The 144,179-nt window shown below is 35.5% G+C and overlaps 1 protein-coding gene across 2 annotated transcripts; it reads left to right on the forward strand.

Annotated features, from left to right (window-relative positions):
* The first annotated feature begins 1,598 nt into the window (after window positions 1–1,598).
* LOC150086404 (protein GPR107) lies at window positions 1,599–120,116 on the forward strand. Of its 2 annotated transcripts, none has more exons than XM_090371361.1 (16): window positions 1,599–1,697; window positions 28,625–28,735; window positions 41,243–41,293; window positions 50,061–50,158; window positions 59,498–59,676; window positions 63,417–63,664; window positions 66,248–66,352; window positions 80,435–80,568; window positions 86,969–87,044; window positions 92,614–92,687; window positions 100,334–100,451; window positions 104,134–104,264; window positions 110,646–110,739; window positions 112,278–112,325; window positions 113,390–113,544; window positions 119,851–120,116. In XM_090371361.1, exons 1-16 carry the CDS (start codon window positions 1,605–1,607, stop codon window positions 119,852–119,854), a joined length of 1,719 nt encoding a protein of 572 aa, XP_090227487.1. In that variant the 5' UTR covers window positions 1,599–1,604; the 3' UTR covers window positions 119,855–120,116. The 2 variants fall into 2 exon arrangements, with proteins under 2 accessions (XP_090227487.1, XP_090227486.1); XM_090371360.1 differs by lacking the exon at window positions 119,851–120,116 and adding an exon at window positions 114,944–115,358.
* Window positions 120,117–144,179: the final 24,063 nt, after the last annotated feature.

A 144,179-nucleotide genomic window follows, 5' to 3' on the forward strand; every position in this document is an offset into this window, starting at 1 on the left:
ACTTTCCTTTTGAACAGAATGTAATAGTAGTCATCTCCCCCACACATCTCTGCGGATGGCTGTTGCATGAGTGACGACTACATGAATATTGTATAGTGGCTTACTTAGATTATGACTAGTAGCACATTAGTTATGATTATTATATTTTCATTCACTCTAGGAAAGACCTAGGTTCACATTCCATCTATAGGGGCGCTACTTTTTTTTTTTTTTTTTTGGAACTACATCTCTTGGTTGATTTGTGTGTTAAGTTCGAATGGAATTAAAGATTTATTATTATTATCATTAGCCCTATGGTACAAAGAAGCCTGAGGCTTATGCTGCACGAGCCAAAAAAAAAAAAAAAAATTCCCGAGTTGCCCTGAGAGAGAGAGAAGTAGAAAGGAATCACCAAGAAAGAGAAGAATGATGATATCCAGCTCAGGACCCTGGGTTTCCCAAGCCCATACTAACCAGATGTGAGTCCCCTGGGTTACTTTTGTGTCTTGTAATAGCGTGAAGCCGTGCTTTTAAGCCGGCTTACTTAGAATAAAAATTAAAGTGTCTGAGAGACAAAAACCAGAACTTCAAATTTTCGCCACTCGTATTACTTGCATTCATTTCTGACTAACTTGACTACGTTGTGATTAAAGATGATAAGTGCAATAATCTGTTGAGAGAGGTTTGAAATATAGTCCCTAAGTTATAACTGCGAGGCACCTAGCTGTCTTAGTTGGATTCTGACGTGATGGTCACCCTTACCAAAACTGGGACTCCAATATAATAGTTCAGTTCTAGTCAGTTCTAAATTGCATGTGTTCTGTGGTCGATTTTCTGTTTGCTGGGAGAAAAATCAGTATTTCTGGGAGAAACTCAGTCACATTGTGAAAAATACCCACCAAAATTACTCCTGTCATTGACGGGACTCGAACTCAGGTCTTTTCCATCTGGTGTGGGGAGGGTGAGAGCTTACCAACTGCTACCCACGAGGGCGGACCTGGCGGTTTGGTAGTTTCGGTATTGAATACTTTATGTGAGATGAGTATAAAACCCAGGGGCTCACATCTGGTGAGTACGGGCTTGGCACACCCAGGGTCCCGAGCTGGATATCATCATTCTTCTCTTTCTTGGTGATTCCCTTCTACTTTTGACTCTCTCTCTCTCTCTCTCTCTCTCAGGGTAACTAGAGGAACTTTTTTTTTTTCCTGGTGCAGCATAAGCCTCAGGCTTCCTTGCACCATATCAATAATAATAATAATAATAATAATAATAATAATAACCCACTGATCTTTAAAATAAGGAAGTACAGTAGGGGCTCACACTGGTGAGTATGGGCTTGGCAAACCCAGGGTACTGAGTTGGATATCATAATTCTTCTCTTTCTTGGTGATTCCCTTCTATTTTTGATTTCTCTCTCTGGGTAACACGGAAATTTGGCTGGTGCATCATAAACCCCAGGCTTCCTTGCACCAAATGGCTAATAATAATAATAATAATTGCTGAAATGTTTATTTTCAAACTTTTTTATACATTTTAATGTTTTTTTTTTTTTTTGTGTGTTAAATCATTCACCACTAGAGTTAGTCGCGTCCAGTGCACCGAATATTTGTCATCAGTGTAAAGTGATGATGGCTGGTTTATGTCGTGTTTTAGCTTTGTTTGTATACTTGAGTCTTCTTTTAGGTATTGAAAATCGTGTTCACCATTTAAACCTCGAAGTAAGAGTTGCATTATTTTTTCTGTAAAGACAAATTATATAAATACGCCATATATTGGATAACGTTGATTGTATGGATATGATTCTAGTTCTAATAAGATATAAACGGGTTCATTTTATCAATAAATATCTTCTGAATAATATTGCACTAGATATTTGGAATGTCCATTAATTTTTAATTAGAAATTTCAGTGTTTTGTTCTGTTTTCTTTCTGATTATACTTTTTTGTATTTACTATTGTCTGTAAAATTGACTACTGGTATTGGAAATGGGGAAAAGTAGAAATGGGTTTAGGTGCCGCATGCTTTCTTGGGAAATTTTTGCAGATAATGTTGAATATTGAAAGAAAGAGTTAAAAGTGCATTGTTAATTATTAGAGATGTAAGCTACTTCCTGCGATGTGAATCTAAAATAAGATCAAAAACTAACTGACACATTATTCCATGAGTCGACTTTTATATCCTTTCACTGAAACAAGAAATTTTCAATTTCAAAGATACAGATCACGTGTGGAGTGGCCAATACCAAATAAATCGTAAGAAATAAAAAAAAAATAATAATAATAATTAAGCACATTGTTATATTTTGAAATATGGTAAAAACTTCTGTAACCCCGGGGGCTCACATCTTGTAAGTAAGGGCTTGGCACACCCAGGGTCCTGAGCTGGATATCATCATTTTTCTCTTTCTTGGTGATTCCCTTCTACTTTTGACTCTCTCTCTCTCTCTCTCTCTCTCAGGGTAACTCGGGAACTTTTTTTTTCCCTGGTGCAGCATAAGCCTCAGGCTTCCTTGCATCATATGGCTATTAATAATAATAATAATAATAATAATTGCTTTGCCATTTGTTATCTGGTTGAAAACGTCTGGTAGGATCAGTTTCCTTCACTTGCTGAAGAAACTTGAAGACTTTTCCACTGGCTCAAAAGATAAGAATTTCTGTTGAATTTCTTTGACTTGAATTTCTGTTGATTGTAATTTTCAGGAAATAGATCTAAATCAAGTTTGTTTCAGAAAGCAGATGTAGATGGGATAAATGAAGAAGATAAAAAAGTTAGTTCTGTGAGTTTTGTTTGTGTTTGATTACTGATATTGCAGGATGGTATTACAGGATTGAAGGAATAATGAAATATCATCTTGATAGCAGCAGAGCAATAATGCACTAATAACGTGTATTTGTTAAAGGAAGATCATGGCTCACCAGTCTGATTAGCTGTTATGTTGTTGTTACAAAGGAAATGTCCTGGGTTGTAAAGAGTAATTTTGATGGCATATGAGGTGTAGCTATTAAATAATGAGACTGCACGTGCAGTCACTATGCAGTTGTCAACCAACTCACGTTACAACACGTCTGTTTGCTTTGCAGTGAGAAAGGTTTTCCTTACCTTGTATTTTTGCGGTTTGCCAGAAAAATTACAGATAAAAGAATCAAACAATGGATCAACTTCAAAATTTTAACAAAACTAAAGAAAATGGCAACTAAAAGTATGAGTTATTATGTCAATTTTATGGGAAAGACTATGTCAAGAGCTCGCGTGTTTGAATTGCATAAAAGATTTTTAGAATGAAGAGAGAGAGAATGTGGAAGATTATGAATTACCAGAAGAATGTGGAAACTGAATTACCTGGTATCCATGAAAACTGATGAAAATGTGGACTGGCCTAAGAGTATTGATTGGAAGTGATTGTCAGTTAAGCTTTAGAATGGTTGCATTAAAACTCAATATGGACAAAGAAACAGTTAAACAAATTATAACTGAAAATTTTGGCATGAGAAAAGTGTGTGCCAAGATGGTGTCAAAAATTTTGAGTGAATATCAAAGAATAAGAAGACACCAAGCGTGAAGATGCTTTGAAAAAAATTGAAGGTCCAGACTTTTGTGTGTTGTAATTACTTGCAATGAAAGTTGGCAGTTCTAGAATGAGCAGAACTAAAAGACAGTCAATTTAATGGAAGACTAAACAATCTTCCAAACCAAAAAAAGCAAGAATATGAAAATGAAAAATAAAAACCATGCTTCTTTTTTTCAATATTAAAGGAATTATTATGACTGAGTATGTCCAATTAAATCAGACTGTCAGTCAAACATACTACATTGAATTTCTGACAGGTTGTGAAAAAATTCAAAGGACGAAACCTGAATTGTGGAAGGATGCTCTTTAAAGACAATTTTCCAGCTCACAATGTGCGGTGCCTCCGTAGCCAGGTGGGCAGGAGCAGCAGTCCGTAGCACATGCTTCTTGATTAGACTGGGGTTCGAGCCCGTGCCCACCAAATATGGAGGATGCGGAAAGGTCAGGGAATGATCACCGCATATCCCCAGAGCAATATGGCCTTAGTTGCTAATGTTCCTAAAAACCAAATAACAAACAAACAAACTCACAGTGTGTTTCTCGTTTGCCACTATCTGGCCAAAAAACAAATCCCTGTGTATGAACATATGTGCTACTTGTCAGACCTAGCCCCTTGTGACTTTTCTCTCCCAAAACTGAAAAGTGTATGTAAGGGAGCCCATTTTCAATCCACTAAAGACATTCAGAAAAAAATTACTGAAAAGCTTAAAAGGGCTTACAGAAGATGACTTCCAGAAATGTTTCTGTGTTTGAAGAAATGTATTGAACAGTGTGCACGTGCTATGAACAGGAAGCCAAGGTATGAAATATTTTATTACACTTGGTGTTTGGAAAGTCATTGTACACCTATTTTAAAGGAAAGTAAGTTTTTAATGTTATTATTACAAATTGTTATTGCCCAGTTTTACTTACATAAGTAGTCCATTAAAATAGACTAAAAGATTAACAGCGGCCACAGGCAGAGGCGAAAGTGATTCTTGCATTGCTTCTATTGGAATGAGCAGCAGCCTGGAAAGCAAGTTGCTAGGAATTTCCAGGACTGCTGGGAGACATAGTAGAACAAGTAAATACATGTGCTGTGTTAGGATAACTAAGAGTAGGAACAGGTGCATGTATACTTGCATCTACACCAATGCTAGAAGTATAGTAAATAAATTTGATGAGTTTGAAGTGCTTGTCAAGACATCAAAGGCAGATATTGTTGGGATATCAGAGATGTGGTGTCACACAGATATAAGCAGTGCAGAATTGGAATTTGGGGAGTACAATGTTTACAGAAAGGATAGACAGGAATGGAGGAGGGGTTATGCTTGTTAGTTAAGATACACAAAATCTAAGGAAGAGCATCCAGTTGACATTGGTGGACAATGCCATGTTGAGTCAATGTGGTGTGACATAAGCACTGGGAAAGGGAAAATGAGAGGAGTGTGTTATAGGCCTAACGACTCTGATGAGTATAATGAGCAATTGTGCAGAGAAATAGTGGGCCAGTAAATCAGAATGTTTTATAATGGGGGATTTTAACTTTCTAGATATTTACTAGAACTTGTGGGTTGGTTACTCACACACTAGCAAGACTTTTGTGGATATGTTGGATTAACTGTTCTCTATACCAACATGTTCGAGAGGCAATCAGAGGGAGAAATATTCTTGATCAGCAGTGATTATTCTTCCTTTATCTGCAAGAATTTGCAGATAAAGGAAGCACTTGGTGACAGTGATCACAGTGCACTGATGTGGGATTTACTTAAAGATGTAACTACCATCACGTGTAAAGGGAAGAGCTTTTCTTTTCATAAAGACTACTACAGTGGTCTCAGACAGTTTTTAAATTCTATACAATATGACCAACTGATGCGTTACCAACAGCAAATTCTAAATGGGAAGTATTGAAGGAATTAAAGTTGGAAGCTACTAGGCTTTTCATACCAACTATGAAATACTGTTCAAGGTTTAGGCCTAAATGGATATCAGATGAATTAATGAGGTTCATGGCAGAGAAGAAAAATGCATGGGATGCATATAAATTATCATGCGATACAGAACCCTAAGGTAAATATAAGCTAGTCTGTAATCAAGTCTCAAAGGAGGTTAGGTGGGTGAAGGCAGATTACGAGAAATCTTTGGCAAAGGGTGCAAAGAGTTCTTTACTTATGTAAACTCTAGAAGGAAGGGATGAATCAGATTGGTCCACTTAACATAGATGGTTTGACTGTTGATGATCGTGCTCAGGTAGCTGATAAACTGAATGAGTATTTTGCATCTTCATTCACACATGGGGAGTTATTCAGAGGGGAATGCCAGAAGCTTATCGCACCCTAACAGGGAGCTAAGTGATTTTGTAATAACTGAGAGCAAAGTTGAGGAGAAATTGTTGAAGTTAAATATAAGGAAGGCACCTGGGGTAGTTTGATCTAACCAGGTCTATTAAAGGAAGCAGCAAAGGAAATAAGCAAACCCTTAGCCATAATTATGAGAGCATCCTTAGACTTAGGGGAGGTCCGCATGGACTGGAGTTGTGCAAATGTATTCCCAATTCACAAAGGTGGTTCAAAAGTTGACAAACGTAACTATAGCCCTGTTGTTTTAACTTGTTCTGGGGAAAATAATGGAGTCACTGGTTAAAGAAGCATTACAGGATCATCTAGACAATATTGCAGTAATAGTTAAGACACAGCATGGGTTTGTTAATGGGAGGCCTTGTTTGATCAATTTGATTGGATACTATGATGTGGTCACAAAAGGAACTGGATGCAAAAAATAATTTCGATATCATATACTTGGATTTCAGGAAAGCTTTTGATACTGTAGCACATGGACGACTGCTGTACAAATTGTAGCAGTATGGCATTAAGGGGAAGTTGCTGTAATGGATAAAGGGATGGTTGAGTGGGAGATGACAGTGTGGTAATCAATGGACACTGCTCTTTGTGGACTAATATTATTAGTGGAGTTTCCCAGGGTTCAGTTTGGGCCCATTGTTGTTTTGTGTATTCATCAATGATATTGATGAGGGTATATCAGGATTAATGTTCAAGTTTGCAGATGAAACAAAGGTTGGCAGTGTTGTTAATGTCAGTAAAGACAGTATACTACTCCAACTGGATCTAGATAAGTTGGGAAAATGGACTGAGAAGTGGCAGCTGAAGTTTAGCATTGACAAATACAAAGTACTGCATATGGATAGCAGTAACCCAAGAGAAACGTACTAACTGTGTGGTACTACACTTAGGGAAGTGGAGAGTAAAAAAGGCTTTGGGTTAATTGTTCAGTCAGATATGAAGTTTGCTGAGCAGTGCAGACAGGTTGCCAGGGCAGGTCATGGAGTCTTGTCAATGATATATAGGGATTTTGCTACCAGGGACAGGGAGGTGTTTATCCTGTTGTACAAGGCAATGGTCAGGCCAAACTATGAGTACTGTGTACAGGTCTGGAGGTCTCATTTATGTAGAGTTGATAGAACGAGTACAAAGAAGGGCAACAGGATTGGTTAGGGGAACAAAGGGGTGCTCTTACCAAGATAGGCAAATCTCCAAGTGCTGCAATTTGCGGCACTCGGAGACTAGACACATGCAAGTTTATCTGATTGAGGTGTATAAGGCCTTGAATGTGTTGAGGCAAAGGATGCAAAGAAAAATAGCAATGCTGATGGGATTCTTCCTCAGATTAAGAACCTGAGGGGGCATAGATTCAAGGAAAGACAGTTGTAGAAGAGATGTGCAGAAATTTGCCTTTAGCTAGCGGGTAGTTGATTGCTGGAACAGACTTTCATCGCTTGTTGTAGGAGTTGGTAGCTTAAATAAATTTAAAGCTGAGCTGGACAAGATTTGGAGTGAATAGATGAGTGAAATAGTCTTTTTTTGGCTGATGTTGCATAAGCTTGCTTTCTTGCATTGTGTGTGTCTGCTAATGCTAACGTTGAAATTGAGCTCCACAGTTATCCAAATAGCTCCAAACTCGTCGATATTATTTGAACAGTAATGTTTCATTGAAGAAGATAAGCCCACTGATTCTTCTTTTGGAAATAGCAAACCAGACACCAGCCTTTTGTTGAAAGAGAGTTGTTTAATATAAACTGTGGATTTTTAGATGCCCCTAATTGGGTATTTTGAGCATTCACATACCCTGACAAATGGAACCATGCCTTATCAGTGAAAAATGTAAGGTTCAGAATACCATTGTTATTTTCTGTGATGAACTTGAAACCGATGGCAGTAATGTACTTGCTTTTGTGCATCTGCTGCTTGTAATTCTTTTTGACAGCTGTGATTTTGTATAGGAAAATGCATAGCTTCTTATTTACCACTAAATGCACAGTTGCAAGACTGATGTTTTGCTGTTATGACAACTTCCGCATTGATTTTGAAAGGCTTTTCAGTATTGAATCTGAAATACCAGGAGTTTCTCTTCTGTCAGTTGTGGAGGCCTTGCACTAAGATGTGCTTCGTGTACAGCACCTTTCTCACGAAATTTGTATGTTAATGCCTGTCTAGCCTGCCAATGTGGTACTGGCATATTTGGAAATTTCTTAGCAAAGTTTTCTCAGATGCTTTGTGTATACTCACCACGCTCATTAAAAAATACGTTCAACCAATGACAAAACCATTGTTATTGCGCTCCACAATCGACTGTCACAATAGCTATCTCACAGCCAACTGACCTTGACACTCCCCTAGGTGCACAAAGTCTGATATCACACCACACAGTGGTGCACACTGACTCGTATTAAATGTAATGCTGTCATTATTTAATAGCCACACCTTGTATACTTAGATATCAGTAAAGCCTTTTTTATGGTACCACATGTATGGTTAGTGTATAAAGGGAGCATTGTGGCATTAGGGAACGTATTATGGATAAAGGGATTGCTAAGTGGCAGGAAATAGTGGTTATAAATGGCATTTGCTCATCATGGAATAATGTGATATGTAGTTCCACAAGGGCCTGCATTGCTACCAAGTACATGGGGGTGGTTGATGTTATGTCTGGTGTTACTGTTGGCCAAGGAACTCTGACTATCCTACAGGTGTTCAGGATTGCAACTTTCTGGAGTTCGTTGTAGGTGTTTGCTTGAAGACCTATTGCTGCTAGGCTGTTATGTAGATTCTTTGGCACCATACTGGTGGTTGACACGATGATCAGGATGGTTGTTACTTGTTGCATATGCCACATCTCTTTGATCTCCTGCCTTAGGTTTGTGTACTTCCTGATTTTTTTCCCCATGGGTTTTTTGCAGTTTGCCAGTGTTGGGTACCACTATGTCAATCAGACAGCTAGCCTTTTCCTTCTTGTTCACAAGGGTTATGTCTAGTCTGTTGTACGGGATTGTTTTATCTGTTATTATGGCACTGTCCCAGTACAGCTTGTGGGTTTGGGTCTCTTGTACTGCCTGGGATTTGTACTTGTAGTGCGGTACCTTTTCTTTGATCAGGTGATATTTCCTTTCTAGCTTCTCATGTATTATCCTGGCTACCTGAGTACACTCGTGTTTACTAGTGTACTCAGTCCGGGTGGTCACCTTGCATTCCGCGGTGATATGTTGGATCATTTCTGAGTCCAGGTGGCATCGTCGATGTGTCATCGCTCACTCTGGGCTCCTTGGTGATGTATTTTCTGTAGTTTCTGATGTTGTTTACCTGGTCTTGGATGGCAAGCGTGAATCCTTCAGTCTTGGGGAAGAGCGTCCCACTCGTGAGCCATGCATTGGAAGCAGTTTTATCTATGTGATCTTGATGGAAATCATTGTAGTGTCTGCCATGGAGCGTCTTCTTTGCCCATCTTTCCAGCTTTGTTTGTGCCTCCTGGTTGGGAGGGGACCCCTTGCTTAGGTTGAGTGTGGTATACCGCTTGTCTATCTTCCTTATGGCCTGCTGCTGTGTTTCTGGGAGTAATCCATTATTATTATGCGTTACTCAAGGATTGGTTCTTGGACCACTGTTTCTGATTTTCATAAACAGTATTGATGATGGGAAAGAAGATGATCTTGGAATTGACAGATGACATAAAGATTGGTAGAGTAGTTAATGATCAGTACCAAGCAGTACTTCTTCAGCATGACTTGAAGAGGATGCAAGAATGGTCACAAAAGTGGCAGTCATATTTTAATGCAGAAAATGCAAGGTCTTAAACTTGGGCAGTAGCAACCCCAAAATAAATTATACACTTGGTGGAGTTGAATTAAAAAAGTAGAGGAAGAAAGGGATCTGGTGTGACTAACTGTTTACACACTGGTGTGACTAAACTTTTCATCACCATAAACAGTTTTAACATTTCATGTTTCTGTTGCAGATTTTCTCAGTTTAAAGCAAAATTTGATATTTGATCATTGCTCCATTTCAAAATTGTGGCACGGAATGATAATGTAACATACAACACACCACTTCAGTTTATTTTAAAACTTGTCAAACAGGACTGTCATAGTACCAGCCCGGGAACTTTGCCACACCTCATAAGACAGGACTGAAATTTAGAGGGGTTGTAATTAACTAAATTATCTTTGCCTGATTGGAGAATTACGTGGAGATTGTCATTTAAGGAATTCATGGTGGATATTTGTGAAGTTGTGACTGTTTGTATAGGGGCAACATTACTCAAACTGGAAGGTGGAAAGTGTGCTATCATCAGTAAAACTATGGATAGGTGTTCCATTTAGTGGAAGAAGGTTATTAATAGGAAAGGAGTAGGAGAAAGAACTGAACCTTAGGGGAACACCAGCATTTGTGGTGACAGATGGAAATTAGGTATGGAAAAGTTAGATGACAGAGAGCAGTCTATCTATCATCATTTGTAATGAGCATTCTGAGGGAATATCTGAACACTCACTGCAGATCATTCAAATCTGACGACTGCTCTCTGCAATTAGGTATCCAATTGCAGAGAGCAGTCAGCAGACCATAAGATGGCAGCTTGGTTAGAACACATGATTAAAAGTCTTAGAAATGTCAAGAACTGCTTGAGTTTCACTGATGTTCCCATTGAATTTTTCCAAACAGGATAGCCAATAATGAGTGAATCAGTACTGATGGAATCTATTTTGGCAATTGTTAATCAGATAGAAGAGATTTTGAGATAGTTTGAGTTGGTGGTTGCTGGATTTCTCCATTAATTTGGAAAGTGCAGTGGTAAGTTGTCATGAGGCAATAATTGGAAGAGAGGGATTTGTCCCCCATTTTAGGAACTGGCTAGATATGAGTAAAAGGGAAAACATTATTGGAATAGGAAAGGGTAAAAAGATGATGCAGAACAGGATAGCATTAGTAGAGGCATATAATGCAAGACAGCAAGCTTATAAAAAAAAAAAAAACCCATCCCATTTCACACATCCATTCACCCCAAATGTTTGTCTAGTTATGCCTTGAATTTAAACTGCTAACTTCCACAGCAGATCGAAGCCTGTATGTCCCCTCACGTGAGTAATCTGGGCAAGAAGAAGAATTCCATCAACATTGAGCTTGCACAAACCATTCAAGACTTTATCTCAGATCACCTCACAGGTGCCTTGTCTCCAGAGATGGCAATTTGCAGAACTTAAGTCTTTCTTGGTAACAGCAACCCTTTGTTTCACTCACCAGTCTCATTGCCCTTCTCTGTACTCGTTCCAGCAGCTCTACATTCTTCCTAAAATGAGGCCTCCAGATGTGTATGCAGTACCCAAGGTGTAGCCTGACCATTGCCTTATACAAGGGGCAGACAATCACCTCCTTATCCCTGCTAACAAAATTCCTGTATATTATTGACAAGATACCATGGCTACTCTTGCAGCCTGTTTGCACTATTCAGAAAATATATCTGACTGCACAATTACCCCCAGGTCCTTTTCATTCTCTACTAAACCCAGTTGGTTCATTACTGTGGGGGGTTACTGTTACCCATATGTAGTATGTTACATTTGTCAATGTTAAACTCAGTTGCCACCTCTCAGCCCATCTGCTCAACTTTTCCAGATCTTGTTGCAGTAGTGCACTATCGTTAATGTCATTGACAACCCTGCCAACCTTTGTATCATCTGGAAACTTAGACATTAACCCTGATATACCTTCATCAATATTAGCATTAGTTGAGGCATATGATGCAAGAAAGTAAGCCTATACAGCATCAGCCAAAAAAAAAAACCCCTTCCCATTTCACTCATCCGGTCACTCCAAATATTTGTCTAGTTCATTTATTTAAGCTATCAACTTCCACAACAACAAATGGAAGGCTGTTCCAGCAATCAACTGCCCGCTGGCTAAAGGCAAACTTCCGCACATCGGTTCTAGAACTGTCTCTTCAATTTGAATCTATGCCCCTCAGGTTCTTAATCTGAGCAAGCGGAAGTATCCCATCAGCATTGAGCATGCTCAAACCATTACCCCATACAGGTATGGGGTAATGTATAAGTGTGTAATACTCTTTATTTGATTATTAGTAGTGATTCTTCATGCATTAAGAATCTGCAGATAAAGGAACCACTAGGTGGCAGTGACCACAGTGTATTGATGTGGAATTTATTTTAAGATGTAACTACTATCAATGGTAAAGGGATGGGTTTTTGCTTTAATAAAAATGACTACAGTGGTCTCAGATAGTTTTTAAATTCTATACAGTGGGACTAACTGATGATGTTACTATCATCAAATTCTAAATGGGAAGCATTCAAGGAATTAATAATGGAAGCTACTAGGCTTTTCATACCAACTAAGAAATACTGTTCCAAGGCTTAGACCTAAATGGATGTCAGATGAACTGATGAAGCCTGTGGCAGAGAATAAAAATGCATGGATACCTATAAATTATCAGGTGACATAGAAGCCTATGGTAGATATAAACTATTCTGTAATAGTCACAAAGTAGGTTAGGCAAACAAAGGTAGACTAGGAGAAATCTTTGGCAAAGGATGCAAAGAAAAACAGCAAAGATTTTTTTATATATGTGATGGGATGAACAAATTGGTCCACTTGGTATTGATGATTTGCCTGTTGATTATCCTGCCCAAGTTTCTGACATGAATGAGTATTTTGCATTTGCATTCACACGTGAGGAATTCTTTAGGGAAGTGGAGGCCAGAAGATTATCAAACTCTAACAGGGAGCTAAATGATTTTATAATAACTGAGAGGAAAGTGGAAGAGAAATTGTTAAAGTTAAACATAAGAAAGGCACCTGGTGTGGATGGATCTATCCAGTTTTATTAAAGGAGGCAGCAAAGAAAGTAAGCAAACCCTTAGCCTTATGAGAGCATCCTTGGATTCGGGGGAGGGCTCTGCAGACTGTAGATGTGCGATGTATCCTCAATTCACAAGGGGGGGGAATCAAAGGGTGACGAGTGATTACAGACCTTTGTTTTACTTCCGTTCCACAGAAAATAATGTAGTCACTAGTTAAAGAAGTAATGTGGGATCATCTAGACAAGACTGCAGTTAACCTCCTGGCACAACATGGGTTTGTTAAGTAGGAAATCTTGTCTGACCAATTTGATTGGATACTATGATGTGGTCAGAAAGGAACTGGATGCAAAAAATAATTTTGATATCATATACTTGGATTTTAGGAAAGCTTTTGACACCGATACACAGACTGCTGTACAGATTGGACCATTGTGGCAATAAGGGCAAGTTGCGACTGTAGATAAAGGGATGGATGAGTGGGAGAAGAGAGTGGTATAAATAGACATTGCTCTTCATGGACTAAAGTTAGTGGAGTCCCCCAGGGTTTGGTGTTGGGCCCATCGTTGTTATATTTATCATTGATATTGATGAATGCACATCAGGCTTAATGTCCAGGTTTGCAGATGATACAATGGTTGGCAGGGTGCTTAATGAGAGGAATGATGGTATGCTACTGTAACAGATCTGCGGATTTACTTAAGTACAGGTCAATGTTGAGAAAAAAAAAAGTTGCAAATTAGGATTGAAAGTGTAAGTGTCTGCAATTCTGCATAGACATGATAGGAGGGAGTATATGATGAGAGCCTTGTCAATCAATTCAGCCCTGGAGAGATTGTGCAAGGCTCACGGGATAGAATTTTTTCAATATAAACTGTTTGTTAAAGCAAGAGATTGTTCCTACAGGGATGAGATACAATTAAATAGAAAGGGTGCAAGAATATTTGCTGATGCTATTGAAGCAGTGTTAGATGGGGCAGAAAACTGCTAGCATGGGGGGATTCATAGACTAGTACTGTATACAGGTCTGGAGGCCTCATTTCAAGAAGGATGTAGAGCTGCTAGAACGAGTACAGAGAAGGGCAACAAGATTAGTGAATGGAACAAAGGGTTGCTCTTACGAAGAAAGGCTTACGTTTTGCAAATTACAGTGTCTGGAGACTAGGCACTGGCGAGGTGATCTGATAGAGGTGTATAAAGCCTTGAATGGTTTGAGCATGCTCCATGCTGATAGGATTCTGCCTCTTGCTCAGAATAATCACCTGAGAGGGCATAAATTCAAATTGAGGAAAGGCAGATGTAGGATAGATGTGCAGAAATTTGCCTTTAGCCAGCGGGTAGTTGGTTGGTGGAACAGACTTCCATCCCTTGTTGTGGAAGTTGATAGCCTAAATAAATTTAAGGCTCAGCTGGACAGGTATTTCGAACGAATGGAGGGGTGAAGTGGAAGTGTTTTTTTTTTTTTTTGCTGATGCTGTATAAGCTTGCTTTCTTGCATCATATGCCTCTATTAATGCTAATGCTACTGCATTAACAGTAGCTGCAGGCAGAGGTGAAAGTAATTCTTAGAACTGCTTGGAGTCAACAAGAACAAGTAAATATATGGGCACTGTTAAGGTAACAGTGCCCATATATTTACTCAACCAAATATGGTTGAGTAAATTCCCACTCAACCAAATATGGTTGAGTGGGAATTGACTGGTCTCTATTCCCACTCAACCAAATATGGTTGAGTGGGAATAGAGACCAATAGTAAGAACAGGTGCATGTATACTTGCATATACACCAATGCTAGAATGTAGTAAATAAATTTAATGAATTTGAAGTGCTGGTGAAGACATCAAAGGCAGATAGTGCTGGGATATCAGAGATGCTGTCTCACACATATAAGGAATGCAGAATTTGAATTTGGGGAGTACAGTGTATACAGAAAGGATAGGAAGGGAGGAGGGATTATGCTGTTTATTAAGAAACAAAATCTCAGGCAGTAGATACAGTTGACATTGGTGGACAGTGTAATGTTAAGTCAGTTTGGTGTGACATAAACACTTGGAAAGTAAAAATGAAGGTAGGAGTGTGTTATAGGCCTAATGACTCTGATGAGTACAGTGAACAACTATACAGATAAAGAGTGGGCCAGTAAATCAGAATGTCTTATAATGGGGGATTTTAACTTCCAGATGTTGACTGGAACTTGTGGGTGGGTTACTCGTATACTAGTAAGACTTTTGTGGATTTATTGGATGATTGTTTTTTACAGCAGCACGTTTGAGAGACAACCACAGGGATTACTACTGTTGATCTGATTATCAGCGGTGATTTTTCTTGCATTAAAAATCTGCAGATAATGGAATCACTTGGTGGCAGTGATCAGAGCTTACCGATGTTGGATTAATCAAAGATGTAACTATTAGGCGTAAAGGGAATGGTTTTTGCTTTTGTAATGGTGACTACGGTGGTCTCAGACAATTTTTAAATTCTATGCAGTAGACCAACTGGGCGCCTCCGTAGCCAGGTGGGAAGGAACAGCAGTGCGTAGCACACGCTTCTTGATTAGACCGGGGTTCGAGCCCGTCACCACCAAATACGGAGGATGCAGAAAGGTCAGGGAATGACCACCGCATATCCCGGAGCAATATGGCCTTAGTTGCTAATGCTCCTAAAAAAAAATTAATAACAACAGTAGACCAACTGATGATGTTACCAACAGCAAATTCTAAATGGGAAGTATTCAAGGAATTAAAGTTGGAAGCCACTAGGCTTTTTTACAGCTATGAAATACAAGGTTTAAGCCTAAATGAATGTCAGATTAATTGAGACTCATTGCAGAGAAGAAAAATGTGTGGGATGTGTATAAATTATCTGGTGATGCAGAAGCCTGTGGTAGATATAAAACTAGGCTGTAATCAAGTCACAAAGGAAGTCAGCCAAGTGAAGGCACATTACGAGAAATCCTTGGCAAAGGATGCAAAAAAAAAAAAAAAAAACAGTCAAGACTTCTTTACTTATGTAAACTCTAGAAGGAAGGGGATGAATCAGATTGGTCCACTTGATATCGATGATTTGGCTTTTAACGAAACTGCCTACATTTTCTGATGAAAATGTAGTGGACAAACGAAATGAGTATTTTGCATATACATCCATACATGAGGAATTTTGTGAGAAATAGAAACCAGAACTTTTATGAAACTCTAACAGGGAGCTAAATGAGCTAAATGATTTTATAATAACTGAGAGTAAAGTGAAGGGGAAATTGTTGAAGTTATACATGAGAAAGGCACCTGGTGTGGATGGTATCTATCCAGTCATATTAAAGGAGGCAGCAAAGGAAGTAAGCAAACCCTTAGCAATAATTACGAGAGCATCCTTATATTCAGGGGAGATCCCCGTGGACTGGAGATGTGCAAATCTATCCCCAATTCACAAAGGGGAATCTGCGCATGACACAAGTAATTACAGACTTGTTAGTTTAATGTGTTAGTTCTGGGGAAAATAATGGAGTTACTGGTTAAAAACCATTGCATGATCATCTAGACAAGACTGTAGTTATAGTTCAGACACAGCATGGATTTGTGAAGAGAAAGTCTTGTCTGACCAATTTGATTGGATACTACGATGCAGGCACAAAGGAACTGGATGCAAAAAGTAATTTTGATGTCATATACTTAGATTTCAGGAAAGCTTTTGATACCAGTTTACATGGAAGACTGCTGTACAAATTGGAACAATATTCATTAGGGGCAAAATATGGTTGAGTGGGAAAAGACAGAGAATGGTAATCAATGGACACTGCTCTTTGTGGACTAATGTTATTAGTGAAGTCACCAGGGTTCAGTGTTGGGCCTATTGTTGTTTTCTATATTTATCAATGATATTGATGAAGGTATATCAGGCTTAATGTCCTAGTTTGCAGATACAAAGGTTGGCAAGGTTGTTAATGACAGTCAGTGTAGTACACTACTGCAACAGGATCTGGAAAAGTTGGGCAGATGGGCTGAGAAGTGGCAACTGAAGTTTAACATTGACAAATGCAAAGTACTGCATATGGGTAGAAGTATCACCCCTGTGAAACGTACTGTGTGGTACTACACTCAGGGTGGTAGAGAATGAAAAAGACCTGGGAGGGTAATTGTGCTGTCAGATATGAAGTTTTCTGAACCATGCAGACTGGCTGCCAGAGCAGCTCATGGAGTATGTCAATGATATACAGCAAATTTGCTAGCAGAAAAGAGGTGAATATAAGGCTACTCATTTGAGTACTGCATACAGGCCTCATTTTGGGAAGAATGTAGAGCTGCTGGAATGAGTACAGAGTAGGGTAGTGAGATTTGTGAGGGGAACAAAGGGTTGCTATTATCAAGAAAGGCTGCAGTTCTGCAAATTGTCTGGAGACTAGGCACCTATGTAGTGTCCTGATTGATGTGTATAAAGCCTTGAATGATTTGATCAAGCTCAGTGCTGATGGAATTCTTCCTCTCACTCAGATTATGCACCTGAGGGGGCATAAATTCAAATTGAGGAAAGACAGTTGTAGTGTAGAATAGATGTGCTGAAATTTGTCCTTAGCCAGCGGGTGGTTGATTGCTGGAACAAACTTCTATTGGTTGTTGCGGAAGTTGACAGCTTAATAAATTCAAGGAAGAACTGGACAAACTTTTAGTGAATGGTTGGATGAAATGGGAAATTTTTTTTTGGCTGATGCTGTATAAGCGTGCTTTCTCATCATATGCCACTGCTAATGTGAAATTCCAAGTTCAGCTGGATTGATCTGTGGCATAACGTGAAACACTTTTTTTATTTTTATTGCTGAAGCTTGTAACTTTACTTGAATTTATAGATAAGATAAACTTTTGGAATTTATTTTAGGAAATAAATATTATGTTTTAATTATGAGTCTTATGAAACATAAACCTAATTTCATATTAATAATATTTTAAAATATTTTATTCTTATTCATTTTTTCCCCATAAAAATTTTCTTGTTTTGAAATTTCCCACCAAAATATTCCATCTCATTAAGAATTCTAACAATTAACTTTTGCCTTAATACTTGATTTAATTCAGATAGTTATTATTTTTTTTCTTTTAATAAATATAAAAATCACGGATTTTTAGTGTTATGACATTGCAATGAAATTGGTCCAGAGAATAACTTAAGTGTTTGAACGTTTCATAGGGGTTAAGAAACTTGGAGAATGTTTACCTTTTTTCTTGACTTCGAATTATAGTGAAAATCCTGTTGCTACACTAGCATGCTCTGTTGCTTGCTTGATTGGCTACTTAATTTATCATTTAATGTTTCTTTATCAAAACGTTTAGTAATATTGAATGCATTTTCTTTGGATATGTACAGATTTTTCTCTTTGATACAGTTGCTGGTTCATCCATTTGTATAATTTTATAATGCTGTGATCATAAGACAGCAAGTCTAAATGTTGCTGTGATGTGATTCCTACTACTACACAAATGGAATATATCTGCCACTTGCAAGGTGATCACTAAAGTGGGTGTACAGTATTTATATATTTTAATGGTAAGGTGGTTTTGTGTAGAACAACTTTTTTTTTTTTTTCTGGTAGATTTAGAAGAAAGTTCACTTCCTTGCATCATGAGGCCATTCTGCTACTAATTTCCAACACAGACAGCTCTTCATCTAGAAATAAAGATTGGGACCTGTCAATAGAAATATGAATATTTTGCTGTATTTTATACATTTTCATCAGTTTTTCTGTGGCAAAATCATGCCAAAGTTTAAACAACACATGTGGAAACAGCTGAGCACCTGTAAATGTGTTTGCACTCTCTACTGCCTCAAAACATATCCAGTTGTTAGTTGATCTGTTACACTGATAGGAAGTTCAGTTGCACATTTACCTGTAGTTAAATTTATGAATAAAATGATCTTTATGCATAAATGCTTTTTTTAGCTGTAATCTCTAAATTTATATGCCATTTCATTATGGTATGCTATTTATGTAAAAGATAAAGATTTAGCATTTTTGTTTTGATGATTTAATATAATTAAGATGCTATTGTACATGTTAAGGTTGCTACCAACTGAAAAAGGAATGCTGAAGAAGTGCCAACTGCTTGCTTGCTAAACAAAATTAAAAATTTAAAAAAGATTGAACTTCCTAATGAAAATAAACAAACAAGTGGCTGCATTTGCTAAAGGAATGAACATTGGTCCTATGTACCGTATGTAAGAACTGCTACCTGAAAACCCACAAAAATTATGCATTGCCTTACACCAAAGGCAAAAACAGAAAATTATGTGGGAAGCACAGTGACCACTTCTTTAAGGAAGCAAAGAAACGCGGGTCCAAAAATTTTCAGTTGTCTTAGTTTTATTATAGCTATAATTTCATCCTTTTTTCAGCTTATTTTTTGGAATGTAGGGTAGAAAAGGTTTGCCATTGCTGACCTATGCCATCATTGAATCAGGGTATGGACATCACCAAGGGTGTCAAGACTAATACTCAAGATTTCTAAGAGGTACAAGCTAAAGATTATAATGATTTATGCACCGACATCGAGCCACGGTGATGAAGAGGTTGAAGAAATGTACATCGAAATTGAGTCTTCTAGATGAGCAGAAAACCCACTACACTATTATTATGGGGGACTTCAATGCTAAGGTTGGAAAAAGACAAAACAGTGCAGAAAGGGGAACTATAGGAAATTTTGGAATTGGTGAAAGAAATGAAAGAGGTGAAAGACTTGTGGAATTTGCAGAATTATCAAGGACTGTCAGTAATGAACACTTTTTTCAAAAAAAGGGTGAACAGAAAGTGGACATGGAAGAGTCCAAATGGATTAACTACTAATGAAATTGACTTCATCCTCACTAACAGAAGATATATTGTGAATGATGTTACCGTCCTGAATAAGGTAAATGTTGGAAGTGATCACAGAATGGTAAGATGTACACTTGATATAGATGTAGGAAAGGAAAGGAAAAAACTGACTCGAGTAAATAATACAAAGGTCTTTGAAATAACAGAGGAGGAGAAAAAGCAGTATGTACTGGAACTTAAGAACAAGTTTGAGCTTTTGCAGACTGCTCAGGACCAAGATATCGACGAGGAATATTACAACTTTCTGAAAGTGATAAAGCCCAAGAAACCTATAGGGAAACAGAAATCCAAAGAAGAAAAAATTAGTCAAGAAACACTTGTCATGATGAACCAAAGACGACAAATGAAGAGCAAGAAAAACACTGACAGGGAGAAAATTGAGTATACTGAGTTATGCAAAGCCATTAGAAAGAGACTCAGAGAGGACATAAGAAGATTTAACACAAGAAAAGTAGAACAAGCATTAAGGGAAAACAAAGGATTTAAATCAGCAGCCATGAGCAGTAATACAGAAAGACAAATGATACTGAAACTGAAGAAAAGCGATGGTGTACTTATAAACAGCAGAGAAGGCATAATTCAAATAGCAGAAGACTATTATAGAGAATTATACAAGGAGCAGGGGAATGATGCCAGCAGTGGGGAAGATGGACTGCAAAGTAGCAACACATATGACATACCCGATATTCTTCCTGATGAGGTAGAACATGCATTGAAGAAAATGAGGAATCAGAAAGCCCCGGGGGAAGATGAAGTTACTGTAGAGTTGTTAAAATTGGGAGGAAGAGACATAACACAAAAACTGGCAAGGCTCTTCACAAAGTGCATTAGAAAAGGTGTGAAGCCTAAGCAGTGGAATAATGCAATCATAGTTTTGCTGCATAAGAAAGGAGATAAATCAGAAATTGGAAATTATAGACCAATTAGCTTGTTATCCCACATCTACAAGTTGTTCACAAGGGTCATTACTAACAGATTAGAAAGAATACTTGATGAGAATCAACCGAAAGAGCAAGCTGGCTTTAGAACAGGATTCTCAACTATGGATCACCTTCACGTAATATCACAGCTAATGGAGAAAGCAAATGAATATAAAACACCATTATGCCTGACATTTGTGGATTATGAAAAGGCATTTGACTCTATACAGCATAAGGCAATGTTTCGGGCACTGGAAAGACAAGGCATAGATACCCCATATATTATGATTTTGAAGAAAATATATGAGTGCTACCTTCTTTATTAGACTAGACAAAGACAGTAGGAAATTTAAAATTGAGAAAGGAGTTCAACAAGGAGACACAATATCTCCGAAGCTGTTTACTGCTGTCCTTGAGGAAGCTTTCAGAAGATTAGACTGGTCGCAGAAAGGAGTCAATGTGAACGGAGAGTACCTAAACCATTTACGATTTGCAGATGACATTGTGGTCATAAGCCATGATCCCAAAGAATTAGAGGAAAATCTTAATCAATTATGCACAGCTAGTAAGGATTTTGGACTAAAGATGAATATGGCTAAAACAAAAGTAATGATGAACAAGTATGCCACAGAAAGGGAAATAACGATCGAAGGAGCAGTAATTGAAAAGGTGGAGTCATATACTTATCTGGGACAAGTTATTAGCTATAATAATGATAAATGGCTGGAAGTCAAGAGAAGAATAAATTTTGGATGTTTAGCATTCAGGAAATATAGTCACATACTGAAGAGCAATATCCCAGTTTGTCTGAAACGTAAAATAATGAACCAATGTATACTCCCCACCATGACTTATGGAAGTGAAACTTGGGCACTCACCAAAAGAATGGAAGAGAAGCTGAGAACTACACAGCGAAGAATGGAACGAATTATATTGGGAATCAGATTGTTAGATAAGAAGAGAAACACATGGATTAGGTAGCAAACTCAAGTAAAGGACATTCTTATCAAAACTAAAGAACTAAAATGGTCTTGGGCAGGACACAGCTCGAAGACATGATGACAGATGGACTAAGAAAATAACAGAATGGTATCCAAGAGGAGCTAGAAGAAAACCTGGAAGACAAAGGCGGAGATGGATAGATGAAATTCATGAGTTTGTAGGTAGTAAATGGATGGCCAGTGCTCAAAACAGAAGGAACTGGAAAGTTGCTGGAGAGGCCTTCATCCTGCAGTGGATTGAAAATGGCTGATGATGATGATGATGGACTTGTTAATTTATATCAAGCATCGCATTGATATAAATTAACAAGATATAAGCATTTGCATTGTTAATATCTTCACTATCACCTGCTGCAACCATACACTTGTTATGCTGGCTTGTCATTGATCTTTGGAAAGTCTTCTTTTGTGAATGCTTTTAGGCCAGGCATTAGCAACCTTGTGTGTATACCATCAGCTGGCCCACATGGGAAGACACCTATGATACTTTATTTATTATTCAAACACTTCTTCATTATTAATTTATGTTTAAATGTATAGAATTAAATTAAGGCTCTGTAATGTTTTCTAATGTTTGCAATTAATAAATTAATAAATTTATTAATTTACAGCTGAGAAAGTACTATTTTATTAATTGCTTATTTTTATATTATTGAATGCCAAATTAGCGTATTTCTTTAATTTTTCAGATACACTTGCCCAAGTGTATGAAGGTTTTTATAGACCATTATACAGTCCACAGCCATGTAGGCAGTCTTCAAGTGTTATGCATATCCTGAGTTTAAAACTAGGGTGTCACAAAATATAATTTCACAATGACTTTTGAAAACATTGATTTTTAATAAAACTCAGTTTTTCTGTGTCGCTTTTTCCTCCGTTATGTATATTCCTCAGAATTTAGCAATATACAGTAGGAATGTTATTAGTATTATGTAATAATTGTTAGATTTTCATATTTAATTATTAAATGTAAAAAAAAAAAAAAAAATGAAAATGTAAATACAAAAATGTAGATAACAAAATTAAATTCTGTTTCAAAAAATGCATAATTAGTGGTAAGAACTTACCACAAATTATTTATTCATCATTAGAGCAACATTGGAAGAAGTGTGTTGAACATATTGAGGACTATATTGAAGAACTGCATGCATAGTTTACTTCTTTATGAAATACCACTTTTATTTAACTTTTGTGCTTTTAATTTGATTGGCCTTTGTGCTTTATATTTTAAGCACATTCAAAGTATGTATTGTGTTTAAAACTATAAAGTAGGTATAATAATGCTGTACTCTGGGAAAAATAAAATAATTTGTTAAGAATTTGGATAACTAAAAATGTACAGTGCAACATGTTTTGAAACTTACTTTGGTCTTCTTCACTGCTTTATTATTAAATCAGACTAACTAAAACATTAAAATTTAAATATGTCTGTATACTGCACATTGTTTGCCCATACAGCTGCTATTAAACTTGGCATCTGCCTTATGGATCAGCTGTATCATGTGACAAAAATATTTTATAAATAATTTCAGTTATTGAACTTGCAAGCTTAAGAATGAATAAAATGTAGGAGTGTCAGTGGGGTGTATTATCTGGCATCCTGTTTACAGTGATAATTATCCCTTTAGTGAATAACAGGAACAACATAATATCATGCACAAATGATTTTAAAATGTTAACAATAAAACCATTGACACAGCTAGCAACAGTCTGGGAGAAATGGAAAAAATATCTCAAATACTTTGGATGAAGATTAATCCAGGCAAGTTCACTTGCATTGTTTTCGTTCGGAATACTGTTACTGTGGAGTGATCAACACCAAGCTATTTCTTAACCACAATCTAAATGGGTTGCACCCGAAAGTGAGTAGCAAATGCTGGTTGGTGAAACAGTGCTCTTTGCATGTCATGACCATGATGCATCCAAATGCAGGCTACCACACAACATTTACTGAACAGAAACCATGTAAATTATACTAAAACTGCTATGTGCAGCCAAGTTGTAGTTACTGAAGTGGACCACATGGGAGCTCACTAGTCCCCCCCTCAACCCTAACAGCAAACTAAAGCTGTGGGTGTGGCTCTTAGTTTTCAGTGACTGCCAGTGATGGTGAGAGAAAGACAATTGACTTTCACTGCAGAAATGCCTGCAGGTAAGATCTCCATCTCAACAACTGGTACTTGGTCACCTTGAGAAGCCCACCACCTGTATTGAGGACAAAGCCATGTTGTGTTCCAACTGTGGGAAATTTAAGTTATACTGTACTAGTAAATACTCGGATATACAAAATTCATGTTTTGTGTGTGAATGTCGGGCTGTCTGTGAATCATAAAAATGGTAATGAACTGATTCACAGAGGTTTTTGCATGTGCTTTTGTTTTCTTCTGTTTCTAAAATTGCATGTGTGAGAGTTAAGTTTGTTTTATGTGTTTTGCTTGATTTTACTGTGATGTGAAATACCTGAAAATGTAGTGGTTAAGTTGTTTTGTACCTTTCTTGTGTAATAAAGATTTCTTTTTTTTTTTTTTTATGCCTTCACACCTTAGATAGCAATTCTGGTCTTAGTTACTATTGACAACTTTTTTTTTTTTTTCGACTTGATATTAATGTAAATTATGCAATTGTTTCTGTATTGTGATGATGCATACCTGATATATATTAGTGTTCAGTTATTTCTATAAGTTGATGCTATTTCTTGGTGATCCACCCAAATTCATTTTGGGTTGTACTGGGGAGCTGTCACTGATGTCTTACCATCCCTATCTCTCTTGTCATCATCCAGTTGACTGAATCTTAGTGTTGGCATCTTGTGAGTTCTGCTGCTCTGATTGAATGGAGATTCTGTGAGAATCTGGCATCCTGGAAGTTGAGACTGCGATGGGATGGAAACTTTACATCTGTGACTTTTGTGTTGATATTCTTGAATTGATATCATAAGCTGGGTATCTGCTTCTGACCATCTGTGATCGAGCAGCTATTCTAACTAAACTCTTGATATTAAAGGTGGATATTGTTAGAATATTAGAGATGCGTTGTCACATAGATATAAGCAGTGCAGAATTGGAATTTGGGGAGTACAATGTGTACAGAAAGGATAGACAGGAAGGGAGGAGGGGTTATGCTATTAGTTAAGAAACAAAATCTTTGGAAGTGCATCCAATTGAAGTTCATGGACAATGCAATGTTGAGTCAGTTTGGTGTAACATAAGAACTGGGAAAGGGAAAATGAGAGTAGGTGTGTGTTATAGGCCTAATGAATCTGAGAAGAGTATAATGAGCAATCGTGCAGAGAAATAGTGGGCCAGTAAATCAGAATGTCTTATAATGGGGGACTTTAACTTTCCAGATATTGACTGAAACTTGTGGTTTGGTCACTCACACACTAGCAAGACTTTTGCGGATGACTGTTTCCTACAGCAACATGTTTGAGAGGCAACCAGAGGGCGTAACACTCTTGATCTGATAATTAGCAGTGATTATTCATGCATTAAGAATTTTCAGATAAAGGAACCACTGGGTAACAGTGATCACAATGTACTGATGTGGGATTTACTTAAAGATGTAACTACTTTGGCTTTTGTAAAGGTGACTACAGGGGTCTCAGAAAATTTTTTAATTCTATACAGTGGATCAACTGTGATACCAACAATGAATTCTAAATGGGAAGCCCTTCAGGGACTTAATCTTGGAGGCTACTGGGCTTTTCATTCCAACTAAGAAATACTGTTCAAGGTTTAGGCCTAAATGGATGTCAGATGAATTAATGAGGCTCGTGGCAGAGAAGAAAAATGTATGGGATTGCATATAAATTATCAGGTGACACAGAAGCCTACGACAGATATAAGCTAGTATGTAATCAAGCTACAAAGGAGGTCAGGCAGGTGAAGGCAGATTATGAGAAATCTTTGGCAAACATTGCAAAGAGTTCTTTACTTATGTGAACTCTAGAAGGAAAGAGATGAATCAGATTGGATCATTCAACAGAGATGGGTTGACTATTGATGATCATGTTCAGGTAGCTGATAAACTGAATGAATATTTTGCATCTACATTCACACATGAGGAGTTATTCAAGGAGGGGAATGTCAGAAGTTTATTAAACTCTAGCAAGGAGCTAAGTGATTTTGTAATAACTGAGAGCAAAGTGGAGGAGAAATTGCCGAAGTTAAACATAAAGAAGACACTTGCGGTGGGCGGGATCTATCCAGTTATATTAAAGGAGGCAGCAAAGGAAGTAAGCAAACCCTTAGCCATAATTATGAGAGCTACCTTGGACTGGTGGTGTGCAAATGTATCACCAATTCACAAAGGGGGTTCAAAAGGTGATACAAGTAACTATAGACCTGTTAGTTAACTTGTGATCCTGGGAAAATAATGGAGTCACTGGTTAAAGAAGCACTGCATGATCATCTAGAGAAGACTGCAGTAACAGTTAAGACACAGCATGGGTTTGTTAAAGGGAGGTCTTGTTTGATCAAGTTGATTGGATACTATGATGTGGTCACAAAGGAATTGGATGCAAAATATAATTTTGTTTTCATATACTTGGATTTCAGAAAAGCTTTTGATACTGTTGCACATGGAAGACTCCTGTACAAATTGGAGAGGTATGCCATTAAGGGTAAGTTGCTACAATGGATAAAGAGATGGTTGAGTTGGAGAAGACAGAGTGGTAATCAATGGAAATTGCTCTTTGTGGATGAATGTTATTAGTGGAGTTCCCCAGGGTTTGGAGCTGGGGCCATTTGTCGTTTTGTGTATTCATCAGTGATATTGATGAAGGTGTATCAGGCTTAATGTCCAGGTTTGCAGATCATACAAAGGTTAGCAGGGTTGTTAACAGAAGTAAAGACAGTATGCTACTCCAACTGGATCTATATAAGTTGGGCGAATGGGCTGAGAAGTGGCAGCTGAAGTTTAGCATTGACAAATATAAAGTACTGCATATTGGTAGCAGTAACCCAAGAGAAATGTACTAACTGTGTGGTACTACACTCAGGGAAGTGGAAAGTGAAAAAGACCTGGGGTAATTGTGCAGTCAGATATGAAGTTTGCTGAGCAGTGCAGACGGGTTTCCATGGCAGGTCATGGAGTCTTGTCAGTGATATATAGGAATTTTGCTACCAGGGACATGGAGGTGATTATCCCGTTGTACAAGGCAATGGTCAGGCCACACCTTGAGTACTGGGTACGGTTCCAGAGGCCTCATTTTAGGAAGGATGTAGAGTTGCTAGAACGAGTACAAAGAAGGACAACAAGATTGGTGAGGGGTACAAAGGGGTTTTCTTACCAAGAAAGGGTTAAATTCTGCAAAATGCAGTTCCTGGAGAGTAGGCATATGCGAGGTGATCTGATTGAGGTATATAACCCCTGGCACCACCATGCCGTGACGGGACTAATTGTATGTCTATCATTGCTGCAATTAAAGATTCTATGCAATTAAAGATTCTAAGGCCTTGAATGGGTTGAGCAAGCTGAATATTGATGGGATTCTTCCTCTTACTCAGATTAAGAACCTGAGGTGGCATAAATTCAAGTTGAGGAAAGACAGTTGTAGAATAATGTGCAGAAATTTGCCTTTAGCCAGCTGGTAGTTGATTGGTGGAACAGACTTCCATCTTTTGTTGTGGAAGTTGATAGCCTAAATAAATTTAAGGCTGAGGTGGACAAGCATTTGGAACAAATGGAGGAGTGAAATGGGAGAGTTTTGTTTTTTTTTTTTGGCTGATGCTGCATAAGTTTGCTTTCTTGCATTGTATGCCTCTGCTAATGCTAATATTATTGGAATAGGCACATGCGAGGTGATCTAATTGAGGTGTATAAGGCCTTGAATGGGTTAAGCAAGCTGAATGCTGATGGGATTCTTCCTCAGATTAAGAACCTGAGGTGGCATAGATTCAAGTTGAGGAAAGACAGTTGTAGAATAGATGTGCAGAAATTTGCCTTTAGACAGAGGGTAGTTGATTGGTGGAACAGACTTCCATCTTTTGTTGTGGAAGTTGAGAGCCTAAATAAATTTAAGGTTGGGGTGGACAGGCATTTGGAACGAATGGAGGAGTGAAATGGGAGAGTTTTTGTTTTTTTTTTGGCTGATGCTGTATAAGCTTGTTTTCTTGCATTGTATGCCTCTGCTAATGCTAATATTGTTGGATGATGGGGGGATTCCCTAGATTAAGTTTTTGCAACTGGTGTTATATATGTACCCTTGGAAGTATATGAAGCTAGTCTGACGGTAAATCAACACAACTGAAATTGAGAACTGAATTGTAGGTGGGAGTACTTATAATATATTTTTTTGAAAAGGTACTGTTCACAAAAGGTTCAACTGTTCTAAATGGCTGGCAGCCTTACCAGATCTCTTGGTTGATGTACTCACTTGCAATCTGCTCTTTCCAAGTGATAATTAAAAAAAAAAAAAAAAGCATATACAAAAATTGAATACTGATAGCTCACTGTTCCCTCTGTTGACAGTTTAATAGAGGTTAGAAATAATAATAATGCAGGTGCCTCCCTAGCCAGGTGGGCAGGAGCAGTAGTGCATAGCACACACGCTTCTTGATTAGACCAGGGTTGGAGCCTGTGACCACCAAATACGGAGGATGCGGAAGGTCATGGAATGACCACTGCATATACTCAGCCCAAATAAAGGGCAAGGGTTGGTGCCAGGAAAAGCATTTGGCCGTAAAAATTGCATGCCAAAACAGTAAAAACGCTGACCCCATATAATAATGGGAAAAGGCGAGGACAAAAAAAAAAAAAAAAATGCAAATGTTTATGTCATGAGTTTTCAGTGAAACATTATTCTGCACAAAGAAGTGTTTAGTTCGGATTATCGAAAAAACATTTTATCCAGCATAACAAATATTCACACAAGTTGAAATTTGTGCCTAGTAGATATATGTACTAGTGAACAGCCATTTTGAATATGTACCTGCCACTTCTTAATGTTGATTTTTTTGAAGTTTGAAAAAATTGCCTACTTAATCATAATTCTAGTTAAATTAATCAAAATATGAATGTTAAGGTGTTAGCTGTGTGTTTTCCTAGATAGTGACTTTGCCCAGCAAATAACTTACAGTGAGTACAGGCTTTATTTAAAATAAATGTGTTATGTATTTTGCATATAATTTAATATTTTTTTATTTTATTTTCAGAATGACATGAGAAGGTATTTCAGTGTTAGTACATTTGGATTTTTCAAGGGAGGCAAACTAGATGTCCATGTAAATAAATTATCCTTCTATTCTGAGTCATTAAAACCAGTGGTAAGACTTTTTTTATTTAATAAAGTTAGCCATTTTTTGAAAAATCTATTACTGTTGATTAGCTCTGAGGAGGATAAGTGTGTCGTCCCAGGTGGTCAGCTGTTTGTGGCTGTCTTCCTTGCTGCAATTCTGGTTGGCCTCCTGATTTGGGGGTATAGTGTTTATTGTCAAGTGGCACTAGGGTTCCCCCCACAAGTTACTTTGTTTCTTTTCTTGGAGTTTTCCTATATTGGTTCAAGGATCGCCTGGAGGAATATCCTGGATTACCCTCCCCACAGGGTGACCCATCCTCCAAGGCTATTCCAAACTCTACTTCAAAGTTCAAGTGAGAGCTTTCAAAATTTAATGGTTAGTAAAATGGATGAATTTCAGTTACTGATTATGTCTACAAATGCTGTTATAATAGAGTTGACGAGACTTGGTGTTATACTGATATAGGAAATGATGAATTTCATTTGGTATTTTAAGAAAGATAGGTTAGAAGTGGGGGGGGTTATGCTTCTGAACAAAAGCTTCTTGAATTCATTAAGACCACATCCTATTTTGAAGTTTTACAAGAGAGAACATTTTTGAGTCTGTGTGGCTGAACCCTTGTTTTAATGTCATACAGGAACAAGTGTTCAGCTAATACTCCTGTTTTATGAACGTTTGATTTATGAACTTTAGGGCCTGCAAACAATTTTTTGACACCAGACATTTGATTTAAAATCTCATATAACATCTTATAATAATAATATATTAATAATAATTTATAATAATATATTATATTATATAATTATATCATATTATATATATATATATATCAGGGGTGGCCAACTTAATTTGTGATGCGATCTACTTTTTTCCTTCAAAATGTGCCACGATCTACCATCTCAAAAATTTCATTGCACAAGGTTAAAAAAGTTAATCAACACATTGAAAAATGTTTATAAATTTTAAAATTGAATACAATTCAGAATTCTTATTTTAAATTCATACGTATTTAAAATTTTAATTTATGTGAAGTTTAATTTCATGTCATCTTGGCAGATGACTTTATGTCATCTGCCAAGCTTTCAAAATCGGGAATATAGTATACTACGATAAGACCAACCGTAAAGAATCTTCTGTATGCCAAGTTCATAAGAGCACAGCAATTCTTCGTCTTTGTTTGTTTCAAATATGAAAAGGCCGATTCACATAGATATGTGGAACCAAAACAGGAATTTAAAAGTTCACTGCATTTTTTTACATTTGGGTACTTTTCTCAGCAAACATATTTCCAAAACCCTTTTTCTGATGATCTTGCTTTTAGGAAGATATCATTTCGAAATGTAATAATTTCATTTTCAAGTAATATTTTCTCCATGTGAAAAATTGTAGCGATTTTTTTCTGCAATTTGTTTCGTATCTAAGTTGACTTTAAAAGGATAAGAAATATATTGAACAATGTCTTCAGTTCAAGCCCGTCACCACCAAATACGGAGGATGCGGAAAGGTCAAGGAATGACCACCGCATATCCCGGAGCAATATGGCCTTAGTTGCCAATGCTCCTAAAAACCAAATAACAATAACAATGTCTTCAATTGTTTTAAAATCACTGAATCTGGTTTCAAAATCGTCCACAGCATTCTCAGTTTCAGAAACATATTTCTCACTATTAAATTCAAAAACAGGATATTTTTGCAGATGATCTTGCATATTTGCAAAATGGTCGAATTTTTTTTTCTTTGAGATCCTTAGCCATTGCCAAAAATTGATATTTATATGCAGAAATACTACTAATCATGTCACCCACATTTTTATTTTTTCCTTGTAATTCCAAGTTCAGATCACTTAATTTACTGGTAAAATCTTCCAAAAAAGCCAGATCCCACAACCACTACGTATCTTGTAGCTGCTGATAATCATCTCCCCTTTGATCAACAGTTTTTTAATTTCCTCCAGCAAATTTCGAAATCTCTGTAGAAACTTACTCCGATTCAGCCACCTCACATTTGTGTGTAATATCAGATCTGGTTCATTTTCATCGCGTTGCATTTTGAAAAGTCTCCTTTGAAGAGATTGTCCACTGATGGAATTCACGATTTTGAAAGTGATGTCCATAACACTTTTAGTATTTAATCTTTTGCTGGCTAACACTTGTTGGTGGATGATACAGTGGTAACTCAAATCTGGGAATTCATGATCCTTTTGGCACAATGCGATGAATCCGTTAAGATGCCCCGGCATTGCTTTAGCTCCATCTGTTGTCACTGATACGAGCTTAAATAGTGGTAATGTAATTTTTTCAATAAACTGTTTGAATGAGTTAAAGATATCAAGACCTCTAGTTCTTTCTCTTAACGAAACCATTTCCAGCAGTTCTTCTCTAGTGGCAGAATCATCAAAAACCATACGAACAAAAACGTGCAAGTGAGCTGTATTACTGACATTTGTAGATTCATCCAGTTGTAAAGAAAAGGACACAATTAGCAATATGAGCACGCAATTGTTCGCTCACATTTTTACTAATTTTTTCTATGCATCGCATCACAGTATTTCGAGATAATTGCAGACCTTGAAGAGCACTTTTAATTTCATTTTTGTTCTTAAAATTTTCAAAAAGAGAATCTGTTATTTCTAAAAATGCATGTTTGATGAATTGACCATCAGAAAATGGTTTGCATTTTGTTGTAAGAAGACTCACTTTAAATGATGCTACAGTTACTGCTTTAGATTGTAAATTAGGTGCCATGAAGAAATTTTGTTGTGTGAATAATCTGAATTTAAGTTCTAATTTATTTTTTCTAAGGTCATTGTTCGGCAGAAAATGCGATTGGTATTTACCATGGAGTGAGTTGAAGTGTCTTTTTAAATTTCCATTTTTGGATATAGCCACGGAAGCATTACAAATCAAACAGCAACATTTTTCTTTCACCATTAAAAAAAAGTATTGTAGCTCCCACTCTTGATGAAAATGATACGTTTTACTCTTTTTCGTAGTATTCATTTTAAATCAAAAAGTTAACATATAAATAATTAACATATAAGTACTGTCCAGTTATTAAATCAGCAAAAGCAATGCTTACTGATTAAAACACTTATTGCGCGAATCGGAAAAATATTCTGTCTGAACAGCTAACATAGGATAATTTGGATTGCCGAATGAGGAAGTTGTTTCCAAAATAACCGGACAAACACACCACCATTTATTGCTCTGTTTGGTTTTTTTTTTTTTTTATGTGAACCCCAAACACGAGAGGTATTAGAACCTATAGTACTTAGTACCGTGCTTGGGTTGGAGGTTGAGAAGACGAAAGAAGGTATTTGTTGACATTGGACTTGAACTTCTGTAGATTGTAATTTTCAGGAAATACGTATGAAGGAAGGTTGTTCCAGAAAACGGCAGTTGAATGAATAAATGAGGAAGATGAAAAGTTGGTTCTGTGGGTTTGAAGTTGGACAGTAAATGGATGTTGGCTGGTGGCGGCACGTGTTCGGACTGTTTTGAAAGAGAGAGCGGGAATTATAGAAGCCAATTCAGAAGAACAGTGCCCATGGAAGTATCTGTAAAAGAGGCATGCAGCAGAAACAGTGCGTCTATGAGAAAGCGAGTGGAGAGACTCTGTTAGAGATGAGTCATTAATTAACTAACTGCCCTCTTCTGAATGGAATCAAGAAGCCTGAGAGAGGTTTTGGGGGCGCCACCCCAAATGTGGGAACAATATTCCATGGCAGGGTGGATTTGCGATTTATACAGAGTGAGCAGCTGTTTGGAAGAAAAGTAACGCTGAGAGCGAAAGAGAAAACCAAATTTTTTAGATGCAGAGGAAGCAATATTTGTAATGTGCTTGTGCCAAGAGAGATTAGAAGTCAGGGTAATCCCCAAAAGAGATATATCCTTTTGCCTAGAAATTGGAGTGTCACTAAAGATAAGCATAGGAGCAGAAGAATCCTTTTTGCAAGATATAAGACAAGACTGAGTTTTAGAAGGGTTGAAATCAACTAAGTTGTTTTTGCCCCACTGGAGAATTACCTGAAGATCGGCATTTAAGGAATTGGTAGCAGATTTTCGAGAAGTTGAAGCTGATTGAGCAGGACAGGATTTCTCAAAACGGAAAGTTGAATGCAATGTGCTATCATCGGCAAAACTATGGATAGGATTTCCAGTCAATGGAAGAAGGTCATTGATATACAAGAGGAAATGAGTGGGGGAAAGAACTGAACCTTGGGGGACACCGGCATTAGTGGAGAAGTTAGAAGACAGAGAGCCATCTACCATCACCCTCAGTGAGAAATCAGAGAGAAAACTGGATAACCAATTACTAAAAACAGTTGGCAAACCATAAGATGCAAGCTTGTTTAGAAGACCTTTATGCCAAACACGATCAAAAGCCTTTGAGATGTCAAGAGCAACTACTTGTGTTTCACCGAACCTTTCCATTGAAGTAGTCCATAAATGGGTAACATAAGCCAGGATATCACCAGTGGATCGACACTGACGGAATCCATACTGGTGATCGTTGATCAGACGGAAGGTTTCTAGGTAGTTTAAGAGTTGGCGGTTAATAGATTTCTCCATTACTTTAGAAAGAGTAGAAGTAATTGCAATGGGACGATAATTGGATGGGAGGGATTTGTCACCCTTTTTAGGAACTGGCTGGATATGAGCAAATTTCCAAGCAGCAGGAAAAACACCTTTGGAATAAGAAAGTGAAAAAAGGCGGCAAAGAATAGGAGTAAGTTCAGGAGCACAGATTTTGAGAACAAGTGGAGAAATACCATCAGGACCTGGAGCTTTCTTAGCATCAAGATTCATCAAAATCCTTCTGATATCCTTTTGACGGAAGACCACAGGAGGCATTGAATGGATCGTGTTGGGAATGGTGGGAGGTGTTTTACCAAGTTCATTAATACATGAGCTGGAAGAAAAATGGGATGCTAGCAGGTCAGCTTTATCCTTGGCTGAAGTGACAACAGAACCATCTGGTTTGGACAGAGGTGGAAGCAGAGATGGGCAAAAGTTGCAGCCAATAGCTTTGGCAAGAGACCAGAATGCTCGGCTACCATTAGGGCAAGAAGCAAGTTTTCTACTCTTAGCCTGTTCAAACTCTAGTTTGGACTGATTAATAACTGCTTTACAATTGTTGCGAGCTTTGGTGTAGGCAGAAAATGAAACTGAAGAATTAGAAACAAGCCAATTACGATATGCAACATTCTTCTCTTGAACAGCCTTAGCACATTTATTGGAAAACCAAGGTTTAGATAAAGGACGAGATTTTAAAGTGGAGTGTGGGATAAAGGATTCCATTCCTGCAAGAATAATTTCACTGACATGATCTGAGCAAACGTTGACATCAGAAGTTTTGAAACAGTAATCCGACCAAGGAAAAGAAGAAAAGAAGTCTCGCAGGTCATCCCATTTTGCATTCTTGTAATGCCAAACAACACGAGGTTGGGAATAGCCATGAGATAAAGGTTCCATTGGAGAAGAGGAAATCACCAAGTTGTGATCTGAAGTGCCTAAAGGACCTCTTACTTCGACCGTGTACTTAGAAGGGTTGTTTGTGAGAAAAAGATCAAGCGTATTGGCTGTATGATTCGGATTGTCCGGTATTCTTGTAGGTAAATGAACAATCTGTGCTAGGTCATTAGTAATTGCAAAAGCCTCAGCATCTCGACCTGCTGGGTCGGTGTGACTAGAAAACGGAAGCCAGCTGGAGTTGTGAACATTAAAATCACCAAGGAAAATTACCTCATTGTTAGGAAAGTTGGACTGGAGAAAGTCAAGTTGCAAAGAGAGGAAGTCAAAGAGCTCCAAGTGATTAGTGGAGTTGGCAGAACGGTAGAGACAACAGATAAATTTGACACAATGAGGTAGAGAGATTTTAAGCCAGAGAAGATCAAAGAGAGGAGATTCCAAATTGCCAAGTCTCTGACAGGGAATATCAGAATGGACATATGCACAAGTACCACCTTTGAGGCGAAAGGAATCATACAGCGAATAATTTGGGCATCTGAGATGAGCAGTAGTTGAATCAACCGATAACTGAGATTCTGTCAGAAAAAGTACATGTGGTTTGGCAGACTGCAAGTGGAAATGGACATTGTTTAGATTAGAATTGAGACCACGTATATTTGTGAAATGAATTAGGAAGTCCTTGGGAGGTTTAGATCTTTTCGCAGATAAGCTTGTTCTATTAGTTTGACAATTCATGGTGTATTCAATAGTAAGAAAAAGTGGGTGGGACATGCTGTATGAAGTAATGAAATTTTTGGATATGGCATACATGTGGTAAGAATATACCCAGATCCTTGACATAACGTGGCCTCGACAATGCTCCCCGCATACACACTACTCGGACTCCCTCCAGTCACTATCTGGCAGAGTAGAGGTAGCAAGATTATACACTAGCTGATCCGGAAGCCTCCTAGAGAGTTACCAATAGGTTCGGTCCGGTGTACTAACTAGCGGCCGGCCTGCGAAAACCGTTTTAGAGCTGTACCCTCGAAATGTAAGGAATATTGGATCTCGCCACGACGTTCATCATAACCTCAAAAGTCATCAATCATACTGCATGATGGAAGAGATAGGGAAGGGTTGACCGGAACTTAGCTCTAGAGACTAAACATGGGTTCCACCACTTCAAGCCTCCAATAAGCAAAGTGGTGGTATTTCACTGGTTGATGAGAGTCATCTACCACCTAGTACTGCCTGGTAACATAGAGGGGCGGCATTCCTCCATGTGGTTTAGGCGCCACACCTCGACCCCTGCTTACGTTGGTTCACACCTGGGTGGTCACCCACCATGTGCTTGTGCATGGAAGTTATACCCAGGATTACTAACAGTCCCACCATCGTGAAGGTGCAAACAGAGGATTTGGCTGTCACAGACTGTCTGGACTTCGCCGAAATTGGGTCCACTTGACTTGAGTGTCACCCGAATATCAGTTCCATCAGCGTTTTAGACTCTCAGGTAGCAAGTACAGCATGTCTGGCATATCTCAGAGAATGTCTGTGACAACCTCAAGGACCCAAGGTTATATTGTTATAAGAATCAGTTTTGAATGCCTTTGTGATATTTCTCTAAAGCTATTTCTGGAAGTCACGACCATAAAACAATAAAAACAATATGCACTTTCTGGTTTATTGGGCTTTTCTGTTAGCGCAAACTAATTATAAATGGATAGTAAACTCAATCTTGTTGCATTTGCAATAATACGGACAGCTGGAATTTGGGATTTTACGTTATTATGGTGAAATGTGTTTCTCCTTCAATGGAATCTTCAATCATGCAAAAAAAACAAAAATAAAAATAAATAACGCGCAGGTAGCGAAACCTGCTGCGCAATATAAAATTTTGGTAGTATACCTGATCACGCAAATCGAGGGATGACTGTATATTTAAAATTCATTGTGATTGACCAAAATTAAAGCCGCAGTCGACTCCTTGGCCACCCCTGATATATATTAAAAAATATGTTATATAATAATAAAAATAAAAATATCATATACAGGTGACCCCCGCTTAACGCTGTTAATTCGTTCCGGAAAAACAGAGCGCTAAGTGAATCCGCACTAAGTGAGCATCGCATTCCCATAAGGTGACATATGTATTTGTGAATTGAAGTCGGTGCCATAAGATATTTCCTATTCAATAATAAACGGTAGTGAAAAGATGCACAAATGTTGGTCAAAATATTTAATATTCAAATATTTGTACATATAAAATATTCTGCATTACATACGTATATAATTTTGTGGTAACTACTTACGTATCAAAATTAAACTTAAAATTCCAATTCAAATCATGAATTTAATTGATCTAAATTGATTTAATTTAATTGATGAATTTAATCAAGAAAAATGTGTCGTTTGGGTTGAACTTTGGCCCTCTTCCAAATAAACTAAAAGGGGTATTAATTTTAAATCCCCCGCAGTGTTACCACCCAACAATAAAGTCAACCGATCCTTCGCCGCTTTGAAACCTGGCTTGTTTTTTTTCTTCTTTCAATATGAAACTTCTTTTATGCATTCGTTTCCACAAAAGTCCTGCTTCATCTATGTTATAAACTTGTTGAGAGTATAACACGTAATACTCCTCTTCAATAATTTTAACAAGTTCTTTTTTGAAAGTTTCGGCTCCGTGATCTGCACTTGCATCTTCTCCCTGGATTTGAAATCTATTCAACAAGCCCTTACTAGTTTTAAATGGTTCCACATTTTTTTTTTTTTTTTTTTAGGTGAGTTTTCTTCAGATCATCATATTGGCTGTCTCTCTCTCTCTCTCTCTCTCTTTTTTATAATATTTAACTTAACTGAATTCTGCATTGGATATTATCTTCAATAAAATTAGTTAGTCTTTCCATTTCAATCCTAATAGCCGGCCTAACCCTAGTTGCTTGCAATGGAACAGCTCTTTCCCGCTGCTAAAATTAATTCTTTATTTTTTTATAATTGTTCTTACAGTTAAACTTGCAAGTCCTTAAATTATGGCACACATCAGCTTGTCGTTAACTGGAATCGATTCGCTTCAAAACGTCTAATTTAATTTTCAAATTCAGTCTTTTTCTTACATTTATAGTCTTCGTCCTGCGCCCAGACATTAGTTGCTTTTTCATTCTTATTGGCTATTATTAACTCTTCGAAAATGTAATTGCATTGGTTGCATTAATTACAATACAATGTTCAAGTAAACTGTCCGTTACGCACGATGTCTAATACTGTACTGAGTGATGATGACTTCGGATAAATGCATATAACGCAAATATTACATGCAATATACGTGATCATTTTTTAAAATGTTGATCTCGGAACTACGTAACAAGTCACTGTACTGCAATTAAATTAGTGTGCGGGAAAATTTCACTGAGCGTGGGAAAATTTCTCAAGTCGGCGTGGGAAACGTTTTAATGCTGTTTTGCTATTCATTTTCAAGCTATCGACTCCATCAAATGAAACGATTTCGTTAAATATGCCAAAAATGCAATCTGTAAAAGAGCGTTATAGTGATCTGTGACAGCGTTATAGTCAGATATGGGTTATAATATAAGAACAGCGTTATAGCGAATCAGCGTAAAGCGAACCGCGTTATAACGGGGGCCTGCTGTAATAATATCTTAGTTTTCCCTAGGAAAGTAAAATGGGTAAGAATGAATTATTTTAATTTATCAATTTAACATTTTTGTACATGCACACTGTTTGTATAAGTGTATTTTTGGTGAAATATATCATGAAGCACATATGATGAAATCTCTTGCTAGATAAAAGTGATTTTTGTTCAGAATAGTTGAATTTGTGTGTATGAGAGATTCCAATAATAATTGAATACACAACTCAAGAGCTGTTGTGCTAAACTAGAGTGCTGTAGCAGTTTTTTTTTCTTTAAATAACATTCTTGTGTATTCAGTCAATTCATTAACTAAAGTATGGTTCCTAAAATGCATCTGCCTACTGTATATTACAATAAAGATATTTTTTTAATTAATAATTTTTATAAAATTAAAATGATGTTATACCACATTGAAGAATAGTTGCAACTGCAACTAGTAATAAAGATGGGGTGCCAACTGCTACCTGAATACAAGGGAAATTTAAAAATTGATTGTGCCATATTTATTTTCGATATTATTTTTAAACAAGTTTTAAATTTTGTTAGGATATACATCTGCAATTGATTTTATAGTTATCCCAGTTGTGTACCTTTGGGATTGAGCATTTTGATTTTTGGAATGCATCCCCTTATATTACCATTGTATCTAGGGAAGAATCACTTCCAGTTTAGAAATTTGATTTTACAGACTACATTTCAGGAATACATAGCATTTGTAAACCAGGAGGTTACTTTATATATATATATATATAGTTTGTATGAGTAGGAAATGCAAAAAAAGGGGAAAAGCAAGAAAGAGAAAGAAACAGGAATTGCACCCGTATTGCAATTCCTGTTTAAAAAAGATATAATGATAAAATTAAAAGTATTTAATAAAAATACAAAAAGATGGAGAAGTAAATAACACAAGGTGCCGAGCCTAATAGAAGAAAAGTAAGAAAGAGAAGAGAATGAGAAATTAAAAGAAAAAGAACGTTAAGAACCTAAAAAAAAAGAAAGAAAAATTATAAAATTATGTAGAATTAAAGGCTGAATTAACAAGCCAATCATATGTACATGAGCTGAAAGGGAAAGAAGAAATTAATCAATGTTAAATGATAGTGAGCATCAAAAAGAGGGTGGTAGGAAAAGTAAATAGGGGAAAAGTAGGTAAAAAGTAAATAAGGATAATGAATAGGGGGAAGGGGAAAAAAATCATTTGATGCAAACTAAATAAAATTGGTACATAGATCAGGTATTACATCAGGGGACTACACCTGATCATGTACCAAAACACTGTGTTAATATACAAACTTATGTTGATGGAGGAAAGATTAAAATATAACAAAATATATATAAAAAAGGGGGGGGAGATAAAACCTCCAAAAACATAAATAAGGTAGCCCCAATGCAGTGTATGTAATTAAATTAAAGCACATTAAAGTGTAAAATGCCTTATTTTCATGTACATGGCTTAAAAGTATAAAATGTAATGTAAATTCTGAATCGTCTGAAGGACGAAAAGTTTTGGAAAAAATTATTGGAAAGTGTTTTGAAAAAGACAAAGATGATTTTAAGTATTATAAAAGTAACAGGCAGTGATATAGAAATGGGAAATAATGCAGGGTAAGGGAGGGAAAAAAGTAATAAAAATAAAGGAGGCGAAAATAGCAAGAATGAGAAAAGTAGGAATGTCCGAATCGCCCTCGTATTGCACTAATAGTTCAACGGACGGAAGAAAGAAGAATAGAAAGTAGAAAGATGAAAAGAAAAGGAAAAGAGTTTAAAGGATACTAGGCAAGCTAGGTGTGTAAATACCCAACCTCTTAGAGAGGGCCTTGGCTGTGAGAGTGTTAGTAGAAGTAGAAACTAATACCACTGGTTTGTGTTATATTTTAGAATGCCAAAAATACAATGCCGAAAAAGCTGAAAAGTAAATAAGGATAATGAATAGGAGAAAACAATTAAATACCTGTTAAGTTATGTAACATCAAAGTTGGCCAAAATGTATTACATTAGAAAGAAAATAATTCATCGAAATGAGTAAGTAAAAAAGAATATAAACAGCAGGAGAGCCATGATGACTATGGAGTTGCTTAGTAGAAAGCTATGCGAAAGGGACATAGAAGCCCTCTATAATTGAGATAACACAAAAAAAAAAAAATTTTTTTTTTTAAGTGGAGAAAAATTCTGAAAAAAATATGAGAGCAACATGTCATAGACGATATCAGAAAAAATGGAGTACCATTACAATTATTAATGATTATTAAAATGAATATTAATAATAATAATAATAATAATAATGAACTTAGAGAGTGAAAAGGCATGAATATTGTTCAGAGAGAAGTCATGTAATGTGTTCACTTTCAAAGTAGTGGAAATACTACCATTCAAATATACATGTATACAGCTGTACAAGTATCAGGTTAGCCCTAACCAAAATGGGACATGGTGAATCCAAACTTTTGTTTGATGAAAGCAGATATATTTTGTACAATATAATTGATGAAGTTAATTGGAATATCGTTAATGCATAATTTAAGGCCATTTAAGGCATTATCGAAAAGTGTCTGATTGCTGCTTAAATTTGCAAGATGTGTATATGTGAATTTGTGTATAGATGATGTTTTTATGAACTTTAATAGAAATATTTGAATTCCAATTAGTTAAGTAAATAATGTTAAAATTAAATTTACTTCTTTTATCAAATAATTCCAAATTATGATGGAGTGGGGGACTATTTAAATCAAGGAAGTTTGCATGTCGATTACCATTATTTTATTTATTTACTTTTTTTTTAGGTTCTTAACGTTCTTTTTCTTTTAATTTCTCATTTTCTCATTCTCTTCTCTTTCTTACTTTTCTTCTATTAGGCTCGGCACCTTGTGTTATTTACTTCATCTTTTTGTATTTTTATTAATTACTTTTAATTTATAAATGTATAGTAAGAGATAAATAATTACAAAATTGACAAAAAAAAAAAAAAAGATGTTGCCACACAATTTACAAAACTGGCCAGGATTGCAAGCAAAATAGCCACATGTCTTCATTTCTGATGTAAATCATAAGCCAAAGGGTAAAAAGCATAAACATAAATAAAAATGAGAATTAAAGTTTTGTTATTGAAATAAATGAAAATAATTTTTGTAAACAAAATAAAAATTTTTTTTTTTTTACAAGGATTAAAAGGGGGATTTTGAAAATGGCCTGTGAACTTTACAGTTGACACTGTGAAGACGAGAAATTAACAACTGGGATCAACAACAGAAATTTCTAGAAACATAACTTTATCAGTTATAACATCAGTTTCAATATTCAATTTTACATTTCAAAGATTTATACTTCTGTTGTCATAGAAATAAGTGTAATGAATTGTATGGATTGAATTCACAATGTTCATATTTCATTTTTATTTGTTTATTTATTTATTTTTATTTATTTTTTTTTTTACAGTTTGGCTTTGCATTAACGAGGACCATTAGTGATAGTGTTACACCTTATTTGGTAAGTTAAATAATACATTAGTAAGAGCACAAAACATGTAGAAGTATGAACATTTTTCTATTGAAATCTTTTTAGCCAGTTTATTTAAGTTTGCCTGTGTAATTTTCTAAGAATTAGTTTTGTAATCTTTTGAAAATTTTTTAAAAATAAAATGTTTCCCAGATTTATTTGAAAATAAGAAAAATAGGCATTTATTATTGAAAAATAAAAATTTTTATACTATCTTCTTTTCATTAAGATTGGCACTTTGTATTGCACTCTAAATTGGTTCCTGAGAATGTGTGACACCATAAGCACCACAAGGTGAAGAGTGTATATTGGGTCTGGATCCCCATTTGTTTAGGAAATGTGGAAGACCCCCCCACCTTCTGCACTTGTAATCTTCTCTGTTGATGATCACTGCTGCATTCATTTCATTCCTTTCGTCTGTTCTGAAAATGAGGACAGTGGATCGTTCTTTTTATCAGGATTTTTTTTTTTTTTTTTTTTGTTGGCTGATTTTTATATCTTGTCAAGTTGTCTTTCTTTTTTATTATCTTGGGATAATTCATTTTTTTTTTTAAATGCAATTAGCATTAGCATTAGCATTAGCAGAGGCATATGATGCAAGAAAGCAAGCTTATTCAGCATCAGCCAAAAAAAACAAAAAAAAAAAAAAAAAACCCACTCCCATTTCACCCCTCCGTTCGTTCGAAATACCTGTCCAGTTGAGCTTTAAATTTGTTTAGGCTATCAACTTCAACAACCAGTGATGGAAGTCGGTTCCACCAACCAACCACCCGCTGGCCAAAGGCAAATTTCCGCACATCTATCTGACATCCGCCCTTCCTCAATTTGAATTTATGCCCTCTGAGGTGATTATTCTGAGAAAGATGAAGAATCCCATTGGCATTGAGCATGCTCAAACCATTCAAAGCCTTATACACCTCTATCAGATCACCTCGCCGGTGCCTAGTCTCCAGACTCTGTAATTTGCAAAACTTAAGCCTTTCTTCGTAAGAGCAACCCTTTGTTCCATTTACTAATCTTGTTGCCCTTCTCTGTACCCGTTCCAGCAGCTCTACATCCTTCTTGAAATGAGGCCTCCAGACCTGTATACAGTACTCAAGATGTGGCCTTACCATTGCCTTATACAAGGGAATAATCACCTCCTTATCCCTGCTAGAAAAATTCCTGTATATCATTGACAAGACACCATGAGCTACTCTTGCAGCTCGTCTGCACTGCTCAGAGAACTTCATATCTGCCTGCACAATTACCCCCAGGTCCTTTTCATTCTCCACCACTGTCAGTGTAGTACCGCAGAGTTGATACGTTGCTCTGGGGTTACTGTTTCCCATATGCAGCACTTTACATTTATCGATGTTAAACCTCATTTGCCACCTCTCAGCCCATCTGTTCAACCTGTCCAGATCCTGTTGCAGCAGCATAGCGTCAGTATTGTCCTTAACGACCCTGCCAACCTTTGTATCATCTGCAAACTTGGACATTAAACTTGATATCCCATCATCAATATCATTCATAAACACCGAAAACAACAACGGACCCAACACTTAACCTTGAGGAACTCCACTAATAACATTAGTCCACGTTGAGCAGTGTCCATTGATTACCACTCTGTCTTCTGCCACTCAACCATCCCCTTATCCATAGCAGCAATTTGCCTCCAATGCCACACTGCTCCAATTTGTGCAGCAGTCTTCCATGTGCAACAGTATCAAAAGCCTTTCTAAGATCCAAATATATAATATCAAAGTTATTCCCTGCATCCAGTTCTTTTGTGACTACATCATAGTATCCAATCAAATTGGTCAGGCAAGACCTGCCCTTAACAAAACCATGCTGCGTCTGAGCTATAACTGAATTCTTGTCTAGATGATCCTGCAGTGCTTCTTTAACCAGTGCCTCCATTAATTTACCTGGAACAGAAGTTAAACTAACAGGTCTATAATTACTTGTGTCAGCCTTTGAACCTCCTTTGTGAATTGGGGTCACATTTGCACATCTCCAGTCCATAGGTACCTCCCCTGAGTCCAAGGAAGCTCTCATAATTATGGCTAAGGGTTTGCTTACTTCCTTTGCTGCCTCCTTTAATATAACTGGATAGATCCCATCCACCCCAGGTGCCTTTTTTATGTTTATCCTCAACAATCTCTCCTCCACTTTCCTCTCAGTTATTACAAAATCATCCAGCTCACTGCCAATGTTTACTTTACCTACATCATTCTCCTTCCTGAATAACTCCTCATGCGTGAATGTAGATGCAAAATACTCGTTTAGATTGTTAGCCACCTGAGCAGGATCCTCAACTGTTGAACCATCAATATCCAGTGGACCAATCTGATTCATCCCTTTCCTTTTCGAGTTCAAGTATGTAAAGAACTCTTTTCTGTTTTTCTTTGCATCCTTTGCCAAGGATTTTTCATAGTCTGCCTTTGCCTGCCTAATTTAGCAGAAACCAAAGAAACCATTAGCAATTTCCTCATTGCTAATGGTTTCTTTGGCTTCCTTGTTTTTTATCTTGCAAAGATTTGTGCAGGTTGGAGAAAAATTCAACTGGGGGTGTCCTGGATGAGTTTGAAATTTAATCCTGCGTTTTTAATAGTACATTAATTTTTCTTTGTATTAGGGATTAGTAGTGTAGAGGTATTAGTTGTTTGTCTGCCTTATGTTATATTCCCTTCATTAATTTCTAAGTATAGTATTTTTATATTCTGGCACATTTGTTTCTTTTATTCCAGCTCATTTGTGTGTATTGCATCCTCAAGTCAGTTGAATTGTATTCTGCTGTTTATTTTAAACACTCGAATGTAAAAAAGACCTATATTACTAGTTTGTCACCAGTTATGTTGTATTAAACCTAATTATTCACTAGATGTTACAAGTCTGCTTGTTTTAAGTTATCATAAATATCTAGCCACAGTTTTGTGGATTTTTGGTGTTATGCTAAGTCTACTGACATTAAATTATGCTAACTCTATTGATGTCTGTAGTGTTCTCTTTCCCCACCCGTGTATGAGATGCTGCCATATTTGTATTAATTACCTTTCAGTCTTTGAAGTTTAACAAGACAGTGTTGCCATTTTATTTCAGTAAACTTGTACTCATTATGCTTAAGACAGCCTAGTGGTTTCAATGCAACACTAGTATTACTAGTGTTGCATTGAAACCACCTTGTTCCCTTGAATCATATTGGCAATATGATTCAAGGGAACAAGGCTTCTATGGCACCACCAAAAAAAAACTTAATTTTCCCAATGCTTCCAATAATTTATTCAAACCTTCCTTAAATTTATTCAAACTGGCCACCTCCACAATATGTGGAAGTTTATTTCAACAATGTATTACTCTTTGGCTCAATGCAAATTTCTGCAGCCATCCTTTTCCAGTTTATACCTCCTTGTTTGCTTCATCTCCAGCAAAATAAAGTGCCATCAGCATTCAGTTTACTTGGCCCTCTTAAATCCTTATACACTTCAATTAGGTCACCCCACAAATGCCTAGTTTCCAAAAACTATTTACAGAATCCCAGTCTTTCTTGTTAAAAACATTATTTTGTGCCTCCAACTTATTTTGTTGCTTGTATCTGCACTCTTTATAACAGATTTATGCCCTTCCTAAAAAGAGGTTTTCCAAACCTCTTTTACAGCTAAACCCTTCTTTGTCCCTGCTGGAAAAGTTCTTGTATATCATTGACAGAACCCATGAGCTGTTTTAGTAGATTGTTTGCACTGCGGAGAGATAAGATAAGCTGCAACTAGTTAGTGATGATTGCACTTATCAGGTATGGCAAAGTCGCAACTACTCTGTTCACCACAAGGCAAGAAGGCAGCACTACTGGGCAGATTAAAAAAAAAAAAAAAGCCTGTTTTGATGGACTTTTTGACATCATTTATACCAGCTGTGAACTGCCCTCAGAATTAATTCTCATTGTCATTAGTGGTTGATCTGTCACAATCTTTTTGCCATCCTTTGTTCTTCAGTGGTCACTGCTCAGCACTTGTCCTCATTTCCTGTATACAAATCTGTGAGATCAGCATCCTATTCCAAAATGGTAAGAGACTGATTCACACTCTTCTGGATCTACTTACTAATGATGACTACAGTTTTATTGCAGTCTCTGAGATGTGGCTTACATCAGAAAGTGAGTAGTGAATCTTGCTGGAAATAAATAAAACTAGGGAATAAATTAGTTTTAATATTTATTTTTGTTCTATATCTCATGAGAATTGACAGGGTAGTGGCATTTGCCTGTTCTTCTCCGTGGCTTACCCTCTCACATCAGTGTCAGACTTCCCAACTTGAAACTGTGGCCATCCACATTCTTGGAATACCTATCCTCATTGTTATGGCATATTGTGTCCCTACATTGTCCATTGGGCTATATGACCTCAGCTTCTGTTTAATCTCCATTGTAAAACTGTGACATCATGATTTGTGCTGGTGACTTTAACCATTGTAATTCACTTCCCAACAATGTTGCTACTTGCTTTTGTGGCCAGCTTTAATTCTCAACTGTATGGAAGCCACTTCCCCACCTACCAGGAATGCTGCTTGACTTGACAGAATTAACACCCAAGTTGCTGTTTTCACTAAAATCAACCAGTTTACTTTGATTCAAACTACTTTTCCCTACAAGCTGCATTCACAGTGCCTTGCCATCTTATAACCCCAAGACCTTCTCCTAAGTCTTTGGGCAAATGGCTTTAAGAAATAAAAGAAAGCCAGCTTGTTAGCTTTCTTTTATTTCACACATCTTCATGGTGCCAATTCTCATCAAAAAACAAACCATGATGAACATCTAACTTATCAACCCTAGATGTTGAACTGCTAGTGTCTGACTATGTTTGAAGCCATAAAGAACTGAAGTGGAAGAAAGGCTTTAGTACTAAGGTGAGATTACAAAGCAGAGAATTGTATGTAAAGATATTAGTCTTTGTATTAGTTTTCTCTGGTGTGAGATTACCAGAGATTAAGCAAATATTTGACTACTAACAATAAGCAAGAATGTCTATCGATGACAGAGAATGCTATACTCAGGGAAGGGAGGTGGGGGGAATAGAAATTGATATGATTGAATAATAGATGACTTGTGAACATTTGATAATTAACAAAGTGGTTTATACAAAAAATTAACAAATCCAGTTTCTATACAGTATTTTACTAAACTGTAAATTCCAGTTATTTCAGTTTTACTTCTAATTACCAGTTATAATAATTTAAACAAAATTATAACCAAAAGATTATTAACCTATAATGAAATTTTATATAAAATTCAGTGTTCTAAATTTTCTATAGCATTTGGAGCTTCTTAGAGGTAGATTATATAGTTATTTCCTGAGATAGTACCAGTGAGTGTATGGTTTGATCCTTGGGACACGTTCTAATTGTTCTATAGTTGATTTTGGTGCAAATAACCATTTAAACCAGTGTTTCCCAAACTTTTTTGGCCACCATACCCTCCTCCCCGTTGATTCCATAAACTCATTCCCAATGCTCCCTACCCTATAAAAAGCATTATTCAATCTAATTGTTTGCATGACAGGAAGATAACAACAACAATAAAATTCAAAACAGTAACAATTAATTGCACACTTATTCAAAATCCGATTAAATTTTTTTAGTTTAATTCAATAAAATTGATGAACTTGGTCCAGTGGGTACCAGCTTTTTAAAGTCTGATAGTCACTTACTAAGAGCCTTAGATACCACATTTAGTAACTACTTCACTATTCAATAAATTCTTAATGCATTGGATGGGCTTGATGAAGTGATACCAGCTTTCCAATGTCTGGGAAGCTGGTATCACTTCACAGTGGTTTAAAGTAACTTAGCAGGTGTCTTAAATCATCAAATTTAGTAATCTGAGTGGTCATTCAACTCATCCAACTTGGGGTTGGATGACCATACTAAAACTAGCATAAAATATTTTATGCTAGTAGTTAGCCTAGTAGTAGTTAGCTAGTAGTAAGTAGTTATATATAACTACTTACCAAACATGTATAAACCTTCACCAGTCACAGATGTAACTAATTTATAAGAAAATCAGTATTAACAATAATTGGCTCCAAATTATAAATACAAAGTGGCCAGAGGAAATAACTTTGGACATGATAAGAGCAGTAAAACTTTAAATACAAAGTAAGGAAGGTGTTTCGATCACTCATAAATAAGTGATTAACTAAAGTGATAAGTGATCCACCCCCAAGTGGTGGTCACCCACTGTGGGAACCACTGATTTAAACTATTCCTGGATTCAAAGTGAAGGCAAAAGATTAGCTTCTGGATGTATGTCTCTTGTCAGGACATGTCAGACCTGGTCTCTGTCATCATGCTGTTCTGGTCAAGTTTGTTGAGTATGGACATGATCTTATCTCTCTGAATATTTATTGGTATTCTGGTCTGATGTTGGTTCCATTCTTTGCAGTGATGATTTGTTTGGAAGCATTTTATGAAGAAAGATTCTTCTATGAGAATTGTTATTTGTTAATGATACCGAAGAGTTGTTGAAGTCCCACTCCAGCCCAAATTCAAAGAATGGTGGGTTGGATCTCTTTTTTGTGCTCTTCTGTTATAGTGTGTAGATACCTGTATGATTCCCTAATGTATACCTGTAAGTTTGGTATATTGGATCACTGTTCTTGTTATGGTGGAGTAAGTTCATAGTTTTGAACAGGAACCTACATAATGTGTGATATTATGCAGATTCTTGCTTCATGAAGATATTAATTTTTGACTATTCTGATTGTCTTTTGGTTTATGCCAGCAACAAAAAGTGCTGTTGAATTTCTGTATTCTTAAGCTCGTTTATGTTCTCCTTTTTGAAGAATGTCAAGCTATCCTTTGATAATCTTGGAAATCAGGTTGTTCAGGTATTCATTCAGCTATAGATTTAATATATAGGTGATCATTGTTAAGGTCTTCTTCCTGAGAGACTCTGAGACCTCTCAAAACCAAATTTCTGATGATGTTTTAGTGAAATGTGGTGATCAGATTTGAAATTTAATATGGTACTTTTTTTTTTTTTTTTTAAATAAAAACCTCAAACATGAAAGGTATCAAAACCTATAGTACTTAGTACCATGCATGGGTTGAAGGAGAAGTATGGGGGGGGGATGCCGGAAACTTTGCTCTAGAGACTAAACATGGGTTTCACCACTTTTTGTTGGATTCTTGAACACTGGCATCCTGATGTTCAAATTTTCCTTTATTAGTGAAAAATCTAGAAATTAGTGTTTGTTCAATTCCATTTCTAATTTTTAAAGCTGCTCTTTGGATGTTGAGAATTTGATATGCTACAATTTAAAAATTTTCTCACTGTGGATTCCTGGTTAGATAAACTCTAACCTTGAGTAACTCCAAGTGATTTTTTATGTTATAAAAATGGGTACTCCTGCATTTTTCAGTGTTTTTATATACTACTTTGTTTATGTAACTAAATTTATTTTTTTGTCATTTCATGAGTATATTGTTAGTAATTTTCAGTGCCCCTGTAATGTGGGGGCACTCAAAATTATATCTTAATGTACATTTAGTTAATGTTGGAGTTTCAACATACTTGTATGTAGTGCTGTAGTCATAAAATTAGCAGAAGGTATATTCTGTGAATGTTACGTATGCAGAGAGTATACTATGCTTATTAATATAGCGAAATAAGCATATAATTAGCAATAAAATAAAGATTATAAAATAGAAAAATTAAAATAATGATTGAGGCTAATTGTTGATAATAGCATTTGAATGGAACTTTTTCGAGGGCTAGCACCATTCAATATATCCAATCAATAATTAGCAAGGCTATCTGTTTCTGTTTGTTATCTTCCTGTTTAACTAGGTCCAAATTATCAACCGTGTGACAAATCAGTACTTAAATTTAAATTTAACAGCAAACAGGCAAGATAACAGCTAGCCCGGAAGATGAAATAAGGGGAATGGAGGTAAGAATAAGTAATGCACTAGCACCTTAATTTCCCTCGAATTATTCTAATAGATCTTGAGGTATAAAAATTTAAGAGTTAGAAAGTAAAAAGTGAAAAGCAAAGAAAATAGATTCTAATAATGGTACTTAGGATATACAGGGAGCTTAACTGCCTGACCCTTTAGTAAGGGATCATGGTATTACTGTAAGGAGTTAAAGGATGGTGTGTAATGGACAAAACTGGATTATGATAAAGAAATATAGAATAACAATTTGTAGAATTTATATTAAGAATTTGTATTAAGAAAAATGGATATAAAAGAATTATGGCAATAAAACCAACATTAAAAGCAACCAATTAAAACAAAAAGAATAAATATGATTTGCAGCTTACCACCTTATTCCTGCATATATTAAGTTTAAAAGAATGAATTTTTTGACACATGTTACCTATTATAAAACAAAGAGTGACATATTTATTTACTTATATATATGGCATATATATTAAAAATAATAAAACTATAAGTATTGTTTGTCTAAGAATCAAATTCTAAAAAAATTATTTTTTAATATTCAGTAAATATTTTAATATTTGTTTTTTCAAATCTTTCAAAAACCAGAAGGTATACACTTCACCTAAAAAAATTCAGAAGGTATACGACATATACCTCCGTATACCCTCCACTACAGCCCTGCTTGTATGTTGAGTAGTTGCTATCTGTATTAAAATGTAATAATTATATTTGGAGAATACCACTTTGAAATTTGTATGTTTTTAATTATTTCAGCAGAAATAAAACATTGACAACTTCAGAAATCGGTACTTATGCTTTTTGAAAATTTTTATAGGAAAGTCATCAGGAAAAATGTCTCCTCCTAGATGAATCTTTAAATGGAGATGGAAATATTGATATTGTGACGTTTCAACTTGATTTGGCAAATCAGAAGTATGTATAAATTATTTTGGAATGATTTATTTCATTGTAATAATTTTTGGATACTTATATTTTGGATGAGAAATTGTGTTCTACAAACTGCTCAAGCCAGTGATTACAAAAATAACACTTTACATACTGTAATAATTTGCATGATTGCTACATATAACATAGATAACATCATCTACTTATTAGTTTTCATAGCTATCTTACTTGAGTGATAGTGAGTTTAATCTTCTGTGGCAGAAGGTTTAATGACAACTCTTCTATCACATGAATATGTGGTATAAGAGTGGGCATTATCAAAAAACTATATTAGTTCCAACAATCAGTTACTCTCTGGTTGAAAACAAATTTTTGCACATTTATCCTACAGCCACCTTTTTCAATTTGTCTCCTTATGTATGTTGTCCAAAAAATAATAATACCATCAGCATTACTCAAATCATTTAAAGCTTTAAATGTTTCAATCAAGATCTCCTGCAGGTTTAAATGTTTCAGTCAGATCTCCTGAAGACCACTTTGTCTTTTAAGATGCAGCATAACAGACACTGTGTCTGTTATGCTGCATCTTAAAAGACAAAAAATGCTACATTTGAAATGATGTGTTAAGTGACTTTGTAGAGGAAACCTTGTGTAGATAACTATACTGCACCTTGGGTATTTCAGTTATATTTATCATACACAATTATTTTATCACTTAGTTGTATCTGGGAAAAAATTGATGTGAAATACTATTTTGTCAAGTCAGTTGTTTCATGTTTCGTCAGACTAAAAAATAGAATGAAACCTCTCCAAATCTAGGTGTTTCATAGTGAATTATACAAATTTAAAATTTCATTTCACTTAAGCACTGTATCAATTATGGTTGATACAGTACTTAAGTGAAAGAAAGCAGAATTAAATTTTATTTTCAGCTTAGAAAGTTAAGGGTAGGTTCCTGTTGACCCTTCTCTCAAGTCTGTGGATAAATTATACCATTTCAAAGGACATCCTCAAGTTTATAAACTTGAGGATGTCCTTTGAAATGGTTTAATTTATCAAAAACCCAGTTTTATTCCTCGTGGTTGATTTACTGTACTCTGTGTGTGTGTGTGTGTGTGTGTGTGTGTGTGTGTGTGTGTGTGTGTGTGTGTGTGTGTGTGTGTGTGTGTTATATAATTATAAGTATGTAAATAAAAGTAGTAGGGATAAGAGAAGTAAGTAAAGAAAAGTTGTAGAGATAAGAAGTAAGTAAGAAGGAAAAAATTAATACACATATAGAGAAATAAGTCAATAATATTGTATTTTATATATATATATATATATATATACATGTATTGTATATCGCACAATCCTCGTTTCGTTTTCAAGTGTCAACCACCAAAAATGTACGACAAGATGACAGTATAGCGTCCTCTGTTTCTAACATAAAGTACAGTCAGTTCTGTTATAACACAGTACATGTGTTCCTAAAATTCACCGCATTATGATATTTCACCCATTAAAAACAACAGGGCTTATGGTAAAAATAGAGATAAGGGCAGAGCACTCAAAAAAAAAAAAAAAAATTCAGTCTGTTAAGTAATACACTAAAAAAAAGTAAGTTAGAAACCAAATAAAATTGCTAACACAGGTTTAAACATCTTAAATTTATAATAAATAAATAAATATTACAGTAAATTTGGCACTTTACATTGACAAGACATGAAGTTTGCTTGTTGGAAGTGGGTGTGGTGAATGGTTGTAGCTGGGTTGTAATGGGTATGGTGAAGGATTGTAGCTGGTGAGTTATAGTGAAGAGGTAAAGGAGGGTTATCATCCTTAGGATGAAATGTTGTTACACCCGATGTTTGACTCACTCTCCTGCATTTCTTTCTTGTGTGTGCTGGCTTAAAGTAGCTATCTAGCTTTTGTTGCTTTTCCTACCTCCTTCTTTCATACAGGAGCTGCCTGTGTGGGTCCGAATGCCACGAAGCGCTATCCTACTACTTTCAGCATTACAATCATTATCTTCAATCCACTGCAGGTGCTTTTCAATCCCACTTAAAGCAGCCGATAACTGCTGTTTTAAGTTCTTGTGGGGCATCCTGCTGGACTTTGTCATCGCCATCCTCATCTTGCCTTTCCACTTGGCTGACTGCAACAAGTTGTTGCTAGTCTTCAGTAGTCTTCCAGAAGGAGCATTGCTTGGCACTAATCATTAACAACTCTACCAACCTTTTCATCGTCTCCAAATTTTGACATCACATCTATTCTTACATCGATCTCATTTATGAAAATGAGAAACAACAATGGTCCAAGAACTGATCCTTGGGGACCCCATTCCTGATGGTACACCAATCTGAAGAATAACCATTAATCACAATCATCTGCCTTGTGCCCTGCAACCACCCAACAATCTATCTTAGAATCTTTCCAGTAATCCCAACGTGATCCAGCTTATAGAATAACCTCTCATGAGGGACTGAGTCAAATTGCTTTCTAAAATCCAAATTAACTATGTTGAAATTATTCCCTACATCCAGCTCATGAATAACTGTGTCAAAACATCTTCCTAAGTTAGTTAAACTTTTCCTGATTTGCCTCAAACAAAATTTGTTGTGTGTTATTCAGAATGCCATATCTATCTAAATGTCCTTAGATTTCACTCTTAATCATTGCCTCTAAAATTTTTTCTACCATTGAAGCTGATTAACCTGTCTGTAGATTACAATTTCACTCTTAGAACCACCTTTATGTATTGGTGATATGTTGTCACTTCTCCAATTCATAGGACTTTCGAGTCCAAACATGCCCTCATAATTAATCCCAATGGTTCAACACACTCCCTGGCATTAGCCCTCAAAATTACTGGGTATATCCCATCAACTCTGGAGCCTTACTTGTCTTTATGCTCAAAAGTTTTTCTGATTTATAGTCATCTATAATTTCGAAATCATTAATTTCATATGGCTCAACTTCACTCGCGCATCCTCTTTTCAGCATGAAGGGTCTTTCATCAGTAAAGACTGATCCAACGTACTTGTTTAATTCAACCGCAACATCAGCTGGATTTTCTAAGACGTCCCCACACCCATTGCACAAGGCTCCAATATGATTAGCCTTCTCTTTCGTTATATTCACATATTTGAAAAATTCCTTATTCCCATTCGGCACCTCCATAGCCAGGTGGGCAGGAGCAGCAGTGCGTAGCACACGCTTCTTGATTAGACCGTTTCGAGCCCGTGTCCACCAAATACGGAGGATGCGGAAAGGTCAGGAAATGACTACCGCATATCATCGGAGCGATATGGCCTTAGTTGCTAATGCTCCTAAAAACGAAATAACAATATAATAATAATTGTCCCCATTCTTTCCTCTCTTAGCCGGTGCTGTCTCATACACAGCCCTGGCCGCCCTAACCTTATTTGTGGTACTATTACAGATCAGCTTGTACCTATTGTAGGCTTCAATACTTTTCATCAACCTGTAACTATCCCATGCTATCTTTTTCTGCTCTGTTTGGCCGGCCAGCTCTGCAGTCATTCATTTTGGCATGCTCCTGCAATATTTGCTTAATGATATGTATGCAATCATGGGTTCTGTGATTTTTGCTTTAAAAGTATGCCATAATTCAAATGTATTTGCCCTCACTCTGCAATCTACCCAATTAATAGATGCCATATAGTGCCTTAAACTGTCCAAGTCCCCTCTCCTAAAGTTTAAACCCATGCCTTTACATTTAACTACTGCAACATCTTTCTTCATCTTATAACTGACAATTGCATGATCATTTCCTGACAGTGCGTCCTGTACTTCTTAAGCCCTGTGATGTCATCTCATTTATTCATAATGATGAGGTCAAGAATATTCTCACTCTTAGCACTTACTCTGAAATGCTAGTACAAATAATATCTAATTTATTGAAAAAATAATTTTTCCTTCAAGGTGAGTTTCCCTCCCACATATTCCTATCAATCTGTGGCACATTATAGTCATCCATATTGAGGCATTAGCATTAGTAAAGGCACATGATGCAAGAAAGCAAACTTATATAGCATCAGCAAAAAAAAAAAAAAAAAATCTAATTTCACCCATCCACTTGCTCCAAATGTTTGTCACACTGGCTAAAGACAAACTTCCACACAATCTATCCTACAACTCTCTTTCCTCAATTTGAATTTATGTCCTCTCAGGTGATTATTCTGAGTAAGAGGAAGAATCCCATCAGCATTGAGCATGCTCAAACCATTCAAGGCTTTATACACCTTAATCAGGTCACCTCGCAAGTGCCTACTCTCCGGACACTGTAATTTGCAAAACTTAAGCCTTTCTTCATAAGAGCAACCCTTTATTCCATACATTAATCTTGTTGTCCTTTTTTGCACTCGCCCCAGCAGCTCTTCATCCTTCCTAAAATGAGGCCTCCAGACCTCTATACAGTACTCAAGGTGTGGCCTAACCATTGCCTTATATAAGGGGATAATCCCCTTATCCCTGCTAGAAAAATTCCTGTATATCATTAAAAAAACACCATGAGCTACTCTTGCAGACCATCTGCACTGCTCAGAAAACTTCATATCTGCCTGCACAATTACGCCTATGTCCTTTTCATTCTCTACCACTGTCAGTGTAGTACCACAGAGTTGATACATTGCTCTGGGGTTGCTGTTTCCCATATGTAGTACTTTACATTTGTCAATGTTAAACTTCATTTGCCACCTCTCGGCCCATCTGTTCAACCTTTCCAGATCCTGTTGCAGCAACATAGCGTCAGTAGTGTCCTTAACAACCCTGCCAACTTTTGTATCGTCTGCAAACATGGACATTAAGCTTGATATACCATCATCAATATTATTAATAAATACAGAAAACAACAGTGGACCCAACACCGAACCCTGAGGGACTCCACTAATAACATTAGTCCACGAAGAGCAGTGTCCATTGATTGCCACTCTGTCTTCTCCCACTCAACCATCCCTTTATCCAAAGCAGCAATTTGCCTCCAATGCCACACTGCTCCAATTTGTGCAGCAGCCTTCCATATGCAACAGTATCAAAAGCCTTTCTAAGATCCAAACATATGATATCAAAGTTATTCCCTGCATCCAGGTCCTTTGTGACCACTCATAGTATCCAATCAAATTGGTCAGACAAGACTTCCCCTTAATAAAACCATGCCGTGTTCAGGCTATAACTGAAGTCTTATCTAGATGATCCTGCAATGCTTCTTTAACCAGTGCCTCCATTAATTTCCATGGAACAGAAGTTAAACTAACAGGTCTGTAATTACATGTGTTGCCCTTAGATCCTCCTTTGTGAATTGGGATCGCATTTGCACATCTCCTATCCATGTGTACCTCCCCTGAGTCCAAGGAAGCTCTCATAATTATGGCTAAGGGTTTGCTTTCTTCCTTTGCTGCCTCCTTTAATATAACTGGATAGATCCCATCGACCCCAGGTGTCTTTCTTATGTTTACCTTCAACAATTTCTCCTCCACTTCGCTCTCAGTTACTACAAAATCATCTAGCTCACTGCCAGATTTTAATTCACCTCAGGCATTCCCCTTCCTTAATAATTACTCATGTGTGAATGTAGATGCAAAATACTCATTGTTTGTTAGCTACCTGAGCAGGATCATCATCAGTTGAACCATCGATATCCAATGGACCAATCTGATTCATCCCCTTCCTTCTAGAGTTTACATGAGTAAAGAACTCTTTGCTATTTTTCTTTGCATTTTTTGTCAAAGATTTCTCGTAATTTGCCTTTGTCTGCCTAACCTCCTTTGTGACTTGATTACAGACTAACTGATATCTATCATAGGCTTCCATATCACCCGTTAATTTATATGTATCCCATGCATTTTTCTTCTCTGCCATATGTCTCATTAGTTCATCTGACATCCACTTAGGCCTAAACCTTGAACAATATTTCTTTGTTGGTATTAAAAGCCTAGTAGCTTCCAAGATTAATTCTTTGAATGCTTCCCATTTTGAATTTGCAGTTGGTAACATCATCAGTTGGTCCCATCGTATAGAATTTAAATACCGTCTCAGACCTCCGTAGTCGCCTTTACGAAAGCAAAAACTCTTCCCTTTACCCCTGATGGTAGTTACCTCTTTGATTAAATCACACTTCAGCACACTGTGATCACTGCCACCTAGTGGTTCCCTTATCTGCAGATTCTTAATGCATGAAGAATCACTACTGATAATCAGACCAAGAGTACTACTCCCTCTGGTTGGCTCTCAGACAATCTGTTGTAGAAAACAATCATCCAATAAATCCACATTTGTGCTTGCTTGTCCATTCCATCTGTATGTAGAGACTCTTGTCATACTCTTTGCAATCTTCTGATCTCTAGATTACTCCCACTGCCATTATATACCTTTGCTTCCAAATAACTCACACCACCAAAGATTCTAGGCTATACTGCAGATTTAACTTCAGACAGCAAAAGCTCTTTTCATGCTCGAGGTGCGTTTCGTAAGAAGCCTGACCCATCCACCCATTTCTATCTTTCCTATCATTTCTAAATACATTATGCATACCATAATGGACCTTGTCTTCCCCAATTTTTAGGTGGCACCAAGTTTCTGTTAACTCTTTTATGTCAGCATTAGTTGTCTGACCAGGACTTTCAATTCAGCCTTTTTATTGACAACACTCCTGACATTACTGTAGACACAGTTAAGACTAAGTAATCTTGTATATTCACAATATTACATTAATACACTAACCGTTGAGTTAAAATAATAATTTAATACTGTATATATACCTGATACTTAAGGATGTGCTGCGCAAGCATTATTTCTTGTTGAGAAAGGAGGCGGATGCCCCCGAAAGCTACAATTGTATAGTTTTAACGCTTTTAACAATATTTTATTGTATTTACAATACAATAAAAATAATGTATTTTAAAAATGTTGGTATTTTATTTTGTTTTCAGGCTTTATTCATAATCAGTTATTGTAAATAGATTATGTTACAGTATCCTCTGTATTGTTGGTATATAAAAGGTAAAAGGTAAAGTGCAGCCATTATCAACCCACTGCAGGATGGAAGCCTCTTCAACAATTCATGCTGAGGGAAATGGACCATAATCTGCCACGCTGGTCCAGTGCGGGTTGGCAGATCGACCGTATTCAGCAGTCAGGGGCTTGAACCCCGGTCTACTCAAAGAGCGTGTGCTACTGCACTCCCGCTCCTGACCACTCGGCTACGGAGGCTAGCTGTTGGTATATATACAGTATTAAATTATTATTTTAACTCAACGGTTGGTGTATTAATGTAATATTGTGAATATGAACTTTCCCAACCTCAGAGGCCTTTTTGAAGATAATCTTGTATAGTTTGCAGTCCTGACCCTAGCTTTATGTTCCCCTCATTTGAACTGATGAACACAAACAAGAATTCTTGGGGTGAGTGCAAGCATTACTTTGACCCATATCATCAGATAAATGCAGATCTAAACTACCCTTCTCCCACCTAACTAGCAGTTTCCCCGAACCCTTAAGGTATCCTCAGTTATACTGGCAAAAATTCTTGCACCACCTTTGTTCAGATGAATACCATCTCTACAAAATAGATTTCTTTCTATCTACAAATGCAGGCCATGCTGATAAAAATTTCCTCTTTAGAACTTTGCAGACTCGCTCCAGTCTTGAGTTAATCCACAAGGCTTTCAGCATATAATCCCTCTTATCGTGTCTGGGGAGAATTGTAGACACATGGCATTCTGACCTAACTTGTGGCATTTTTTTCACAATAGTCCAATATTTATCCAACAGATGGTCAGATCATGTATGTTTAATATTCTTAGTCCCCCATATGAATAATCATGCTCTCTTTACCTCCCTTTAAATCTGACAGTATGTTGGTAATAATATCAGTTGTTGCTCCTGACAAGCACACACTGATTCTGGACAACTATCTTTATTAGAAAAAATGTTATCCTTTTCCCTGACAGTAGAATCTTCCAATAAAACTAGATCACCTTCAATTAGAGCAATCTGCACTTGACTATTCTTTTTTGGAACCCAAATCAGGGGGTGCATCACTTGGCAGGTCACAAAATACTCTAGTCTCTGATGAGCTCAGTTACATTTATTTCAAGGACAAGCACTTACTTTTTCGGTGAATCAAAATCAAAATTTGTTGCAATGCACCAGTTCTAATTTGAGATTGGTACTCTCCTTACATTGGGTGCAGAGAAAGGAATTGTCAGTTGGGCTAGGTCTGTCTACTAGACAAGCCTTAGAATACATGTCGCAGGCTATTCAAATGACAAAGTTCTGACTCACACCGGAAATGCCCACAGGCATTTCCATCTCAGTCATGATATCCTTGGACTTTATATTGTAAGTGTATCTTGTAGCAACCATTATTGAAGTAAAATTTGAACTTTAGAAAGATTACAAAATTTTAATTTACAATATATTACAGAATTTATATTTAATAAAATATTATAGAAATTAAACTGTTAAGCGGCTGCAGCTCCGACACTACAACAATCTTGACACCACACCATCCTGACGAGCAAAGCACTTGAAACCACGAAAAATAAAATAATTTCTATTTCATATTTAAAGAATATGATAAAGACAAATTGCCTGTCTTTTAGAAAATGGACTGCACTAGTTTTTAAAGATAATTTGCTATATTTAAATTTTGGAAAAAAAAAAAAAAAAAAATGGAAGGTGGAAACTAAATATTTTGGTTAATGATTTTTGACCTTGATCAGAGAAGTTGCAGAAAAGAAAAGAAAAAAAATAACAAAAATATTTTGTATTTAATGTTACATTATTAATTGCATTAAAATTTTATTTGAAAATAAACCATTCATTTGGTCCATTTATAAAAATGGTTGACAGCGAAAAATTTTAAAGCTAAAATTTAAATGTAGCCCATTCAAATATGTTAAAATCATCTCTAATTTTCTTGTTTATACTCTGGCATGACCACCAGGTCAGTGGAGTCTATAATAAATCATCAATACAAACATTAATCATATTTAGCAGTCACGAGCTTGAACCCCAGTCCACTCAAAGAGTGCATGTTACTGCACTCTCGCTCTTGACCACTTGGTTGTGTTGACCTATTTCTCTGTAAAGGACAATGTTTTTCATTTTGTTGTGTAGTGTAATTTGTTGTGAATTTGAAATTTTGGACTTATATAATTCATCTCGAAATGCCCTGTTTTTTGGATTTGGACACCGTCAGAGCCTACAACTCCATTCAGTGTATGAACACCTTATGTCACTTATAAAATAGTTTGTCATCATAACTGAATGGTGGGAAATGTAATGAAATGTTAACCAGTATTATATTCCATGATATAAGTACTGACATTATAGGTATATTTTATTATTGTACTTTTTTTATAGGCTGCATGTGAACTGTAGCAAGTTGTCTTTATCACTTCGGATATATCATGATTCTGAAACCACCACCAGCGATGGTGATAATAGCACCACAGATGCTCTTCGCCAGCGACGCAGTATTGGACATTTTACGAGTGATAGTTATCTTATGAGTCGAAAAAAGAGAGCTGTTCATGCTGCTGGTAATTTATATCTTTTTTTCTCCCCCAATTTTTTAAGGAAAGATTTTAATGAGATTTAATTTTAGTAATAATTTAATAATGATATTTAAAAAAGTTTTGAGAAATTTTACCTTTAAGAAACTGGATTAATTTTGCATTTGTATCACAAATTTAAATTTTCTGTTACTGGAACTTAAATATATTAAAAGGGTTTAATACATAGTAATACTTCTCATTAAAGTGCTATTGATAACAGGACCTTGATGAGAATGAGAATTGTGTGGTTCCAACACACCTAAAAATGTAGTTTGGCTTTGATGTCTTGGAATGTGATTGCATTTGTCTTACATCTGTTAAAATTACATGTGAAATTTCAAAATTTTAATTACATTTTAATTTTTTTCTCCCTAAGCCTTTATCCATTCATTATACTAGTCCTAACCATTCACTTTTTCTTGTCTAATTTTTTAGTCTCACAAGTATATTAGTGTTGGTATTAAAACTGCTGAATAATAAAAAGAAGCAAACTTATGCAGCATCTGCATAAGTTTGTTTCTTTTAAGATATCTAATCCTTTAAATCTACTTAAGCTTTGATGTACAAGAATGGGTTGTGTCCTTTTTACTCTGTCTAAAGGCAGATTTTCTTACGCCCTACATATAATTCTATTTTGTTAATTTTAATTTTTACTCCCTTTTTTGTGACATCCTAGGAAGGGAAAAATATGTCTTCATTATAAATATTTCTTTATTCCTTTTGTATCTTCTTGAATGTCTCTATCAAATCCACATAGATGTCTAGTTTTCCAATTTTGTACCTTACAAAACTGGATTTACTTATACACAAGTGGGTTTCATTCCTGAGCTAGTCTCTTGCCCTCCTTTGTATCTTTTGAAGCAAATCTGTGACTTTTCTGAAATGGAGGCAGCTTCCAACCTTGTACAATAGTGAAGATGTGGCATGGTCATTGATTTCTATAGTGGGATAATTATCTCTCTACTGGAAAAATTCTGACATATTGTTAACAATACCCCATTTTCTGTTGTACTATACTGTTGAAAGACTGTTGAATTTATTGCATTCTCAAGGTTTTCTTCACTGTTATACTCACAACAGTGCTCAGTATGTTTCTTCCCTTATCAGAAATATTTCTTGATAGTGAAATTAAAAAATAATGGAAGAACAAAAGCAACAGGCATGTTAGTGAAATTGCAAGGATAGAAAAAAGAAGAGGTAATGATGGCCCTGAAAAATGGGTCATATTTGATTGCTACGGGTGGCAGTAATCAGGGCGATTCTAAGTTATATCCTACTGTGGTAACCTTCTGTACTAAAAAAAAACCCTTCAAATTGGAAACAGCTTGCTCTCAGTGCCTGCGTCGGAAGGTGGCTCTACAGGGTACAACATTGGGCATGTTCTTTTGAACAACCTGAAAGCATGTGGAATTCCTTTAAAAAACTTATTGGAACTTAGTGTTGATGTGTCTCTTATAGTAGCCCTGAAAATTAGATGAACAAGGGTATTTAAAGAGGAAATTGAGTGCTTGGTGGTAGTAAACTAATTTTCATCTCATTAATTTTGTGCTGAAAAGAGAATGCATGCTTTCCTTTGAAAGTGGATGAATATTTGGCGGATATATACTGTTATCTAGAAAGAAGTGTTGAAAGGAAAGAAAGCATATATTTAAACAGTTTCAACTGATGCATGCCAAGATTTTGAAGCGTGTGTGTGTGTACATTAGCTGCCTTTGGTTAAATGTTTAAATAGACTGATAGAACAGTGGCAATCTTTGATAAGTGTTTAAAAAGGAAGTTAGAAATAAGTTTGAAAGAAGACAAATGTACTCTCCAAGAAAAATAACTTCTGAATTGCAAACTTCTGGCAAAAGCAATCTTAAAAAGGCCAAGCGAGCTGATAATTCTAGGCACGTTTTCCCAACTCATGCAGAAGCTTGCTCATGTTCCTCTCTTCTGGCTTGAATAAAATAATTTTCTTGTTTCTTTTAAGTGTTATGCTAACGTTTGAAAATCTGAACATAGCTTTTAAATCCAACATAACTTTCATCTGTATACTGAGGTCATTACTCCTAGATATTTTGAAGAATATTATGTGCAAATTTATTATACCAACAGTTTTCAAATTGTCTAGTTCCATTTTGGAAGTTGGTTACCATAGCAGACTTAACCAGAAGGGTGATTATGACTTAGTCATAAGCATTTCTATTGTCAAGACATGCAGAGTCTAAAATAAGAGGCAAAGTTTTGTTCTTTCTTCAAGGAAGAAGTCCTTTTTTTGCTGCATGTGACTATATGGTGCACAAGTTCCCATTGACAAAATGACATCTTTATAAATGCTGGGGTAACACAAATTTCATCTATTGGGTGTAATTTTCAAAATTAATTTTTTGTGGACAAGCTTCCAGTACTTGATGTTGTTAAAGATAAAGAAAGAGATGAAGCAATAGATGTTTTGCAGCATTGGTTCTGTCAGTTTCATTGTGAGAACCTATCAGATCTTATTATGAAAGAAGTTGATATACAGTTGGTCTTGAAATATAACAAATTTTACCAAGTCATGCTTGACATTTTAACAGTTACTCATAGCATTGTTGAGTGTGAGAGAATATTCAGCCAAGTGAGAAAAATAATAACTGAGTTCAGATCTTATCTTTCATTGTGTTTGCTTCTCCTTTAGCTTCTGGTGAAGCTTTGTAAATGCTCCTGATAGCCAAGTCTAGACAGGATGGTTATTGTTACGAATAAAACTTTGACTCAACATTTCTGAAGGACATCTATCAATAATATTTATTATTTATTTTTTTTTTTTTATGCAGTCAAAAGCAGTGTATGTCTCTTTTGAATATAAAAATGTGTATGTTTTTAGTGAAATTTAATTTTTAGGGCAGTATGGACTTAAGAAAAACATTTTTCTGAAAAACTTATTTTCGTCCTGTTATTTTGCTACAAACTCTTGGTTTTTTTTTTTTTTGCAAAATCCTGTTGTTTTGCCTGTTTGCCCAAAAAATCTTTTGCTTTCCTCCTGCTTAAACTGCCTAACTCCAGCTTTTGAAAGTCAAAAATTGGCAGCTATGTTGTTCCAATCAAGAGTATTCCTTTGTGCTTGTAGTTTCTCTCTCTGGTGACAGTTACTTCTGACATATAATACACCATGTCACAAGACATGGATTCTTTGGGAATGGTCCAGGAACATGAGAATGAGTTTATCATACTTCATTGACCAGTTCAATGACCAGATTGATTTGATTGAGTATCAGCAGGATGAGGTGTAAATGAGCTATTTGTGACAATGATCTGCTACTGCCATCCAGATTTCAGGATACTGCAGAATGTGATGGTCTCTATATGTCAGCGTCATGGCATCTGTGCCTCAATGACTTAATGCCCTTCTGAGGAGTTAAGGAGATGCTACTCTTTCTTAGTTCAGTGTACCCATTAAACTGACCAGTATGTGAACAGGCACAATTTAGCTTTAGTATTTCTTGTGCCAAAAACCTTCATACCAACAACAACTATTTTTAGTTTTTATTAAACCAGTTTTGTGTAAGCATGTGCTTTATTTTACTGTCTCAGTCTGAAAACAACTGACTGTTCTGTATTTGTCTTTATTTATCTTTATTAATGACAAAAATCAGATGCTTTTGTTAATTATTAGAAGTGGTTTCATCTATAAAATTCAAAAGTTTTCAAGTTTTTAATTGTGTAGAAATTATATAAATTATTCTTATTTAAATTTTTTTCAGTTACTTCTGCAAATCAGAAAGATGAGCAAAATAAAAATAAGATAATTGATGATAAAAGAAATGAACTGCAGAATCAGGAGGAAAACAAAGAGAAGAGCAACAATGGGGATGTTATTGATAAATCAGAAACGAAGGATGAAAAAGAAGCAACTACTGAAAGCAAGGAACTGGCAGAAATTATTTGCCATTCTGTAGATATGCCTGTAGGTAAAAAGTCAGTTGATGAAACAGCATATTATAGTTTACAGGTAATATTTAGATATCAGTTATGCTTTAAACTGAAAGTGTTAGTTTTTGTTTAATTTCTTTCTGATTTGTAATTACAAATTTGCTAGGGCATTAAAATGACATGTTGATGATACAAGAAATCAAACTGCATCTATCACAAAAAAAAACAAAAAAAAAACCCCTTTTCTCATATTACTGTATATTCTGACATAAGTCAACCTTTCAAGCACAAAAAAACATTGCTTAAAAATTTTTTTAAGCTCAACTGAACATAAAACCGTAAACTTGAATTAAGGCTTTAAATGTGTTGAGTGAATAAATGCTGTCGGCGTCCTTACTCTTTTTCATGATGTACATGAGAGAGCAAATTTAAATTTAAAAATGATGATTGCAGGCTAGAAAGACTTGCATATTTATTAGTATTTTAATTAATCAACCAGTATATATTTATAATTTATTACATATATATTTGTGATTATATACATTGTTATTGACCTTTTAAAACTTAAGGATTTGTTTGTCTTCTTCATCAGTTGAAAACAGTTCTTGGAATTCACTGGGAGTTATGTTTTTAGGTTTTCTTTATGTTCTTGAAAAGGGAACTTTGGATTTCTTGAAAAGGGAACTTTGGAGGTAGTTGATTTCTTATAGCAAATATACTTTCATATTTGAAAGTATATTTATGGGGATAATAAGAGGGTAATATCAGGGTAATAAGATATCACAATGTAAACCTATAAAAGAAAGAGCAGAAGTGTTTAAGGCTTTAAATGTGTTGAGTGAACTAAATGCTGTCGGCATCCTTACTCTTTTTGATGATGTACATAAGGGAGCAAATTTAAATTGAAAAATTATGATTTCAGGCTAGATGTGTGAAAATATGCTTTGAGCCAGAAACTAATTGATTGTTGAATCAGACTTCCATCTGGTGGAATGGAAATCAGATCCTTCCTTATATTAAGAATTTGCTGATAAAGGAACCACTGGGTGGTAGTGATCACAGTGTACTGATGTGGGATTTACTTAAAGACATAATAATCATCGGGGATAAAGGGAAGAGTTTTTGCTTTTGTAGAGGTGACTACAGTGGTCTCACACAGTTTTTTTAAATTCTATACAGTGGGACCAACTGATGTTGTTACCAACAGCAAATACTAAATGAGAAGCATTCAAGGAAGTAATTGTGGAATCAACTAGGCTTTTCATGCCAACTAAGAAATGCTGTTCAAGATTTAGGAGGCGCCTCCGTAGCCAGGTGGGAAGGAGCAGCAGTGCGTAGCACACGCTTCTTGATTAGACCGGGGTTCGAGCTCGTCACCACCAAATATGGAGGATGCGGAAAGGTCAGGGAATGACCACCGCATATCCTGGAGCAATATGGCCTTAGTTGCTAAAGCTCCTAAAAACCAAATAAATAAATAAATAAATCAAGATTTAGGCCTAAGTGGATGTCAGATGAACTGGGACTTGTGGAAAAGAAGAAAAATGCATGGGATGCATATTATCAGATGACACAGAAGCCTATGGTAGATATAAGCTAGTCTGTAATCAAATCACAAAGGAGGTTAGGCAAGCAAAGGCAGATTACAAAAAATCTTTGGCAAAGGATGCTAAAAAAAACAGCAAGAATATCTTTAGTTATATAAATTCTAGAAGGGAGGGAATGAATCAAACTGGTCCACTTGATATTGATGGTTCGACTTGTTGATCCTGCTCAGATAGCTGACAATCTGAATGATTATTTTGCATCTACATTACGACACAAGGAGTTAAGGGAGGAGAATGCCAGAAGTTTATCAAACTGTAATAGGCTGCTTAATGATTTTGTAATAACTGAGCAAAGTGGAGGAGAAATTGTCGAAGTTAAACATAAGAAAGGCACCTGGGGTTGATGGCATCTCTCCAGTTATATTAAAGGAGGCGGTTTGAATACTGATTTATTCAGAAACAAGACGTGCTAACCAATGCATTTTTATAGTTTTAATACAAGTGTATTATTTAATTATGTTCAACCAAACATACACTGGATATGTAAAAAGTTATATTTGCTCTTTGATAGCTCGCACAGCTAAATGCAAACTGTGGAATATTCAAGACCACATTTGATTTGAATATGTATTTGTCAAAAATTTATAATTATGTTTATAAATGATTATTAATGTTGTTCTTTGCCATATTTCTGTTGAGAAGAATGTAGAGACCTTGTTGTTGGAGATCTACAGCCCAAAGAAGTTAAAATTAAGCAATGTCTTCACTATCACATTTGAACCAAGTGGTACTAACCAAGCAGATTTGAATGTTGTGCAAGCACACTTTTATTGTCTGTTTTTCCAGGCAAAATATGGAATTGATTGAAATTTGTGGTGATAAGCCAGTGCTCCTATTGTTGTTTTGTATAAATTGTATATTAAAGTCATTAAATGCTTTTCTTAATATGTCAGCTGCAGTTTTGGATATTTATCTGTTTATAATTGTGCACAGTAAAATGTGCAAAATTTAAGTATAGTTTTAAAGAGGAAATTTCTGAAAGTAAACAGAAATATAAGAAAATATTTTTCTAGTTTGAAGCTTTCAGGTTGTTTTGACTATTTTTTCTTTTACAGTTTAGCGTGTTAGTAGAAGATGAAAAGTATGAAGGACTCTACAATCTATATTTTCACAACTGTGAAAATTATGGAAAATTATCACCCGCTGTAGTAAATCTTTCAGTAAGTAAAAATAATTTAATACTAAGGTTAATTTTTAATTTAATAATGAGATTATATTAAGTGTATACAATGAAAATTTGATTATTAGTTTGTTAGCTTCTTCTTGGTTCAGTGTTTATGATCACTTTCTTTTTCATTGTTAACAAATATACATTTTTTATCCTTTTTTTTGGAATGAGTTTCATGAACATATCTGGGCCCTGAGACTAGGTATGTCTGAACTACATCCTGCTGCTAGTGGTGGGTTCTGTGGAGTGAGTTTCATCATGACATTTTGAAGATTTGTAAAAATGAAAACTTTGCAATGTAAACTTTGTAATGCAGTAAAGTTTTCATTACAAAAATGAAAACTTTGTAATGAAAAAAAGTACATAGTTTTCCTTTTTACAACTCTTCAAAATGTCATGATGAAACTCACTCCACATATCTGGTTTCAGGGCCCAGATATGTTCATGAAACTCATTCCAGAAAAGGATAAAAATGTGCATTAGCATTAGTTAAGGCATATGATTCAAAAAAAAGCAAGCTTAAAATATGCATCAGCCAAAAAAAAAAAAAAAAAAAAACCACTTTCTATTTCACCCATATGGTCACTCCAAATGTTCATCTAATTCAGCCTTAAATTTATTTAAGCTATTAACTCCCACAACAACAGATGGAAGTCTGTTCCAGCAATCAACTACCCACTGGCTAAAGGCAAACTAACGTCCATCTATTCTACAACTGTCTTTCCTCACTTTGATCTGTGCCCCCTTGGGTTCTTAATCTGAGCAAGCGGAAGTATTCTGTCAGCATTGAGCCTGCTAAAACCACTCAAACCATACACCTCAATCAGATCACCTTGCAGGTGCCTAATCTCCAGATGCTTCAACTTACAGAATTTAAGCCTCTCCTGGTAAGAGAACCCTTTTGTTCCTGTCACCAATCTTGTTGCCCTTCTCTGTACTCGTTCTAGAGATGCTGGGTTTCCATAGTTTGGCTCAGGATTTCCTCCACACAAGAAAAATAAAAGTTTAACTGATGATTGAATTTTTGTATGCCAGCAGACAATCGACAATTAAGGAGTGTGCTGAATAAAACTTGGTTTGTTGCTGGATGAAATTGAATCACTGAAAAAGCAAGAGGCTGCCATGGAGACATAAAAAAGGAGGCTCCTCAGGGATTCAAGTACCTAGTGACTTGCCACATGATGTATTCCTGATTCAGACCCCAAGCCAGAATGACCAGGTGCAAACTGATCTGGTTCAAAAGGACATATTTTTATTGGGGAATTCTGTTGTCAGGGAAAATGGATAACTTTTTTTTTTTTAATAAGAATAGTTGAACTAGAGCCAAACATTACAATAACAATATATCTGCCCAGAGCTAATGTTGATATTTCCAACAGGTTGTCAGTTTTAATGGGGGTTATAGAGAGCATGCGGGAATTGTCAAAATTAATTGTGCACAAGCTGATAATTTGTTGAATAAGTATGGGACAGTATTTAAAATATGCTGCAAATTATATGAGAAGGTGTATGTATGTATATATGCATGTAATTCTGCCTGGATACAATTGGAGAGACTATATGCTGAAAACCTTGCAAATTGACTCATGACATGAGGGACCCTGCAAGGCTTTTGGGAGTAAATTTTTATGCCCACATAAGTAGAAGGGACCTGTTTTGTAGAGATGGCATACATTTGAACAAAGGTGGTGAAGAGTCTTTGCCAATATCATTGAAAAAGCCTTAAGGGTTTAGGAAAACTGGTGGTGGTGGTGGTGGGGGATAATACATGCATTTATTCGATGAATATGTGCTCTTTGCGAAGAGAGCATTCTGATGGCAGAGAAAGATGTACCAGTAGAAGTGATATTTTGTATGAATTGGGAAGATAAAACAAAAATTCCTGTAGTACTGCTATAATGTTATAAGAAAATACATGGGGATGTTAGTCAAAAATGTAAAAGGGACCTAATGGTAAGAGTGTAATTGATGAATTTTATAAATTTTAGATACTAGTTAAATCAACAAGTGAAGTACTCATAGGAATATCAGAAAATTCAACTGTTCTAATATACAATGCAAAATTTGAGCATAGAAAGTGCAGTATGTGCAGGAGGAATGATGCTTCTACTTGCCAAGCATATACACTGTGCGGCCACTTTATTAGGTACACCTATCTAGTAGCATGTCAAGCCTACTTTAGCCTTCAAAACAGCCTAAATTCGTCTAGTCACGGATTGAACAAGATGCTGAAAATGTTGTGCAGGAATGGAGTACTATGCAGACATGAGTGTATCATGCAGTTCCTTGAGATTCGACGGAGGAGTAGGCCTGCAGCGAACAGCCCTTTCCAGCTCTTCCCAAAGATGTTCAATAGGATTGAGATCTGGGAAACTGAGCGGGCCACTGCAGCAAAGTACGGAGGATGCGGAAAGGTCAGGGAATGACCACCGCATATTCCCGGAGCAATATGGCCTTAGTTGCTAATGCTCCTAAAAACCAAATAACAACAACTGCAGCAAAGAAAAGTCATTGTCGTGTTCCTGGAACCATTCCATAGTGATTCGGGCTTTGTGCACCGGCGCATTATCCTGCTGTAAGTAACCATCTGACTGAGAATAAACTGTCAACATGAACGGATGCACTTGGTCAGCAACGATGTTTAGGTACGATGTGGCATTCAGACGTGAATCTATGGGTATCAATGGACCCAATGTGTGCCAAAAAACATTCCCCACACCATAACACTGCCCCCACCACCTTGAACAGTAGTCATCAGACATGATGGGTCCATGGATTCATGTTGTTTTCGCCAAATTCTGATCCTTCCATCAACATGATGCACCAGGAACTTTGACTCGTCAGACCAAGCAACTGTTTTCCAATCCTTGATAGTCCAGTGCTGGTGTTGCTGTGCCCACAGGAGGCGTGCTTTCTTGTTTTTCATTGATAACAAAGGTGCACGATGTGACTGTCGACTGTTGTAGCCCGTTCGCGACAAAGTGCAACTAGTAGTCCGTTGCAATATTTTGTTCTGTGCACCAAGGTTGTATTCTGATGTGATGTGTGACATTGTGACCCGTCTGTTTGCTTGCACAATTCTAGCCATCCTCCTCTGACCTCTCTCATCAACAAGCAATTTTCTTCCACAGGAGTGCTGTTGAGAGGATGTTTTCTGTTCGTTGCACCATTCTTGATACACCCTTGAAAGTATGGTGCGTGAAAAGTTCAGGAGAGCTGCCGTTTCAGAAATGTTTTGTCCAGTCCATCTTGCACCTACTACCATGCCACGTTCGAAGTCCAATAGATCACTCCTTTTCCCCATTCTTGCTACGGTTTGTACGCTTAACTGATACTAGAAAGGTTGTTCTGCTGCATTTATATCCACAACTGTGGTCATGTGACTTGCAATGTTGTGGGACAAACCATTTGTGTACACAGCAGGGGGTGTATCTAATAAAGTGGCAGCATAGTATAGATTCAAGACACTCATATAGTAGATAACTATATTGAATCAGTATGGTGTGACATAATCATTGGGAAAACAAAGATGAGAGTGTTATATAAAATATAGATTATATTAATATGATAAGTATAATGAACATCTTTTGCATAAAATAGAATGGGTAAGCAAATCAGAATGTCTTGTTATGGAATTTTCCAGAGATTGACTGGAGCTTGTGGATTGGGCACTCACCTAGTAGTAGGGCACTTCTGAAATTCCTGGATGACATGCTTCCGATATCAGCATTTCAGTGATACCACTAACATGCTGAACTTAGTAAAGAATGGGTTGAGCACGCTGAATTCTGATGGGATCCTTCCACTTGTTCAGATTACGAACCTAAGGGGGCATAAATTCAAATTAAGAAAAGACAGATGTAGAATAGATGTGCGGAAATTTGCCTTTAGCCAGCGGCTGGTTAATTGCTGGAACAAACTTCCATCTGTCGTTGTGGAAGTTGATAGGTTAAATAAATTTAAAGAGGAACTGGACAGGCATTTGGAGGGAATGGTGTGATTTTTTTTTTTTTTTTGGCTGATGCTGCATAAGCTCATACACTTGCTTTCTTGCATCACATGCTACTACTTCTACTACTACTAAAAGGGAAATAAATATTCTTGATCTGTAAAGATCCATCAGTTATTAACACAATGTATTGAAGTGACATCTTTAGTAGAGTTTTAAAGGAGGTTTAAAGAAGATTTAAAGAAGTAACTATTCTCAAAGAAAATTAGTTACATTGATCTTAGACATAATTTGTTCTTTTTAGTGGACCAAATGTTAAATTTAACAATTTGCTAAATTGGAAATATTTAAGGAAGTTATTCTGGAAACCAATTTTTTTTTTTTTTTATATATATATATACCATTAAAAAGAGATTGTTCAGGGATTAATATTTGAAATGAATTACTCTTTTACCATAGGTAATGCAAAATTTGTTTATTAATTATGTGCTTTGACCTAATTCCTAAACTTATTAAAACAGTGATGTTTTAGGATCCTTGTCAGATCCGATCATTAGACCATACAGGACTAAAACAAAGTCTATGTGTGGCCGACAGCCATGTGGACAGTCTTCAAGTGTCATGGACAAGAAGTTTAAAACTAGTGTCACAAAATATAGCTTAATTAACTTTTGAAAATATCTGTTTTTAATAATATTTGATTTTTCTCTATTAGCATTAGCATTTGTAGAGGCATATGATGCAAGAAAGCAAGCTTATGCAGCATCAGCCGGGGGGGGGGGGGAAACTTCTACTTCACCCCTCCGTTCGTTCGAAATACCTGTCCAGCTGAGCCATAAATTTATTTAGGCTATCAACTTCAACAACAAGGATGGAAGTCTGTTCCGCCAACCAACTACCCGCTGACTAAAGACAAATTTCCGGACATCTATCCTGCATCTGCCTTTCCTCAATTTGAATTTATGCCCTCTCAGGTGATTATTCTGAGCAAGAGGCAGAATCCCATCAGCATTGAGCATGCTCAAACCATTCAAGGCTTTATACACCTCTATCAGATCACCTCGCTGGTGCCTAGTCTCCAGACACTGTAATTTGCAAAACTTAAGCGTTTCTTCGTAAGAGCAGCCCTTTGTTCCATTCACTAACCTTGTTGCCCTTCTCTGTACTTGTTCCAGCAGCTCTACGTCCTTCTTGAAATGAGGCCTTCAGACCTGTATACAGTACTCAAGGTGTGGCCTGACCATTGCCTTATACAAGGAATAATCACTTCCTTATCCCTTCTAGAGAAATTCCTGTATATCATTGACAAGACACCATGAGCTACTCTTACAGCCCATCTGCACTGCTCAGAAAACTTCATATCTGCCTGCACAATAACACCCAGGTCCTTTTCATTCTCTACAACTGTCAGTGTAGTACCACAGAGTTGATACATTGCTCTGGGGGTTGCTGTTTCCCATATGCAGTACTTTACATTTGTCAATATTAAACTTCATTTGCCATCTCTCAGCCCATCTGCTCAACGTTTCCAGATCTTGTTGCAGCAGCATAGCATCAGTAGTGTCCTTAACAACCCTGCCAACTTTTGTATCGTCTGCAAACTTGGACATTAAGCTTGATATACCATCATCAATATTGTTTATAAATACAGAAAACAATAATGGATCTAACACTGAACCCTGAGGGACTCCACTAATAACTTGAAGCCACGATGAGCAGTGTCTATTGATTACCACTCTCTGTCTTCTCCCCCTCAACCACCCCTTTATCCCTAGCAGCAATTTGCCTCCAATGCCACGCGCCTCCGTAGCCAGGTGGGAAGGAGCAGCAGTGCGTAGCACACGCTTCTTGATTAGACCGGGGTTCGAGCCCGTCACCACCAAATACGGAGGATGCGGAAAGGTCAGGGAATGACCACCGCATATTCCCGGAGCAATATGGCCTTAGTTGCTAATGCTCCTAAAAAAACCCAAAATAACAGCCTCCAATGCCACACTGCTCCAATTTGTGCAGCAGTCTTCCATGTGCAACAGTATCAAAAGCCTTTCTAAGATCCAAGTATACAATATCAAAGTTATTCCCTGCATCCAGTTCTTTTGTGACTGCATTATAGTATCCAATCAAATTGGTCAGGCAAGGCTTCCCCTTAACAAAACCATGCTGTATCCGAGCTATAACTGAAGTCTTGTCCAGATGATCCTGCAGTGCTTCCTTAACCAGTGCCTCCATTAATTTTCCTGGAACAGACGTTAAACTAACAGGTCTATAATTACTTGTGTCAGCTTTTGATCCTCCTTTGTGAATTGGGGTCACATTTGCACATCTCCAGTCTATGGGTACCTCCCCTGAATCCAAGGAAGCTCTCATAATTATGGCTAAGGGTTTGCTTACTTCCTTTGCTGCCACCTTTAATATAACTGGATAGATCCCATCCACCCCAGGTGCCTTTCTTGTGTTTATCTTCAACAATGTCTCCTCCACTTTACTCTCAGTTATTACAAGATTATCTAGCTTACTGCCAGAGTTGAATACACCTCTGGCATTCTATCTGGTATTCCCCTCGCTGAATAACTCCTCATGTGTGAATGTCGATGCAAAATATTCATTTAGTTTGTTAGCTACCTGAGCAGGATCATCAACAGTTGAACCATCGATATCAAGTGGACCAATCTGATTATCTGATTCATCCCCTTCCTTCTAGAGTTTACATAAGAAAAGAACTCTTTGCATCCTTTGCCAAAGATTTCTTGTAATCTGCCTTCGCCTGCCTAACCTCCTTTGTAACTTGGTTACAGATCATCTTATATCTATCATAGGCTTCTGTTTCACATGTTAATTTATATGTATCCCAAGCATTTTTCTTCTCTGCTATATGTCTCATTAGTTCATCTGACATCCATTTAGGCGTAAACCTTAAACAATATTTCTTAGTTGGTATGTAAAGCCTAGTAGCTTCCAAGATAAGTTCTTTGAATGCTTCCCATTTTGAATTTGCTGCTGGTAACATCATCACTTGGTCCCACTGTATACAATTTAAATACTGTCTCAGGCCATCGTAGTTGCCTTTACGAAAGCAATAACCCTTCCCTTTACCCCTGATGGTAGTTACCTCTTTGAGTAAATTCCACTTCAGCACACTGTGATCACTACCACCTAGTGGTTCCTCTATCTGCAGATTCTTAATTCATGAAGAATCGCTAAAGTATTTAGTTAGTAAACTGACTTTACACTATCTATGTGGTAAAATAGTGATTCATTTCAAATACAGTCGGTCCTCGTATAACACGTGTTTGCATTACACGAATTCGATCATACACGATGTATAAATAGGGGAACGTTATCTTATATAACACGAACCGAATTCGCTTATACACGATTCGCCTTTGTGTTTACAAGAAATGGCAGTCGAATGCGGAATCACCCCAACTGAACGCAACACGATAGGAACGAAGAAGATTCTGAAAATGTATTTATGTGTTTTATATCAGTGAAGGGGAAACACATTTCACCATAATAACGTAAAAACCAACACAATTCCAGCTATCGATATAATCGCAAATGCAATTAGATGGAGTTTACTACCAGTTTATAACAGATACCACTAGCAGAAACGCAACTGGAAATTGTTTTTATTGTTTTATGGTAGTAACCCCCAGAAATGTGCTTTAGTAAAATGTGAGGTGTTAATTAATAGTGTATCTCGGCCTTTACGGTGTTGTTTATTCAGTTGCTACACGCGCGCAGCTTTGTTTATGTGTATCAAGCGTGCCATCTCGTTTGTAATTGTGCTTTATTCCCTAAAAATTAGTAAAATACTTAAAAGGTGTGAAAAGGAAGCGTCCTGGCTAAGACACTGCAGATTCAGAGAGAAAAAAAATAAGCAATACCGATAAACAGAGGCGGACTGGGTCAAAAATTCTTACCCGGGAAAATTTATAGTGGCCTCATACTACGGTTTATGGCCAAAATCACACCGGCCTCCGGCCCACCGTGGTTTCCCCCGTAAGGCTTATGGCCAGTCCGCTTCTGTCGATAGAGAAAAAATATGAAATTGTGAAACGCTTTGAGCGAAATGAAAGACCATGTGATATTGCACGTGCTACAGACCTAAATGAGGCAACGCGGAGAATTACAAAGAATGCGGAGAAAATAAAAACAACTTTCATAGCGGGAACAACTCAAAGTGTAATTAAAATCGATTAGATTAAGACACAAAGAATTGGAAGAGATGGAACGGCTGTCATCTCTTTGGATAGAAAATCAAACAAAAAGCAAGTTTGCTTACGATAGAAGCAAAAGCATTAGCAATATTTTATTACGACTTACGTATTATAATTTATACTTACGTATTATAAAATACGTAAGTATTTTATTACGACTATTTTATTTAATATAATAAATTTTTTACGAATAAAATACGTATTTTATCCGTAAAAAATACTTTTTTAGTATTAAAAAATACTAAAAATACTTTATTATAATATAATATTATTTTTATTACGAATTTTAATCGTTATAAAATACGTAAGTATTTTATAACGATTAAAATTACCCGATTATTTATTGTGTTTGGTAATGTTTTGGTTCCAAATGTGTGTTCAATCTTGGGTGGTCGGCACCTAACCCTACTTTTCCCATAGGGCCTGTTGTTTATATTGCACGATTTTGCATTGCACGAGGATTTCTAGGAACGCAACTATCGTGCTATACGAGGACAGACTGTATTAATCCCTGGACAGTCATCAGTAGTGTCATTCCCAAATTATATTATCTGTTGTTCAAGGTAAAGACCAAAATGAACTGATGATCCTGACAAGAGAGAAGAAATATGCACAGGATAATTATGAATTATTAATGGATTCTGTATCCTACATCTCATCTGATTTCATGTATGCTCACTAGCATTTGGTTCTTCCTGAGCTAAAAACTCAAACCCTGGTTTAGGCCACAATAATAATGCTTTGATGATGGGAGGTGGCATGGATCCTGAAATGTCACATTTAGGAATTACATCAAAGCATTTAATTAATAAACTAACTTTGCATTATCCATGTGGTAAAAGACTGGTTCATTTCAAATATTCATGGAAAATCACACACTTGTAAATTATCATTTCTAAATTATATTATCTATTGTTCAAGGTATAGATCAGAATGAATGGAAATGAACTGAAGACTCTGGTGACATAGGGGAAAAAAAATGTACAGGAAGGTTATAGATTATCAGTGGATTCTGTATGCTCACTAGCATTTAGTTCTTCCTGAGCTGAAAGTTCATTGGCACTAATATTTGAGTAAAATAAAAGTAAGGCAAAAGTAAACTGAATTAAATGCCAAAAGGGGAGATAATTTAGACCAGCACCCAAGCCAAATGCTTTGGCCAAAATATGAAATATCACCAATAAGATGCTGTTGTCCTACCACAAAACGAAATAAATGAAATAAATAAATAAAAACATCTAAAAAAAAAGAAATAAAAATTTAATAAGAAGACATCCCCAGTGGATAAGTTAGTGTTCATATACAAGCATCCTGCAAATTGCATTCGTAGGTTTCCACCGTAGTTTTCCGCCAAAGAATACAGTAGCAACTAGGTGTGTTATATACAAAAATACACTTTTTTTTTTCTTTTGTTTTTTTTTTTTTTTTTTTTTTTTTTGCTGTATAAGCTTGCTTTCTTGCATCATATGCCTCTACTAATGCTAAATACCTAAACAAATGAGATAGGGGAAATGAATTAACTGAAAAAAAAAAAAAATAAAATTATTAGCCAAGTAAGGAATATAAAAATTTTCCTTCATTCTTCAATTTCGTACATTCTTCAATAAACAACAGTTTATTGAAGAATGTACGAAATTAATAACATTTTCTAATGTTATTAATCACAATATTACAGTTGTTACATATAGTAGCACTTCTTAGACTCTGAGAAAGAATAATATTAGAATGGACATTTTTAGAAATATTTGATAGCCAATGAGTAAAGTTTACCACATTAATTTTAAAGGCATCACATTTATTGTAAATGTTAATAATAGTAGACCCATCATTAATACTTATCCAAGTTCATGTAATTAGCTGTGTGGTCACAAGGATTGGTTTTTTCCAACAAAAGTTCTTGGGGATATAGATAGCCAAAATCTTCAAGAAAATTAGGATAGTTAAATGCACGTATGTTGTCAACGTGTCTAAAGAATATAATGTTCTTGGGAAAGGAAATTTCAAACCAATAAAGGTATAAATGTGCCATAATACATGATCCCCTACTGCCCATTGGTGTACCTTGAATTTGTTGATAAAAATGGTATTTCTGTCAAAGACAAAATTGATAAAAATATGCAGTTTGACCAGATTATTGTAGCAGATGGCATTACATTTGATTATATGTTTGTGTTTCCAATAAATTTTATGAAGAATGTTATTTAGATTATCCAGATTGATGCTGGTGAAAAGACTATGGAAGTCAAATGTTTGTATATCTGTAATGTTACAGGTGTGCTATTTATTTAAAACTAGTAGATTATTAAGAATAATTTTACTATTGGGTAGTTGTAAAACAAACAACAACGTGTAGGAGAAAAAAGAGAATTGCTAAGAAGAATCAGAAGACAAAGGCTACAATGGTTCGGACACACATGATCGGACATGAGGCATAGAGGGATGTTACTGGATGTGCTGGAAGGCAAAATATCGGGAAAAAGAAAACAAGGAAGACCAAGAAACACTATCATAAATACAATTCTGAAGGAAACTGGGCTTCAAAGCTGTGCAGAAGTGAAACACCTAGCACAAGACTGGGAGAAATGGAGACAGCTCATCAAAGGGGCAAACCAGTCGATAGACTGATACACTGAAGAAAAATTGGGTAGTATGTCCAGAATGGGTTTTGCCAGGAACCTGGGCATGACTGTTTTTAGAGGAGGTATTAAACCCGAAACTAACTGGCGTTTTGTGGAATTTGAGTATGATATATACATAAAGGAAGTTAAAATTATTTATATATAATTTCAATATTTTGTTCAAAGCCAATATTATTTTTGGTAGTGACCATTGTGGGATTTATAAGAGTCACTAGACTGAAGTTCCTTCTTTAAGGTAAAAGCAGAAAGTCTTGCAGACGAATGCATAATTGTTGGATGCTTATCCACGTGGGTAATAATAAAATGTTTTTGTAATTTGTGTAACTGCATTTTAATTTTGGTTAAGTTTTAATATTAAAAACATTTATTAATAACAGATTAAGACTTAATTTTAGAATAATTTTTGACAAGTTTGTAGAAAACAGTGTTAACCACATCTAGAATGATTCAACTGGGGGTGTTGTGCTTGTAAGCCAAAAGTATACAATAATCTAAGAGGTCTTGATAAAGTTGTTTCTTAAAAGAGATGTGAAGTTAATTTTTGGGATTGGTTTAAATTTATATTCATATTAATCGAATTTCTTTAAGTTCTGAATGGGGAAACAATACCCAAATCTCCAGCGATGACGTGACCAATGATATGATTCAATTCCTTCGTTGTGTCAACTGTAAATTACATGCAAGCTTTTTTATATATCCTTCCTTATCTTTTTACTTATATTTTTACTTTGCCATGGCCATACTTTATGTTAGAAACAGAGGACACTGTAGAGTCAGTCCTCGTATAGCACGATAGTTGTGTTCCTAGAAACCCTCGTGCAATGCAAAATCGTGCTACGTAAACAACAGTCCCTATGGGAAAAATAGGGTTAAGTGCCGATCACCCAAAATTGAACACACATTTGTAACCAAAACATTACCAAACACAATAAATAATCGTAATAAAATACGTAAGTATTTTATTATGACTATTACATAATAAAATATTGCTAATGCTTTTGCTTCTATCGTAAGCAAACTTGTTTTTTGTTTGATTTTCTATCCAAACAGATGACAGCCGTTCCATCTCTTCCAATTCTTTGTGTCTTAATCTAATAGATTTTAATTACACTTTGAGTTGTTCCTGCTATGAAAGTTGTTTTTATTTTCTCTGCATTCTTTGTAATTCTCGGCGTTGCCTCATTTAGGTCTGTAGCATGTGCAATATCACACGGTCTTTCATTTCGCTCAAAGTGTTTCACAATTTCATATTTTTTTTCGACAGAGGTGGACTGGCCATAAGCCTTACCGGGGAAACCCCGGAGGCCGGTGTGATTTTGGCCATAAACCGTAGTATGAGGCCACTATAAATTTTCCCGGGTAAGAATTTTTGACCCAGTCCACCTCTGTTTATCGATATTGCTTTTCTTTTTCTCTCTGAATCTGCAGTGTCTTCACCAGGATGCTTCCTTTTCACACCTTTTAAGTATTTTACTCATTTTTAGGGAATTAAGCACAATTACAAAATGAGGAGGCACGCTTGATACACATAAACAAAGCTGTGCGCGTGTAGCAACTGAATAAACAACACTGTAAAGGCACAGATACACTATTAACACCTCACATTTTACTAAAGCACATTTCTAGGGTTTACTACCATAAAAAAATTAAAACAATTTCCAGTTGCATTTCTGCTAGTGGAATCTGTTATAAACTGGCAGTAAACTCAATCTAATTGCATTTGCGATTATACCGAAATGTGTTTCCCCCTTCACTGATATAAAAAACATAAATACATTTTCAGAATCTTCTCTTCATTCCTATCGTGTTGCGTTCGGTTGGGGGTGATTCTGCATTCGACTGCCATTTCTTGTAAACACAAAGGCGAATCGTGCACAATCGTATTCGGTTCGTGTTATATAAGATATCGTTCCCCTATTTATAAATCTTGTATGATCGAATTCGTGTAGTGTAAATACATGTCATACAAGGACTGACTGTATTGTCGTTTTTCATGCAATTCTGGTTGTTGAAACTTGAAGAGATTCCAGGATTGTGCAGTATGTGACAGTATACTTATATACATTGTATTATAAACTATAGGTGTAGATACACCATAGATAGCTCTTAAACAAAAACTACAATTGTAGTGTAAAGGCATCGTTTTAATTTGTATCTCATATTGTGATCATCTTTCATGAGTTACCATGTATTTTACTTCCTTGAATAAGTAAAGCTTCACTAATGGAGAAGACTTGTTACTTATTCTCGATGGGCACCACCACTCATATGGTGCCATTTCGAGGCTAGTTGGCCTTTCATCAGTGGGTGGGCAGGTACCTTGGTATTGCAATCATGACAACCAGTTGTGAAGTTAATCCCACAATATGAGAGATGCCAGAAAGTGTATTTAATAATACTATAATAAATATAAATGCAACAAGGCATAATACTATGAGCTTAAAATTATACTATTAACTTAATATATATATGTATTAACATATATGTATATATTTCTATCTTGCGTTTGTATTATTTCTTATCTTTTATTATTGTGCTTTTCGCTTTTTCAATTTGTAGCTGTACTACCTCCTCACCTTTCCATTTTGTCTTCCCCCATTTTCGTTTTTCTCTTCTCTTCTCAATAACTTTTATCTATACATAATATAGGGGTCTCTGAAAAGTCTGGAATCAATGGGATTTACACTATGTATCTTTACAAAGCTGAAATTTACACCATGTGTTCAACGTCCACCCTGACTCTCCATGCATTTTCTCAGCTGGTATACCATGTTTGTTTGGATTCTTCTCAGCATATTGGGATCAACCATCAGGATCATCCTTGGTCAGATGATGCAGGATTTGAAGTTTGTATGAATTAAACTTTTCTTTTTTCAGAATGTCATGCACCATGCTCTTGGGCACTCTGATTTCAGCATTGGTCCGTCTGATGGATTTCTGTGGGCTGGCATGAAACTTAGCAATCACCGGTGCAATACCACCACTTTGCCTATTGGAGGCTTGAAGTGGTGAAACCCATGTTTAGTCTCTAGAACAAAGTTTCTGGCATTCAGTTAACCATTCTTTAATACTTTTGTGAATCATGTTGATTATCTTGTTATTAGAATAATGTGCCATATTCTGAGAACTGCGGCATAGTTCGTGAACAAATTAATACTACATTGTGAAAGAGATGATTAGGTTCCTGCTGCAGTTAGAAATATTTTTTGCAGAAGTTGGGGGGGGGGGTATATATATACATTTAAAAATATTTATATTTTAATTAGATGGTTATCACAGAAAGAAATGAAGACAGTTACTTATCAGCTGGAGAAATCCCTCTTCCCAGGTTATATTTCTTCATGTCTTTAGTATTCTTTATAACTGGCTGGGCATGGATCTTTGTCTTAAAAAGAAAACGGTAAGTTGTTTGTGTTAGAAGGATATTAAAAAAAGTTGTATTAGAACGATATTAAAAGGTGGAGGTGTGCTGAATGTGTTAATAAGAATTTTAATTTTTACTGTCCTATTAATTTTGTACATGTTTTGTAAGTCAGCTAGGATCTTGGTTAAAAAAAGAATAATGTAGCTTGAATTGACCGAGAAAAATAGTGGTTTACCTCCTGTTTTACTTATTGATTGTATGTTCAGAGCATTGTGTATTATGAAACTTTATTTTCAAATTTCCACTTACTTTTATTTATGATAGTTTGCATATTAAATATTCAAGTCGGTGTGGCAGCACCTAATCGAATATTTCCTAGATAATTTGTACACGAACAGACACTATTAGAAATATCCTTCAGACCTATGTATACATGCATATTCCATAGAGCCCATTCTTAAAAAACATATGTGCATTCTTACAAATTTGCAAATTTGTTTTTAAAAATTTGCTGAAATTGTGCACTAAATTTCATTGTTTTTTAGTTAATAAATTGACTATCAGTCTGCTATGTAAAAGATACAGCAGACTTGAGTGCACGTGACAAAGTGTTAGACATACAGTCACATTAAACTGTAATTTCTTTGTATGTTTTTTTTTTTTTTTTTTTATGTGAACCCCAAACACGAGAGGTATTAGAACCTATAGTACTTAGTACCGTGCTTGGGTGGCACAAAGCCAAATTTATTTTTAACAGACAACGTAAGATGCTAAAGAAATATGTAGTATTTAAGAATGCATGTACTCCATTTTCCATCTATTTAAAATATATAAAAGTAATACATTTATTTTGTGTTTATACTGCATATAGATGTGATTTTTTAGCTTCAAGTGACAGAAAATGTGATGGAATAAGAGATTTGCTAAGAAAAAATGCAAAGGAACAATTTACACTTATAAAAACAATCTTGTTCTAAGCTAGAATAGAAAACTTGCTTCTTCCAAGGCTTGCTTCTTGTCCAAATGGTAGTGAAGTAATCTGGTCTCTTGCTAAACCTATTGGCCACAAATTCCATCCATCCTTCCATCCATTCTCCCATGTCTGTTGAAACTCGATGGTTCTATTACATCCTAAACATAAAGCCAACTTACTAGCATCCTATTTTTCTTTTAACTCTTGTATTGACAATCTTGGTAAATTACCTCCTACCATACCCATTACAGTCCACTCACTGCCTCCTGTATTCTTCCATGAGTTTCTTAAAAGAGATGTGAAGTTAATTTTTGGGATTAGTTTAAATTTATATTCATATTAATCGAATTTCTTTAAGTTCTGAATGGGGAAACAATACCCAAATTTTTGGGAATATTTGGGAATAAATCTTTCCATCCAGTTATCACTATTGCACTTATCTCTATTCTATTCTAAGTAATGAAGAAATCCACCCGCCAAGCTACAACTGTCTCGAGCCGACCGGGCTAGCCGGGTGGGTAAAGTGCTTGTCTGGCAACCCAAAGGTCGCTGGTTCAAATCCCGCCTCGGGCTTGGATCAAAGCACTGCAAAAACCTTGGGAGGTGCCACAGAAGTCGATGCGCCAACAACTACCAAAAAAAAAAAAACTTGTCTCGATCAATAAGCACCAGTATGGATCCACTGGTGTTATACTGGCATATGTTACTCATCTTTGGACTGATTGAAAAAGTTTGAAACTCAAGCAGTTGCTCTTGACATTTCTAAGACTTTTGGTGAGCTGTTTGGCATAAAGATCTTCTAAACAAGCTTTCATCTTATGATTTGCCAACTGTTTTTTTGTAAATGAGTATTTAGTTTTCTCTCTGACTGCTGGTGATGGTAGATGGATTGCTCTCTGTCATCTAACTTTCTGCTAATTCTAATTCAAGGGTTCAGTTCTTTTCCTCTTGTATAGTAATGATCTTCCATTCACTGGAAATTCTATCCATAGTTTTGCTGATGATAGCACACTGCATTCCACTTTTCAGTTTGAGAAATGTTGCTCTATGTGAACAGCCTCAACTTCACAAATATCCACCATGAATTCCTTAAATGCCAATCTCTGGGTAATCCTGGGGTGGGGGGAGACAAAGAAAACTTAGTTAATTTCAACCCTTCTAAAACTCAGCCCTTTCATGTTTTCTGCAAAAAAGAGTACTGTGCCTTATGCTCATCTTTAATGACATTTAGATTTATAGAAAAGATCACATTTCTGTTAGGTATTCTAATCTTTCTTGGTAATAAGCACAATTACAATATTGCTTCCTTTGTATCAAAAAGAAAAAAAAAAAAAAAACTGTTTTTTTTTTAAAAAACTCAGTGTTACTTTTCTTGTAAGCAGCTACTCACTCTGTACAAATCTCAAATCCACCCTACCATGGAATATTGTTCCCACTTCTAGGTTGGTGCTCTGAAAACCTCTCAAGTCTCTAGTTTGCATTTAGAAGAGGGCAGTCAAGTTAATTAATGACCCTACTCTCTGTCCCATATATGTTCAGTTTCTGCTTCATGCCTTAACTAATAAATACTCCAATGGGCATTGTTCTTCTTAATTGTTATCAGTAATTATCCCACTCTCTTCCAAACCAGTCCAATATTGCAACAACCAGTCAACGTCTATCCATTGTCTAACTCTAGAGTCACAGAATGAACATTTTCTTTTCCTCATTTATCCGTTCTATTTATGTGTTCTGGAACAACATACCTTACTTGTATTCTCAACTTAGTCTATAGAAATTAGTCTGAGGGCAATAAGTGTTTTCTGAATCTTTAGCCCATATACTATAATTCTATGTATTATAGGTTCTAATATCTTTCATGTGTGGGGTTTCATTTAAAAAGAAAAAAATGATATGCTGAGTATGTATGTGCATTGTTCAAAAATATTTTTCTCAATAATAAAAAAATATGAATGCAAAAGAACAAACAGCAAGCATTGCTAGTGAAAGAAGAGGTTGTGATGGTGTTGAAAAATGTGCATTTTTGATTCCTATGGATGGCAGTAATCAAAGTGATGCCAAACTGTATACCACTGGTTTTCAACCGGGGTGCTACAGCACACTAGGGTGCCACACCAACATTCCAGGAGTGCCATGTAATTTGGATTTAAGTTACTTAAACTTTTTTTTTTTGAAATTTATATATTTATTTCATTATAAAAAGGTGTATGGCATCCATTGTACTGTATCTTTTTAACTTTGTAGTGATCTATAATTGATCTTTATTATATAAAGAATAAAACTTCTATATAAAGAATAAAATTATTATATAACTATGTATAATTTGTATTATGAATTGTAATTTTGTTTATAATTATATTATTATAATAACTTATATAGTATATATATATACACACATACAGAATCGGATTATTAAAAGATCAAAAACCACTGTGTTAGGTTTTGGCCCAGGGGCTCCATGAAAAAATTACTGGGACACACTAAGGGTGCCGTGAACCGAGAAAGTTTGGGAACCTCTGCTGTATACTATTGTGATGACCTTTCAATATTATTGTTAGAAGGGGACATTACAGGGTGCATATCGAGCACCTACTAACCAACCTGAAAGCATGTGAGGTTCCTTATTGAAAACTATCTATGGTACTTAATACTGATAAATGCCCCTGTCGTGGTAGGACTAAAACCTGGAATAGAAAGGATATTAAAAGAAAAAATTGAGCACTTGGTGGTAGTAGGCTGTGCTGTGTACCTTCCTCTGAAAGCGGATGAATATCTGGTATTCATTTACTACAATCTAGAAAGAAGTGCAAAAACAGGAAAGTCGTATCGAAACAGTTTCAATTAAAGCATACCACTGAAGTGAAAAAAGATTTATGAAGTTGATTGCTCAACTCGACTGCTGAAACAGTCAGCTGCACGCAGATCTATTTAAAGATAAAGTTAGGTGGGGAAAGTAAAGCCATATGAGCACCTTTTGTTTACCAAATTGAAAAATGAAACAAGTGGTCACCAATGCATGGTGCCAACTCATGCAGAAATTGATTTCATGATCAAAAAGAAATAAAAAAAAAAAAAATAAGACAAATTAATTACCTTCTCAGAGAAAAGCACCGAATCACAAACTTCTGGTGTAGGCAATTCTGAACAGTCCAAGTTAGCTGATAATGCTAAGCAGATTATCTTTGCTTGTGTTGAAAGTCTGCTTGTGTTTCTTCTGGCTTGAAGAAAGCTTTTTTCTCCTTCCTTTTAAATGTTATGCAACCATTTTTAAAATGCAACCATCTCTGGCTAATTTTAAAATCCTAACATCTATTCTGCAACCTTCCTTTTTTCAATTTAAATATGTCTCCTTGTGTATGTCATCTGGAAAAGAGTAAAGATTTCATCAGCATTTAGCTTACGTAACCTTAAACACCTCACTTACTTCACCATGCAGATATTTAGTTCCCCCAACACTGCAGTTAACACTCAGTCTTGTGCATATCCTTTTGTGCTTCTAACTTTTCTTATTGATGTTTTTTGAATCCTTTTTAACAGATCTACATTCTCCCTAAAATGCTGTTTCCAGACCTCTGTGCACTATTCCAGATTTGGCTTAACAATTGCCTTTTCCAATGGGATAATTGTATTCCTGCTGGCAAAATTCCTATATTGACAAAATACCATGAGTTTTACTAGTAGTTTGTCTGCAGTGCTTGTAGACCTTCAAACTATACAATTATCCTTAAGCTTTTTTTTTTTTATCAGAGTTTGCTGCTACCCAAATACAGTTATCCAATAAAAAATTTTCCCTTTGATTTCTTTATTAAACATTGAAAAACTATTATAAATAAGGTTCAAAATGATCCCCGCATGTCTATAATTTTGGTAGTTTGGATATTAATCCCTTTGCATCAGAGTAATTTTGATTTTTTTTATATATATATATATTACTATGAATTCTTTGGAAAATGATCATTTTCCTTCTCTCTGGAGTAACTTTCGGTGCTTTCCAAGGTAATATTTGGCTTCATTTTTTAAAATAAAAAGTTCAAGAAGTGCTTATTGGATGGGTTGTAAATGGTAAGAGGCATGTAATGCAAGAAAGCAAGCGTATGAGCTTATGTAGCATCAACCAAAAAAAAAAAAAAAAAAAAAATTCACACAACCATTCTCTCTAAATCTTTGTCCAGTTGCTCCTTGAATTTATTTAAGCTATCAACTTCCACAATGACAGATGGAAGTTTTTTCCAGCAATTAACCACTCACTGGCTAAAGGCAAATTTCCGCACATCTATTCTACAACTGCCTTTCCTCAATTTGAATTTATGTCCCCTTAGGTTCGTAATCTGAGCAAGTGGAAGAATCCCATCAGAATTCAGCATGCTTGACCCATTCAAAGCCTTATACACCTCAATTAGATCACCTTGCAGATGCCTAGTCTCCAGCTACTGCAATTTGCAGAACTTAAGCCTCTCTTGGTAAGAGGATCCCTTCATTCCCCTCACCAATCTTGTTGCCCTTTTCTGTACCCGCTCAAGCAAATCTACATCCTTCCTAAAATGAGGCTTCCAGACCTGTATGCAGTACTCAAGGCACAGCCTGACCATTGCCTTATACAAAGGGGTAATCACCTCCTTTTCCCTGCTAGCAAAATTCCTATATATCATTGACAAAACCCCATGATCTGCTCTTGCAGCCTTTCTGCATTGCTCAGAAAACTTCATATCTGACTGCACAATTACTCCCAGGTCTTTTTCACTTTCTACCACCCTAAGGGTAGTACCACACAGTTGGTATGTTTCTCTGTGGTTACTTCTACCCATATGCAGTACTTTGCATTTGTTAATGTTAAACTCCATTTACCTAAATTTTCTAGATCCTGTTGCAGTAGCACACGACCATTACTGTCATTAACAACCCTGCCAAATGTGCTACATAATTAGCTAGCAAATTCTTGTGTATACTTTCATGTGATTGCATGTGGGCTAAATATTCAGCCAGCAGTACATAACAATATCATGAAAAAGTTTTTTATAAGTATTTTTAGCTGTTGTCAATAAAATACAAAAATGTCAACATTACTACTGTTTGAAATTCTAATGATGATTTTTTTTGAGATGGATTAAATTAAACATACTGAACATTGATATTATTATGAAAGCTTTAAATTCTTCATGTCAGTTGCCATTTGTTGTGATGAGATTGCAGTTTGGGAGTTGCTAGATCAGTAACGGGTGCTGATTCATTGACAATTGAGACATGCAATAAAATAAAGATATCCAAACTCGACAAATGTGTGTTATAATTGTGCAAAAAAATATATAGCTCGGCTCAGATTCAAACAATATTTTTTTCTTGATAGATACAGAATTCAGCATGCATTCGATCAGTTCAGATTTAAATGAATTTGGAAATCAGAACACTAGAAAAATACCCTATAAATAATTATTAAAATTGATTACTTTAATTGTGTTCTTTTAGGGAAGAAGCCTTTAAAATTCACTACTTAATGGGTGTATTGGTGTTTATCAAGTCATTGTCACTTATCTTCCATGGGGTATGTATAGTTTATTTTGAATTTCTTTTATTATTAGAAGTACTTGCATTTCTGCTTATTTATACATACATACAAGAGTCAGTCCACAGATAGTGCCTCTTGGGTAGAAAATTTTTTTGTAATTGAGTTGATATCATGAAGTTTTATGTATTGCTTGTATAGATATTATGATGTAAACATGCTAAAATAAAAGGTTCTGTCTATTACAGAATTGAAGTTCTGAACAGTGAAACTGTCTGTTTCTGCCAATGTTCAGTAATAGAATTCCTGTTCAAACTAGGAGAAAACTCAGCTGTTTATAGATTAAGGAAAGTGCGGACTAACAAGACACTGTTGATATAAGCAATGTTCATAGATGGCATTCACATTTTAAAGGAGTGATTGACATTTGTGACCGACAAGGAGTGGAAGACCAAAGTCTGTGTGCATTAAAGAAAATGCACATTTTGATTGAAATGATTCAGAAAGGCAAGATGGTAACACACATGTGTGATGACACCAATCACTAGGGTGTTCATGGAGAAGTGTATTAACCATTATAGATGCATTAGATTATAAGAAAATATGCTGTAAATTGGTACTCAAGCAGTTAACAAGAGAAATGAAATTCTCCAGGCAGGAGATCTGCCAAGACCTGTTCAAGGAGTGCAATAATGTTTAAGATTTTTTTGAAAACCTGATAACAATGCATGTGCTTGTACATACATAAATACACTCAAGCCATTCCTAAATTATGCATACAAAATTATAGAAGTATTTCTACATACTATAGCAAGTTAGAAAGTCATATAAATGGATCTCTGGAAATTCTTCCATTCTGAGTTGTCACCCTTTTTATGTGTGAAAAATGATGAACAGAGATTTTTTCATGGGGTGTGCTCTTTAGGTACATGGAAGAGAAAATATGACTATCTCTCTTTTATACTAATTGTCCTTTCACCACATTTTGCATTTGCAGATGTGCAAAGTGTCTCAAACCTCTCAGCACACCTTCATTTCTTCAAACCAGAGTCTTAAGCTGTTCCCATAACAAGAAATCAGAGCGGCCAATGCATAACGTCACCATTCTATTTATCTTGAAATTCTTTTTCTGCATTATAGTCAGATGGTTATGTACCACTACGTTGAACTAGATGGAGTACCATGCTGGAAACATATCCCAGCATATACTCAAAGGAACATCTAGTAATTCATCTGGAGGTCAATCAAAATATTTTAGATTTTTTAAAAGGTTTCTGCTGCTTTCTTTTCAAATATATGAAAAAGGCTATAACTGAGAAAGGAAACCTTTCTGGATATGTGTTCATATGAACTTTTTTAACTTTTGTTATATAGATTTGCCCCTGTAATTTTGTTGCTCTAGCTTAGAAGCACACCCCGTATATGAACATTGTTTTAGTCTATATACTATTTTGTATTATAAATTGAATTGTTTTGTACAATATAATGTGCACCATCTTAATGAAGTGTAGCAATATTAGAGCATTGTATTTGAAAATGTATTTCTTTAATCTGTTAATTTTCACTTACATTGAATAAATGAGGACAAAAATAATTAAAGAATTTTGAATAGAAATAAACAACTTCTTCCCTTGAATTACTCTAAGAGATTGGAGTACTGAAATTGCTAGGTAACAATAAGTAAAGGGGGGGGGGGTGAGTGTATGATTGAAGAAGTGTAAAATTGGTACTCTGGTATTTTGGGAGCTTAATTTCCCTTCTGTGCTAGTGATGTTCCTGGAAACTGTAGGTATGTTTGTTAGGAAAATGTTACATATTGCTAAATAGAGGCAAAAACAAGAATTTAGGACAAATGCTCCTACCATTAATTTACTGTAATGGCTTAGAAAAACTTAAGAAGGAAAGAGTTTACAGTTTATATTTAGGTGTTAGTGTAGTGGCCCATCGAACCCTTAGAAATTGGTTATGGAGAGATGTGCATCATCTACTATAAAATATTGATGGATGCAACAAGCATTGTCTGTTCATTGTTATTTTTGCCTTCAATTAGCAAAATGCTAGACATGACTCTATGAACCCATGCAAGTGGAAATAAACAGTATTAAAGAAATTTAATAATATACATATATTATAGGAATAAATGCACTCACACTCTGCATGAGAAAAATCATTAGACAAAGAGAATTATAAAAATATTTTATTAAAAATTAGAGCTACAGGGCTCAATAACTTCCACGATTTTAGTATATTAAAAAGTAAGAGATTACCTCAATCTTTTTGTGGAATGCTTCCAGTCAATTCTTTCTCATATGTGATGAATAAATTAAGATGAAAAAATTGGAAAAAAATGAATTAATGAATTCCTACACTCATAGAGATACGACCAAATCCGATGCGCAACGGAGCCGAAAGCCCCAACCCGATCCCAAAACACATCAAACCACCACAGCAAGACCATGAGTGCGAGAAGACATTGTGTCATAATAAATAGTTAAAACTGGTTCCAATAATAAATAATTAAAATCACAATTAAAAGATTAAAAACTATTTAAAATTAAACGGATTAAAAGTTACGATTCAACATGGCGATCAGCCGAAAAGCGTGGTCTGCTTAAGGAAGGGAAACGGCTGTGCATTTCGTTTAATTTGAGTATTCATCCAAATCGTAACTTTTAATCTGTTTAATTTTAAATAGTTTTTAATCTTTTTAATAGTGTTTTTAACCAGTGATTTTAATTATTATCGGAACCAGTTTTAACTATTTATTATGACACAATGTCTTCTCACACTCATGGTCTTGCTGTGGTGGTTTGATGTGTTTCGGGATTGGGTTGGGGCTCTCTGCTTTTGGTTCCATTGCGCATCGGATTTGGTCATATCTCTATGAGTGTAGGAATTCATTAATTCGTTTTTTGACAATTTTTTTAATCTTATTTTATTCGTCACATATGAGAGAGAATTGACTGGAAGCATTCCACGAAAAAGATTGAGGTAATCTCTTACTTTTTAAAAATATTATATATATATATATATATATATATATAAGCTAGTAGCTAGCTGTTATTCTGCCAAGAAGCTGCTAAATTGTTTTAAGTGTAACCAATTTTTTAACTTAGCTGGCAGTTTAATTAGTTTTTTAGCCTAGATACATAACTGAGAATGTAATCAGAGACAGATAGTTACAATAATGCTCGTTAAATGCATTCTATCAGTAATTGGCATTTTTATATGTGTATATAAAATAATATTTTTATTTTATTGTTCTCTTTGTCTAATGAACAATGTGCTTATGCACATTGTTTTGGCTCTTGATTTGCATACCAGGTTCCTCATATACTAAGTTTACTCCATTTTTAGCTTAATACATTTATCCCTATGTTGTAGGCACATCTGCCTACAACATTCAGTTGTTAGTTTGATGGCATTAGTTTTGTTTGATACATTATTTTAATTACCTTCCATTTGTGGCTGTTATAACCATTTGTGCTTTGTTTTAGATTCTATCATTAAATAGCATACTCACACATGTGTGATCATGTGTGCACGCACACAAATGCATACACGACCATATATACACAGTCACATAAAGCATTTTTAATTCAAAAATATAATTGTGAAAAATGTCCATTTAGGACAATGGTTTCTTGTGCTACAACCAGTGGAGTAAGTTCATATTAGGTGAAACAACTCCATATAATAACTGTCATCATCATCATAAACAAGATTCCTGTTGGAGTGCATCATCTCTGTGTGAAGTGCTCCATGGAAATTATACACACTGAAACTGTGTTAGTATGAAATGCTTCTGTAGCAAGATCCATCACTTTCTGCCACTATTCTGGAGTTAATTGATGTCAAAATGGTGCCACTCTTAAATGCCTTTTGAATTGGTACTATTGGTCATTAGTGAAGCTGCCTTACTATCAAACTCAAGTAGGTGGCTGTATGTGGTTGAATACTGATGAATGTTCCTGTCACCTCCAGATCCTTCCTTTTGCTCTGACTGCACACATGAAGTGGCATAAATTCAAATTGAGGAAGGTTGGTTGTTGGATAGATGTGAAAATTTTCCTTCAGCCAGCAGCACTTGTTCATTGGAACAAACTTCCATCGAGTGGGTAGTTTATATTGGGCAGTCCTATGAATGCCTGAGAACACTTCAGCCATCCCCTCCCCAGACACAGGGAGAATTAGAGGCTAGTGACAGAAAACACCACTGCATCTCAGAACAGCAGGCAATGGTCACTTATAATCTTAACATCCTTCCATTTATTCGGAACAAAACTCAGGAAGTTTATAGATACAAGCAAGCCTCTCCTCAAACTTCGTTGGAAAACACGCCATCCCCCATCTCCAGCTGACACTGATTTACTATTTTAAAGGAAGTCTTGCTAAACTTTCTTCCAACCACCACAAAGAGGAGAGTAATGGATTCACCAATGCCATAAACATGCCTTGGGAACGAAATGGAATGTTTGCATGAAAAGAGGATAGTTTTCTGCTTGTTTATTTTTAGCATCATTCTTTTTGTTTTTGACTTAAGAGACATCTAATTTGTGCCGGCAAGCCCAATTCATAATCACACATAGTACTAAGTTTGCCCATGGTGTGCCTCCTAGAATTCCCTGTGACGACCACCGCATTTGTGTCACTTAGCACAGTGGTCCCTCCCATCCCACAACCAGCCACAGACCTTCCACTAACAACTTAACTCAGTCAGAATAGTGGACTCTAACAGTTGTAGTCAGCTGCTGCTAACAACACTGGATTTCATTCCTCCCCACCATCAATTAGACTCCCCCCTTACTATAGGGCCAATGAACGGAGAGATCAGATGACAGTCTTTATCTTAGAGGACTGTACGGATCACTTCGGTAGTACCCCCTCCCTCATGTAGGTTAGTCAAGTTGTGTTTTGTAAGCCTGCAACTAGGAATTCAGCTAAGCTTTTGTACTTTATAAAATGTATATATCATCAGAGCTCATAGTTTTTCACTTCATGACCAAGTTTTTGAAATATTATTTCATATGTTTCTAAATGTTTATTATATATTCCCCTCTCCTTTCTTTTTACTGTAGGACAGAAGAAGACAGAGTAGCATTCAAAATGCCAGATATCCTCTCCCACTTAACTTCCTTTTTATTTTAATCATTAACTTACTCATTCTAATTTTGCCATACACAGTAGTATATATACTCACTTATTATTATAAGAAATGTATGGCCCATTCTTAACTAGTATACTTATTTATCTGTTGCAATAAAACTTATGGTGAAGTAGGCCATGATGAATGCATAGAGTATAAACAGAAATGTATTTATTATGTAATTTGTCCAGAGAATTTACATGTGAATTCTCTGGACAAATTTCACAGTAGACCTGATAGTAGCTAGTGAAGTTAATTTTAATTTGCTGTTTCCAGTGCAGAAGGCATATTTCTTGAAAAAAATGAGAAGGTTGCATACATTGGGATTAATGAAATTGCATATTAATTACAATATTTAGTTTTGTGTTTGGAAGTATAAATTATTAATGCTTAATAACTGGCCCATACGAATAATCAGTTACTTGACCAAAGTCCTATTTTTTTTTTTTTTTTTTTTTGTAGATAAACTTTTATGTTATTGCTAAAGATGGATCTCCAATGGAAGCATGGGCTGTTCTGTATTATGTTACTCATCTGTAAGTGAAATACTTCTGTAAGTTTAATTAGATAATATTAAAAGGCTGTTTATCAAAGAGAATGAGATAACAAAACTATGGTGTGCTTCAAAAATTTTATTTTTTGGATATAGTGGCTTGCCATTAAGTGTTCTGTATAACTGCAAATATTCATTCTCTGCCACTTGTTGCAAGGAGTCTTCAAGTAACAGCAAGGTTTGATTTACATTTCAGTTCATTCACCACATTTATCTTTATTGTGCAAAACTAATTTACTAAACTCCTACAAGGGAAAAAAAAAAAAAAAAATCTGGTATTGCCAGGTCTGGAAGAAAAACCTGTAATAGAATTAAGTTGGGCTGTTTGCTCAAGTTTATTTCATTGTGTCATTCCTTTCAAGGAACTGATTTCTTAGGAGAGTCAGAAAAATCTAGGAAATGTAAATTAATGTTAGAGAATTATGGATATAAACTCAAAAGATTATATAAAGACAACAATAATAGTGTAGTTCAAAAGCAGTCATTCAAATCTTATCCTGGGGGAATGACTTTGCCCATACTGTTATGTTAGAGCAAATTATATACCTAATATATATACCTATACCTAATATTAGGTATTGTATACCTAATATAGTAGTTCTTGGTGACTATTGTCAGGGAAACGGGGAACATGCTTTGTAAAAAGGATAGGTGGAACAGAAACAGGGTATGTCTGCCAGGGGCAAAGGTTGATGACGTTGTAGAGCGGATATCATCTTTTAAGGGCACAAAAGGTGATATAGTTGTACACGTTAGCACTAATGATATTAAGGGTAGGAGACCGGCAGAATTACAAGTACAGGTCACTGTTGAAAAAAACCCGTGAATTAGGGTTGAATTTGAAAGTGTCTGCAATTCTGCCCAGACATGATAGGAGGGAGTATATGATGAGAGTCTTGTCGATCAATTCGGCCCTGGAAAGGTTGTGCAAGGCTCAAGGGATAGAATTTTTTTCAGCCTGGTCTGTACTTGTTAAAAGGAGAGACTGCTTCTAGAGGGATGGGATACACTTAAATAGAAAGGGTGCAAAATATTTGCTGATGCTATCGAGGCAGTGTTAGGTGGGTCGGAAAACTGCTAGCTTGGGGGGGGGGATACAAGGACTAATAGATTAACAGTAGCCACTGGCAGAGGTGAAAGTGATTCTTGCACTGCTTCTATTGGAATGAGCAGCAGCCTGAAAAACAAGATGCAGGATATTTCAGAGACTGCTGGGAGTCATTGTGGTACAAGTAAACACATGGGTTGTGTTAGGGTAGCTAAGAATAGAAACAAGTGCATGTATACTTGCATGTACACCAATGCTAGGAGTTTGGTAAATAAATTTGATGAATTTGAGTTATTGCTCAAAGCATCAAAGGCAGATATTGTTGGGATATCAGAGACATGGTGTCACACAGATATAAGGAATGCAGAACTGGAATTTGGGGAGTACAACGTCTACAGAAAGGATAGACAGGATAGGAAGGGAGGAGGGGTTATGCTATTAGTTAAGAAACACATAAAATCCAAGGAAGTGAAGCCAGTTGACATTGCTGGACAGTGCAGTGTCGAGTCAGTTTGGTGTGACCTAAGCACTGGGAGATCAAAATTGAGAGTATTAGTGTGCTATAGGCCTAATGACTCTGATGAGTATAATAAGAAACTGTACAAGGAAATAGAGTGGGCCAGTAAATCAGAGAGTCTTATAATGGGGGATTTTAATTTCCCAGATATTGACTGGAATTTGTGGGTTGGTCACTCACACACTAGCAAGGATTTTGTGGATTTATTGGATGATTGTTTTCTACATCAGCATGTTCGGGAATCAACTAGAGGGAGGAATACTCTTGATTTGATTATCAGCAGTGATTCTTCGTGCATTAAGAATCTGCAGATAAATGAACCACTAGGGTGGCAGTGATCACAGTGTGCTGAAGTGGGATTTACGCAAAGAGGTAACTACCATTAGAGGTAAAGGGAAGGGTTATTGCTTTCGTAAAGGTGACTACGAAGGTCTGAGACAGTATTTAATTCTATACAGTGGGACCAACTGATAATGTTACCAACAGCAAATTCAAAATGGGAAGTATTCAAAGAACTTATCTTGGAAGCTACTAGGCTTTACATACCAACTAAGAAATATTGTTCAAGGTTTAGGCCTAAATGGATGTCAGATGAACTAATGAGACATATGGCAGAGAAGAAAAATGCATGGGATACATATAAATTGACACGTGACACAGAAGCCTATGATAGATACAAGTTGATCTGTAACCAAGTTACAAAGGAGGTTAGGCAGGCGAAGGCAGATTACGAGAAATCTTTGGCAAGGGATGCAAAGAAAAACAGCAAAGAGTTCTTTACTTATGTAAACTCTAGAAGGAAGGGGTATGGAATCAGATTGGTCCACTTGATATTGATGGTTCAACTGTTGATGATCCTGCTCAGGTAGCTAACAAACTAAATGAATATTTTGCATCGACATTCACACATGAGGAGTTATTCAGCGAGGGGAATGCCAGGGGTGTATTCAATTCTGGCAGTAAGTTAGATGATCTTGTAATAACTGAGAGTAAAGTGGAGGAGAAATTGTTGAAGATAAACACAAGAAAGGCACCTGGGTGGATGGGATCTATCCACTTATATTAAAGGAGGCAGCAAAGGAAGTACGCAAACCCTTACCCATAATTATGAGAGCTTCCTTGGACAGGGCAGGTACCCATAGACTGGAGATGTGCAAATGTGACCCCAATTCACAAAGGTGGATCAAAGGCTGACACAAGTAATCATAGACCTGTTAGTTTAACTTCTGTTCCCGGAAAATTAATGGAGGCACTTGTTAAAGAAGCACTGCAGGATCATCTAGACAAGACTTCAGTTATAGCTCGGACACAGCCTGGTTTTGTTAAGGGGAAGTCTTGCCTGACCAATTTGATTGGATACTATGATGCAGTCACAAAAGAACTGGATGCAGGGAATAACTTTGATATTATATACTTGGATCTTAGAAAGGCTTTTGATACTGTTGCACATTGAAGACTGTTGCGCAAATTGGAGCAGTGTGGCATTGGAGGCAAATTGCTGCTATGGATAAAGGGGTGGTTGAGGGAGAGAAGACAGAGAGTGGTAATCAACGGACACTGCTCATCGTGGACTAATGTTATTAGTGAAGTCCTTCAGGGTTCAGTGTCGGGTCCATTATTGTTTTCTGTATTTATAAATAATATTGATGATGGTATATCAAGCTTAATGTCCAAGTTTGCAGATGATACAAAGGTTGGCAGGGTTGTTAAGGACACTACTGACGCTATGCTGCTGCAACAGGATCTGGAAAGGTTGAGCAGATGCGCTGAGAGGTGGCAAATGAAGTTTAACATTGACAAATGTAAAGTACTACATATGGGAAACAGCAACCCCAGAGCAATGTATCAACTGTGTGGTACTACACTGACAGTGGTAGAGAATGAAAAGGACCTGGGGGTAATTGTGCAGGCAGATTTATGAATTTCTCTGAGCAGTGCAGATGGGCTGCAAGAGTAGCTCATGGTGTCTTGTCAATGATATACAGGAATTTCTCTAGCAGGGATAAGGAGGTGATTATTCCCTTGTATAAGGCAATGGTCAGGCCACAACTTGAGTACTGTATACAGGTCTGGAGGCCTCATTTCAAGAAGGATGTAGAGCTGCTGGAACGAGTACAGAGAAGGGAAACAAGATTAGTGAATGGAACAAAGGGTTGCTCTTACGAAGAAAGGCTTAAGTTTTGCAAATTACAGTGTCTGGAGACTAGGCGCCGACGAGGTGATCTGAAAGAGGTGTATAAAGCCTTGAATGGTTTGAGCATGCTCAGTGCTGATGGGATTCTTCCTCTTGCTCAAAATAATCACCTGAGAGGTCATAAATTCAAATTGAGGAAAGACATGTAGAATAGATGTGTGGAAATTTGCCTTTAGCCAGCGGGTAGTTGTTTGGTGGAACAGACTTCCATCCCTTATTGTGGAAGTTGATAGCCTAAATAAATTTGAGGCCCAGCTGGACAGATATTTCTAATGAACGGAGGGGTGAAGTGGAAGTTTTTTTTTTTTTTTTTTTTTTTTTGGCTGAAGCTGCATAAGCTTGCTTTCTTGCATCATATGCCTATACTGTACTAATATTGTATTTCATTAACTTTTTCTGAAGTATGATTAATGCGTTTCATATGTTTCTAAAAGTGCATACATTTAATATTTAATAAATTTTTAGCATGTGCAATAGAGTGCCAATAATCCAAACTAATTGTGACCGGGGGTAGTGCAGACTTCAGATTTGTTTGGATTTTCGAACTTCAAAAATACTGTTTTAGAGACTAAAATAAAAAGTTTCAGTAAGTTTAGAAATAAAAACAAGTTGTACTTATGCATTTTTATTCATAGGTAACAAAATAAATGAAGCTTTCAGCCACAATAACACATATGTATAAGCCTTTAAGGAAAATAATTCTTACTTTTTGCTGCACCATTTTTGAACTTCATTTCTGTATTGCCAGATCCATCACTCTTTTCAGCAAGAGTAGTTTAGTTGGACAGCATTCAGTTTGTTGATTCATCATTGAGTCTGTTTGTCGATTTTCACATATCATTTAATTTTGTTAATTGGTAAGGTAATGAAAGTGTAAATTAGTGCTTTATATCTTCATTTTTATAGCCTGTGGATAATATTTCTCCGATTTTCGCTTATTAGAATTGCCCTTTAATAGAATCAAAATTCTATTTGCAAATGTGATCACAATAACTGGCACTTACTGTAATAATTTTATGGCACCAGCATAAAAAAAAAAAAAAAAAAAAAATGATGGCTTGTTTGGATTATTGACGTTTTGAATTATTATGTTTGGATTTTCGATGCTGTACTATATATAGTATTTAATTAGTGTTATTTAATATATAAATACATTTTTAAAGTTATTTCAAAATACGCTAAACTCTTCCAGAAAGTGCTGCCATATGTTATCCTTATTTCTGAATGATTGTAAACATAGTTTCTAATTGATTTCAGCACAAAAATGGATTTTAAAATTGGAGGAGGATATCAAACTTTTCTGGAATTCAGATCCAAAAGTTGATGAACTGAATCTAGTGATACATAAATTGATGGTGGAAGATAGTATTTTATCAAAAAATGAAGTAATGAGCTTGTGAATTTTTATGATTATTTTTTAAAAATTCATTTTGCATTTTTTTTTTGAATAATTTTAAAAATGTGATTTGAATTTTGAAATAATTTCATTTTAATGTTAGTCAACTAAGTCAAAATAAGACAAATTAATATTTTAAAGTATTATTATTAGTAGTGACAAATGGTGCAAGAAAGCAAGTTTATATAGCATCAATCAAAATAAAAAGAAAAAGAAGACTACTTACCTCATCCATCTCTTCTAATAATTTGAAAAGTTCTTCCTTAAATTTATTGAAAGTACCCACCTCCAAAACACCAAATGGAAGTTTATTCCAACAATCAGTTACTCTCAGGCTGAAAGCAAATTTTCACACATATTCTACAACTTTCCTATTCAGTTTGTCCTCTTACATATGTAGGCTGAGCAAGAGTCAAGATGCCATCTACATCCTAATGTGGTCTCCTCACAGGTAGCTACTTTCCAAGTGCTAAAATTTACAGAACTGAAGACTTTTATGGTAAAGGTACCCTTTTGTGACCTAGATCTGTTTTGTTGCTCTTCTCTGCACCTATTCCAACAGATCCACATCCTTCTTTTAAGAAGGATGTGGATCTGTTGGAATAGGTGCAGGCCACATTTTAAGAATGATGTGGATCTGTTTTCATTTCATTTAAAAGATAAAATTTACATTAAAAATAAATTAAAAATAAATATTTTTTACATTAAAAATAAATAAAAAGCAATTAAAAATAAATAAAAGTGATGCAAATATAGAATTAAAGTTCCTTGTCCTGTCCACAAGCATGCAAAGGAATTATTCTTCCTCTAATTGCTCAGAATCATTTAGATCCTGCACACCTCAATTGCTGTTTTAAGCTCATGCATAATTTTCCTAGATCTTGTTGTAACATTTATGTGCAAAGTTTTCATTTTCATGACTTTAAAAAAAAAGTTTCAAGAAAAAACTTGGGGACCACAGTGCTTAATGAACTCACTCCTGAAATCATCATACAGGATTACTCAGATTAAATATAAATGTGTATATTTTGTGCTTTGAAAAAAAAATTATGCAAAATCATTGTATGTATATAAAAATTTGCTCTAATGTAGTGTGGGCAAATCTACTCCCTCAGCAGAGGAATTGTGTGACTGCTTTTGAACCACTTCATTGCCATATTTGCTATTAAAATGTTTTTCTTTGAATTTTTTTTTTTTACAAGAGACAAATGGTTCCTGTAGTCCATATCTTTCACTGATTACCATGGCTGTGGTAATAAGTGAAAGATCTGGACTGTAGGAAACCATTTCATTAATTGACAGTATAAAACTTGCTTACCACAAACAATGAGAGAATGAGAAAATCATCCTTCTGTTTCATCATTTTGAAAAAGGCAAAAATAGCATCATCAAGATGCTATTTTTGCTTTTTTAGCTATAAGAAAACAGTTATTTTAATGTAAGTTTTGTATAAACATTTAATTTTCATTAGAGCATAATTTATCTGTGTTGTTAGTCACATGTGGCTGATTTGATTCCAGACAGCTGAAGCTCCTAATAACTGTTTTTGAAAATGTTTCTTTGATTTCTCAATTTATAATTCCAGAAATCTCTCTTAATTACTGCACAATTAGAAATTAATGAATTAAGTTAAATCTAATTATATGCACATGGTGATTGGCATGTATCACTTTCAGTTATTGATAGAAATTTATTGACTACTGCATGCTTTCCTCCAGTCAGAAATGTTCTCTAGCTTTGTAACATTGAAGCATCGTCTGGAATTAAACTGTTGATGCATGTGCTTCACATTCATGCATGTTACTCCTGTTCATGACAGGCTGTTGTCCGTTACAGGCATCTTTTGAAGCATGTAATTTTAAAATTTGCTTTTTACTCACTGATAAATCTAAATGGAGTTTTAATTTCAAAAATTAATTAAAAATATATGATTTTAATATAAAAACTTGAATTTTCACAGTTCTGTTCAGAAAAGATTGAAAATAAACGTGGCATCAAAAAAGTGAACAATTTTTAATTATATATTGCTGATTTTTCAGCTATACGTGTGCAGGATCTACATGATTCTGCACAATTAGAGGAAGAATAATTGCTTTGCATGCTTGTGGACAGGATAAGGAACTTTAATTCTATGTTTGCATCACTTCTATTTTTTTTTAATTGCTGAATGTAAATTTTATCTTTTAAATGAAATGAAAATTAGGTTAATCATTATACCTAGAACTAATATCTGTATTATACTTTAAATATTTATTTATTGAATTGTTGCTTAATAATGTTGAAATTATGGGAATTTTTTTGTTCTCTTATATTCTCTTCATAGTTTCATTGCCTCTAATGTTGGTCTTTTTGAATTGCATAAAAATAATTAAGTTTTTGAAATTTGTCAAACATGATATAATAAAGTGGTATGAAGTTTTGTTGTGGCTGTTGCTTAAAGTAAATATATGAAATTTTTTTCCCCTCCTATGTAGCTTGAAAGGAGCATTGCTGTTCATAACAATAGTTCTTATTGGTACTGGTTGGACATTTATCAAGCATATACTTAGTGATAAAGATAAGAAGATATTTATGATTGTAATACCACTTCAGGTAAACTTGTGCATTCAGTTTATTGTTTATATTGTTGCACAATTAAGATAAAATTGATTTGGGTGCATTTGCAAATGCCTGTTAGCATGTCCATCTATCTTCCCATCACAGGTAATGTGAAGAGAGGATAGATGGACATTTCACTCTCAATTAATTGGTTTTTCATGAAACTTAACATATGGCTTTTTGAGAAAGATTTGTTGAGCTATTCCAAATTTAAGTTGAATAATAGAAATCCAAAACCATTTTATTCTTTATTTTTATTTCTTTCTCAAACACATCTAGAACTACCAATATAAAATACACATATACTACAATATAATATATTAATGTAAAATGTATATTTTAAGGTTGTAGTTGACTACAAGGATAGAATAGACAAGATGCATAAATAGTACATGATGAATAGGTTATAATTTATATCTTTAATTGATGTAAGAAAGCAAGCTTATACAGTATAGCCAAAAAAAAAAAAAAAACTTTTCCACATCACCTGTCCATCCTGAACACTAACTTTATATAGGTTATATTAGTAGTAGTAGTAGTAGTAGTGGCATGTGATGCAAGAAAGCAAATGTATGAGCTTATGCAGCATCAGCCAAAAAAAAATCACACCATTCCCTCCAAATGTACTGTCCAGTTCCTCCTTAAATTTATTCAACCTATCAACTTCCACAGCGACAGATGTAAGTTTGTTCCAGCAATTAACCACCCGCTGGCTAAAGGCAAATTTCCGCACATCTATTCTACATCTGTCTTTTCTTAATTTGAATTTATGCCCCCTTAGATTCGTAATCTGAACAAGTGGAAGGATCCCATCAGAATTCAGCGTGCTCAACCCATTCAAGGCCTTCATTCATATACCTATTCTTCATTCATGTACTGTTTCTTTTCTCCAGCTAATTTTTCCCCCCCACATTCTTGGCTATTAGTTTATAAAAGGGCAGGAGTGTCTATTTCTATCCTAATTCCTTACCTAATTTCACACTACTGTACCATTGCCTGTGACCACAAAATGAGTATATAATATACTACCAAGCTCTCTCTTTGCAGCAAGTTGCAAGATAGGCCAGTAGATATACCCAATAACAAAAACCACATATATACAGAAAAACCTCATAGAAGATATACACTGCCTTACCATTAATATCCAAACACCCTCCATGGATGGGTAAACAGGTCCTATGCACGCAACATGTCACAACCTGCTATAAATATGCACACTGGACTTCGAATAGACAATTGCAAAAGTAGGCGTGCAAGATGACAAGTTCAACAGAATTGATCACCTCAACAAATGCTAGACTCCAATTAACATGCTGTAAGGAGTGCGAATCCTGGACTGTAGAGCAGTGGAAAACAGTCCTATGGAGAGATGAGTCTGTGTTCGTACTCTATCAGTCTGATGGCCGTTCCTTTCTGTGGCGAATGCCAGGGGAACAGTGCCTTCCTGATTGTATCCTCCCAACAATGAAGTTTGGTGGAGGCAGTATCTTGGTATGGGGCTGCTTTTCATGATTGGGCTTAGGCCCATTAGTCATTATCGACAAAATCTTGAATGCTGTGCAATACCAGGACAACCTGGACAATTATGCACTTCCAACGTTATGGCAATACTTCGGGGAAGGCCCATACCTGTATCAGCAAGACAACGTGCCATACCATACTGCTCAGGTCGTGACAGAGTGGTTTGAGGACATGGGTGTGGAAAAGTTGGATTGGCCAGCCCAGAGTACTGATCTGAACCCTATCGAGCATCTTTGGGATGTGTTGGATCATCAGGTACTTGCACGCTGAGATCGCCCAAAGAACAAGGCCGGACTGGTGGCTGCATTAAAGGCCAAGAGGAGGAACATATCACCTGACATTTATAAAAAGCTGGTTGAGAGTATGCCGTGAAGATTGAAGGCCATCGTAAAAGCAAAAAGTTTCAGCACAAAATATTAAATGACACAATAAAAGCTCTTTTTTTTTTTTTTTTTTTTGTCTAAAGGCAGGTGTCTGAATATTAATGGTGGGGCGGTATATATAATCCAATTAATCCAAAAATTAGAGAGATAAAAATTAATAAAAATATATATTAAAAATAGTAGAAAAGCTAACATCTTAAAAAATATATATATTAAAATAAATAAATATATATATATATATATATTGCAAGTTTGCATGGAGGTTTGTCAGGAGCTGATTGGTGACAAAACAAATCGTTCCAAATTTTTTAATTTCCTCAAGAAAACTGGAGTTTAATGTTTCTTGATTACAGATTTTTCTGACCGTACGAGAATATTGATTTCGTTTATATAATAAATGAATAGGTGCATTATAGCCAAAGCAGCTTATGTGCCATTAAACCCCCACAACAATAACAACAACATTGTCAGCAGCTGCAACAGATGGTTACTGAAGATGAAGTTCTGCACAAGGTGATAATGAGACATGACTTCATCATTTAGACCCAGAGAGTAAGCAACAAAGCTCTGTTTGGAAGTCTGTGTTATAACAAGAATTCAAACGAGGTGTATTGAAAGGTATTTCACACTGCTGTACCAGTGCCTGTGACCACAACATGTACACAAAATGAGTATATAATATACTACCAAGCTCCCTCTTTGCAGCAAGTTGCAAGATAGGCCAGTAGATATACCCAATAACAAAAACCACATATATACCCAGTAACAAAAACCACACAAAATCTGAGCAAAACTTCACTCTGTTGAAGTTTTGCTCAGTTTTCTTTTGGTTGGCTGACTAACTGATATGTGAATTAGCTATAGTTTAATTAAACTGTATATTGCATTCTCAGATATTGCCTTTATTTACAAAATATAAAAATATTTTTAAATAAAGGCAGAAACTTTCATATATAGAAACTGACTGATTTAGTAAATATCAATTAATATTTTTCATCAACAGCAAACATAACTTCAGTATATAAATGTTTCAAGCCTTATGTGACTTCTATAGAAGACTAGTCAACTAGTGTAGGCAAAGTACTAAAAATTCTTGTAAGAGTTGAGGCTTGAAGTCATTCTTCCCAGAAACAGATTAAAAGAATGAATATGAACTTTTACCTTATTGTTACTTTGCAGTGATCATCATTGTGTAGCCACATTCAAATGCTGAATGAGTAAACTCTCTCTGTGAAACGATTTTATTTGAGTGAAAATGTGTTTCACTGTTCTGTCATTTCTTCATAGCTGAAATGGCAGAACATCTCCTTTGTTAATAACTAATGTTCACTTGGCACTTTTTTTCACATTTAATAGAAGATAATCATAAGCTTGTAACTTGATTAAATAATACAATAATACTTTGTATTAAAGTATACAATAATAGAATTATTAATGCAAATTTGATAGACCAGTAACTTTTAACTGCTTATTAAGGCCAGATTTTCCTAATATATTTTCAGAAGGAAATTTTTATTATAGTTAAAGCAATACTATAAAAATTAAGTGAGCTGTACCATCATTCACCTTAGCAATAAATTTATTGGGAAACTATTGATATTTTATACCACACAATTTTATGATACACTTTTTTTAATTTGTTCTACTTACTTCTTTGTAGTTTTGTTGAGTAATATCTAAACTTTTACAACAGAGAGCAGAAATTTTCTGGAATGATTTTAATAAATTTCTATTTAATGGAAAAAAAATTGAATTTTACACTTTTGTTTCAGGTACTTGCAAATGTTGCTAAGATAATAATGGAAGAGAGTGAAGAAGGTGAATCGCAATATAGTACGTGGAGAGAAGTATTTATTTTAGTTGACTTGCTGTGCTGTGGAGCAATTCTGTTCCCAGTGGTATGGTAAGTGAATTGGTGATTAAATATATTTGTTATATAAATATAAATGTGCTAACTAAAATTCATTTTTACCAGTAATGTATTAAATAATGCATGGCTCTGCATTTCATTTAAGTACAGTTTAGACCATATCAAATTTTGGACTGCTGAGCCTCATACTATGGAAAGTATATAGTAATTGTGCAGATAGTGCATATTTTATGCGCTCTATATAAATAGCAAAACCAAAGTTTGCACAAGGGGCATTGTTATACAATTTCCCTTGTGCAAACTTTGGTTCTCATTGTAAATCACTTTACAGTGAGCTGCCTTACTCTTAAAATCTCAAATCAGTGGCATGTTCCCTAAAAGAAGTAGTACAAAGTATGATCAGAAAGTTTTGGAACTGAGCTAATATTTGAGAAATGAAGCTTTCTGGCCCTTTGTATTGATGATCTGCTTCGACATAGCCTCCTTGACACTGTATATACAAATTACAGTGCTGCTGCAACTTCTAGAAGCAATTTCTGTTTTTTTTTTTTTTATTTATTTATTTATTTTTTTTTGAAATTGCTAATAGTTCCTGTATCACATTCTGAATAATTTTCTCATTCATCAAATCTGTAACCTTTCAAGGGTGTTTTAAAGTTGAAAATAAAAAAGTGTGCATATATATCATAGGAAGCTAAATCCAGTAAGTATAGCAGATGGGAGACCACAACGGTCTCCCACTCACTTCAAAAAAAAAAAGAAGATAAAAAAAAGCAAATCTTGAATGGAAAGTGCTGATCATGCAAATGCCAGTTCACCGAAGCCCACTTTTCCAGTCTTTTTTTTTTTTTTTTTTTTCCCTTTTCTAAATGTCATCATACAGTTGACAGAAAACTGTTTTGTAGTATTCATAGCTAACTTCACTGCTTGACCATGTGGGACAAATTCATAATGAACAATGCCTAGTAGTCAAAAAAATGCAATAAAACTTTTTCCCATTTGATTGAGATTTTGTTGTTTTTTTTTTTTGTGCTCTGTAGAACATGGAGTCTTCCATCACCAGTAGCGATGGAAGAAACAAAGTGTTAACATGCAACTGCATGTTAACATGTGGGAACTTGCTGCTCTCTCTGGTAATCAGTGAGAATGCAAAGCACAAACTTGGATGAAATGTGTTGCATTCCCAGATCTTTTATTAAAATTGATTGACATATACCAGTTTCACTAGTAATCTTGGATAGTCAAACTTTGATCACTCATGATCAGCTTATGAGCATGAGTGATTTAATCATTGCTTTTTTCAAATTTAAGGGTAACCAGAATTGGGATGGCCTTCAATGGACTACATGGCCATTGATGGTTAATGCTTTATATGTTTCTGTTGTGCTTTTTTCATAGTTTGAAACAAACTTTTATACAGATTTGCTGCTTAGTGATATTGCTCATTTTAAAATGCACTAATTCAAATTGACTGCAGATAATGGTTTATTCATGCATTACTAGTTGTATATCCAAATGAGTCATTGAACGTGTGACAAGTCAACTTGTTATGACACCACAGTTTCAGAGTCAGTCTGAACTTTTTGATCACACCTTGTATATAGCTACTTATTCTCAGTAGTTTTGCATTTAGCCAGTGGGTAGTTGATTGGTGGAACAGACTTCCATCTTTTGTTGTGGAAGTTGATAGCCTAAAGAAATTTAAGGATGAGCTGGGCAGGTGTTTGGAACGAACGGTGTGAAATGGGAGCGATTTTTTTTTTTTTTTTTTTTTTTTTTTTTTTGGCTGGTGCTGTATAAGCTTGCTTTCTTGCATCATATGCCTCTACTAATGCTAGTGTTGTCATCCAGATGATGCTGTTTTGGACTTTTTTCTTTCTTTCTTTCTTTTTTTTTTTTTTTTTTTTTTTTTGTGTGTGTGTGTGTATGCACTAGGCACTTAGTCTGTCCTACATTGATTTTGAGCAGTACTTGATGCCCTGTATTTTGGCAATTTTATGGAAGTAACTCTTTCTTACACCTTTGCATTATATAATTTGGCTTGTAGTACCGATTTTGTATTCTGAAAAGTTCATTTTATCACCATTGCATCTGATAGTTACATTTGCTAGGTTAAAAACAGGAAAATAATGAAAGTGGAGCATGATATAAATATGTGAAGAGTGTGTACAGCACAAAAAATCTTAAGAGATGAGATGAGAAACAATGAATTGTAGCTCAAAACTAATAAAAGACTTTTCAGTTCAATAAAGAAAAGGCTCAAAATATATTTTTATAATACAAAACAAAAACCGCCTAATAGATTCTATATGAATATCTGTGTTCCTTTCAGGGCACAGCTTCCTTGGAGTTAAAAAAGATTTCTTAGCTCCACTTCCCATTTTTTTCTTTTATGTTGCTATATATATATTACTGAAATTACGTATTGAAAAATTAATACAAATGCCCGTAGTATGGCAAAACTGTAGAGCGAAAATTTAACATAAACCTAACAATTAATCATAATAGGGAGAGCAGAGAAGGGGTAACAAGACAAAAACTGTAGCTGAAAGCCTCCAAATAATTTAGAATATAATTTAAATCCAATTAAAATAAATCCATTTTAAAATTTAAAATGTAGAACCAATTGTAAAACAATTTAACGGCACATCCCCCTGTAAGGTACCAGTTCCAAGAAACATGAAATATCACCAAAAGAGACTAATCAAACTACTAAAACAAAATAAAATAAAGATACTGACCATTATGCCCCATATCGACAGAGGACCACGAGGCCAATAATGGTCATGGAATCACTGCATTTCAATCGCTAGACAAATTGCCGCATAGGCGAACCGATTGAAAGACCTATCCACCCCTCCTTCCTCCGATCGAGCCACAAATGCAGAGGATTTGCATAGCAGCGGTCCTTATGCAGCAAAAAATAAACAATAGAATGGATTAGCACACCAGAGCAAAGCCACACCACAGATATACTGTAAGCTTAACCAGCTATAACCAGCTTATATAGATACAGAAAATATATTTATAGATGGTGGTATAGGCGCAGCTTAAGCACATCAAACCCACTACTACCATCTGATTTATATATATATAAGTAATGACATTAAAAAATAAAATAGATAAATAAGAAAATAAATAAACATGAAGTAGTCATTAGGGGCAGTAAAATACAAATCCTCCACATGATACCCAATATATTACTGAAATTACATATTGAAAAATTAATACAAACGCCCGCCATCTATAAATATATTTTCTGTTTTCTGTATCTGTATAAGCTGGTTAAGCTTACAGTATGTCTGTGGTGTGGCTTTGCTTCTCTAGAGTGCTAATCCGTTCTATTTATTTTTTGCTGCATAAGGACCACTGCTATGGAAATCCTCTGCATTTGTGGCTCGATCGGAGGAAGGAGGGGTGGATAGGTCCTTCGATCGGTTCGTCTAGCGATTGAAATGCAGTGATTCCATGACCATTATTACCCTTGTGATCCTCTGTCGACATGAGGCGTAATGGTCAGTCTGTCTTTATTTTATTTTGTTTTAGTAGTTTGATTAGTCTCTTTTGGCGATATATCGCGTTTCTTGGAACTGGTACCTTACAAGGGGGATGCCGCTAAATTGTTATACAATTGGTTCTATATTTTAAAATGGATTTATTTGAATTGGATTTAAATTATATTCTAAATTATTTGGAAGCTTTCAGCTACAGTTTTTGTCTTGTTGCCCCTTCTCCGCTCTCCCTATTACAATTAATTGTTAGGTGTATGTTAAATTTTCACTCTACAGTTTTGCCATACTATAGGCATTTGTATTAATTTTTCAATCATTTCAGTAATATATTCAGTAATATAATTTCAGTAATATATTGGGCATCATGTGGAGGATTTGTATTTTACTGCCTCTAATGACTACTTCATGTTTATTTATTTTCTTATTTATCTATTTTATTTTTTAATGTCATTACTTATATATGTGTGTGTGTGTGCGTGTTGCGTGCTTATATTTATGTTTACAGTAATGGTTAACTTTTATGTGGGAAAGCAGTGCAGACAGTCTGCGCGAGTAGCTCATGGTGTCTTGTCAATGATATACAGGAATTTTTCTAGCAGCAATAAGGAGGTGATTATTCCGTTTTATAAGGAAATGGTCAAGCCACACGTTGAGTAATGTATGCAGGTCTGGAGACCTCATTTTAAGAAGGATGTAGAGCTGTTGGAACAAGTACAGAGAAGGGCAACAAGATTAGTGAATGGAACAAAGGGTTGCTCTTACGAAGAAAGGCTTAAGTTTTGCAAATTACAGTCTGTCTGGAGACTAGGCACCTGCGAGGTGATCTGATTGAGGTGCATAAATCCTTGAATGGGATTCTCCTTGAATGGGATTCTCCTTGAATGGGATTCAATGCTGATGGGATTCTCCCTCTTGCTCAGAATAATTGCCTGAGGTCATAAATTCAAATTGAGGAAAGACCGTTGCAGAATAGATGTGCAGAAGTTTGCCTTTAGCCAGCGGGTGGTTGATTGCTGGAACAAACTTCTATCTGTCGTTGTAGAAGTTGAGAGCTTAAATAGATTCAAGGCAGAACTAGACAAACATTTGGAGTGAGTGGATGGGTGAAATGAGAAGGGTGTGTGTTTTTTTTTTTTTTTTTTTTTTTGGCTGATGCTATACAGTCAGTCCTCATATAGCACGATAGTTGTGTTCCTAGAAACCCTCGTGCAATGCAAAATCATGCAATATAAACAACAGGCCCTATGGGAAAAATAGGGTTCGGTGCCGACCACCCAAGATTGAACACACATTTGTAACCAAAATATTACCAAACACAATAAATAATCGTAATAAAATACACACGTATTTTATTACGATTTTGAAGCAATGCTTTTATTACGAAGCAATGCTTTTGCTTCTATCATAAGCAAACTTGTTTTTTGTTTGATTTTCTATCCAAACAGATGACAGCCGTTCCATCTCTTCCAATTCTTTGTGTCTTGATCTAATGGATTTTAATTACACTTTGAGTTGTTCCTGCGATGAAAGTTGTTTTTATTTTCTCTGCATTCTTTCTAATTCTCGGCGTTGCCTCATTTAGGCCTGTGGCACATGCAATATCACATGGTCTTTCATTTCACTCAAAGCATTTAAAATTTTCATATTTTTTCTCTATTGACAGAGGCGGACTGGCCATAAGCCTTACCAGGGAAACCCCGATGGGCCAGAGGCCAGTGTGATTTTGGCCATAAACCATAGTATGAGGCCACTACAAATTTTTCCCGGGTAAGAATTTTTGACCCAGTCTGCCTCTGTTTATCGATATTGCTTTTCTTTTTCTCTCTGAATCTGCAGTGTCTTCACCAGTACGCTTCCTTTTCACACCTTTTAAGTATTTTACTCATATTTAGGGAATAAAGCAATTACAAAATGAGGAGGCACGCTTGATACACATAAACAAATCTGCGTGCCGACCGGGCTAGCCGAGTGGGTAAAGTACCTGCCCGGCAACCCAAAGGTCGCGGGTTCGATTCCCGCCTCGGGCTTGGATCAAAGTACTGCAAAAACCTTGGGAGGTGCAATATGGCCACAGAAGCCGATGCGCCAACAACTACCAAATCAAAAAAAAAAAAAAAAAAAAAAAAAAAAAAACAAATCTGCGTGCGTGTAGCAACTGAATAAATAACACCGTAAAGGCAGATATACACTATTAACACCTCACATTTTACTAAAGCACGTTTCTGGGGGTTACTACCATAAAACAATAAAAACAATTTCCAGTTGCGTTTCTGCTAGTGGAATCTGTTATAAACTGGTAGTAAACTCGATCTAATGGCATTTGTGATAATACCGATAGCTGGAATTGTGTGGGTTTTTACCTTATTATGGTGAAATGTGTTACCCCTTCACTGATATAAAAAAACAAATACATTTTCAGAATCTTCTCTTCATTCCTATCTTGTTGTGTTCAGTTGGGGGGGTGATTCCATGTTCGACTGACGTTTCTTGTAAACACAAAGGTGAATCGTGCATAAGCGAATTCTATTTGTGTTATATGCGATATCGTTTCCGTATTTATAAATTGTGTATGATCGAATTCATGTAGTGTAAACGTGTTTTACGAGGACTGATGTATAAGCTTGCTTTCTTGCATCATATGCCTTTGCTAATGCTAAAGAGTGAATGCTAAGTATAGTTGCAGGAAATTTAGTCTACTGTGTTTGAGGCAAATACCTCAGCCTATTTATTAAATAAAATAATTAATCTGAGAAGGCTTTTTTTTTTTTTTTTTTTTTAAGATTATTTTACAGATAAATTGCTGCTAAGGTAGTGCTTCTTTGTCATGACAGCAATTTTTTAAATTGCTATAATTTATATTAACAAAAGCAAGTAACCTTTGTTAATTAATTTTCTTTGAAAGGTCAATCCGTCATCTCCAAGAAGCTTCACATACAGATGGAAAGGCTGCCATCAATCTGGAGAAGTTAAAACTTTTCAGGCATTTCTATGTAATGGTATGTAACTAGGTACACCTTGTATACAACAAAAAAAAAAAGTTTCCAAAGTTTAGAACATTTATTTTAAATGATAAAGTGCAAAATATTAAATCTAATTTCATTTAGGATAGTTGAATATTACTTTAATGTTTATTTCAATAAATGTGGCATATTTGCTTACTTTTCATTGTTTTTTCACCCTGTAACCAAAAAAAAAAAAAAAAAATCCACAACTTACCAAGCAACAGTACAACTTGGTAAGGATGGTTGATAATAACTATTTGAATCTTGTTATGGCTAATAGGATAATAGGTTAAGTGTATGTGGATGGCTGCCCACTTCTTTCCTCACTGCCATGCTTGAATTGTCTCCAGTAATGTTTTATAATGTCATATGATGGACAGACATCCCCATACACGCCGACCGGGCTAGCCGGGTGGGTAAAGTGCCTGCCTGGCAACCCAAAGGTCGCGGGTTCAATTCCCGCCTCGTGCTTGGATAAAAGTACTGCAAAAACTTTGGGAGGTGCATTATGACCACAGAAGCCTATGCACCAACAACTACCAAAAAAAAAAAAAATCCCCTTACACCATAAGATGTAAGGGATGTCTTCACAGATAATTCTTGGCTGTTTGCCTTGCAAAAACGAATTTAATAATGGATCAGTATTCAACTGTATCCATGATGACACTTTGTTACACATTCAGTTCTGTATTTTTCTGTAACAATAGAAACATGAGTCAGAGCAATGAAACTTCTGGCATATATTACTATTACTAGATAAACAAGCAATACAAACAAACAAGTCAATAAAACATAACATTCGTGGAATACACAAAAGGAGTCAAACTTCTGTTTGAATAGTTTTGTTTTTTATTCAATAAAATGTGTAATTCAATTTAAATACCAAATATGAATAAGTGATTAATTTTCTTTAAACATTGTCGAAATAATATTTCAGAACAGGTCCCAGTGAAACAACAGTTATATTGAAGTAAATATAGCACTGATGCTATGCCATATCTTATCAAGGAATAGCACTAACTTACAATGGATTTTATTGTTAAGATTTTAAAATGTGCATGGTTGTAGTTAAAATGAAATTGCTATCTATTCAATGCTTTTTACCTTGTTCCAAGATTAATTTTATTGATACATTTCAATTATATATATATATAATTTAAATATATATAAGATTTTAAAATACAATAAAGACTGTTTACAAAGCATTGGCTTTAAGTTTCCAGTTATGACATACATATGATATAGCATAACTTATCTTTTTCAAACTTACCTCCTAACTATATGGTTAAATTTTAGTGTTAGAAAATATTAAAAATACATGAAAGTTTTGGAAAAGATAAGCTATTTTGTTTCACAAGAATGTGATTTTAAAATACATATAAGTAAAAAAAAATATTGTAATTCATCATAATTTTTGAGACCAGTGGGCTATTATATTGGAACTTTTTCTCTAGAATTATTTTTTAAAAAATATGCTAATTATAGAACCTCAGAAAAAATAATCCACTTATGTATGATTATTTAAATTTCAGATTGTCTGTTATGTATATTTTACCAGAATCATAGTATATCTACTAAAGGTAAGGAAAATGCTACTATTATTATGAAATTAATTTTTATATTGTTTTAATGTTAATGGTACGTATCCTTGTATTACTATAGAGTAGGGCCCACTCATGCGGTGGTTGGGTTCCAGATCCCTGCTGAAAGGTGAAAACACCCAAAACTAGAACACAGCTTTTTTTCATTTGGGAATGCATATAAAAGCCTAATAACATGTTTACACTATCATATGCTGTATGATAATATATCGTACAGTACAGAGATAATATAGCATGAATGTCAAAACAGGTGGATGGATGATGAACTGATCTGTTCTATGTAACAACAATATAAGGCAAACTTTACTATGTTTTATACATATGTTGGAAAATAAAATTAGGCAGATCTACCAACATTGTGCCATCAAGGTGATTTATCTGCTAATATGATTCAGTGAAGTGTTACAATTTCAATTATTAATACCTTCATAGCAACAACTGTACGAATTTATGAATAAATTGTGGATTTAGTTTGGCAGCCAGGTGACTTTCTATTGTGAATTCAAGACTGAAGCATGTTTCCTTATGGTAGCAAGTCTGCTGACTCTAAACAGAATTCAAGATAGCAGTTTGACAGCTGTTTTCAGAAGCATTAAGTTAAATATTATTTAACATTAACTTAAATGTAATTGTATTAGAAAACCAGTTTATTATTCAGTAGCACTACATAGTTTTGAACCAAATACCAAATCTGAAATAAATTGATTTTGCAAAAAAAAAGTTTCCAATATTGCTCAATTCTTTTGAGCAATATTGGAAATTGAATTAAATGAAGGAAGGGGTCTCTTGACCCCTTCCTTCATTTAATGCTTCTGTAATTCCAATATTTTAATGCATGAAACATTGCAATTAGAATTTATAGTACCTCAGTCATATTTTTTTAAGGAAAAAATTTATTATCATTTATATTGTAAATTACTATTCTATTATAAATTTGTATTGTGTTATTTGCATTTTGATGTACTAAAATTAAAACATGTTTTTGAATACTTTGTATTATTAAATAACTACTGTAATTCTTTGTCATACCTGTTAATTTTTAGATAACAGTGCCTTTCCAATATGAGTGGTTGGATGAACTATTCCGTGAAACAGCCACACTTATATTTTTTATTCTGACTGGGTATAACTTTCGCCCCACAACTAGTAATCCATATTTCCGTGTTTCTCAAGATGATGAGTTGGAGATGGAAGAAGTGTAAGTAAAACTATGTTATTTAATAAGTGTGTGCAATTTTATCCAAAATTGTTTACTAAGTCTCAATTTGTAGATTTTTTTTCTTTTTTGCAATAATTTTTTTTTTTTTTTTTGCAATAAAATTTTCTGCCCTCAAATCTAACATTGTAAAATATTAGATTTGAGAGCAGTCTGACACTACAAATAGACAAAAGATGTTGCCTGGAAAGGGGTAGAAATGTAAAAGCTTTCTTCTTTTTGTAGAAATAAGCCAGACAATTTTGAATGTTGAGTATGCTATATGATTCAGATTTTGCATTCATGTTTTAAATGTGTTAGCTGTGCAGTAACCAATAGCTTTTAGTAAGCAGTACTAAGCCTTTCACAAGTATGCACGTGTATGTTTTGAAGATTCTTTCAATGCAATATTAACAAATTATGTTAGTATGTGTACAAATGTGCTTGCTTCTATCAATTGTGTTTACAAATAATTGTAGCTGTTTTTATATTTATGATAGATATGGAAATCTGTGTAGGGAGGTGTATTCTTTAACACGGTTTACCAAAGTTGAAGAAATTCTCTGAACTTCAACTCCAGAAGTTGATAAAACTGAATCAAATAATACATATAAACATGTAGGATATTACTGCAAAGAACAAATTCAAATAATAAAGAGTTTTATATTTTAACAGTTTTTTTAAAAACTTCTTCTTTTAAAGTTTTTTATATAATGAAATTTTTGACAGTAATCCCACTCCAGTGTTCAGCTGTAATGTCAAAATAGGAAAATTAATGTTTAAAAGAATTTGTGTATGTTTTCAGTTTTTTACACACTTCAACATTCATTGAAAAAAAAAATCATTTCATGCTGTTGTGTGCACTGTACAGAAACCCACTTGCAGAAATGGCTTTATGATGTATTTTTTTTTTTTTTTTTATGAAAACCCCAAATACGAAAGGTATCAAAACGTATAGTACTTAGTACCATTCATGGGTTGAAAGAGAAGTATGGGGGGAGGGGGATGCTGGAAACTTTGCTCTAGAGACTAAACATGGGTTTCACCACTTCAAGCCTCCAATAAGCAAAGTGGTGGTATTTCACCGGTTGATGAAAGTCATCTACTGGTTTTCGGAGATATCAGTGAAACGAATTTGCCCCCTGGGCCTGTTGCTCCTGTAAACAGTAGTCTATTATTAGGAACCGGCAAGTTACGATTTAAGGACTATACCTTGTAAAACCCCTCCGCACGGAATTCTTTCACAATGAATATTCACAAAAATAAGGTATACATTATGTTAGAACACATTTATTAATTTTACTAATGGTAATTAAGCATATTCGTTTGAAACAATGCTATATTATTAGAATGAATATGAAAAGTATATAAGATTATATTTCAATATATTTTCTTGTTACAGCATAACTCAAACAGGCCTGACAGAAGGAGTGACCAAAACTGTAAGATCTAGGGACATTGGTGGAGATGATTACAGCACTGTTCCCACAAAAAGAGAAAGTAGTCATGAATATGACTGATAATTGCTGCCATTGTCCAAATTGTTTCAGGTTTCATAAATTTTCAAATTCAGCAGCACTTTAGCATTGTCTTTTTGTATGAGCATTGGAACTACATCTAGAGATTCAGAACATTTTGTGCTGCTGGAATATTGGAACATTTGGAGAATGGTTACAAGGAACTGTAGAATGACAACAGAAAAAGTAGTAGTCAGCTGTTTATTTTAAAACTTATAAGAGCTTGAGGATATTTTGTAAATAAAGAAAAGTGAAAAAAATTTTTTTTCTTTTATTTCGAAAATAATTCCTTTTGTGCTGTTGCCCACAAGTCTTCAGGTTGTGAATTTGATTACCAATTTCTGTTAAAAAAAAGTTTAGTTGGAACCACTTGAATTTCAGTTAAATCTTTTTTCTTTATTTCATTCCTAAGAAAAATAATAGTGATGCCATAATGATTTTGTTTGATGTTCACTAAACATCCGTTTTAAATATTGGATACAAAAACGCTCTTTTTGATAATTTGACTTAATAAGTAGTGTAAATTTTCATGCAGTTTATTGTATAGTTTCTTCCCTTGTAATGTGCCAGAAAAAGTATGTAATATTTTTCGTATATTTCAGAAAAATAACAGCAAATTTATTGATATTAAGAATGAAGGAGTACAACCCATGAGCAAATCAAAAGTTTTCATTAATAGTTGTCAGGTTTCAATAGACACCTGAATCATAATTAAAACTGTGTCATATGAATTATTCTATACGAAATTGTTTAACACTAGAAAGAAAGCAGATGCATTAAATGACTCCCTTTTAGGGAAATGTGAAAGTTTGGATTTGTAATATCCACCACAAGTAAGCTCGTTTGCCTGCTGGCAGTCAAACAGTTACTTATGTGTATAAGTCATAAAATCTTAGTGATTAATTAATATTCATTTTACTGTAAGGAAATGTCTTCCATTGATAGCAGGCTACTTTATAGTGCCTGTAAATTAGCATTATGGGTTAATATATAACCTGCTATCTTTCATGAGAGTATTCCAGATTTAGGTTTAGATTGTATGGATTAGACCTAAAACCTGTAACAATAATAGCATTAAGTGTCTTTTAGCACTCCTCTTATTAATTCTCCATTTTTTTTAAGCTCTACTGAGGTCTGACCTGAACTGATATTCAGAAATTAACTAAATGGTGAAATATAAGTTATAGTTTCTTTCTGACTCATTTCATTGATTATTTAGAGAAATAACAAAATAATATCCACATAATGCAGAGAATCTACCTAGTAATCATACAAATTTAATCTTTAATTTCTCTGAGTTATTCTAGTTTTTCAGTCTACACATGCAAGTTGGCCAGTGAACGTGCTTGTTCAAAGGCCAGTTTACGTTGTGTACATGCTTGCCAAGAAGTAATATATGATAAACTTTTTACACTAGATATGTAAAAGTTTATCATGTATTAAAAAATCTAGTTGGGTGATGCCAATTTTTTGAACCTCAGATTCAACAGTTTGCATTACAGCTTGAGACAGAAAGTTGCATTGTTGGTAAAAGTAATTCAGAATCTATTTAGAAAATCAGAATCTCCTTGCAAACCAGAGGACAGTGTAAATTTTATGTAGCTTGTGTAGTTATGTAATTTTATATAGCTGTCTAGAGTACATAATATTAAAAAACCTTGAATTTAACACCAAATTTTAGTCACTGTGGGAAGCATATTAAAAAAATGTGAGCAGTAGATGAAACTTTCATCAAAAATTGGTGTGTTTAATCATTCCATCGTAAATTTATTTAGTGAGATAGATTAATTAGTTTATAATGGTCTTATAAACATCCTATATGTTGCCATTGTGATTTATACTGGAAGTGCTTTCCTTTAAAAATTTTATGTAGCATTAAAATGTATGTCTTACTTTGTTGCATTCATTATCTCAAGTTTCAGGGATATAGTTGCATTGGCTTATAAGGATAACAAGGATATAAGTTGCTATTCTAATTGAATTTAATAATTGTAATTCTAAGATAATATTATAAATTATTTAATCTCTTTCTAATATTTATCTAGAGAAACAATTCCCCTACTTTTCCCAATTACCACCATCCCTAGATCATAAGCATCTGGTTCAGAGCATGTGAGCTAGAAAAGTTCTTTGTTGTCCATCATATTGAATTCATTGTATGTGGATTTATTGATGGGGAAGCAGCAAACAACTTTACAGAAGAGTTTTCTCTTTTCTTTTGCAAAATTCCCATGCTATTTCTTTCAGTGCTTGGTGTTTCTAATGATTTTTGGATCTTGGTGTTTCTAATGATTTTTGGAAGAACTTATTTATTCCCTTGTAGACTTTTGTTTTGCAGTCTACTGTCCCATTAGCACAGAGCTTTTTATGTGATCTGCAGTGAATTGATTACTTATTCTTTTGACATCTTTATTTTGTGAGTGAAATCATTACTGGGTGTGCAATTACTAGTGAGATGGCAGTTGCCAAAATAGCCACTGACAGGGCAGGGATGGAGTGGGGATGAAGATACTGCATTACAAATAAATAACATTATTTGTTGTTCGATTGAAATTAATGGATTCTTGAGAATTGCACAGTATTTGATTTCAGGTTAGCAGATTTTATCTAAGGTAATGTTACTGTGTTTTTAATGCAGAGAAATTATTAGATATTTGCTAATTTAATTTTTGATTCTGAAGTGATGATAGTTCAGTTGCATCCATTATGGTAATGTTAATTTTTTATATTAGTGGATAATAAAAAAAAAGAAAAAAACTTAAGATACTAGTAGCTGCTATTTAGAAATCAGTTGCCAAACAGTGCGTGTATCATGTTAAGTATTTTAAGTCACCTGTGCACTTTGTATCATTAATATTATAGCTTCTTTAAGTAATATATTCATCAGTCATATTAATAAGAATTGCTGTAAACATTTGTACTGATCAGATCAGTGCTTTTATTTGTGTTGAATGCTTCCTGAATCAAGTGCTAGTGTATGATCTTGTCTTATTTCTAATGTAATACTCGTATGGCAATGACTGAGTGAGCATTTTTTGCCTTAAGTAGAGTAAGGCATTAGTGTTTAAAAATAGGGTTTGTCATCCATTTTAGAATGTGCAGTACAAAACAGGGTATACTTAGAAGGTGGTGTATATTTTGGGAAAAATATATCAATAGATAAAACCCAACAGTTTTAGAAGGATGGCCAAGATAGTACATTAGCACTTAATTTATCTAGGAAATGCTGAATTCAGTATGAGTATTAGTCAAATTGAAATACATGAATTTTTAAAGACCCCATTAATGAAATTTCAAGTGAGGATTTCATGGTGGAAAAAATGCACTGAATCTCATTAGTCTCTCATATTACTTAATATGATAAAATGCACATGTCGATTTATTTATTTATTTTTTTACTTAACTGGGGAAGTCAGTGTAATCCTTGGCTGTAAATTGGCACTTAAGACGTAGAAAGACATGAATAAGTAATCTCCAAGAATTTTAATTTCTTATCTAACATTAAAATATTTACATTAAAAATTATTGAATAATGATTATACATTAAAATAATCTAAAGATTATACATTAAAAATAGCTAGATGTGCTTAAGTTTCATAATCTGTGTTATTACACTTAAGCATTGCCAATTTTACAGTGGTAGAATGTTTACATAATGAAGGCAAAAACTTTTTATTTTTAACATATAAAAGTTTCAAATGTAAATTTAAATGCCACCTCTTCTTAGATATTTATATTCACAAAGCTAATTGCTGAATTTTACACTTTTTTTTTTTATATCAACTTTGAATGCAATTTGACACCGGGCTATTAAAATTTTAAAAGGGTTTTTGTTATAAGTTTATACCTTAAAAGGGAGTTACTGATCCTTTCTTTTTTTAAGATGAAATCCGAAACATAAAGCTACTTAAGTTTAATCTTGATTGACCTGGCATAATACTTTTTTCACCCTTGAAATAAAGGGCTCTTTTAAATGTTCTGTTTCCTTGGAATTGATTTAAGATGTGCTATAGCTAATAATTGTTGTATACACCCTTTTTGTCTTTTGAATTAATATATTTGTATAAATATTTATTTTGACTAGATAGAAATTCAGAAGCATCTTAAAAGTTCTGTATGATTTACATAAGACGATATTAACTTTTGATATTTAAATATTTTCTTTTAGATTTTCTGTTAGCCATGCAAGTTTAAGCTCTTTTTGTTTATTTCCTTATTTTTCACTGTATTATTATTTTTTTTTTTTCTGAAAAGATTAGTAGAAACTTTTGTTAAATAATTAATTTTAAGTATTTTTTCTTATTTTAATCTCTAGCTAACTAGAAGGATGAAAACCATTCAGAGATGCTGATGTTATGATAAAATATAAACTATAGTATTTAAATAAACTGGACGATATATTGTGCCCTTTACAGTGTTAAAATGAATAATTATTGCCCTATTGGGTTTCCCCATTAATTTCCTGTAAAATCTTTTTTTTTTTTTTTTTTTTTTTAACTTTTATGTATCATTAAGAGTGTTTCACCAGCTGATTAATCAGATGTGAAACAACAAAAAATTATTTAAAATTATATTTTAACTGCAGATGATATTTTTAAGGAATTTTATGTTCAGAATTTGTATTAGTACTTTTGTTTTTTAAAAAATCCAGACTTCTTAAGCTTGAAATAATCTACTGGATTTAGCAAAAATAGATTTTAAAGTCAGGTTATATTCATTTATTGCTATTAATAATTTTTGCTGAAGTAGTAAATTTTAATATTTCATCTGAGAAATAAGTATTATTTTGCAGTTGAAGCATTGTGACAGACTAGATGATGGATGCCTACATGTAACAGAGATATAAGAGCAATTTCCAGATGAACAGTTTACAGAGAGCAGGCTAATGTTTAGCAAGATATCTTAGTATTGGTATGAATCTCCCACTTCCCCAGATATTTAGAGATTAAATTAATTTTGATGTACATTGCGTAATTTGTAGTATAATATAATATAATATAATATAATTTGGAATATAAAAAGATATCACTTCCATATCTAAATTTTTATCCAATTAAATGGCACAATACTGAACAAGGTCATAACACCTAACAAAACTAAAATGGTTGAAATAAATCAAAAAGACAAAATTCCTTTACTTCTTATTTTCATATGAATGTCACAGAATTCATTTAGATTCAGTTCTGATGCAGTTTCCAATTTTTATTTAAATTCAGATCAGTGAACCTGTTTATCCTTCAGTGTTAAATGAGCACCTTAAATTAATGCTTTACAAAAGATAGTCTTCCATGTTTTATTTTATTTATTATTTATTTATTTATTTTTTTTTTTTTTCAAAATAGAATAATACAACTTTTAAAAAATATTTAAAGTTATTGTTCATTTTTAATATTGTCTTTAATTTTTTTCTGAAAGCCCAGATAGTGAATTACTGAATCAATTTCAAATAAAATCAACCTGTCCCAGACTTTCAAATTATGCTCTGTATTGTTACAAATCTGTCAAATTAAGACTGTATTGTTAATGTAATTGATGGTTTTTGGTATTAAACCTGTAAGAATTTTAACAACCAAAAGGATATTTGCTGATAGTGGATTGTACTGGCTGCTCTTCTTTGCACACCTTGATATTTATGACCATAATATGGAGACAGGGCAGATTGATTTTGTTTGATGTGAATTCCAAATGGGGATTATCAATTCAGTAAATAGTTTAGTTCCAAACAATTAGCATCAATTTAGAAATTTATATAATTTTTTTTCAGCATAATATCATGTATTGCTGTTATAAAGACCTAAAATGAACTGTTTAAAGTTTTGTTAGGTGTTATTTTATTATTTTTTGTTACCTGCATAATCCAAAATACTAACACGCACTGTGTACAGTGTATCTAATATATAGTTTACTTTCATGGTTGTGAAGCACACCTATCTATGATATATAGGTAAACTTTTATAACTTGTTTTTTTTTTTATTATTATTCCAAATGGATCTGTTGCAGTTGCCCTTTTGGTTTTGTATATGATAAGGCATAAGTTCAGTAGGGTTGTGAATGTGTTACCATTATTATTTTTTTTGTATGCATGTTAGCAATACTTTGTGCATTGCGATTTTATAATTCAACATTGTGTAATTATGATTTTGTATATATGTGTTATGTTTATTATTTTAATTAAAATATGCTAATATATATAAGAATGTACATTTGACATTCAAACTGCCATTAAAAAATTAAAATTAATATTTTAAAATATTTTAGGAATACTAACATTTTTAAATTAATAATTTAATAGTTAATTTTTTTATCCCTCTCAAGAATAACAGTATGAAACTGTAATTATTTTGAAGTAAGAAATGCAGGTTGTATTTGGAATATTCTATAATTTCATTCTCTGTTCTGTTTTTATAGTTTGAGGATTGGGTCTTATTGTCGGCATGCCATGTTGAATTTGAAATGAAAGTATGCAAAACTGATGCATATTAGCCCAATTTTTTTTATTTATGAAATGTTTTATTCATCAAGTGTTTCATCTAAGTAGTACTTGTTCAAGAATGAATTAAATCAGGTTTTTTTATCATTAATTTATAAGATAAAGGAATTTAAACTGTGATTCAGACTAAAATATAGCATATTAGTATGATATGATAAATAGCTATAATGATGTCAGGTGATGGAAAAATCATTTTTGCAATTTTGTGCTTGATTGTAGTATTGACAATAATGACACACAGTACTCTTTGGCTTTTTTTAAAATTTTATTTGAGAATTTTTTTTATTATTAAATTCATCTCCCTTAAATAATTCCTTAGATGTAAAGAATTTGAGAAAAAAGCTTGACATTAATCTGCATATCTGGACTTAGGAACTTGTATCAAGTTGCATTTGTGATTGTTCATGTTAGGCTCCTGATTTTTTAAAAATATTAAAAAATATATATATTTTGTAAAGTGGAAACAGTTAATGTTCCTATCTGCCTTAATATGATAGTCAGTATTTATGGTCAGAATTAGTGATACAGCAGTAATGCAAGTCATTTTTAAAAATTGAGATTTAGCAGCTGCACATCCTCAGTCAGTTACATATTAGATATTTCTTTGTAGTGGTGCCGAGAGTTAAATATGTTACACTGGAAACCAACCTACACTAATAGTGATGTATTTCACTTGTAAAAATAAAAGTTAATCTTCATTTTAAAATTTTTGACATTAATATTTGTAATGTTATACTGTTTGGTTATCCAAGAGAATAGCATATATATATTGCATGATATTAGTAGTATGATTTTTCTGATTAATTCATCAGTGGTCTTGTTTTTCTTTTTAATGTGGGTGTCTATAAAAATAAAATATCCATAATAGTATTTTTTTTCCCTCTAATAAACTTTGTAACCTTAGTAAATGCAGTTGTTGATTTTCACACTCCCAACCTTTAGGAGATAATACAACTGTATGCAAATATTTTTATTAGTTTCTCTTCTTTGCCACAAATCAGTAATATCTTAAGCACTGTAAAGAATAAAATATATTTCAAGTAGAGTTTAAAGTAGCAGAGCTTATTTAGAGCGATAAAATTAATATTTCATAATATAAACAATTTCAGTGTGGGAGATACCTACAAAGCTTGATTAGCCACTCCTCTCATAAGCAGTAAACAGTTTTATACCACTGATGATAAATTCCCCCCCCCCCAAACTTCTATTACGGGAAATAAGATATTTACTGTAAGATCAACTCCCACTTTCTGTTACGTTCTAGCCCAAGGGCATCCAACTTGTGAAGCCCATTCCTTCACACCACGTGGCCCATATCCCATTCCCTTCAACCTGTGCGTGGCCATGTAGGCAGCCTTAAATCTTCCTTGATATTTAACAGTATTGCTATAATTATAAAATAAGAATTTTATTAGTATAACACTAATAAAATTCTTAGCGATCATTGAATTTTTTTTTCTTTTTTAATTACTAAATATAAAAAAAACCTTGCACTGATAACAAAAATTTTATTTCCGAAAATATATTAGTTCTGTAAGAATCAATGCTGCTTTTGACTCATCGTTCCCCCCCCCCCCCTCCCCTCCCCTGGCTAAAAAAAAAAATGGTTGGGTGCCCTGTTCTAGCCTTTTGTCAGATTTGTTTATAAGAATTTTATCATTAATTAATTAAATTACTTATAGATAACACAAATATTAACTCTCATTGTTAATATTTGCCCCCCACTTTCCCCCTCTCTTATGGTGAAAGCTGCAGTTAAGGTGCCTGTTTTTAATACTTTGTGTTGCTTCATTATTATGTTAAGTAATTTAAGACAGCACTGTTGAGTATTTTAGGTTTTATTTGTCTTTGACAATATTTTTAATTAATGTTACTTTGTATTACTTTAAGATTCAAATACAATAAATGCCATATTTAATAGAAGTGTCAAGTTTTTTATAGCACCTGTTTAGTGTCTGGTTTGTTTCTTGATTACTGTTTTCCTTCTCTTGATGACTTTAGTAGTTTCAAAACTCTGGTATGGTATAATGAATTTTTAGAACAGTAGGTTTGACTTAAGGTTGTTTTGGAATTCTGGAGATGAACAAGCATCTGCCATCGTGTAACTACGTAGTCTTTCATCAGAAGATAGCAGTTTGTTAAAAATGCAAAAGAACTGAGTTTTATTAAGATTTCACTGTTAAATGAATGCCTGGCACTGCATATTTATGTAAGACTTTACTAATGGATAATTCCACTAACCAAATAAAATTGCTTGTTTATTATTGAATGTTACAGTTGCGGGTTATTTGGGTTGATTAAAAACATCTTATTAAAGAGAGAACAGAGGTGCAGAGTGCTGTTATAGAGGCTAAAGGATATAAATATATTATCCTATAAAGAATGTTTTAACAATTTTAATATAATCTTTGATTCCAGATGTAGATGTGTATGTATATAAAGCTCTGAGTATTTTATAATAGGACAAGTAATCATTGTCTCTGTTTTAAAGAAAGTGTTGCATACATTTGTTCATTAAAATGCTTCCTTTGAGTCAGCAGAATTAACTGTTCTTGTAATAAAATGTTTGTAATAGTTGAAGAGTTGACTTTTTATTTGAAAAAATTATCACCTTGGTAATAATTTATTACACCAGTCTTTTATTGAGATTAACAATTATTAAACTTGCTTTGAGTGAAGTGTAGTAATGAATGTTATTTTGGTTATCATCCACACATCTGACAATGATGCAAGTACATATTTAAAATTTTCAATCTCTTCCCTTGCGTTATGTCAGGTGCATGCATGGGTGAGCGTGTTCCGCACTTGTATTGTTGACTTGGTATTCCTGAGATCCCACTCTCCACATACTTGCTAGCTAGCAGAGTTGGTGTGGTTACACTTAATTTTACAGGAATGTTCACTTTGTAAAAAAGAAGACCTTGGAATAAATTACAGGTAAACTTTATATTGATATACCTAATCAAGGCTGTTCTTAATTCTATTACATGAATTGTAAAAAATTAAGGTTGACATAACTAACATCAGGGGGAAAAGCCACAAGTTACCAAAGCTGTAAAAGGAGGAAGAGGCTGTGCTCAACATGCACAATTGTGAAAAATAAGCAAACAAGTACATAGTGTGAATAAACACTTTAATAGGTATGTGACTGCTTATTATTTTTTGCCACTGAAAATCTCATAGCCATATATAAATGTTTATGTAAGTTTTTTTTTTCTTTTTACATTTTTCAGGTCTTGAATTGATCCTGAAAGCATAACATACATAGTATGAAATACCCTATTTGTTAGATTTCAGTCACTAACCAGTTGTAATTTGTTTACAACAGGCGCAACACACGTTCATAATTTAACATTTTTTTTTATCTTGTATTGCTTTGAAAGGAGTGGCATGCATGCACAGTCTTCACCTGTTGGAAAAATAATTTTAAATTTCAGTAAGTGCTCAAACATTGTCAAGTCTCATCAACATCTCATTGGTGAAAAGAGTTTCTGCATACATTTTAAGAGGTAGGAGGACACTTTCAGCATTTACTGCAATTGTTATAAATTATTATAAACATTGTTTATAGTAATAATTCAAAGTTTGTTAGGTCTATAACTTCAACCTACGTAAATATTTCATTTAATAAAAAGGTTAGTGCAATGCATCATGCTTTTTCGTAAGTGAATTACCAAATTGGTAAAAATGGAATCGTTTATCTCATTGTGAATACCTTCACAAGTTGCCTGACATTGCAGTACCTTAAATAAGTAACGCTTCACCAATGGAGAAGACTATTGTTACTTATTCTTGGTGGACAACACCACCCAGACGGCCGTTTCAAGGCTATTTGGCCTATCATTGGCGGGTGGGTAGGTACCCTGGTATTGCAATAGTGACAACCCAGTTATGAAGTATAACTCCACAATATGAGAGATGCCAGATGGTGTATAACAGTTTTAACTCAGTTTGATAGGGCTATAGCCTCAATTTATGTAAAGATTTCACTTAACAAAAAGGTTAGTGCAATTGCATCATGTTTTTTCATAAGTGAATTACCATATTGGTAAAAATGCCATTTTTTTTTATCATATCTCATATTGGTAATTCACTTATGAAAAAACATAATGCAATTGCACTAGCCTTTTCGTTAAGTAATACAGGCTGGCCTCAATTAACACGATTAATTCGTCCCGCAAGCGCATCGTGCAAAACGGAAACACGTTAATCGAATATAATAATCAATAGGAAAAATTATAATTGGTCCTTGACCTTCTGGAATGTCCATAAAAAAATTTAAAAATACCTTTTAAATAACTTTTTAACTGTATACAATGTAAAAGATAATGAAAATAATTATGGAATTAAGTGTTTATTGCATAAAACAGTGGTTCCCAAACTGCGTGCCGCGGAATATTTTAAATTTTCGAGGGAAACAGCGATACTCGATATCTGTCGGACACCGCGCGAACTATTAGCTCAAGGTAGTTCACAGTTTCAGCATTTTTTAAGTTGTTTGGACCTAACTACTAAACGGAACTGTTAGGTATTTCTTTTGGTCTGGGTGCACCTTGATAAAATTACTGAGACTCTAAGGGTGCCATGAACCGAGAAAGTTTGGGAATCTCTGACATAAAATACACAATGAAGAAATGACTGTTGTGGAAATATTTGAACAGTGTTGACTTTCTCTTTTCATCAATCAATTTCCGATAGCCGACAACAATCTTCTCTGGGCCCTGGCGAAATAAATATATCAGAAAACCTCAAACCTTTTGTTTGAGATTCTCTGCGATACTAAAGATTTCATCTAATCCTTTTGCCGTTATCTCCTTTGTGGTAACATTTTCATCTGGCTCATTTAAAAATTTGAATTTTTATGCAAGTGTGCATTGACTTTATTAGCAGGAGATAAACAAGTAACACGTCTTCTTCCAATGGTTGATGGAACACACAGAGGCGGGCAGCAGGCAAACGTTTGTTTATTGACCATACGACTTGTGGTAAGCTTAACGCGCGATTCAAATCTTTTTCAACTATCGCATAAAAAAAAAAAAGATTGTGTTAAGTGGAAATTTGTAAAGTGAAAAGTGGTATAATTTTTCAAATAGTGTTAACTGAAAATCACGTTAATCGAACTGGTGTTATGCGAGGCCTGGCTGTACTTCAAATATTTCTTATTATAACCTCTTCAGTTTTATTTCAAATAATTTAAATTAAACGAAAAATATACTGTAGGTTGCATGTCTTTGGAATCATCCTGTAGAACAAAAATGTTATCACAATATCTCATATATGCATGCATGTTGTTAAAACTAGTCATGATTCAAACAAAACTTATCTGACAAAACTGAATAGATCTGAGAAAGTATTAATTGAACAGTGTTTTTACACGTGCTTGTACACATTTCTTCTTTTGCATTTTTTTTTTTTTTTTTTTTTTTTGATTTGGTAGTTATTGGCGCATCGGCTTCTGTGGCCATATTGCACCTCCCAAGGTTTTTGCAGTACTTTGATCCAAGCCCGAGGCGGGAATCGAACCCGCGACCTTTGGGTTGCCGGGCAGGTACTTTACCCACTCGGCTAGCCCGGTCGGCCTTCTTTTGCATTATTCATCAGTGTAATTATAAACACTTCTTTAACCTTTACCATTCAGATCTACATTGTCTGATTGTTTTGGATACATGATTTTCCAATTTGCGGCAGTTTGTGCCTTTGATATGAGATGCATTCTTTCATTGCACTATTACAAACAGCAGACTTCCATTCTGTTTGTGATGGAAGACGAATGAGTAGCCTGCATATTTCTGATTCTCTCTTTTTCTCCAGTATCCAGCTATTTGTTTTTATTTGAAATTTTAGCTTCTTGGAACCTTTTGATACTAAATATATGTCATTGTATTTATTTTACTTAAGATGACTCAGGTCAGAATTGTTTCCCTGATATCACAGCTGCGATTTTCTATTCATAATGTAAATGGTGTGTTATTACCCTTTCATGATTCAATTTTTTTTATTATTTCAGGAGTGCATTCAAAATAAATGCTCTTCCTAACTAAAATATTTGAACAGTGAATAAAGCCTTGTTTCCAGCAGCATTGATAACACAGGTATATTGGCTGAGGTAGCTAAGAAGCATCAGTATGTGTTGTATGATTACTTTTCTTGTTTTTCAACGGGAAAAGGCCATCTAACCCTTGCCTAAATGTCCACAGTAATAGTTAATGAGAGTTCCTGACTGCAAGTATTTCTCAGCTGATAATTAGAATTGAATCTAGTGGTAAAAGTAGTTAGCTGCTGCTCTGACCTTCACTGATCATTATCTAGTCCTTCAGCCCTCTGAGGGCCATCCTTCTATTGGGTTCCTGCCTTTAGGTTCCTGTTCTTCACTTGCTTTGTGGGGGATAACTTCTCCATCCTTTCCTATCTTACCCACTCAACAGTTTCTTATTCTCCACTCTTTTTGCTGACTGCCTTTGCTCTTCTGGCTGGAATACTGCAGCCCACTAAGTGTAACTATCTACGTAGCCTGGTCTGGCCCTGTGTGCTGTGGCTGGATATTAGGAGGTCCCTCGTTGATTGTTCTTCTGGGTAATTAAGACCAGTCAAACATACTAATTGCACTACCCACACTGACTTGTTTTGCAAGGTTGCACAACATCACACAGTATTTAGAGGATTTATGGGAAACCGCAGGAAAACCTATGTTAATCCAACAATATTCCCTAATTGTAAAACTTCTGAAAATAATTTCTCTACTGTCATTGTTTAACTTGTGCAAGTCAAAATGTTTACGTGACATCATCAATAATGCTCTGAATTGTTTATCAGTCAACTGCACCATAGGAGACAGTCTCAGGCTTAAGCTCCTTAGAAACTTACGTTTGGCCACAGTCAACCTAAAGTAACTAATATTACTTTTAATTGGATAATGCCACCTATTGGGTGAATCAGTTATTCATTAAGAACTCAAAGCACTGCTTTGAGTTCTGGAACTACTTTGTTCTGTCAGACATCCAGTAGCCCTATTAGCAATTCTGTGTGGAGCAGTGACCAAATGTATCGAATCAGCTAAGGTTGCTGATAGCTCTACCTTCTGTCTGATAAGTGATGAGGAAAATCAAACAGGCATGAAGTTCACAGCTATAATATAAATGGTGTGATATGGGCCAAGTTGTTGATACACCTAAAACTTCATAACCCACACCAGGTAGAAAAGGCCAGAGTTTGAATCCTTATGACAATGCGAGAACTTTTTATGGGAGTTTTCAGTATTGCTGAGGTGGTCTTAAATAAAGGTTGGGCAACACTCCCAGAAATGATGTGCATCCAGCAAGCTGTAAGCAGACTGCAAGGATATATGCATTTAGAGATACAATGTCACCTCTAGGTGCTTTGGCATTTTTTGCTTACTTAAGTACCATCTGAGATATTTGCCCATGCAAGGAATTTTTATGGTCTTTTTCACAACGTGGCTGAGTTAGTTGGTCTCAAGTGAGGTTAGCATGGTTTTTCTTCCTTGAAATGAGTGTTTCGTCCAGCAGATCGATCACAGAAAACAAACAATTTACATACATGATATATATGACTATCACCTAAGTTGCTGATGTGCCTAAAACTTTATGGCAACTAAGCATATAATTCATTGCAGTTGAAGAGTTTATTTTTTGATATTAGATACATCAGCAACTTAAACCATCTGCCGTATACAAATTTGTCTTAATGGTGTGTGTTGTGTAGTTGATTTGCCTATTTTCTGGAAGATAACCATGCATCTGATACCAACAGCTATGTTTTGAAAAACAAAGGCCCGAAATTTTTTTTCCTTATTGACAGGATTCGACTTTTCCTGCTGGTGTAATGAGGTCTAATTGTATCAACTATACTACTCGAGAGGGAAATTTTTAAGATGTTTGCTGGTTGGTTGCCATTGAAATTTCCCCACTAGAAAGAAGACTGGTTATTTAAAAAAAGAATGCATGTATGACATGCATATAGAAGTAAAAAATTAAACTTTCAAGCTGATCAGCCAAGTACAGTCTAGTAAGAGTATTACTGCTGTGAAGTAGGGGTGTTTGTTTAGTGCTGCGAGGCTCAATATACTTCTTTTTCAGTCTTACAAGAAAAATCTAGTTTCTAGAAGAACCATGCAATCATTTCATGATAACTACTTCAGTTGCCTCTGGAAAAATTCTCCACTTCATTGACAGGATTCCAACTCGGGCATTTTGAACCAGGTGAATATAACACTACTAACCACAAGGGCAGTGTACAAAGAAAACATGAGAAGTATTGAATTCCTAAAAATATAAAGAAAATATACACTGCTTTACCATTAACATCTTGATACATCCACTGATAGCAGTTCTTGCACAAGCACATTTCAGATACAACAATACATATGTTCATTGACATTCAAGGAGACAGTAGTGCGATTATGAACGAAGATGCCCGATCGTTGGACTTACCAGCATGGAATAATAATAGGGTTTCACAGAAGCAATTGATCTGTACATGGCATTTCAATGGCCCTGAGGATCCCTAGGTCGATCTGTAATGCAAATGGAGATGGACCGGTGCTGAAACTTACTAATTGACCCGAAAAACCTACGTGAAGTGGACAAAATATGGCAGGAGAGCTCTTCAAAGAATTGTCCGCCCGAATCGCAGGTCGACATTGTCGCAGAACATACATGCCCTCAGTGAAACTACTCGGACGTATGTCCATCAGTATAGAATGTAGGACACTGCTGATAAGTTACCACAGTTGTGCAGCCATCCAGAAACAATAATGCCAGACGCCGTCTAACTTGGTGTGAAGCAGTGGTGTATTCTGGCCGGAACGTTCCTGTACTTTTTTTCTAAATGTCATAATAGAAAATCATTAAATTTATACACTTAATATTATGAAACAACTGCATAATCAAAGAGGAGGGAGAAATATCTATTTTACCCATTGCTACTAAAAATATATATTAATAGTAATCGTTAGAATTAACAGAAATCGAAATGAAACTTGAGAACATTTCTTATTAAAGTACAATGTGTTAGATAAAGATATCCAACAAATGAGATATACTGTGATGTGTGCGAATGCTGCACTTTGATTCGCCATGAGCTAAACGCTAGAACTGGTTCTATGAACCGTGAGTCTGAATTCTGATTCAGTTACTGTACAGTCGAGGTGGCGTTATCATATAATCTTCTGGAGAATGAGTGTTTCGGTACTATTTTTTTTAGCAATACACCTCTGGTGTGAAGCAAATTGTTAGACTATAGATCAATGGAAAGTTGTGCGTTGGAGTGACAAGTTATGGTACATTATCAGTCTGACAGTAATGGCAGAGCCTGGAGAAAGCTACCTGCCATCTAAATGAAGTTTTATGGTGATAGCATGTTGGTCTGGGGCTGCTCGTAGTTTGGCTCGGGGACTATTGGTTGCTTTGTACAAAACTATTAATGCTGAGGTCTATCTAGACATCCTGGACAATAATGTTTTATTGCAGCATGTCGGAGAAGGCTCACCGATACTTGTATCAGAAGGACAACACTCCATGTCATACTGCTCTCATTGTGGCAAACTGGTTTGAGGACACGAATGGTGAGAAGTTGAATTGGCCTTAACCTCAATTCTACAGAAAACCCTCTGTGATGAATTGTACAGTCATGTGCATATGAGGAGAGTCGTGAGACTGTTCAAAAAACAGCTGAATTGCTGTTTTTTGAACAGTCTTTGAAACACTGCTTTGAAGACCAAATGGTGAGAAATGGAGGATATTTACAAAAAGTAAACTCCCAGTTTAAGTTAAACAGCTTAAAACTATATCCCATTGTTATAATGTGCTTGCCTGCTATCTATCAGAGAATTCTTTTTCCCACCTTCTGGCAGGGTCGCGTTAACGCTACGGCCAAACTGTCCATGGCCTGAGCCCTTACCCGAAGAGGGGCCTCATTTTCAGTGTAAATATTTTTTAAAGTAGTGATAAAAATTTCTAATAATTTTTTGTGCATTGGCAACTAAGGCCATAAGCAAAGCATTTTTATGTTCAAATTAAATAATAGTTTTTATGGATGACGAAAAAATATATGAAAGTGAAAAAATATGAAAAAAATTATTGTCTCCAGAGCTAAGTTCTGGTCAACCCTTCTCCATCTCTTCCATCATGCAGTATGATTGATGACTTCTGAGGTTATGATGAACATCGTGGCGAGATCCAATATTCCTTACATTTCGAGGGTACAGCTCTAAAACGGTGTTCGCAGGCCGGCCGCTAGTTAGTACACCAGACCGAACCTATTAGTACACCAGACCGAACCTATTAGAACCACTACCTGATCCGGAAGCCTCTAGGAGGCTTCCGGATCAGGTAGTGTATAATCGTGCTACCTCTACTCTGCCAGATAGTGACTGGAGGGAGTCCGAGTAGTGTATGCGGGTGGGCATTGTCGAGACCACGTTATATCAAGGATCTGGGTATATTCTTACCATGTTTTCTACATCAGCATGTTCGGGAGGCAACTAGAGGGAGTAATACTCTTGATTTGATTATCAGCAGTGATTCTTCATGCATTAAGAATCTGCAGATAAATGAACCACTAGGTGGCAGTGATCACAGTGTGCTGAAGTGGGATTTACTCAAAGAGGTAACTACCATTAGGGGTAAAGGGAAAGGTTATTGCTTTCGTAAAGGCGAATACGATGGACTGTGACAGTATTTAAATTCTATACAGTGGGACCAACTGATGATGTTACCAACAGCAAATTCAAAATGGGAAACATTCAAAGAACTTATCTTGGAAGCTACTAGGCTTTACATACCAACTAAGAAATATTGTTCAAGGTTTAGGCCAAAATGGATGTCAGATGAACTAATGAGGCATATGGCAGAGAAGAAAAATGCATGGGATACATACAAATTAACACATGACACAGAAGCCTATGATAGATACAAGTTGATATGCAACCAAGTTACAAAGGAGGTTAGGCAGGCGAAGGCAGATTACGAGAAATCCTTGGCAAGGGATGCAAAGAAAAACAGCAAAGAGTTCTTTACTTATGTAAACTCTAGAAGGAAGGGGATGAATCAGATTGGTCCACTTGATATTGATGGGTCAACTGTTGATGATCCTGCTCAGGTAGCTAACAAACTAAATGAATATTTTGCATCGACATTCACACATGAGGAGTTATTCAGCAAGGGGAATGCCAGAGGTGTATTCAACTCTAGCAGTAAGCTACAGAATCTTGAAATAACTGAGAGTAAGGTGGAGGAGAGGTTGTTGAAGATAAACACAAGAAAGGCACCCGGGGTGGATGGGATCTATCCAGTTATATTAAAGGAGGCAGCAAAGGAAGTAAGCAAACCCTCAGCCATAATTATGAGAGCTTCCTTGGACTCAGGGGAGGTACCCATAGACTGGAAATGTGCAAATGTGACCCCAATTCACAAAGGAGGATCAAAGGCTGACACAAGTAATTATAGACATGTGAGCTTAACTTCTGTTCCAGGAAAATTAATGGAGGCACTGGTTAAAGAAGCACTGCAGGATCATTTAGACAAGACTTCAGTTATAGCTCGGACACAGCATGGTTTTGTTAAGGGGAAGTCTTGCCTGACCAATTTGATTGGATAATATGATGCAGTCACAAAAGAACTGGATGCAGGGAATAACTTTGATATTATATACTTGGATCTTAGAAAGGCTTTTGATACTGTTGCACATGGAAGACTGCTACACAAATTGGAGCAGTGTGACATTGGAGGCAAATTGCTGCTATGGATAAAGGGGTGGTTGAGGGGGAGAAGACAGAGAGTGGTAATCAATGGACACTGCTCATCGTGGACTAATGTTATTAGTGGAGTCCCTCAGGGCTCAGTGTTGGGTCCATTATTGTTTTCTGTATTTATAAATGATATTGATGATGGTATATCAAGCTTAATGTCCAAGTTTGCAGACGATACGAAGGTTGGCAGGGTTGTCAAGGACACTACTGACACTATGCTACTGCAACAGGATCTGGAAAGGTTGAGCAGATGGGCTTCGAGGTGGCAAATGAAGTTTAACATTGACAAATGTAAAGTACTACACATGGGAAACACAACCCCAGAGCAACGTATCAACTCTGTGGTACTACACTGACAGTGGTAGAGAATGAAAGGGACTTGGGGGTGGTTGTGCAGGCAGATATGAAGTTCTCTGAGCAGTGCAGACGGGCTGCAAGAGTAGCTCATGGAGTATTGTCAATGATATACAGGAATTTTTCCAGCAGGGATAAGGAGGTGATTATTCCCTTGTATAAGGCAATGGTCAGGCCACACCTAGAGTACTGTATACAGGTCTGGAGGCCTCATTTCAAGAAGGATGTAGAGCTGCTGGAACGACTACAGAGAAGGGCAACAAGATTAGTGAATGGAACAAAGGGTTGCTCTTACGAAGAAAGGCTTAAGTTTTGCAAATTACAGTGTCTGGAGACTAGGCACCAGCGAGGTGATCTGATAGCGGTGTATAAAGCCTTGAATGGTTTGAGCATGCTCAATGCTGATGGGATTCTTCCTCTAGCTCAGAAAAATCACCTGAGTGGGCATAAATTCAAATTGAGGAAAGACAGATGTAGGATGGACGTGCGGAAATTTGCCTTTAGCCAGCGGGTGGTTGGTTGGTGGAACAGACTTCCATCCCTTGTAGTGGAGGTTGATAGCCTAAATAAGTTTAAGGCTCAGCTGGACAGGTATTTTGAACGAACAGAGGGGTGAAGTGGAAGTGGGTTTTTTTTTTTTTTTTTTTTGGCTGATGCTGCATAAGCTTGCTTTCTTGCATCAAATGCCTCTACTAATGCTAATGCTAATGCTAATGTGTACGCCATATCCAAAAATTTCATTACTTTATGCAGCATGTTCTCCCCCCCCCTCAAAATTTTCTTACTGTTGAATACACCTTGAATTGTCAAACTAATAGAGTAAGCTTATCTGCGAAAAGATCTAAACCTCCCAAAAACTTCCTAGTTCATTTCACAAATATACGTGGTCTCGATTCTAATCTGAACGATGCCAAACCCCATGTACATTTTCTGAAAGAATCTCAGTTATCGGTTGATTCCACTACTGCTCATCTCAGTTGCCCAAATTATTCGCTATATGATTCCTTTGGCCTCAAAGGTGGTACTTGTGCATATGCCCATTCCTACATTCCCTGTCAGAGACTTGGTAATTTGGAATCTCCTCTTTTTGATCTTCTCTGGCTTAAAATCTCTCTATTTCGTTGTGTCAAATCATCTGTTGCCTCTACCGTTCTCCCAACTCCACTAATCACTTGGAGCTCTTTGACTTCCTCTCTTTGCAACTGAACTTCCAACTTTCTTAACAGTGAGGTTAGAAACTTTTCTAACAGTGAGGTAATTTTCTTTGGTGATTTTAACGTTCACAACTCCAGCTGGCTGCCGTTTTGTCACACCGACCTAGCTGGTCGAGATGCTGAGTCTTTTGCAATTACTAATGACCTTGCACAGATTGTTCATTTACCTATACTAGACAATCCTAACCATACAGCCAACACGCTTGATCTTTTTCTCACAAACAACCCTTCTAACTGCACTGTCGAAGAGTATGGTCCTTTAGACACCTGAGATCACAACTTGGTGATTGTCTCTTCTCCAATGGAGCCTTCATCTCATGGCTATTCCCAACCTCATATTTTTTGGCATTACCAGAATGCAAAATGGGATGACCTGCGAGATTTCTTTTCTCCTTTTCCTTGGTCGGATTACTTCTTCAAAACCTCTGATGTCAACGTTTGCTCAGATCGTGTCAGTGAAATTATTCTTGTAAGGATGGAATCCTTTATTCCACACTCCACTCTAAAACTCTCGTCCTTTATCTAAACCTTGGTTTTCTAATAAATGTGCAAAGGCTGTTCAAGAGAAGAATGTTGCATATCGTAATTGGCTTGTTTCTAATTCTTCAGTTTCATTTTCTGCCTACACCAAAGCTCGCCACAATTGTAAAGCAGTTATTAATCAGTCCAAACTAGATTTTGAGCAGGGTAAGAGTAGAAAACTTGCTTCTTGCCCTAATGGTAGCCGAGCATTCTGGTCTCTTTCCAAAGCTATTGGCCGCAACTTTTGCCCATCTCTAATCCCACCTCTGTCAAAACCAGATGGTTCTGTTGCCACTTCAGCCAAGGATAAAGCTGACCTACTAGCATCCCATTTTTCTTCCAACTCATGTATTAATGACCTTGTAAAACACCTCCCACTATTCCCAACACGCTCCATTCAATGCCTCCTGTGGTCTTCCGTAGCAGAAGGATTTTGACGAATCTTGATGCTAAGAAAGCTCCAGGTGCTGAAGGTATTTCTCCATTTGTTCTCAAAACCTGTGCTCTTGAACTTCATCCTGTTCTTTGCCACCTTTTTTCACTTTCTTATTTCAAAGGTGTTTTTCGTTCTGCTTGGAAATTTGCTCATATCCAGTCAGTTCCTTAAAAGGGCGATGAATCGCTCCCATCCAATTATCGCCCCATTGCAATTACTTCTACTTTTTCTAAAGTAGAAGTAATTGCAAGAAATTACTTTAGTAATTACTTTAGAAAAAGTAGAAGTAATTGCAAGAAATCAATTAATTAATAATGGAGAAATCAATTAACCGCCAACTCTTAAACTACTCAGAAACCTTCCATCTGACCAACGATCGCCAGTATGGATTCCGTCAGTGTCGATCCACTGGTGATATTCTGGCTTATGTTACTCATTTATGGACAAATTCGATTGAAAAGTTTGGTGAAACACAAGCAGTTGTTCTTGACATCTCAAAGGCTTTCGATCGTGTTTGGCATAAAGGTCTTCTAAACGGGCTTCCGTCTTATGGTTTGCCAACTGCTTTTTGTAATTGGTTATCCAGTTTTCTCTCTGATCGCTCACTGAGGGTGATGGTAGATGGCTCTCTGTCTTCTAACTTCTCTACTAATGCTGGTGTCCCCGAAGGTTCAGTTCTTTCCCCCACTGTTTTCCTCTTGTATCTTAATGCCATTCTTCCATTGACTGGAAATGCTATCCATAGTTTTGCCGATGATAGCACATTGCATTCCACTTTCCATTTTGAGAAACCTTGATCCGCTCAATTAGCTTGAACTTCTCAAATAGCCGCTACCAATTCCTTAAATGCCAATCTCCAGGTAGTTCTCCAGTGGGGCAAAGACAACTTAGTTCATTTAAATCTTTTTAAAATTCAATCTTGTCTTATATCTCGCAAAAATGATTCTTTTGCTCCTATGCTTATCTTTGGTGACACTCCGATTTCTAGCAAGATGATATATCTCTTTTGGGGATTACCCTGACTTCTGATCTCTCTTACGACAAGCACATTACAAATATTGCTTCCTCTGCATCTAAAAAACTTGGTTTTCTCTTTCGCTCTCGGCGATACTTTTCTTCCAAACCGCTGTTCACTCTGTACAAATCGCAAATCCGCCCTACCATGGAATATTGTTACCACATCTGTCTGCCACATCTGTTACCACAAAACGTACCCCTTTTGGAAGTATAATAAAATTTCCAAGATACCCCATTTTTAATTAACGTTTGAAATGGGGAATTTGAAAAAAGCAGAAATCATAAAACAACCTGTTGAGATGGTTATTTAGGAAGAAAGAATTAACTAACCATAAAATTGTTGTTGAAATGCACCCTTAAAGACTCAAAAAACAAAATTTTATCCTATTTACAAAGGGGAGTTGTAGAATATTTTCTTTTTGATAAAATAAATCACGTTTATTGAATATGTATTGTAAACAATTATGTAAAACATTTGATGTTAATATTTATAAAAGTTTCCTTTAATGGTTATAACTTTTGCAATAAAATTTACCGAATTAAATGAATTAAAGCACGAGCTATAATTTGGTTAATTTTATTAAAATTTGACTAATTTTGAATTCCACGAATTTGTAAAAATCAACAAAGTATGGAAATAAAATGGTTGATATTAAAATTGTTCGATTTTCTTAAGATATAATGCGAGTACCCTAAACGAGAGATGAATACCCCAAACATGAGTACCTAGAGATCAAATTTTTAATCTTGCCACCCCACGTTACAGTTTCTTCTCCAACCGACTTCTCACCTTCCTCCAATCAATCAAAGTCCACTTTCGATGCTCACGTGCCCATTGTAGGTGCTGTCGCCAGTGAACCGTGGTTAGCATGGGCACTCGGAGAGGCCTGCAGCTACACAACCCCATTTACAGCAGGGTTCGATGTATTGTGTGTTGTGATAAATTACTGCCGACATCAGCATTCCAATTACTGGCGAGTAGTGCCACAGTCGCCCTTCTGTTGCTTTGTACCATCCGAGCCTTCACTCACCTCGTGCATCAATGAGCCGTGGTTGTCCAACACCTTGCCAGTGGTCCGAAGAGGGAAAACCCGTTCCTTGGTGTTCCCTCCTCGGACCACTTTTGGTAGGTACAAAGTACTAACCACGGCTGACCGTGAGCATCTCATCAGCCATGCCATTTCGGATATGTTCTGACCCAGTCGTCTGGCCATTACAATTTGGCCTTTGTCAAACTTGCTTACGTCCACTTTCTTTCTCACTGTAGAACAAGAGTAACACTGATTAACAGAGCTCAGTATCAGGTGTTTTTTATACCGCGCCGTAGTTCACCTGCAGTTGCTTCGATTTGCATAAGGGCTCGCTGTTCATAACGTTTTGGCTCATCTGTGTATGTTTGTAATATATATACACTGGTGTCCAAAACTTAAGGACCAACACTATTTCTAAAGGTTACAACCACAAAATGACGATTTGCATAACTGTGGCCGTTCAGCAGAAAGCTGGTGCACCTCCAAAAAATTGATTACTCGTGGTGAAATGATTGGGAAGCTCGAGGAACGTCGAAGTGCGAGGAGTGTGGCTGCAGAGTTCGGTATCGCCCATAGCATCGTCTCACGTGCGTGGTCGGCCTTCAGCACGACAGGTATAGCTGTTCGAAGGACCAGTGGTGGTCGTCCACGAAAAACAACGCCAAATTATGACCGCTATATACTCCAACAGGCCAAGAATTAATCTGCCCTTTCCACCGATCTAATTCCCATCGAACACATTTGGGACACTCTGGGGAGACGTCTAGCGGCACGACCACACCCACCAGAAAATGTTCACCAGCTGAAGATGGAGCTGACAGAGAAATGGAGGATGTTGCCGCAAGAACTTATCAACAACATTGTTCTAAGTATGGACAGGCGGTGCATCGACATTAGGGGTGGCCATATCTCCTACTGAGGACCACCTCTTCCCTTTGTTCCATCTTTGGCAGTGATGCATCTGTATCATGGCAGCCAGGGCTATGTTGCCATTTTTGAATAAAGTCCCTCTGTACCGTTTTGTTTCCGTTGTTGTGTCGGTGTTGTTTCCTTCATCATTTCTGTACCTCACGAGGTTCCTTTTGGTATGTTTTTCCCATATCCAGGCCACTCACTCCTATGAGAAGCTACAGGTGAAAACCTGATTGGTCCTTAAGTTTTGCACACCAATATAGAATGCTTGGAGAGAGGTTCCTATCGATGAGATGCAAGTGCTGCGCATACCAATACACTCTATAATTAAATTTTTTTTTTAAAATAGTACATATTACAATTTTAACTTCCTACAGATCTACAAATCCCTAGTGGGATTTGTAAATATGTAGGAAGTTGAATACCGTCTGGTGTATTCGCTGCCAGTAGTTTTTCTAGCGTACTTATCAGAGGAGGATAAGAATTTAAGATTGTCTTTGTACATGAGGATATTCTGATTCACATAGAGCAACGGATCAATGGCAATCGCGCCAGGAGTAGTAGATAAAACACTCTTTTTTAAGAAATATATCAGCAGATGGTACCCATCTGCTGATATATTTCTTGGTGTATTGATTGTCCACACTGCCGCTTGTGATGGCGACGGTTGAATAGCGAATCATTGCTTTGCTTCTTGAGGATGTTGGTTCGTACTCGTATTGACTTGAGCTGCACGTTCCTTTGTAGTTAATGAAAAGATGCTTCAGACTATTCCCCGTGGATGATCTAACTACTGATTTTATTTTCTTTCAATATACACTGGTGTTGCAAATTGGCTTTATACCACCAATATCCAGACAGAAGAATTTACCATTGATGAGTTAACCTCTGTTGCTAAAAAGATTAATGTTAAATGTCCAGGGATAGAACTGGTTGAAAATTGCGTACCATAACTGCGCAGTGGTACAGTGAACTGATCCTCGAACCCTATGTGCAACTTTTTAGGGGTAGGATTGGCCCAGATTTTCTTTTAGTGTACGACAACGCCACTGCACACAGAGCTCAAGTGGTGGAGGAATCTCTTGAAACTGAAGATATTCAACGATTGCCGTGGCCAGCACAATCACCAGACTTAACTCCGATCGAACATGTGTGGGAGGTCCTTGTGTGTTGCATTACACGACGACAGCCAACTCCTCGGTCACGGCGATCTAAGGTGTGCGCTGGTGGAAGAATGGGATTTGTTGCCACAAAATCATACAAAAATACACACAAATGGTAACTCTGTGTATTTTTGTGAAAATACATAAAATATTAGAGTTTTTTAAAAGCATGTTTACAACCATTGAAGAAGACGCTTGAGTGTTTCTTCAGCAGAATCAAATAACTGGTTACCGTCCTTGCCTCGTGGAGGCGGGTCATCTACTAGAGTCGTTTCCAACGCTTTGTGTATAATTTTGAAAAGTTAAAAAAATGTCAATAGTATATTAAAACTGTCAAATAAATTGATATTAATATTCTATTTTACGCGAATATATAAAAATAAACAATTTTTATAATAAATCAATCTAAATAATTTTAATTACAGTGATTTTGTGTAGTCATCAATGTCCGCTTGATGTCACTACTGGCTACTGTTTTTATTTCAACAAGTACGAACTCCAGGCCGTATTGGAAATTCCAATCCATAAGCTGTATTGGGGCTGCCCCTTAATAATAGACAAAACACTGGCAACCTGCAGAAAACTCATGGGGAAAAAATCAGATGACACAAAACAATCAGAAAGGGAGTTGCCTTCACCTATCAATTATTGCTGTCTTCCTCACTTTCATCGAAGTACTTGCCAGTGTATACTATGTAATTATTTGCCTGCTTTCACTTAGGAAAAGGCCTTTTGCTTCGGGTTCCCATAATACATGAGGAATATTGTTGCATAAGGCCTTTTCCTAAGTGACCTATATAAAATATTTGTATACTTTATATTTTAGTTAAAATATTTAACTGAAATATAAACTATACAAATATTCAAAATACTAAACTACAGTATTTACAAATATACAATATTCATTAATATACAAAAAACATTACAATCGAACATCAAATGCTAGACTGTGCACGATGTTGGTGAACGTTATGGAGGCAGTTGTCAATAATTAATTGCATTTGTAGTAATGTAATTACCTCGCCCTCTTCTCCCATTGGTTGAATAAATATCACTATGAGAAAAACTTTTTTAATGTATAGATAGATAATCCACAAAACTATGGAATAATTTTAATCGATGATTCATTTTGTGGATTATTATTAGTATTAGATGGCGCTACCCTTCCAAAATCATATATAAACAACAACAACAATAAAAGAAATTTTAATGCAAATAAATATTTGAATGTTTATGGACTTTTAGCGAGATATTCTTTGCAATATTTCGGATCGATATGCAGGATGAGGAATTAAGTCTTCGCGAAGTCCATTACTCAACATTTTCTGTTCGTGTCATACAACAAACTGCTCCAACTTTGTTTGTAAAATTCTGTATTACCTTTCTGGCCATGCTAACCGGCTTCCCTCATGTTTCCCTTAGTTTTATGCTCCCTTTCACGTATTCATGTATTCGAACAACGGTCGACTCGCAAACCTACTCGTGCATAGCCTTTCAGCCCTCTTTAACTCACTACTAGCGTCTTACATCTGTTGTCTTCACATGCTCGTCCACCTCCTCGTAAAGCAAGCTTCGCTGCTTTCTTATCCCCGTTATTTTCCTTTCTGTTTTATTCGCTAATGGTTTCCGAGAGACAGAGAGAGAGAGAGAAAAGGAAAACTCGTTAAAAATATTACTTAGACGTAATGGTTTCGCTAAGCAAAATTACTTTAAGGGAAGACTTCCGAATACAACAAAATGAAGATTTAATTTGCGATATCGGTGAAAGTTTATGCTTTCCTCCCGAAATATAGATGGAATAAACAAATTGGGGCATTTGTATTTTAGTGAGATCACGAGGCAGATATTCATTTATCTTGCATACGTGCACCAATGACCGTAAGAAAACATTTCTTCCAGCATTTGCATAATGTATGTGTTCCCCCGGATGATTTTGTTACTGATCACGTTGTAGTAAGGTTTTAGGAACATCAGCGACTAAGGCCAGGTTGGTCAATATATACTGTCTGTAAATCGCGTGTATTCTGAGGTCGATTTTCTGTTTGCTGGATAAAAACCCGAGGTTCCGGGAGGAAAAACCATGCTACCCATCACCTGAGACCGACTAACTCAGCCAAGTTGCGTAAAAGGGACTCGAACTCAGGTCGTGGAGTGCTGAAGTTAAGGTGTTCAAGGTGGGCGGATAATGGTCAATGGCGCGTGCTCACACTTCATGGAAAACAGCCCTTCTCCTTGTTATCTATAACCCCGAAAAGTCTCTGTCAGATGCTAGAGCTTACAGACCAGTAGCTTCGCTAGCAAAAATCTCAGGAAACTCTTGGAAACGTATATTACTCTGAGAAGCCAGGATTTGTCTACTAAGTGTCTTTTATCTATGGTTGTTTTTGTTGTTGTTATTGGGTTTTAGAGCATTAGCGATTAAGGCCATATTGATCCGTGCATACTATTTGTAAATTGCATGTTTTATGGAGTCCATTTTCTTTGATGGACAAAAAACCCTTGTTGACGGGAGGAAAAACCATGCAACCCTCGTTTGACAGACTAACTCAGCCACGTTGTGAAAAGGGCCCATAAAAATTCCTTTCGTCATCGACGGGTGTTTTCCACGCGGTGTGGGGAGGACGGTGATTCTACCAACTTGCTACCCAAGAGGGCACAATATGGTTTCTCTCCAAATCGCTCATGTAAAGATGCAGTTGTAGAACCTTCTGGAATACATAACCTCATCATCAGAAAAATACGAAATAGTTATCTTTAATGACTTCGAGGTCAAGGGCACTTTTAACTGCCCTTGATGGGAAAGCACCCTCGAGCTGCAAGTTGTATAATTTGCAACTACTTCCACGTGTGAAAAGTGCAGTTAATATAAAGTGCCCCAAAGGTTCTATCCTGGAAGCTGCTAATTTAGAATTTAATACTAAACTACGAGCTTTGTCGACAAATCCACATTCTGATATAATTGGCTTCGCGATGATGTGACCCTCATTACATGTGGCAATTGACCTGGGTCTGGTCAGAAGGTGACACTCTTTAAGTGTTTGCGTCAAGTGTCAGGAACAACTATTTCCAATGCGTGCGATTAAAATTTCATCTACCTTGTAATAAACTGCATTACAACATGCTGAGCTGATTATAGAAAATCTATCTCGTATACCTGAGGCATGGCCCTTGTGGTAGCTAAGCTGTTATAATCACCGTCCTGCCACACTTGATGGGAATGACCCTAGTTCGAATCCTGTCAATATCGCGAGAAGTTTTCATCAGAAAGAATGTTTTACAACGTGGCCAAGTTATGCAGTCTCGGGAGAAAATTTGCATGATTTGATCCTGGAAGCTATTCGACTACCAAACCAACCGAAGAATGCACTCAATTACAGAAACAGCATACTAATACCTAATAGCCTTAATTTCTTTGACTCTTACCACTCCTAGCCTGACCTAACACGTGTGCAATGTACGATTAGATGATGTCTGCTCCTGTAGATGAGGTTTGACGATAAATATCCATTCTAATTTTTTGTACGACATATAGGTACACATGAAGAGGTGGTTTCAAACAACCTGTGTGGGACATTACTGTATGAGCAGTAATGTCCAGTACAGGTCGTTTGGATTCAAGTCCTGGTCGGTTCTTTGGAATTGAACTAAACGTGAATACCACTGTCAGCTTGATTTTGACCTAAGATCTGAACATGAATATAGTCCAAGATGGCGCCATAAAATCTTATCAACAAATGAACACTGGGATAAATAAAAATTTTGTTCAGACGCTTTCTGATAGGATTTTGAAAAAAACTGACGGTTCATTAAAAACTAACTGTTGATGAGACTTGGGCCTTTCTGTCTCTTCTTTCAAAATATTTCTCACCTTGGACAAGCGACCAGAATTTTCTCCACGATTTGAGAATGTTACACTAACCACGGCGTGAATTGCGAACGCTAGCACAGCGTGGCCTTTGTTTCCTCGCTTCTTCTAGGCAGTTTAACCCAAGAATGCCTCAGTTGATCTAATTTGAAGGCATGATTGAAGGCATGGTGCTTCCTGCAATGGAAAGCGTCCTTTCTTGAAGAAATGACGCTTTCCATTGCAGGCATCGTTTCATAGTACGCTCATTTCTGTCATTTGAATAACTTTAATGGCTTGGTTATCTTTAATTATAATTGGTAATCTCCTCATTAACAACAAAAGCTGCTAATTCCCAATACGGTTTCGT

This window comes from Mastigoproctus giganteus, chromosome 4 (genome assembly GCF_048544385.1).
Source record: "Mastigoproctus giganteus isolate SK-2022 chromosome 4, ASM4854438v1, whole genome shotgun sequence".
In the NCBI taxonomy this organism is placed as follows: Eukaryota; Metazoa; Arthropoda; class Arachnida; order Uropygi; family Thelyphonidae; genus Mastigoproctus; species Mastigoproctus giganteus.

What these genes read in the sequence shown, in the direction of transcription:
- LOC150086404 (XM_090371360.1), top strand. Translation starts at nt 1,605, where the DNA reads ATGATGGCTGGTTTATGTCGTGTTTTAGCTTTGTTTGTATACTTGAGT. An exon ending in TTCACCATTTAAACCTCGAA is followed by an intron (nt 1,698 to 28,624) that starts GTAAGAGTTGCA and finishes TTTTATTTTCAG; the next exon opens with AATGACATGAGAAGGTATTT. An exon ending in ATAGTGTTACACCTTATTTG is followed by an intron (nt 41,294 to 50,060) that starts GTAAGTTAAATA and finishes AAATTTTTATAG; the next exon opens with GAAAGTCATCAGGAAAAATG.